This window comes from Papio anubis, chromosome 5 (genome assembly GCF_008728515.1).
Source record: "Papio anubis isolate 15944 chromosome 5, Panubis1.0, whole genome shotgun sequence".
NCBI lineage: Eukaryota > Metazoa > Chordata > Mammalia > Primates > Cercopithecidae > Papio > Papio anubis.
In genome coordinates, this window is record NC_044980.1 from 59,246,879 (window position 1) to 59,385,914 (window position 139,036).

Genomic DNA, 139,036 nt, shown 5'->3' on the forward strand with positions numbered 1-139,036 from the left:
GCTGTGTATCAGGGAAGGCCAAGGGGCACCTACGAATGAAATTTCTGCTTAATCCCTCAGCAGGTTCCCAAGTCAGTAGTCCTTCAGATGTGGCATTGCATTTGACCTATTTATTCCATCCCCTGCCCCTGCCCCCCAGCTCCTGCCAGAAATATGGCATAGAAACAGGGCAGTGCAATTATATTGCCTTTTTTTCTTTTAATTTGTTGAAATTGTCTCTAGGCAGAAGAAGGGAGGTGGGGGTTAGAAACCAGATGGTTGTAACTGGAGTAGAAACCTACTACTGAGTAGCTTTGAGATGCTCAAATCTGGTAGAAGTGGCTATTTCCTCACAGGAAAAGGGGATGAAGCAACAGAGCCATGGAAAAAGATTTCCAGCAGACTGATCTCCAGTGTCCCATCCTCTCCAACCCATGTGCACACACATGTAAAAGGTAGCCCATTTTCCCTTGGTTCTCCAAAGCATCACCAACAATGGGTTATAGCAGACTTTTCCTGAAAGTTGGGTGGAGGGTTCAGGGGTAAGCTAGTGACAGTGAAAGGGGTTTATAACACAGGACTTAAACCATCTACAAATGAATATCATCCATCCTTCTTTAAAGCCCCTCAGTCTCTCTGTTATCTTCCTCCTCTTCATCCCAAGCATCCTCACCCCTCACAAAACCCCAGGCACCTGATGCATTTCTCTACTTCTCTCTTTAAACACATGAAGTAGAAAGAAAATTGGGGCTGGGCACAGAGCCTCATGCCTGTAATCCCAGCATTTTGGGAGGCTGAAGCAGGCAGATTACCTGAGGTCAGGAGTTTGAGACCAGCCTGGCCAACATTGTGAAACACTGTCTCTACTAAAAATACAAAAGTTAACTGGGCATGGTGCACATGCCTGTGGTCCACTCAGCTCAGATCTGGTAATTCACTAGAATGACAGCACTCAGGAAAGAGCTTTTCTTACTATTACCAGTCTATTCTAAAGAATACAACTTAGGAGCAGCCAACTCAGGCATGACTGTGGAACTACTCAGAAGTCTGCACTCCAGCCTGGGAAACAGAGTGAGGCTCCATAGAATGAACAAATGAGCAAAATAATGAAAGAAAGAGAGAGAGAAGGAAGAGAGAGAGGGGAAAGAAGGAAGGAAGGAAGGAAGGAAGGAAGGAAGGAAGGAAGGAAGGAAGGAAGGAAGGAAGGAAGGAAGGAAGGAAGGAAGGAAAGGAGGGAAGGGGAGGGGAGGTAATTGAGACTGCAGGAAAGAGAAAGGGTCAGGGAGCTGACTAAGCATTAACCTGTTATCTTTTTATATTTGGGGAGATTCGGCCAGCAGAAGAGTCCTCTCAGTCTCTGGGCCATCTAAACACCTGGAGGATAGCAGCACACCAAGGTCTGGGCATAAGGGCTGATGCCTCCTTCCTCTGATCTTTGATAGGGAAAACTGACTCTCAAGCTTGTGTGAAGTTCTGGTCAGGCACAGTGGCTCACACCTGTAATCCCAGCGCTTTGGCAGGTGAAGGTGTGTGGATCACTTGAGCTCAGGAGTTCAAGACCAGCCTGGGCAACATGGCAAAACTCTGGCTTTACAAAATATTGGCTGGGTGTGGTGGCATGTGCCTGTAGTCTCAACTACCTGTGAGGCCAAAGTGGGAGGATCACCTGAGCCCAGGAAGTTGAGGCTGCAGTGAGCTCTGATGGTGCCACTAAATTCCAACCTTGGTGATAGAGCGAGACCCTGACTCAGAAAAAAAAAAATAATAATAATAATGCAGCCAAATATCCACTCAGTTATCCACCTGTTAGGTTTTTCTTTTCCTTCCCACCCAATTACATGATATCTTTTCCAACAGCACTTCTCCAACTCTCTGACCCCAATTAGGTGGCCTACAATTCATTTCTGGCACTAACTACCCAGAGTTAACATCAGATTTACAGGTTTAACGGCTCAGTCCCACGAGACTGCCCTCATCTCAGAGGCCAGTCACAAGTATGGGATCCACAGGTTACCAACTCTTCTGTCCATGTTGGCTACAAATTTAGGCGTTCCTACAACCTCCTTCTCAGATTTGGTAATTCACTAGAATGACTCACAGTGCTCAGGAAAGAGCTTTACTTACTAAAGGATACAACTCAGGAGCAGCCAACTGGAAGAGAAACATAGAGCAAGGTATGGGAAAGGGACATGGAACTTCCATGCTCCTTCCTGGCGTACCACCCTTCCAGCACCTAGATATCTTCCACAACCCAGAAGCTCCCCAGACTCTATTGTTGTTTAGGGGTTTTACAGAGGTTTCTTTGTGTAGGCATGATTGATTAAGTAATTGGCCATTGGTGATGAACTCAGTCACCAGCTCCTCTTCTTTCCCCTGAGATTGGGGGTGAGGTTGAAAGTTGCAAGCATCTAATTAAGGCTTGGTCTTTCTGGTGACAAGATGCCTTATAATAACTCAGGCAATTTCCAAGCATTTTAGGAATTCTGCACCAGGAACTGGGGACAAAGGCCAAATAACTCTCTTATTGTAGTACCCCATTATGTTTACTTGTCTTGTTAAAAAAAATGTAGAGTCACCCTCCTTAGGATATTAAGCTTCCTGGCTATTTCTGGCTTTCTCTTTCTATGTACTCTCCATATCCCTTTAACAGACTGACCAGGAACTTCTGATCTGTTCTCATTAGGATTACTAATACATAACTAGCTTTCCTGTGGCAGACCCCTTTCTCTCTCTCTCCAAACAAATCATTCAAGAGAACAAGCATCCCTAGAGCCTTAGAGTTGAATGCCTACAACACTAGCTCTTCCTCCCAGAAGAACCTTAGGAAGATGCCAGTGGGAAGGGTGAACTTAAATGGGTGAGGGCCTCACCCCCACTCCTTTTCACACAGGCATCATCCCCACTTTTCTAGGCCACTTCTGTTGGCCTCTGGGTTACTGAGAAGAAGGTCATTTTGAGTGTCCAGGGAGATCTCTTGGCTCTTATTTGTTCAAGTCTCTAGAAGGGAACTCTAGGAGCCGGGTCCTGAAACCCTGGCATGCAAGACTAAGAACTTTACTAGCTGAAATGGGATGGGGATGAGGCCCAATCTAAGCGAGTGCCTCTGTGCATTCTGCCTCACTGGCTCCTCCTTCCCCCTCCATGAACAAAGACAAAATAAAAACAAAACAACTCAGGGAAACAAAGCTTTCCTTTAAGGTTATCAAGAGGTCTTCCATTTGGAGCAAAACCGCACCCCCTCCTGTGGCCCCAGTCTCAGTCTCAGATGGTGAGGGCCTCAGGCCCATACTGGCTTATTTCAAATCCATGTTTAGGTCCCAGCATGTGGCATGTGCTCCACTCTGATGACACTTTTCGTTTCTAATAATAGAGCAGATGAAGTAATATTGCAATTGATGTTCCCGGGGATTTGATTGGATAAGTGCATAAAGTGTGGAGGGGGAAGGGGGTTGCATGGACAGATCACATTAGTATTCCCGTCCTATCAATGTGCGGGCCCGTGAACAACGTCAGCCGGACCGATTCTCTGCGTCTGCCAGTCCCGCCACAGATTCATCTGGGATCTTCAAACAGACGAGCCCTTAGAGACGAGGGATCAAGGCAGCCGATTAGAACCAATTGCTTGCTTTGGGGACAGCCAGTCCTTCCAGGCCTGGCGACAGTGGAGGGAGGGGAAAGACAACCGAGTGCCGCTGCGGGAAGACACTGAAGCAAGAGCGACACCCCTTTCCGCCCCCCACCTTGCAGCGCAGGCTTTGAAAGCTGCTCCCCCACCTGAATGGAAACTCGGAACCGCCGGGCGGCGCGTTCCTTCTCGCCCAGCCTTGCAATCCATGCCGAGAGGAAGGCAGTGCGAGCCCGCGCCAGCGCCCAGCTCCCGGGACAGGGTCGGCAATGCTGCTGAGCAGAACTTGATCGCGCCCCTTCCTCGCTGCTAGTGGAAGCGATGCTGCACGGCACAGCCAGCGCTTCCTCGGCTCTCCTTCAAGCTGAAGGTTACCGACCCGTGCAGCCAGCCCCAGCACTGTGAGCTGCGCGCCTCAGGTCCAGGCTCCGGCTGCTCGGCGGCGGCGCCCAGGGCAACAACCGGGCCGCCCGCGCCGGGGCGCACTGCACCAGCGGCTTCGGCTTGGTGGATGTGTATGCATGAGTTCTGCACCGAATGGGCGCAAAAAGCGCCCCAGCCGGTCCACCCGCTCCTCGATCTTCCAGATCAGCAAGCCCCCGCTGCAGAGCGGAGATTGGGAGCGCAGGGGCAGCGGCTCCGAGAGCGCCCACAAAACCCAACGAGCCCTGGACGACTGCAAGATGGTGGGTGAAAACTGCGCCTCTTTTTTTTTTCAATTGAGAGGGGGTGGGGGGAGTCATGTATGTTAATCATTTGCCTGAGTGCCAGCCACTCCCCCACCCTCAGCGCCTCAATGCCGATCACGTGGCACATGCACTATTTTTAAATCTGCAGTCCCCCAAATTCAGTGTGACACCCGGGTCGTAATGGCCCTGCAGAGAGAAGTGTCACAGCAAGGGTCTTTTGGATCAGCGACTGTAGGTTGTGCCTCTACCCCCTCGAAGAATGGTGGATGCGAAAGACACAGTGAACTGGCTCGCTCACCGGGGAGGGAGAGATGAGGAGGTGGGGATGCTGCTTTCTGGGGAGAGAGTAGCAAACAAACCCAAATACAGCGCACGGGGCACTACCGAGGGGTCGAAGGTTCCAGCGCAGAGGCTGTAGCTGGTCTTCCCGTCAGGCCGTCAGGCCGAGAGGTTCAGTGGCCCAGCAAGAGGTGAACGGTTTGCCTATTACACCCTACCTGTGGCCTCCCCCGCCCCTCCCGCCATGCAACTTAAAAGCCATGTCCTAGCAGTAGCAGAGGGGAGCGTCTATGTAGGAGTCCCCAGCATCATTCTCTGTTGGCCTGGGAGTGGCATGGTAGCCCTCCAAATATGCTTTCTTGCTCTTCAGAAACTGAGTCTGAAAGGGAGAGGGGAAGTAGGTCTGGAATTAGAGCTTCCATGGCCAGGCTTGCCTATGAAAATAAACACTTGCCTTGGACAAAGAGACTTGCCATTTTGGTGCTTCTGCTTTAAACCATTCCTAGGTTCTTTAGCTGGAGATCTGGGGAGCCGACTGAGGGGTCAGTGAAGGCCCCTGTTTATGTACTCCAAAATAGGAAACTTTCTGATGAGAAATGTTTGGTAAAAAAAAAACAAAACAAAACAAAACAAAAAAAACTCACTTCTTTTCCAGCTTGTCCAAGAGTTCAACACACAAGTGGCCCTGTACCGAGAGCTGGTCATTTCTATTGGGGATGTCTCGGTCAGCTGCCCCTCACTCCGGGCGGAAATGCACAAGACAAGAACCAAAGGCTGTGAAATGGCCCGTCAGGCACACCAAAAATTGGCTGCCATCTCAGGGTAGGAGACTCGGCATTATTTGGCAATTCTTATACATGATGCATGGATGCTGACAGAATTTTATGGTAGCCAAGGCCTCAGAGATGATCTCCACATATTTGAGATTTTAATCTTGAGATCGAAATTCTCTTAGAGAGCTATACACAAACTATAGGCCAAACCACAATTTGAAGGCTATGTCATTCTTGTATATATGTATATATATTTAGAAGATTTGGATCAAGTGATTTTTTTAAAACTTAATTTTCAATACTCTGGCCACATACTGGAATTTGGAGCATAAGATTTGGGGTGGATGGTTGGGCATCAAACTGAAGTTAAATCATCATGCCTCAAAATTATTTTGTCATCTGCTGCTGAACAAAAGGCCTGTGCTATAGAGAAAAATCTTTCCCAAATCCCAGATTTACTAAACTATTTATACCATGAGATAAATTCCTATGATACCGCCTAAAATAAAATCCCTAAAATAAGGTCTTAGATATAAATTACTCTTCACTGTGGTGATCTGAAGGGGTAAGTTTTAGCATAAGAACAGTTTTTAAAGATTGGGGACATTCACAATCTCAGTAAAACTAAGATGACTTTGTCCCCCAAATTTTTATTTATTTTCATCAGATTTATGGTTTTTCAAGCCTGTATTAGGAGATAATTCGGTATGTGAAAACTTCTGTCTTTGGATCCTACCTATTCCTTCTTTCATCTCTTAATATTGGGAAAAAAGTTAGCCATGGATTTTGTTAACAGTTTCTATTTTCAAGATAAGTACTTAGAGCAAGGAAACATAGGAATCCTTATACAAATGCATCGATACATTAAGTGTTTGGTTCAAACTGGATATAGCATTTATCTGTTTATCTATGTGAGTATATCTTTATCACAGCAGGAGTTCAAATTGGTCAGACTCACCTGATAATGTTGCAAATTGATCACTTGTAGGAATTATATCTAATTTACTTATTTGAAAGAATCACTGTTTGCCATCTTTAATTCCAATAATATATATAGTGACTAATACTAGTTTATAAAGACTGGAAAGCCATATATTGCCTCTCTTAATAATTAGTTCACATTTGACCACAGGCATTTTATATCATGAAAAATGATATGCTGTACTCATCTCCTTGAAGAGAGGGATAAACAAAATATGCTATAACCCTATTTTATTTAGTAAAAATATTGAGAAGCCTTATCCTTTTCTGTTTTAACTCTTATACTATTCTTAACGAGAAGTAAATCTGGGTAATGGAAGGGAATTAAGTGGTTCGGGAGTTTGGGGAAGAAATGCAGCTGTGATAAGTCCCAGACAAGGAGAGAGAGAGAAAAAAAATCAGAAATGTGAAGGAGCACTGTTAAATTTAAAGGCACAGATAAACAATAATTCCAAAGGAAAAGCAGATTTAGGACAGGAAATTTTCTCTCAGGGCTAAGGAGTAGCAACTCTGTAAACTTTGTGTCCTAGATTACAGGATGGGATTGCATTGAGGATCCCTTTGAATTGGAACTCAAAATGAGAACATGTTCTAATCAGAGAAGGTGGGCTGGAGGAATGAACAAGGAGTTCGATTCAGTCTATTTTGCTACACACACGAAATTCAGGGTTTTCTAAAGGTTCAGGAAAGAAAAGGTCCGAAACTATTGGCTAAAAGTTGAGTTTGGAGGATTTCAGATGGATTTTTTTTTCTTTCAGAGGTATTCTAGTTATGTTACCCCAGCTGGTCTTAAACTCCTGCGCTCAATCCTCCTGCCTTAGCCTCCAGAGTAGCTGGGACTACAAGAATGCACCATGGCACCTGGCATGAGGTGGATTTTATTTACTCTGGTGTTTTTAGCTCTTTGCTACTCGCTTGCATGTTATCTGAGTGTTGATGTTAATGGGCGCAGTTTTATAAGAATTCATGGTAAAATAAGGTTCTTAGAGCCTTGCCAAAGGAAAACCAACTCCATAAATGTTCTAGGATAGAATTTGACACATTTCCCCCCTTACAATAATAATTAAATGCAATTTGACGTTCGTTATAAAAAATGACAGCAATATAATTGAAGGAAATCCCTTTAGTTCCTCACCATCTGGGCTCCATTAATGAAGGATGTGATTCCCTTTGGCGGAATTCCGTTTCTGATATCACTTGTTATGTGGGTTCTTGTTTCAAGCTTGATGTGAAGGCTGGTAGGGAGGCTGTAGGAGTCACTTTAAAGTTTGAAGCAGGGATGAGAAAAGCAAAGGTTTTTGGTGAAATTTAGAGAGAAGAACTGGATTTCTTGAGCGCCCACTATTTGTCATCACAACCCAGCTATTCCCTTTCAGCTGAGGGAGGGATTATTATTCTTATTCTACAAATAGGTCTAGAGAGATTGAGGAACTTGCCCAAAGTTACACAGTTAAGAAGTGACACAGCTTTGATTCTGCCCCATGTTTGCATGCTTCTGATATTCATGCTTTTTCCTCTATATAATGCTGCCATTCAAAAAGGTGCTATGTATAAAGGATACACGATAAAATATAAATGAATCTTAAAAAGAGTATGCTAACTGAAAAAGCCAGTCACAAAATAGCACATATCATGTGATTCCATTCATGTGAAATGCCCAGGAAAAGCAAATCTATAGAGACAGAAAGTAGATTAGTGGTTACCTAGAACTGGAGGCGAGAGCAGGTAGAGACTACAGATGTGCTCGAGGAATCTTTTTGGGATGATGGAAATGTTCCAGAATTGGACTATGGTGATGGTTGTACAATACTGTATATTTACTAAAAGTCATTGAATTGTAACTAATAACGAGTGAATTTTATGGCATACAAAATATACCTCAATAATTGTTTTTTAGAAAGGTATTATCATCATCACCATCATTAACACTTGTTGTTGTTGTTGTTTTTTTTTGTCAACTTTATTATTTTCTACATATGTAGCTTTTAATGAAGGGGTATGAGCTATAGGGTGGAGGAAAAGTAACACTTGGCTCCCCACGCATTCCTCAAGACACCTGCCTCATGGCTATTGTTTAAGCACCAATGCTTTGCTCTGTGTAGGAATACAAGTGCGGGAAAGGCAGGACTTGAAGGAGTAAGTGAATTTATTCATTTTCTACCAATACAGACCCCCACTTCCTGGTCTGCCAGCTGGCTTTGGGGCCACAGGAGGTAGACAGGATTGAAGGTGGACAGGGTAAAAAGAAGATGAGGCAAGATAGAGAAGAAGAGGAAAAACAAGGAGTTAGCATTAAACAAGCCACTAATGCTATATACGTTTCATCCCTGACCAACTGAAACTCTCAAGGAATGGTGGAGCTCACAGCAGAAGAAAACTCAGACTACGTTTTTTCTTACTGGCCCTGTATAAGAAGGCCATCTTCACAAACACAATCAACACAGTTTCTCAAATTGTGTTTAGATCAGCAGAGTTCAGACACAGCCTTTTCTTTCAAAGGCATCAGATATCTGCATTCTTGACAGACCTAGCCAGGTGAATACAAAGTCTCCTCTGACTGTCTTGATTTACTAAAGTTATGATATCTTTACAACCCTGACCCTTTCCCAGACATTAAAGCTAAGAGGGGCCTTAAAGATCACTTGCAAGAATGGGCCTCAAACTTTTTAGCAGCAAATCCTCTCTTCAATCTAAATGTAGAAAGCCACATTTATAAAGACAGTCATAGTGACATTACTCTGCACTGCTTGGGGTGTGTGTGTGTGTCCATGTGCATATCAGGAGTAGGCCGGGTCCTGCCTTTTGGACTTCCTACCCAAAGTGACTTCTAGACACTTCATAGAATCCCTAGGGCTCCATGGCACTTTATATTTGAGAAGTCTAAGATTCAGAGGATTTAAGTGACTTTTGAGGCAACTTGACAAAGAATACGTGAAGACTTTGAAGTCAGGCAGACTTGGACAGAGTATCATCTTTTATGACCTTGATGGAATGCTTAACTCTCTGAGCCACAATTCCTTCATCTGTAAACTAGTGTCATGCCCGCTCGTGGGGTACTTGAGAGAGTTAACTGAGCTAGGTATGTGAAGCAGGGACCACATGTCCAGCCTGTCAATGGCACTGCCAGTCAGAGGCTGCTCTAAGACTGGGACCTGGATCTCCTGCTCCCTGGTCTAGTACCTGTTGCATCAACCACACCTGAGAATGAGGAGAGATGAGCATAGCATACAAGGTACGAGTGGCCCCAGGAGCCAACATCCTTCAGCACACCTCGGGAGTTACTGCTATGGCTGGGGCGCTGGTGGTCAGGATTCTCTTTGTGCTGCTGCACTTCTGCGGTGTCTGTGTTGGACTGAATCTTTCTCACACTGCTGCTTTTGATTAATGGTTCTCAAGAGAATCTAAATGTAGAAGGATTTACTCCAGATCTTAAGTTTAAGTATGACAATATGAGAGACAGTAGAGTGTGATGGGAAAGAGCACTGATTCTAAATCAGATTAGCAAGGCTTTACCACTTGCTAAGGACATGTGTGAATTTGTATGCAGATTGATTCACAGAGTGGTTAGTGGTAGTCTGGTACCATGGTTAAGTACATAGACTTTGGGGCCAGACTTGCAGTCTGGCTGTGCTGCTAGTCACACGTAGTATGAAGTCAGGCAAAGATATTGTCTCTCCCTCTCTGCTTCCGTTTCCTCAACAGCAAAATGCAGTTAATGAATAATGGGACCAGAGTATGTGGCATTGTGAGGATCAAGTAGTTAGGAGACTGCAAGTATATAGTAAATGCTATTAAGTGCAAGTTAGTGGTAATATAATAAGACATTTAAAATTTCAGATTGTCAAGATACATTTATATAAAAAGTGTTAATCCATCAAATATTTTCCAAATGAATACTTTGGCTGGAATAAATCTTTGCTTACCTTGGTTTTTTATATTATATTCTGATACATTTTCTAGGTTGAAGTTTCCCAGATGGCTATCAAAAAGCCTGTTCTGGGATACCATAACAATTATATGGAGATGTTAAGATTCAAAAGTAGTTAAGTTTAGAAATTTTTTATATAAATCAGCCTAGATTCTTCATATATCAAATAATATTTACAAAATCTTTTGGTCTAGTTCTGGTATAGGCTATATGACATTGGACAAGTCTGTTAAATTCCCTGCATGCCAAAATGAGAGTGTTACATTGAATGACTTCTGAATCTCCTGGCTTCCTCATCTCATTATTCTATGTTAATTCATAGAGAATCACATGGACCTTGTTTACAGAACTGAGCTATGGAAAAATAAATATCATGCAAGAAGTTTGATGACTGAATTCCAGAAATAATTTGTTGAGATCCAAACATAGAACATTCACAAGAAGAATCTTAATTTCCTATTTCAGGTTTTTCCCTCCAGCAATGATTTTCCTGACCAACCAGACCTATGTTTCTCTCCTTTTCTCCTTCTCTTTCCTCAAGTTCTTTCCTTGTCTTCCTTCTCCTCCTCCTGCCTTTTCTTGGGGGGTTGGGGTGGGCCGTTTTGGTTTTGATTTGCGTTTAATTTTTTTCCCATGATTTTTTCAGTCCCACTTATAGTTGGTTTCTTGTTCCTACCCTTGTTCTGTTTGTTAGGAAGTTAGGAGGTGAGAGAGTGAGATAAGGGAGAATAAAGTATTGCAGCTTAGCAATAGTCCTTTCAACACTGGCTGAGCCAGCAGCAATGATGTGTGGTGACAGAGTATGGAAGAAGAGCTGGTGACCATGGAAGCAGTTCTCAGCCTTCTTTGATCCACACGGTGGAGGAGGCCTTATGTGGGCAGTGACAGCCTCTGCCGTTAGTAAAAGGGACCTGTGGTTGGCAGGCATGCCAGGCCACCCACTCTGTCTTTTCTTTTCTCTTCCTATTAAAGGTGTTTTGCTTTAAAATGTTTAGCTCTCACTGGTCAAATAGTGAAAGGCAAGTTTTGTCTATACCAAAAGAATATACTACCCATAAAGATAATGATGGAAGAACAATTCAGTATTAGTTTGCAAAGGCTGCCGTGACAAAGTACCACAAACGGAGTGGCTTAAATAAAAGAAATTTATTGTCTCACAGTTCTGGAGGCTGGAAGTCTAAGGTCAAGGTGTCAGCAGGGTTGGTTCCCTGTGAGGGCCATGAGGAAGGATCTGCTCCATGCTTCCCCGCTAGCTTCTGGTGGTTTGCTGACCATCTTTCACTTTATTCGGTTTGGTGAAGTATCTCTGCCTTTAGCTTCACATGGCCTTTTCCTCGTGTGTGCATCCATGTTCAAATTTCCCTTTTTTACAAGGACACCAGTCATACTGAATTAGGGGCCAATTCTACTCCAGTATGCCCTCATCCTAGCTTCATTATTTACACCTGCAATGACCCTATTTTCAAAAAAAAGGGTCACATTCTGAGGTACTAGGGGGTTAGGACTTCAATATATGAATTTGGTTGGGGGAAAGGGAGCATAATTTAACCCATGACAAATTTCCTTGACCTATCTGCAGCTAAATACACACTTTGGGTTGTTTTGCCCCGACTAGAGGTGGGATTTTGCCTGGGACTTTCTATATACTCTCTCTGTACTTTCATACAAAGCCATCCCAGGACCCAATATTTAATCATCTGCAAGATCGTAACTCATATAGGGGTAGAGTTTGTGAACATAGAATAGAATGTTTTCTGTATGAAATGGAGTTGTTCACAAAGATACTGAGTCTCTAATACAGTTAGAACTTTTAATCACATTATAAAGATAAACCAAAACCAGCTACAAGAGGCAATACTGGGGAGAGCTGATGAAGCAACTGACAATCCACACCCACACAGGGGGTATTCACTTTCCCTGGTGTGCATGAGAGAATTGAGCAGGTGGTGGCCCCTCAATGATGCTAATACTGTTGCTTAAGGACCATAAGCATACTCCGGAGCAAGTGACAAGGTTCTGACTCACACCAGATTAAAGAAGAGGGCTATTATTAGCAACTCAGCTAAATGTGATATGGCATCTAGACAAGTGTTCCCCCATTGCCTATTGAAGTTTAGCCGTTTTATGTTTTGAACAGATTTAATGACTTTCACCTTGTTAGAGTCTTCTTAATAGATGTTCCAATTAGAGAGAAAATTAAATCTAAAACTAACTTTGGAAAAATTCACTGTCACTTTATTATGTGTACTCTAAAGTGCAAGAGAGCAAGACTGTTTCACTCATCTTTGCACCCTGAGTGGTAAGCTCAGTGATGATATAGTTGTCTTCTCTATTCATTAAGTTTACTTGGTATTTTAAAATCTATTCTTAACAGAAGCCGGGTCTTGATACAGACTTTAGTAAGAATTGAGAGATTACATTCGTTTACATCTTATTACATTTAACTATTTTTTTTATATAATTCTAAAACCAATGTTGGTTTTTAAATAACAGAGGACTCGAAGAGCATACCTAAGAGCCATTTCTGAGGCATAGGTGTTCATTATTATGACAAATCAGCGGGCATTGTGTATCTTAGAATTACTCATAAAGTAATTATATTTAATTTATGTTATTTGATAAAATATTACCGTAACATCTCTCTGCTTAGTGGACACTTTATATTGAATAGTTAATTAATCAGTTACCATTGAGATCATCTTTTTGAACTGTTGTTTAAAATTCTAGGCCCTGAGAGTTTAGCTGTGTCTTATCCCAAAAAGACACCTATAGAAAGCACAGCTCCAGAACAGTATTTAAACTGCCTGTTTATTTCCTTTGCTTTACAAAACATGACTTTAGAAAAGGTAAAACTTTATGAAAAACATTTAATTACTTGCCTATATGCGTACATACACACACACACACACAAACATATATATATACACACATACACACATATACATATATAATACACACACACAGAGTAAACTTATTTGTGAGATTGATTCTGGTTAGGATAAAGTATCTGAGCCTTTAAATAGAACTAATTTAGCGAATAATAATAATTAGTATTATTATTTATTTTTAGAGATAGGGTCTCACTCTGTTGCCTAGGCTGATCTTGAACTCCTAGGCTCAAGCAATCCTTGTGCATCAGCCTCCTGAGTAGCTGGGACTACAGGCATGCACCATGAGACACAGCTAATGTTTTAAAAACTTATTACAGAGACTGAGGTCTTGCTATGTTGCCAAAGCTTGTCCTGAACTTCTGGCCTCAAGCAACACTCCCAGCTCAGCCTCCCAAACTGCCAGGATTATAAGTGTGACTCACCACTCTTGACCTAAATATATGTTTTCAACCTAATAGAAGACTCTAGATACAATCAGGTTAACAAAAGTCAAGTTAACATTTGCAGCTGCAGATATATAGAAAACTGATAAACTACACCAATCTAAGTTTGAGCACAAGGGGAAATATATACTAACCCGGAAGAAGCCAAAGCCCTCATGTATTCTTCAGTTACTGAGAATACCTTGAAGTGCCCCCACCCTTATCCCATAAGGTACCAAGTCCTGTAGTGTTTTATCTTTTTCAGTGTCTATTGTGTGCCTTCTTTTTTTCCCCCCATTTCTGTGGCCACCTCTTAGTTCACAACTGTATCCCCTCTGGCCATCAGCTGTTGTAGTACCTCCCAATTGGTCCCCTTGAGTTCAATCTCTCACCTCTTCTCTTCAATTTATTCAGTAGATCCAGGCTAATCCTCCTCCTAAAATGCTCCTCTGATCTTGTCACTTCTTTGCTTTAAAACTTCTAAAGATTTCCTATTGCCTAAAGCAGTGTTTCTTCAAATTTGAAACTAGATTTCCTGTATCAGAATTACGTGGGTGGGATGTCCTCAGACCTGAAGAACCGAAACCTCTGGGGAGGTAAGGATAGGAAATCCAAATTTTTAACAAGCACCACTGCATCTCCCAGGAGATTGTTGAACATGCAACATATGAGGCCTATCTGCCTAGAACAGCGATTCTCAACCTGGGCTGCACATGGGAATCACCTGGGAAGCTTTAAAAATTTGCTCATGCTTTAGTGCCATCCCTAGAGTTTCTGATTTAATTGGTCTGGGATGCTGCCTGGGCATTGGGGTATTTTTAAAAGCTTCCCAAGTGTGCATCTGTATCAAAAAAGATTATACTTGGCTATATTTAACAGAAAATTCAAAGTAGCAATTACTAAAGACACCAGGGTTTATTCTTGCCCAGAAAAAAAAAAAAAAAAAGTCCTAGGTTGGGCAATTCGGAACTGGTACAGTGGCTCCATGAAACCAGATGGTTCTGCGCCCATTCTTTGTTTATGGTTTCTGTCCTCAACCTTGCTTTATGAGGCAAGATGAGCACAGAAGTTCAGCCATCCATCCATGTTCCAGCACAGAAGGAGGAAGGAAAGAGGAAGGGCAAAAGGCCACCATGTCCAGATGGGTCAGCACTCCTTAATCAGTTTCAAACAAAACTTCCAGAACGGTACCATATGGTCACACCTAATTGCAAGCAAGAATGGGGAATACAGTCTTTTTTCATTGCCACCTTAAATAAAAAGGATTTCATTACTAAGGAAAACTGAAAGAATGGGTATGGGGAAACAACTAACAACCTCTGTCACAGTACCCAACCTATATTCCTGGATGTTTTACCACTTCACTTCTAAACATTCCACTTCCTCAAACTGGTCTAGTTTTTACTCCTTAAGTGTGTGTAACAGAGTGACCCTATTCCATTCATCTACATATATAGTTTCTATATGTAAATCCGTACTCGTTAGCCAGTAAAAGAAAAACTTCACTCCCCTGCATGTCAAGGTCTTACCTGCACTCTCATTATAGTCTGCCACGCTCCTCACACTAAAAAGCAGAACAGGGGAAAGGGTCCGGAAAGGATTGAAAAAAAGATTTTGTGGCTTTTAAGTGAACTCATGGGAAAGATATGAAGTTTAGAAACCACTGGGAGGGCAGGAAGTTAGGTGAGTTGGCTTTGAAAGGACTTAAGTATAATTTTCACAAGACAGGATGTGAAATGGGGTAGAGCCTGCAAGGAGTATAGGTAGTGACACTCAAGAAATCAATTTTTTAAAAAATCTACATGAGATTGAGACCCTTTTAAAAAAATTTTTAAACCTCCGTAAATAAATCAAAGAAAAAAACGTCATCAAGGAGTTAAAATCTGATAAACTGTTATGAATAAAAGGTGGGGAGCAGCTAGAAAACTCAAGGAAGCAGGAAGGGTTTTCTGGAGATGGGGATAAACTACAAGATGATCTATGGTCAAGATCATAATGAGCTCATTAAGGGAAATTGGACTTGGAACTCATTATCCCATATAAACAATGTTATACATAGTACTTAGGTCATAAACAGTATTTAACCCATAATTTCCTAAATTACAACCCTTTTCATCATATATAACTGTATTTTCTATGGGAAAATAGATTCATGCCCAACTCCAGCAGTCATCTTTCTTTCTGGGAACCTATTCATAGTGCTTTTCTAGGTGCGGTAGATACAACAGCTTTGAACAAAATAAAGTCCTTGTATTTATGGTGTGTGTGGTGGTGGTGGCGGGGGTGGGGCTGGTGATTGAGAAGAAACAAACAAAAGAGAGCATTTCAGATAGTGATACATGCAGTGAGGAAAAGAAAACAAGATGATATTATTAAGGAATGATATATGCAGTGTGGGTAGTTATCTTCTGATAGGTGGTTAAAAAGGCGCCTCTGAGAAGGTAACATTCGAACTGAATACCTGACTTTGAGAAGGGACCAGTCCTACGATAATTGTAGAGAAAAGCATTTGAGGCAGCAGCCAACAGCAAGGTAAATATCCTTGAAGACTGCATTATCAGTTTGGAATTATCTTCAGCTGCCAGTAACATAGGCCAGACATCAGTGACTTAAACATATAAAGGTGGCTTTTTCTCACATAATTAAATACCTAAAGGGGTAGGGATCGCCAACATTGGTTCATGATTGAAGAACATCATGACTGAGATTTCTGTAGTTCTCTGGGGCTTTTCCTCAAGGTCCCAAGATTGATGTTGCAGCTTCAGAAATTGTATCCATGTTCCAGGCAAGTAGAAAGGGCAGAGAGCACAGACATAAGCCGATTAAATGTGGCCCTTCTTAAAAGAGTTTCTCAGAAGCCTCACACAGCAACTTCCTGAATGTCCCAGCAGCCAGGGCGGTGTCATGTAATTTCCCTGACTGCAAGTTTCATGATCTGATTTGCATACATCTCTCTCCATACCAGCTGTCTGCTGAGAACACAAATTTCCTAATCTATAAGCCAAAGTCATGCTTCCTGAGGCCTAGGGCAGGATCTCTAGCAAGACTGGGGAGACCGGAAGAGTATGGAGCTTGGATGTGAGGAGTGAGGAAAAGGGATGCTGGAGTGGGAGAAAGAAGTAAAGGTAGATCCATCAGCATTAACCTCTCCTTCCTGCTCATTTTCCTCTTAGTTCATTTGTTCCTTTCATTAAACACTGAACACGTATTATGGGCCAGACATTGTGAGAGCCTCCAGAAGCATAAAGATGAATCAACATGGCCCTTGCCCCTGAGGAGCTTATCACCCAGCCTCTGTATAGAGATAGACATTAAACAAATCATTGCAGAACAATGGAATCAACTCTGCAATAGAAGTAGGCAGAGGATACAGTAGAGGAAGAGTAATCAGCTCTGCCTGACTGGGTGTAGCCAGGGAAAACAACTTCATAAAGGGAATGATGTCACTTGGGCTGAACTTTGAAGAGCAAATAGCAATGTACTCTCTCTTTTAGTTATACAGTCATAGGCCTCTGCCATAGGTAAGCCTCAGGAGACACTAATTGTCTGTTTTGAACCATAGGGAAACAGAACTAGGAGTTTAAATGTGCTAAGATCCTACTATGTGCTGTTCCCTTTGCACATATAATTCATGATTAAATCATATTCATGATGAAATGAATATGATTCATCTGAAATAACGTTTACCTACAACCCGGGAGGATACTGTTTTTAAAGGTTGGTGTGTTGACTGGGAAGCACATTTACTTGCAAATAACAGAGACCAACCTGTTCACAGATTGGCATCATCATAGAGCCAGCTGTGTATTTGGGTGGGAGCTGAGATTATTTCACCAACTCAAGAATGTCAGGACTGAGATCCTCATGATTCTTTTGCCTTTTCCCTATGGTTCCAAGATGTTGGTCCTGTCCAGAGCAAATAGATTCCAGAGCTGTCTCTGGATTTTAGGTGAAGCTCACTTGGAAACTTTCTAGAGAACTCAAAATGTTAGGTATTTTTTAAATCTCCATTTTATAGTGAACTGGGGTTCTGAAAAGTTGAGATATTTGGTCAAGATGTTTGGTGGAGCTGGAGTTTGAACACTGGTCTCTCTGGTGACAGAATCTTTATTCTTGCCACCATATTGTGCTGTTTCCTGACAGACCCTTCTTTCTTGGACTGGCCACAGGATTGCTTTCCTTCTTTTCTACTGCCACAAACTATTATTTCCACTTAGGTTTCTCTTCCTGGATGGTTCTCTAGAATAAGGATTCTTTCTAGCTAAAGCAAGCACACACACTGAGGAATTTTAAGATTTCCTCAGCTACTAAGAGGAGGAAAACAGGCAGAACAACAAAACTTGGCTCATTGAAGCCACGCCAGAAACGCAACTGGATCTTGGCTCCAGCATTTTGAGAGGGCTCCTCAGCACTTTTCTTCTGGACCCAGGTCTTTTCAGTCTTTTCCTTCCCTGAGAATGTTACTTACTCATACTACTGGCCTTAAATACTTCTTTCCTGTCAAGCCAGAAAAGTCCAGGACAGGAACTATGGACGAGACTCATCAAAACTTGGGCATGGAATTCTGGGCAGCCTGACATTGACCCCACTTTTTCCTGAGAGGGAGGATAAGTAGGGTGGACTCCCATCCCACATGGCACGGGTCACCCAGTGCCCCACCCTGGCACACCACTGCAGGAGGGTAGCCATGGCATGCCTGCATGGTCGAGATGAGAGATTAGCTCCCTGGAGTGGACAGGTGGGACATCCCAGCAAAATGTCCAGCCTGGGAGAAAGAAACCAGGAAATTGCAGATCCAAGAGATTATCAGACCAATCTCAAAAACACTACTTCTTAAAATACTGAAATCCCTTGTCAATAAATCCACAAGAGCTCCTGTTCTCCCACAAATGGCGTTAAAATCATCACGGTAATTACCTAAATTGCCTCCCTCATGAGATTTCTAGTTTCCAGCCAAAATGACTGATTGTTGGGGCTTCAGGCTCTGAGTTTTAGACTCTTTTATTCCCTTAGTGGGTCTCATTTTGAAGTGTTCCATTTTGGCATGGAATTCTTATTTCCAGTCTTGCCATCCACTCACTAAGCTGAGGAAATCTGGGAACTTGATGGGGTTTTTAAAATTCTTTTTTATTTATTTTTTGAGACAGAGTCTTGCTCTCTCACCCAATCTGGAGTGCAGCGCCACGGCCTTGGCTCACTGCAACCTCTGTCTCCCGGGTTCAAGGATTCTCCTGCCTCAGCCTCCCGAGTAGCTGGGACTACAGGCATGAGCCACCACGCTCGGCTAATTTTTGTATTCTTAGTAGAGATGGGGTTCCACCATGTTGGCCAGGCTGGTCTCAAATTCCTGTCCTTGGGTGATCTGCCCACCTTGGCCTCCCAAAGTGCTGGGATTACAGGCGTGAGCCACTACACCTGGCCTTTTGTCTCTTTTACATATTGTCAGTAAACAGACATTTTCTGAGTTTTCATCTTTTATATCATATTCCTATTTTTTCATTACCATGAACAGTCCTATTTATCTTAGAATTAAAGAATAAATCATTTTCCCTTATCCTCACCAAAATATTGCTGAGGTAGGAAAAATTTAGGTAGCAATACAAATTTGTTGCTAAAATGGTCCCTGATATATAATAAGCACTTAATGTTTCTTGAATCGTGCATCAGAGACATTTTGGGTTTGTGTAATTTTTTTTCTAATAAATGATTCTACTCCATTCTGTCCTATCCTGCTGTAACAAAATGTGGGTGGGAGGAAATGGATACATTTCCACAGAGTAAAAAGTAACTGGAAAGCAAGTGAAAGACCAATCACCTTCAGACTCTTGTTCCTGTTCTTACAAGCACTTTATTAACTTTTACAAAAATCTATTTGGTGTTGTAATAATACTTATCTGGGTCCTGCTCAAAAATAGTGGCCAGTGTAGAAAGACCTTCCCTGTGAGGACTACAACAGATTCTCTGTCCTCAAGTGAGCTAGGGGAGGCCAATAGAAATGGTCAGAATCTTTTTGTGACCATAATTTGGTAATGTCCAGTTCCAGTGAATACAGCTGTCCTCTGCCTGGAAGAGAGAAATACTCACCCTACTGAAGGCTGAATGGAAGGTCTCTCCCCAGCTGGGTCCTTTTCCTTGACCACAGCAGATGGCCAAAGGCCCCAGTTGTCATCATTTTGAAAGAGTGTAGCTGTGGGGTAGTCACCTGTGGACATTTGAGAAGCCTTACCTGTGTGCACAGAGAGATGACCCCTGCCAGTCAGCGCACAGTCAGGAACGAGAACATGATTCAGCCCTCACTGAAGACTCTCTACGTAGGGAAGAACACGATTTGAAGGAGATTGCTGTCTCTTCCAAACTCGGTGACTCCCATGCATGTCTTTCCACCATAAGTCACATTTTCTTACTATCTGAAGTTTGAGCTCAAATGGTTGCATCTGTTTGAGTACTGTACCATCATTGAATAATGAGGATTATTTTAGGCCACAGCATGCACCATAATGCAAAATCACTTGGCAAATGTTCCTTCCATAAAACAAGCCATATCAACTGTTTCTATATTCATAGATTCAATCTTTTGTTTTCTGAGGATGAAATATGTTTTAAGCTACCAAATCTGTTCAGGCTCTGAGTGGTTTCAATTCTTGTCTAAATTTTAGTATTAGGTTATTACACAGCGCCATTGTAGATCTAATGAAAATGTGAAGCGAGTTCAGATATCTATTTAGGTGTAATCTTTCCAAAAGATATATGTGATCACACAGTTCATTCCAGGAAAGTCTTGCTTCACGTGTCAGCATTACAAAGGCATTCTCCATCTTCTGAGAAGGAAATTCTGTGGGATGTGAGGGGGAAAGAGGCAGGGAAGGAGAATGATTCAGCTGGAAAAGAAAAGAGAAAATGGGGAAGGAGGGCCGAACCAGTTCTTTGGGAACTATGCTGACTAAGGAGTGGGTACTGCCAGGAGATAAAGGAATGGAGTTGAAGGCAAATAAAAGGGACTCTCCAGTCGCAGAGTTGGTGATTGGAGGGAGTGTGCAATTCAAGGTCTCCAAACCCAGGTCCAGCAGGGCCCTGGGTAGGTGAAGCGAAAAAGTGGACACAGTGGGGCAGTGCTGTCGGGGTGAGCACGTGCCCCTGGATCTGAAGCAGGCAGCTGCCACCAGGCTTCACTGTTTGCTGAGTCCCATGGGGAAATATTGGCCAAATGTGCCATTTTGTGTGTGTGACTTTTTCTTAAGAGAATTGATGAATTCAAGTTTACGTGTGAAATATCACAATTTTTATATGTTGGCCCATAGAAAAAGTCTGCTGACTAAAAGTGGCTCTCAGCCATTAGTGTCTACCTCTGTTAATTATCACCTGCTTGTTTGTTCAGAATATTTGTGGATTGTTGGATGTGAACAACTAAAGAAATGCCTGAGTGTTTTATCACTTTGAGTTTATATTAGTAACTGTGACCTTTATCACCTTCTTTCTTTGCTGCTTTCAGAATGTCACATTATTGAGTGTTAAAACTTGTCAATACCTGTTACATAATTAAAATAAAAATAATATGCCAAATATTGAGAAAAAAGGAAATACATTTTGGCTTTGAATTATTAATGAAGACCAAATCTTTTAAATTAGCCTTAGGAACATGTTAAACCTTTCTGGAATTGAACATAAAGAAATTATCATATTTGTTCATTTGTTCTGAAGTCAAATTGCTTTAAAGACCCTCTCTTTTGCCGAGAAGACAAATGCAAATTATCATATGGCTCACATATTACTCTCTTGCATCACACAGGAACCATCAATCTTATTATAATTAAGATCAAGACAGCCTGTCAGGTATATAACAGAGTCTGAGGTCTGCATGCGTGCTAAATATTGGGCATACATATTTAACTTTACCTAAATGAGACCCTAAAGGGAAAAAAACTTCTTAACCTACTTTCTTGTTATTTATATGATTTAGTGGCTGGTAAGATTTAACTGCAAGAGAACACTGTATGTGAAATATTGACAGATGTCAATCTACGCAAAAGAGTTATGGCCATTTCTAGACAACTATTTCTGAATTCCCAGCACAGTGTTCATTCTATGATCAGCTTTTTTTGCTTACAGGTGTGGAACCTACATCAAACATTTCCTTTTCAAAACTTAATTTGTCCCTATTCTAAGACTCAAGATTTAATGTAGCCCATCCATTTTTCTCCTGCCCTTTCCTCTCCCTCCTCCAATAAAGTAGCCAAGTGAAAGGGAACTGAAGTGAAGGAGATTAGGCATCGAGAAACATAGGTATTACCTGCGGAGTGATGTCTAGGGAAGAAATTTGTACATTTGAAGGGAAACTGGATCATATGACTAACACAGAAGTTCATTAAAACTCTGAGATCTGGGATTTCTATAATTTAATTTTTTCCTCAATAATTTATTCTAATTAGATTCAACATCAACATTTTAAACATCACTATTATATTGCTAATGCAATTGCATTTTTCTGGGGCTTTTGAGGACAATTGAATCCGTAACTCCAAAACTTTCATGTTCTTTAAAAATTTTATATTATTTTATTAGTCCCCAAAGAGATAGTGCACATGAGCCCACCAATCAGTTTGCAACCACAGGCATCACACAGCAACTTCAACCCTCCTCTCCCTCTCCTGCTTCAGCTGTCCCTTGTCCATGCCCACTGCCCACAAGGCCCCTTAGCACAACTTCCTTGCCATCACTCCGAAAAATCCAGGTAAGGGGGTTGTCTTGAGGTGCTCTGAAAGCTTGCAGTCCCCAGAGTGAGTGGGTTATATACTGAAATGTGAGTTGGCCTCTCCACCAATTCTATGCCATACTCAGTGGCCTGGGGCTTGAGAAAGTGCCACTCATAAACTGTTCATGTATTTCTTGTCACGTCTACCTCACTCCATCTCATCAAGGTTTGAGTTTATTCTAGGGTCCAGGTGGTAAACATACCACTCAACTCGCCATCAAAGTGGTAAATGTACCACTCAACCCGCCATCATCCTCTGCCTTTTTCTAGGTCTATTTCCTACCCATTTCAACTTCCACCCTCCTCCAGGGATAAAAGAGATGCCCCCAAGTAGATTGGCATATTCAAATACTGGTAATGGAGGTAGAGATGGGAACAGAGCAAGCGATAAGGGAGGTGTTCTTGATGTGGGAGCATCTCCACCCTAGCTCAGCAATCTAAGCCAGGGAGTAACAGAAAGAACAGCTATTGGGACTGTATTCCTTCCTAGGTGTCTTGTGAAGTCCCTTACAGGGCTTTTGTTGTTGTTGTTGATGATGTTGTTGTTTTAACTTCAACTTTAGAGCTAAAGGAGTGCTGTATCCTACTCCTTGATATGTTGAAGCCTGAGAGGCTCCCGAGGGTAAGAGGCACACTTACCCTTTACTGAATGGGTGGACCCCACTCTGACTGTAGATATTCTAGTGATTTACAAGATGTAACATGCTTCCACCAAAATTATGACATTTAATCCTTTCTGCACCTCTATATGCTGGGAATTATTTATCCCTGTTTTACATATGAGGAAACCGAAGCCCTGAGAGGTGAGGTGACTTGCCTCAGTCACACAGCATGTGAGCTACTGAGTTGGAATGAGCAGCCAGATCTCCTGACCTCCAGCCCACGATCTTGCCCACTACCCCACAGGTGCCCCTCTCCAGCCATCCTGTTATTTATTGTGAAGGAATTTCTGAGTAACCAGAGCTAGGATCAAGCAGCTTCTTCTATCACTTGTAAATGGACACCCATCTCCTCCATTTTTATTTCATCATTTATCTTCAATTGGTGTTCTGATGTATTATACAGACCTGAAGCATGCAGATCACAGGAAGGGCAGTAGGAAGCCCCCAGGAGCAAATCCACCATAAGGGAGAAGGGAATCTAGCACTTTGCTGTAGTTTCTAATGTTACTGAACACCAGGGGTCCAGGCTGGGTCCTGTTGCTCACTGCACAAAAAGCCAATCACTGAGACGATGAGTATTGACATGGGAAGAAGGCTTTATTATATTGCGGGTGACATCAGCCAGAGACACGAGAGCCAGATCTCAAATCCATTCCTTCTTCCTCACTAAAGTTACAGGTTTATACAGTCAGAAAGGAAAACAGGAAGGGCAAGGAAAAGGAGTTGGTCAGCAGGCAGCAGGTGTGTTTCATTGTACAAATGTAAATTTGCTTCAATTCTATTGGCATGTGGCTTGTTGGAAAATCGGGCCAGTTTCACTGAGAGAGTGGTGCTCTGGGTATGGTATATCATGGCCCCATACTCCTCAGCTCAGGCCCTGGAGTGGGAACCTGTGAGTATGAATTGAACTGCTGAATCACTAAATCCTAGAGCTTTGTGGGCCAATTAACTTTCCCTCCAGACACTTGTCTAAATAACTGGAAAACACAGAAGGCAGTCTTCTCCTAATTTGCAATCTCTGGTCTGAAAACATGGTGGGTGAGCACCATTTTCCCTAGCCTCAGCTTGCAAGCTATTTCCAACTTCCCTGCAACAAAAAGGCACAATGAATGGTAGTGATGGACAAGTTCTGGTCTGATTGATACCTCTGTAGGACAGTTAGGGCCTGAGGCTGCAGATGCTCAGGCCAGCTTACCACGACAGTGAGCAACTAATGGACCCATTTAGACACCTACCAGTATTTTACAGAAATTCAACCCTGGAATTCCTGGAGATGCCTAAAGAGGCTGGCTGTAGCCAAGCAGGAGGGGCTCAGAGCCATGGAGATCTGTGTGCGAGTAATGCTAACGGGCTCTGTGGCTGTGAGTACAAATGGGAAAAGCCTGAGATACTAAAGCTGCAGCTCCTCATTTGCTCTCCAGCCCTTCCCCTGTACCACCTGTAAAGCAGACACTCAAAGCTCTCTTAAAACCTGAGCAGTTACATGAAGAAGCACTTCTCCAATGTATTCTCCTGAATACACACTTGAAATTTCTCTTTCAAGACCAAAGACCCCACAAAAATGGACCAAGAAGTTACCAGAGTAACATACTCGGGTCCAGTTAGCTCGAGAAAGAATAATTATAGGATGTTTTGAGAGACTCTATTATACCATTCCCTGTTTAACTTGCAGAAGCTAATGCTGAGAGGGTTCCAGGACAGCTCTCCGTGAAGTCTTGATTCCAGCAGCTGCCTGGTATAGAGCAATGGCTCCTAATCCTGCAGCACATTAGAGCCCCCAGGGGAGTTTTTTTAAAAATACTGCTACCTGGGCTTCACCCCAGATAAATTAATTCAGAATGTCTGGGGGTGAAGCGAGGACATGATATATTTTTAAATCTCAGCAGGTGATTTGAGAATCTGCAGTAGGGATTGAGAACTACTGGTATGGAGGAAAGAGGCCAGGATTGATCATCAGAAGACCCCACTTAGTTTCTGCAAGATTTCAGCTGGGTAATTTTGGTCAATTCCCTGACCACTCCTGGTTGTGGTTTTCATATCATTTCTAAGTTTCTTTTAGGCACAAAAATTTGTATGTACATTACAGCATTGCTTATAACAGTAAAAAAAAAAAAAAAAAAAAAAAGAATGTTCTAAATATCCAATAGAGGATTAATTAAATAAATCACGCATACCCAGGTGCTAGAATACAGTGCAAACATATAAAACGACATTAAGTGAAACAGCAGATTATAAAATAGTTTTACTCTATGACCTCATTTTTGAAACCAAATGAAAAAATTATATAGATATGTATATGGTTGCAAGGATATACACCAAAATCTTTAGTTTTTCCTTTCCTGATGAATGACTTTCATTTTGTTCTTTTTACATGTCTGTTTTCTAAATATTCTGTGGTAAATACTAAGAGAGAGAAAAAATCTATCCACACATGTCAAACCTTGAATATCAGTCAAATATAGTTGTAGAAAATCTCAAAAATAATTATATCTCTATAGGTAGTGCTTTAGCTTTTATATTTATTAGGAAGATATATGCAAAAACTGGCTGCTTTGCTCGTCCTCTAGGTTACCTACAAAAATGTACTAACCTTAGACTTGTTCATCTTCCTGATTTGAAGACCGAAGATCTAGGGAGAAGATGGAGAAGGCATTTCTCCTGCAGTATTTGTTCTGGGTCCTGGCGGGGCTGCCCTCATTTCATTGGAGAGAATAATGAGAGAGGAAGCAGAAGTGAGAAAGTCAGGAGACCAGGGAGCCAGGAGAGAAGGCTCTTGATCTGTTTTTCTTCCCTAGAGCATCCTGTGATATTTTTTGCCTGGTGTATACCATGGTGATTATGAAGATAAAATAAGAGACATCAGTGAAAAAGATTAGGTCACATTTAAGCACACAATTGTTCAATAAATTTTCATTCACTCACACATGCCTTAAGAGCTACTTAACAAACATGTGACTTCAGAGAATTATCCCCTGTGAGCCTGAGTTTCCACCCCTAAAAAGGGGAGGATAGTCTGGGTACGGTAGCTCAGGCCTGTAATCCCAGCACTTTGGGAGGCCGAGGTGGGCAGATCACCTGAGGTCAGGTGTTCGAGACCAACCTGGCCAACATGGTGAAACCCCGTCTTTACTAAAAATACAAGAATTAGCTGGGTGTGGTGATGTCAGCCTGTAATCCCAGCTACTCAGGAGGCTGCGGCAGGAGAATTGCTTGAACCCGGGAGGCAGACGTTGCAGTGAGCCGAGATCACACTATTGCACTCCAGCCTGGGCGACAGAGCAAGAGTATATCTCAAAAAAAAAAAAAAAAAGTGGGAGGGAGGATAATAATGGCACCAATTTCACTGGATTGCCATGAGAATTAAATGATGTGATATAGATAAAGCACAAAGCAAAACATAGAGCACATAAAAAGTATTTAATACAGGCCAGCTATTATTATTATCACAACATATTCCAGTATTCCTTAACCAAAAATACTTGCGGCATTGATAACACTGTTATTGTAATCCAGAAAAAGAGAATTACAAAAACTTAAGATTACAGCTTTAACAATCTGGCATGGAATGATAAAAATAGTTTGGGAGGTTATATTTTGATTAGAAAAATGTACTTTTTTGCCATTTTAATACCAAAAAAAAGAATTATTTCAAGTGTTTAAAAATAGTCCCTCTAAGGTCTGACACCAAAAATAGAATATTTCATTTCAGAAAGAATGCCTTAGAGAAATGATGTGCTGCCGATAAAGGAAATTACACTAGAAATGACTTTGGGTTTAAGGCAAGTATTTTTCTGTTATAAAAGTGATTAGGGCTTTAGAAATGTTTTCAAAATGATATAGTATACTCACCTCATATAATGAATGTATCTTGACTTTTTGTCAGACTCAAGATTCAAGAGAACCAGGACTGGGTACAGGAATGGGGGAAAAGAAACTCTAAGATATTGTTGGTTTCAGATCACGGGCTTTACTGAATTAAAGTAAAGCCTTATAACTTTATAAGTTTATAGTTCTTATAACTATATTGTTATAAGAACAATATAAACCAGTGGTTACCAAGCTTGTGATGCCCATTGGAATCGCCTGGGAAGCCTAAAAAAAAATGCCAGTGTCTGGCTCCCACCCTCAGAGATTCTGATTTACTTGGTCTGGAGCATGGCCTGGGTTCCAGAATTTTTAAAATACCTCCAGGTGTTTCTGATATGCAGACAAGTTTGAGAACCACAGACATAGACAAGGGATCTATTTGAACAAGTATAGTCCCCAAGAAGGGCTGTCTGCCTTCCTCTTTCACCAAGGCAAGCGACCAGATTCTGGATCCTTGCTGTTCTAGCGTCATGTCATCTTCCATTCTCTGCATCTCTGCTTCAGTTTTCACAGCCCTCCTTTAGTTGTGTTTCTGCATCACATGGCCAGAAAACTTCCATTTATGGCTACTTAAGAACCTCCATGGGCAGGTCTTTTATACCAATTCTATACTTCAGGACTTCTATACCATTTCTATGCCAGGTGACATCAATGAACCAGGAAAATATGTTTCAACCACATTAATTTTTGGTAGAAGCCAAAGTGTTCAGATGGTGTCTTTGAAGGATCACCAGGCCAGGAGCTGTGGTCTGAACTGTTCTGTGTGCATGCACCTGTCCTTAGGAGAGTGAGATAGTCGAGTCAGATGTAAACTTAGCTTTCAAATTGAGAAAAAAAAAAAAAAGGATCTACTCATCTTTACAACATACTTTAACTGTATTGCTCACATTGGAAGTAATGATATAGGGGGCCTTTTAAAAACTAGAATTTGAAGCCAGAAGTATTTTATCTCCCAGGTTTATCTGAAAAAGAAACTAGGAAATATGTAATGAATGTAGATTGCATACAAAATGAGATTATATAGAAGATATATTATTGGCCTAGAATGACAAAAATAGCTTCAAGATTTAAAAGTGCTTTCATGATAAAAATAATCTCACATTGTCCTTGGAACATACCTGTGCGATATTTTTATTCTTGTGTAATAGATGAGGAAATGAAGGCTCACAAAGATTAAGTGTCTTGCTCAAGGTCACATAGGCAATAAATGCTAGTGTCAGTGCTTGAACTTACATCCCCCTGATTCAAAGGCCACTATACTTTCCACTGTGCCATGACTGGAAGTACAAATCGTGTCTAAATGTGGTTCAAATTTATTAGGTTATTTATAATTTTTGCTTTTCCTTTCATTTTACTTATAACTGCCAAGAATAGACTTAGCTCTGTTATTAATCAGTAATTGAGGAGATGTGTCAATAGAGTTTTGTTTGTTTGTTTGTTTTTGTTTTTTTGCAAGCAAGAGCAGGTGGCTTTAGATATATTTATTAGGTAGAATAATTTATTGGAATCATTGTTCCAAACAATGCAAAGGGAATCATTGCAATCACATGGGGAAATGAGAGAAAAGGGATTGGAAAGTGGACACGAACCTAGGAGAATGCGCAGGCTACATAGCTGAGACAAGTTGGCCAGGATGTTGCCCTAGCCAACACCACTGATGGATGCTGCTGCCCTAAATGAATCCTAACTATCCCTTCCTCTTGGGTCAAACACTCTAGCTTCAAAGCTCTGGTACAAACACCCAACTGGTCATGTGCAGCATCCTGGTTGCAGGGAGTAGGAGAGGAAAGACTGTCCCCATGGAAGGAAGCTTCTATAGTGGACATTGTATACCCTCAATACCATCAATAATGGGGAGTCCCTCAATAGGAAGAAGGATTGAATGTAAGACAACCAAAACAATGTCTCCTGCAGAACAGTAGTTCAAAACTATATGTCCACATCCTTCTATTTTTCTGCAGTATTAGAAAATCTTGTAAGAGAGGCTTCCAAGGAAAATTACAAGCTATTTTAAAAAGAATACTTTATTCACTCTTAATTTTAAAAATCTGTGGTAGATAACAAAGTCATTGGAGACACAATCAATTTGCACACTGAGAAAAAGAAATACAAAACTTGAACCTGGGGAGTTTGTTATTCAACATCTTCCAAATTAGGAAGTCTGTGGGATTACACTCGTTCATTTTCTAATCCAGCTCCAGTCTGTGAAGAAGTCACCCCATGCAATAAGGTCACAGCCATTCTAGGGCACAGTGTGGAAACTTGCTCCTTATTCATTTATTCATTCATTCATTTGTTCAGCCTACATTTATTATGCACTTTTCTGTGTCCTAGGCACTGAGGTTTCCAGCACCTGCTTCTGAGAAAATGAGGATAAAAATTCATAGATCCTGAAAAAAAGTCTTGTTTGTGTGTATGTATGGTAGGCTTGTTCTCACGTGATTTTGATGTTGTGTATGTTGCTATGCAAGAATTAGAGATAATTTAATTTTTCAAACAACATAGGGTATTTAAGTAATCTAGAGAACTCACTTATTAATAATATTAGAGTAGCCTATTTACTAATATGTTTAAACATTGTTAAAATTTTTCATCATCTTGGAAATTCCCCTTCTGCTCTATCCTTTAGTTTCCTACCTGCTAGGGTTTTTCTCCCCCCTCTCTCTCTTTTGCTATGTGCATACAAGCACAAGTAAAGAATAAAAATTGTTCATTGCTTATCGGGAAGTGCTATTTTTAGACAGAATCTTAGGTCTTGAAAGATTTCGTTTCATAAGCCTTTTTGGCATGCTTACTGTCTTTCAGAAAATGAAAAAGAAGGAGCTCACCAAAGACAGACTTATACTTAAAGTTGGACTAATTTGGATGATAAAAACTGAACTGGAGCTGTATATGGGAAGAGCTAAACAATGACTTGATGTTATCATTGTTTAAATCTTTTTCTAAATAGTGTAAGCACCACCACAATTTGTTGTAATATCCTTTTTTTTTTTTCCTGGAGCCAAACCTGGGTTGTATCAGTCCAGTGTCTGTTTTCATAAACCCAAACAGAAGAGCCCCGTAGAACAACGAGGCTTAATCTGCAAAGCGTAGAGAGGCAGAATGGGCTTTAGAAAGATCATTTATTCTTAGAAGAAATTGTGTAAATACCATTTCAAGTGTCAAAATAATAACCTTTTGTTTCTGAAAGTTGAAGGTACGAGCACCTATGTTTGCTTTTTTAGGTATTTGGAAAGCCATTTCCATGTAAAAACAATAAGTAAAAAGAATGATGTCTAGTTTTCTACTTCCCAGTGAAAGTAAGTGCATCAGCTGCTAAAAATGTCTATAAATAATGAAACAAAAGTTTTTCTAAATTCTTCAGTTCTCAGAAGCTACCCTTACATTTAGTACCCAAGTAAAATGACTTGAGCCCTCCTCTCATATTATTTGTGAAGTCTGTTGCCCCCACATACCCTCAACTGCCTTTTCAGGCCATTCTTCTCTAGTGTATTTGGGTAACAGAGGGCCTGTCCCACATTCACTGCTGAGTCAGCCCATGCTGCAGCCTGAATCTCTAGTGTTACCACACTGCCCCTTCAGTATTGTTTGCAGCTCTGTGTCTCTGGCCCACTTACCTCACAGCCTCACCAATATACACATACTGATTGGAATCTGGACTGCCACTCTTGTGCCTTCATTTTCCAGGGCATTGCTCACACTAGGCTGTTGTTACCAGTCCATGTGCCTTTCTGCCAAACAGCTTCTGGATGCCGTCCCTGAGAACTCTTCCCTCTTGCTATAGCCCAGGTGATGACCATACCAGTTTCTCAATTGCACTACTTAGGTAGTCCTTTCATTTCTTTCCTCTTGAATGGACCTTCATCCTCCACCTGCATTCAGAAATTCTCTTCTCATTGCTCCTGAAACATCTAGATCTGAGAGAGACTGATGTGGTTGGTGATACTCAAACTCAGCCAGAATGAGTTAGGCCCTGTCAACCCTGTCTATATTAATGAATAAGAAGCTTTGGAGACTCTAATACTAGATTTTCAGGTAAATGGCTCTATTTCCCAGACTCCATGAGCTTTGGAAAGCATATTTCATGAGTTCCATAAATATCTTCTAGAACAGGAGTTCTTAAGTTTGGCTGCATATTAAAATCACCTGTAAAGCTTTAAAACTCCTAATGCTCAGGCCACCACCCACATCAATGGGGATCACCTGGGGGATGGGACCCAAGTCCTGCCCCTGAGGTGATCCCAATGGACAAAAAAGGTTGAGAACCCCTGACCTAGAAAGCGGCAGGATGAGGAATTAAACATAAAGATCATCACCTCATATTTTTCTTCCATAAATAAAGTATGTGCAAGAGACCCAGATTTTAACAACAATTTCACATACATTCAAAGATTTATGCCTCTTTGTATTTTGACACAGTGAAGTAAAACTCTGTTAGAAGTTTAAACGTTATGCCAACCTTCTCCCTCCCCACCTCATGTCTATTTCTAAGCTACAACTATTTATTCTACAATTATTCATTCAACAAAGGTGTATTGAGCACCTACTATGTACCAGGCACTGGGGATACCCCAGGAAATAAAGCAGACATGACTTACACTTGTGAAATTTATATCTGCCAGAGGGCACATATGATAAATAAGAAAGCAAATCAATAAACAAGATTATTACAAAAGTGGGATGTGGCTAAGGACAGTAATAGAAAAAGGATAATATGAGAACAAGTGTGCTGCATCTGTGGGTGGAGGAAAAGAGCAGCTGATTCAGGTACCCAGGAAAGTCCTTTTTGGGAAGATGACATTTGAGGTGAGATCTGAATGGTAAAGGAGCCAGTCATGCGAAGATCTGGGGCAGAGCATGCCAGGCAGAAGGAGGAGTGAATGCGAAGACCCTGAGGCAGGAACAAACTTGGCTAGTTCCAGAACCTGACAGACTGGAGTGTGGTGAGAGGCAGGAACGCAGGACAAGACAAGGTCAGGAAGGAGTTAGCAACCAGCCTGGCAGGGCCTCGCTAGGTCACAAGAAAGAATGGATTTGATTTAAAATGCAGTGAAAAGCCACTGGAGGATGAGATTTATGTTTTTAAAATGTGTAAGAAAAGACTGTACAGGGCAACAGAGGAATTCGTCCCTTGGGTAATAGTTGCTTATTTTAGAGGTAAGCAACTGTTTAGAGGTAAGACCAGCAGAATTTGCAGAAGTGTTGCAGGTTGGAGGGGGAGTGATGAGAATGAGGGAAAGGGGAGAATCAGAAACAAGTGTTTGGTCTGAGTAATGGATTTGATGGTGGTGCTATGCCATGAAACAGGGAGGTCTAGGTGAGGTGCCCTTTGGCAGATGAGAGAGCAAAAAACCAAAAGCTGTGTTTGAAGATAATAACTTGGTGATTCCTTTCAGCATCCATTAATATCCATTAAAAGATAATGTCCTTTAGGACAAATCTGGAGCTCAAAAGAAAGGTCAGGGTTGTAAATTTAAATTTGGAAGGCACTGGCATGGAGGTGGTATTTAAAACTTTGGGACTGGATGAGTTCATGTAGGGAGATGATGTAGAAAGAAAACAAAGGAGAGCTAGGAGCTGGGCACTGAGGTGCTCTTAAAGCCTAGGAAGAGAAGGAAGATCCAACAAAGGCAACTGAGTAGGGTCCAGGGATTTAGGGTGATAGGGCCCTGGATGTCAAGAGAAAAACTGTCTCAGATGGAAGGTGTGACAGTTTTACCAATGCTGCTGAAATTTCCAATAAGATAAGGACAGAGGGACCAGTGGATTTTGTGAGAGAGGTTCTTGGTGTCCTTGACATGAGCAGCCAGAGGAGCACTGGGAACAGAAGTCTGGATTTGAGGGCTGAAGAGAAAGTGAGATGTGAGGAAATGGAGGCAGTGGCTATTGGCCCATCTACCAAGAAGTTCTGCTCTTCATGGAAACAAGTACTTATTCCCTATCCTGATCTAGACCTCTGAATATACAGATCTATTAAAGTGTGCACATTTTTCTTGTTAAAGAACAAGTGTATACACTAGATGCCTGATCTCAGCTTAAATATACTCAGTGCATCCCCTGTTTGACATAATGGCTACAAGAAACTTGAAACTTGAATGAATGCTAAGGAGAGGATTAGCTCTGCTGTCACCCCATGCAGGAATAACTTCTGGAAAGATGCTCCCTCCCAGCCCCACCGCTTCAACTAACCATCATAATCAAAGAGCAAAATATATGATCCCCTTAAAATGCCTATAAAGAAAAAAAGAAAGGTTGATTATTAAATGACAGGAAAGGTTATCCAACATAGAAAGCTTCAATTTAAATAGCACAAAGTAAGACTTTCTCACATTCCTATTCATTTCAACTTAAAACCTGAATAAATTCACATAGCTTTTAGCTGAACGAGATTTTCACTCTCCTTCCATAGCAGAGAGGAAGACATACATCCTCCTTTATGGAGATTAAATGGTCCTGCCAATATCTTTTAGATTATGACCTCAAGAAGCAACGGAATATTTGGCCAGTTATTGTCAAAGGAGCAGCTTAATATCAGCTTTGAAAAAGGCAAAAATCTACTTTATTGGAAGAGAGTCTTGGGATTCAAAATGGGTAACACAAAAAGTCTTGAAAATACTTAGCTGTCTGGGGTGTCTATATAGACAAGCCCTTGGGGGTACAATTGTGATGGAAATAAATTACTCTACAGGTGCCAATTTAAGTCTGTATTTTGCAGAGAAGGATAATTTGTAACTCTGAACGTCAAAATACAGTGGTCTTGCCCTGTGTAGCAGGGCTTTCAGAACTGAAGTCCAGAAGTGTCTTTGGGTAGGTAATATCCTCATTAAACATCAAGGAACAGCCAAAAAGTAGCTCATGATATTGGGGCAGGGCTGAGTTTGAAGACAGAAGCCCATAGCCGTACCAGTAAAGGGAAGATATTTCTGATTTCTGCAGACAAACTTCAATTGGGAGCAAGAGCTTGTGAGTACAGTGAGGAAGTGGAGAGCATATAGGAAATTCTGAGAGGGACTATGTGAGAAATCCAACGAGCATCAGATATCTCAGGTCGGGGAGCATGGAGAAAAAGAAATTATGTTAACTAGGGTGATTATGTTCCTTATGGTGTTTATTGCCACACACATTCACAATAAAAAATCCAAATACCTTTATTAACAGTAGTAGTTGTTCTTATAGGATGAAAATCTTCATCTTATTTACATGTATCCTTGCAATTCAGTGCAAGTCACAGACTACTTTCAAAACAAAATATATCAATAACATAGAATACCTACACTTCAGGTGCTATAGGTATTCTTTTAACTGACCTTCACTTACCTAACTCACCGGATTAAGGGAAACTTTCTATTCCCTCTGTGAAACCTATTGACTAATGCCCTGGTTATCAAGCTACTTCTAGTACCAGATATAGACTTCTGACCCACCCGTTGAATTGTATGCTTATCAAGAGTCAGCTATGCTGGTTTCCAAATCTGTTTTTGCCGTATTTTGATTAGGTGATTTGATGAAATAGGAGGGCAAAAAGAGCTGTTAACATAAAAATTAATTTGATGAACTAGTAAGAAAAAAAATGCTATCAAATTTGGTGTGGCCAAGATAACTATAAAAGACTGTAACAAATAATCATAACATTCTAGAAGGATTCTGCACTGCGTGTGCATCACAAGTATCTTCAAGTTTCTTCTAGACTTTAAAGAAATTGAAACTGGAAATTGGAGATGATGTTTTATGTGTCACTTCTCAGCCTTTTGGCTAAGATCAAGTGGAGATAATGTATAATGAATATGGTTCTTGCCAGATGAAGAACTCCAATCAATGGATTCATACTTAAAAAGAAGACCTTAGTCCAGGGGTGTCCAATATTTTGGCTTCCCTGGTCTATGTTGGAAGAAGAATTGTCTTGGGCCACACACAAAATACTAACACTAATGATAGCTGATGAGTTCAAAATAAAAATCGCAAAAATAAATCTCATAATGTTTTAAGAAAGTTTACAAATTTGTGTTGGGCCACATTCAAAGCCATCCTGGGCCACATGTAGCCCTTGGGCCACGGGTTACAAGCTTGCTTTAGGCTGTCACCAGAAGACTGGTAGGTCAATGTACACTTATGTGTCTCAATCTAAAATAAGTTTAAGATATATAGTTAGAGTTGACTTTTTTACCACCCGATTACCAGTCTTGGTAAACTGGGTAGGAGAGTTTTTACTGTACCTGCTAGGGATGTTCATTTTGGGCTCTCCAAGCTTTACCTCTCCCCAGAAGCGTGGCTAAAATCATGATATTCGAGAGAAAGAGCCTAGGAATATGAGTTTTCCTAAGTTCTGTTCCTGGATCAAGACAGAGCCCCAGAAAGCTATATCATGGACCATTTTGCTTTAGATTATGTTAGAAATTCCTTCACAGATACATGATTTTAGTGTAAGACTCTTGACTTTCACTGATGATCCAGGAAAGAGTCTGTCATATGAAGAATATCTTTGCCTGCTCTGCTATGCTGCTAAAAGCATTCCATTACGCTATTCAAAGCCTGATACTTGAAGATCCACATGACAAACTTCTCTCAGTGCTAAAAATCTGCAGGCAGCCACATAGGAACACTGGGAAGAATGGAAAGACAGGAAAGAAAGAGGAGAGAACTCATAACCCTAGACCGAACTAATGTTTCAACCAAGTAAATAGAAAGCTCTTTTTTTTAACCTCTTCATTAACCTGTTTTCTTATGAATTTATGAATTTTAAAGTTGATAAACCTAATAAATATGCATTATTTTACCTACTTAGCTGAAACCATATACATAGCTAATTTTAATTAATATTATTATCAAAGATATGAATGTTTTTATAAAACTTAATTTTTAACTTTTTTCTGTCTCCCTAGTTTTTTAAATCTTCTAAAATTGGCTTAACTTACACACAATAAAATTCATTTTTTGTTGTACATTTCTATGAGTTTCGACAAATGTGGAGAGTTGTATAATCACTACCAACATCAAGATACAGAAGAGTTCCATCACCCCCAAAACACTCTCTCATCTTGCCCCTTCACAGTCAATCCCTTCCCCTTTGCATAGCCCCTGGCAAACTCTGATCTGTTTTTTGTTCCTACTATTTTGTCTTTGTTTTGTCTTTGTTTTGTCTTTGTCAAAATACCATCTAAGCTAAATCATATAGCATGTAGCTGGGTGTTGTTGTTTGTTTGTTTGTTTGTTTGTTTGTTTGTTTTGAGACAGACTCCTGCTCTGTCACCCAGGCTGGAGTGTAGTGGCACGATCTCAGCTCACTGCAACCTCTACCTCCTGGGTTCAAGAGATTCTCCTATCTCAGCCTCCCGAGTAGCCGGAATTACAGGCACCCGTACCATGCCCAGCTAATCTTTGCCTTCTTAGCAGAGATGAGGTTTCGCCATGTTGACCAGGCTGGTCTTAAACTCCTGACCTCAAGTGATCCACCCACCTTTGTTGGCCTCCCAAAGTGCTGGAATTACAGGCAACGTGTAGCCTTTGAGTCTAGCTTCTTTCACTAGCCTAATTCATTTGAGATTCCACTTGATTCTACTTGAGATGCATCCACATTGTTGAATGCACATTCCTTTTTATTCGTTCTGTAGCATTCTGTTGTGCAGATGTGCCCCAGTTTGTTTATCCATTCACTGTCAGTTGTTTCCAGTTTTGATGACATCTTCAGTACTACATATTGTTAGCTTTTGTTTGCTTTGCCCATTTTAAAAGTGTGGAGAAGTATCTCTTGTTTTTAATGTGCATTCCCCTAATGACTCAAGATGTGAAGAATCTGCTTATGTGCTATTTGCCATTCATACACCTTCCTTAGTGAAGTGTCTGTTTAAGTCTTTGGCTTATTATTCATTGGTTGGTTTGTTTTCTACTATTGATTTTTGAGAGTTCTTTATATATTCTGGATATGAGTCCTTTGTCAGATATATAATTTAATATTTTTTCCCAGTTTGAGGTTTGTATTTTCATTTTCTTAATAGTGTTTTTCACAGAGCAAATTTTTAAAAATTTTGGTAAACTAAAATTTACCAATTTTTGTCTATTATGAATTGTGCTTCTGGTGTCTTATTTAAGATCTCTTTGTCTAATCTAAGGCTACAAAGACTTTCTCTTATGTTTTCTTTTAGAAGTTTTATAGTTCTTCCAGGTGCAGTGGTGCTGGCCTATAGTTCCAGCTACCCAGGAGGCTGAGGCAGAAAGATTGCCTGAGCCCATTTCTGGGCTGCAGTTAATTATGCCTATCAGGTGTCTGTACTAAGTTTGGCATCAATATGGTGACCTCCCGGGACCTGGGGACCACCAGGTTGCTTAAGGAGGGGTGAAACAGCCTAGGTTGTAAATGGAGCAAGTCAGAACTCCCGCGCTGATCACTAATGGAATTGCACCTGTGAATAGCCACTGCATTCCACTCTGGGCAACACAGTGAAATCCTGTTTAAAAATAATTTAAAAGTTTACAGTTTTATATTTTACATTTGGGTTTGTGAACCATTTTGAGCTAAATTTGTGAACTAAGTATGATGTATAGGTTAAGTTCATATTTTAAAATATGAATGCCTAATGTTTCAGTATTATTTGTTGTTGAGGTTATCTGTTCTTCATTCAACTGATTTGCATAATTTTATAAATCAGTAAAATCTAGTTTTAATGAAGATTCTTTTTGATTTTAGAAAATTTTAAAACTTAAAGAGAGTAAAGCAGAAAAATATTACTTATAATATTATCTCCCAAAGAATAGCAATTGATTATATTTTGATATTTTCTGTAGTTGGTTTTTTAATTCCTTTATAGTTAAATAATACACATTTTTACTGTAAAAATAATGTGTTTATTGCAGAAAGTTTATAAATTACAGGGAAAAGCACAAAGAAGAAAATTAAAATTACATCCTCACGTATATAATTTGTTCTTTTGTCTACATACATATTTACTATGTTCTTTTGTCTACATACATATTTACTAAGATTGAATTCATATTGTATGTACCACTTATAATCTTTTTTCATTTAACAGTGTAATAGTAATTTGCCATAACTTTATTTGTTTTGTTTTTTAACCAACCAAACAAGCAGCAGTGAACTTCCCATATCTTTAAACTTGATAGACCATGTGTAGTGTTTTATGGACTATAATAAAATACCCAATCATTTATCATTAATTTTCACTTTTTTCAATTATAAATGTGTCAAATAATCCTACATAAAACTTTATAAATATATCTGCTTTTTTCTTAGTATAAATTTATAAAAGTAAAATACAAGTCAGAGAGTATTACTATATTGACCTCCAAAAAGATTATACTAATTTGTTTTCTTCAGTTCAAGTCCTCTGGGAACCAGACACTGAGATGAAATTAGAAATGCAAGATTGTTATTGGGGAAACTCTTGTGAATGATGAAGGGGAGAGAAAACAGTGGGAAGACAGGATGGCTTTCATCAGGACTGACACTTGTGAAAGAACAGGAGGAAGAAAGGAGGAAGGACTACGAAGAGCCATGCAGCCTTAAAAAAAAGCCTCAACCAGGCCAAGGGGAAGACCCTAAGCAAAGAAGACCTGCTAGAGGAGTCCTGCATTGAACAGAGTGACCCAGTTCTAGTCATATCACCATGCTTAGTCAGTGGCTAGTGATTCTGGAGAGCTCGGTGTTGGCATGAACACTTTTGTGGGTGTGTTAGTTCATCCTTGCATCGCTATAAAGAAATACCTAAGACTGGATAATTTATAAAGAAAAGAGGTTTAATTGAGTCATGGTTCTGGAAGTCATATATGAAGCATAGTGCCAGCCTCTGCTTCTGCTGGTGACAGCCTCAGGAAGCTTACAATCATGGCAGAAGGCAAAGGAGAGCTAGCATGCCACATAAGAGTGGGAACAAGAGAGAGAGCAGGGGGAGGTCCTAGAAGCTCTTAAACAATGAGATCTCATGGGAACTAACTGAGGGAGAACTCACTCATTACCAAGGGGATGGTGCTAAACCATTCATGAGGGATCCACTCCCATGATCCAATTGCCTCCCACCAGATCCCACCTCCAATACTGGGAATCACATTTCAACATGAGATTTGGAGGGACTAACATCCAAGTCAAGCCACATCAATGGGTCCCCAAAACACAGAAGCTGTAGGTGGTGAGCTCACGGACCCTGCACAGCAGGTTCTCTCCTCCATGTCTGCCACATTCACTTCCTACCAGCAGTGGGGATGAGAACAACTGCATTCCAGGATCCTGGTCATCATCATAGGGTATTCTCATCATCTCAAGTGTGGCTAATGTAATACACAGAAAATTGCATCTCATTTTTTCACATTTATTTTGAGTTTTCTCAGTTAGAATGTAGTTGTACTTACACTTATTTACACTTTGTATTTCTCCATTTGGCAATTACTTGTTTATCACCTTTGCCATTTTCCTACAGTAGCATTAATTTTTTTTCAGTGATTTTTTTACTCGATATACTAAATCTACCTCTGTCAAATGCATTGCAAATACATTCCCCCAGTTTGTTCTTTGGCTACCAGTCCTCTCTCTCTGGTTCTTCTTTTGATGTTTTAAAATTAATTAATTTGCTTAGAACGAGCTTCCCTAAGTAAAAATCAGAAATCATTTCAGATATTTTCTATTCTAGTTTTTTAAAATGATTTTTCCATCTTATTTTTTGTTGCAGTATATAATCTGAGGTAGGAATTCATGTATTTCTAGATATTAACCAATTTTCACAGCATTTTTTTTTAAAATAATCTGTCCTCTCTTTCTCTGTTCTGGCATGCTGCATTTGCCATCTTCTTATTCCTTATATATGCTTCGTGTTAACAAAAGAGTTGAAAGTTTAAAGTAGACTTGTCAGTATCATTCGTCTCACCCAACACCAGACTTTACTAATGATACAAAGGTACTGGCAAGAACCGACATGGATGAATTACTGAAGGTGCCTGAGTCTACCAGATGCAGCTCCCCAGAACTTCCCCTTCTCTTACATTAGGACATGTTTTGGTTCAGAGTAACAGCTGAGTTCTGAACAATATGTGAACATGTTGTTTTTTTTTAAATGCCATTTTGGTTTTGGGGTTCCCAGTTTTATATTCCTTTAGTTAGATTTAAAATGCTTACAGGACTACCTCCCGATCTCTAGCCAGCCATGCCCCATAAATCCATAAACTACTACTTTATTTATAATACGTAGTCTAGACAGATCAAGTCTATTCTGCCCAAAAACATTATTTTAGATAGGGACTCTCTGGTATCTTTCCACTAATTTAAAAGCCATAACATGTTTACAAGGAGCCCTGGTTGAGGTCAACCATCCCCAAGTAGGGAGGAAGGAGTCTCAGGGCTGCTGTTAACCCTTTGTTTTCCACATGGACATGGCTTGATTTACCAGTAAAAGGAAACATTTTATATCTCATCCAGCACCATGAATTGAATAATCTGAGCTCTATGTCTATAATTCATCAGCATTTTATAGCACAGCATTTTCATCACAAGAATGGGCAAATAAGTAAATGCAAAGTTATTAAGTACATGATGCTTGTCTCTTTTATATCCATTGTCTCCTTTTGGCCTCATATGACTCTGTGAAGTCAGTGTTTGGGGAGAACTCCTTTACACTGTTGCAGATATTTTCTTCCATGTGGAAGTAGACTCATTAATGCCATATTTATGATCTTTTTGAACCATAAAAGGAGGCATATCTCCATCTTGAAAATGGCACAACATTGATAGTTCATATTTAAAAGTGCTTAGAGTATATATGATATATGCAGGTATCTATCTAAAAAAGAAAAATGGTGGAGTAATCGCTCTGAGGACACTCGTAGGAGACTTATGTTAGAAAAGACCTCTACTGGTAAAATATGACCATGTTATCTATATTTTGTGTAGTGAGCCAGATTGTTGAATGTTGGGAGCTTACTTTTGTCAATGTCAGCAAAGACAGAATCAAAAGTAGAACATTTCACTCTAAAGTAGACAGATTCTTTTAGTTGCAAGTGGCAGAAACTAATGCTGAACTGGCTTAGGCCAAAAAGAGGATTAATTGGTGCAAAAACTCCATGAAAGTGTTTAAACTAAATGTGGGAAGGATAGGCATATGGGTAACTCACAACTAACTGAATCCAGAACTTAAACACCATGAGAATTATTTGTTTCTCATTTCTGTGACAGTTCATTATCTCTCACTCAAGACAGCTTCCTCTACCTGCAGAAAAAAAGTTAAAAAAAAAAATCCCAGAAAAGAAACAGATTTGTGCCTATCTCTGGATTAATCCATTAGGGGCAGGGGACAGGTATTATGATTTACACAGCTTAAGTCCAGCGTCTAGCTGTAACCAATCACCTGTGGATAGGGTGTCAGTGTCATGCAAGAAAATGACAGGTTGCGGGAGCTGCATAAGTGGAGCAGGGAGAGCCATGTTCCCAGGGGCTGCTGTGCCCCAACAAAAGTGAAGGTTGGGTAGGGCAAGAGCAAGGGTGTCCACTCTATCTTCCCTGTAAAGAATGAAAAGAAAAGGGAAGGGCAGAGGCCATTAAACTATAGACTTTAATCACTAACTTTTGAGCCAGAGGTCTAGTTTCTGTGGCCAAAATAAAATCCCTGGCATCTCTATACAATAGGTAGACTTTCAGCATTTTTTAAAAACTTTTGAATGGTTCCCTTTCCAGAAATGCCAAAAAGATAATGCTTTAGAAACCTTTTGATTTACCGATCTCTGTGAATAGCAGAGTTACATGTGTAAGTGCACTAGTGATATTTGATATATTGTACTTTAGAAATGATTAACTTACTCTTCATTCATTCAACAAATACTGAGCCAATGTGTCAGGCATTGAATTAAGCACTGGGGCACAAAAGTGAGCAAGACACAGTTCTTGCCTTCATAAAGCTTACGCTGCAGTGGGAGCAAAAGAAGCAAACAGGTGGTGAAAACAGTATGATGCATGTCATCCTAGGAGATGTACTGGGATCTCACAGGGATGGTACTTAATGCTGGTTAGGAATTTTAGGGAGGATTTCCCAAAGAAAGTGATATAGATATCTAAGATGAGACTTGAAGATGTATAGAAGGCCAGGCATTGTTGCTCCTGTCTATAATCCCAGCACGTTGGGAAGTTGAGGCAGGAAGATTGCTTGAGGCCAGGAGTTGGAGACCAGCATGGGCAACATAGTGAGACCCTGTCTCTGCAAAAAAAAAAAAAAAAAATAGCCAAGGGTGGTGGTGCATGCCTATAGTCCTAGCTACTTGGGAGGCTGAGGCAGGAGGGTCACTTGAGCCCAGGAGTTCAAGGTTGCAGTGAGCTTTGATCATGTAACTGCACTCCAGCCTGGACAACCAAGTGAGGCCCTATCTCTTAAGAAGAAGAAAAATGACCATGTACGAGTTGGTAAGGAAAAAGGAGTTGAAAAAAGTGTGATGACTAGAAGAACATATACAAAGGCTCTGGGATGCCATAAATCATGGCATATTCTAGAACTTTAAGTAGTTTGACTCTAAGGCCGTAGTAATCAATGAGCAGAAGAAAATGACTGGACTGAAGAGGTGGGAACCATGTTGTAAGACACATTAAAGAGTTGGCTTTTGGCCGGGTGTGGTGGCTTATGCCTGTAATCCCAGCACTTTGGGAGACCAAGGTAGGTGAATCACGAGGTCAAGAGATTGAGACCGTACTGGCCAACATGGCGAAAACTCCATCTCTACTAAGAATACAACAGTTAACTGGGTGTGGTGGTGGGCACCTATAGTCCCAGCTACTCAAGAAGCTGAGGCAGGAGAATAGCTTGAACCCAGGAGGCGGAGGTTGCAGTGAGCTGAGATCGTGTCACTGCACTCCAGCCTGGGCGACAGAGTTGGCTTTTATCCTGAGGGCAATAGAGAACCATTGAAGAGTTTTAAACAAAGCAATAATATAATTAAATTTGCATCTTAGAAAGTTTACTCTAGCTATACTGTAGAGAATAAGTGGAAAGGGGGCAAAACTCACGAGGATCCCCGCATAATTTATGTGGGCAGTGATGTGAACCTGAACTTCATTAGTAAGAGTAGAAAGAAGCAGAGGAAATTAAGTATAATTCAAATGGTAGATTCAAAGTGGTTAACTGCATCTGCGAAGAGAAAGAAGGGAATAAACTAAAGATAACAGGATAACTCATAAAATTCCAGCTTGGTCACCTGAGTAAATGGGAATGCCATTCATTGAGCTAGGGCTTATGAAAGGAGATTTGGGGGTGAGATAATAATATGGAATTTGGGGAACTTGTGAGAAATCAAAGTGGAAACGCCTAATAGGCTGCTGGATAAATGGATCTGGACCTTGGTAAAGTGCTCTAGGCTGGAAATAAACGTTACAAGTGTTAATGAAAGTAATGGGGTTTGAGACCAGCCTGACTAATATGGTGAAACCCCATCTCTACAAAAAATACAAAAATTAGCCAGACATGGTGGTGTGCACCTGTAGTCCCAGCTACTCAGGAGCCTCAGACAGAAGAATTGCTTGAACTCTGGAGGACGAGGTTGCGGTAAGCCAAGATCGCACCACTGCACTCTAGGCTGGTGACAGAGCAAGACTCTGTCTCAAAAACAAACAAACAAACAAACAACAACAACAACAAAAAACGCCTGACCAATATGGTGAAACCCCGTCTCTACTAAAAAGACAAAAATTAATTGGGGATGGATGAGGTGGTCAGGGAGAGTGTGTGATGTGTGATGAAGAGTGCTAGGGCAGAACCCTGCAGACCACTAAGATTAATGAACAGACAGAGATAAAACACTGGAGACCAAGAAGCAGCACCCTGAGAGGTAGGAGTAAAACCATGACAGACAGCGTCTCAGAAGCAAGGAATAGAGACTTTCAAGGAGGAGCAAGAGAGGTCAACAGTGTGAAATGCTCTCAACAGGTGATAAAATAACTGAAAATAGTCCCCTAGATTTAATAACAAGGATATTAGGGACCCTGAAAACGACCATTTCAGGGAAGGGAAGAGGACAGTGGTTGAAACAAGATTGGGAGGTGAGAAACAAAGAAGGTGAACTCAGACATCTTTGAAAGAACTTTGTAAAGGGAAGGAAAGATGGGCAGATACTGAGAAGGGACACAGATTAAGAATTTTTTTTTACATGGGAGAAACTTGAATATATTTATTCTAACTTTCATGCAGTTAAAATCATCAGCAGTAGAATTTACTGTCTCTTGTGAAATTAGCAGGATATATGTACAGTAAAGCAAGTCAATGAACTAATCTATGTATATAGTTCATTTATTTCCTACATATGTATACACCTGTCTAACCACCATTCAGACCAAAATGTAGGGTATTTCCAGCACTGCAGAAGGTTCCCTCATGCCTCCTCTCATCAACCTCAACCCCAAGAGGTAAATAATCGGAATTCTGATTTCCATCACCATAGTTTTGCCAGTTCTTAAACTTCATGTAAAAGAAATCTTTTAGCATATCTGTGAGATTCATCCATGTGTTGCAAGTAGCAGTTTTTTTCTTTATTACTATATTTCATTGTGTATATGTGTTATAATTTATTCATTTTTCTATTGAATGACATTTCGGTTGTTTCCAGTTTGGAGCTGTTGTGAAATAAGCTCCTATGAATATTCTTGCATATATCTTCTGATGGACAAAGATTTTCAGTTCTCTTGGGTAAACATCTAGAAGCAAGATTCTGGAGCATAGGGTTGGTGTATCTTTAACTTGCATAAATAAAGCTGAACAGTTTTTAAAGGGGTAGAATCAATTGCACTCCCTAAAGCAGTGTATGGAAATCCTTCTCACCAAAGTGTGGTGTTGTCTGTCTTTTTGATTTTAGCCTTCTGGTGAGCAGACATTTTGAAATTCAGGTTTTCTGACATTATAAACCATAGCTTTTCAGTTGGTACTTATAACAATTTCAATTTCAAGTTTCCTACCTTAAGTATTTCCCATCATTGGCTATCACCTTTCCAGTAAAACAAATCTAATATTTAAAACATGTAAACATAATTCAGGATGTTTTATGAGAAATAAGTAATTTAATTATCCATTAAAGTTATCATAACAATCAGAAAAATTTTGTCAGAAATAGTCTCACCCATAATTTGAATATGTAGGAAATATTATCATCTAATGTATTAGAAAGAAGCAAGTAGCTTCTATGATGATGGAAGTTTCTCACTGATGCATCTATTCCAATTTATATTTTGTGTAAGTAGTAAGTTTAGAGGTAATGGTTGTTTCCTCTTCTCATTTTTATTTTAATGCTATATTTGAAGTCATCATTCACTATAATCAGAAGTATAGACTTATTTTGAAGAATGCTAATAGGTCTTTTGGGGAAAAATAATAAAATAAACTATTGACATAAAACTGAATATTGATTCTTCTATATTTTGATTCATGGTCTTTTCCTCTTTGATGCAGTTTCTGTTTGATACAATATCTAAAACCTGACAAAGGAAATAAATATATGACAATTCAGATAATATTATCTATAATTCTTTACCGCAGCAATATAACTTATTATCTAATAATTAACTTATTGTTGCAGTAAATATATATTTGTGTTAATATTATATACAATATTGCTTGTCAATATCATCTAATAATTTATTCAATTCTCACAAGTATCATGGTAAATATATTGAGAAATCTGTTTAAACATTTCACCAAAATTAGATAGGTCACAGATTTAAGTACAAATTCTGAAGTAAAAGTGTTAGAAAATAATAGAGATACATATTTATACAGTTGAGTCAGAAAGGCCTTTATAAAAGTGACACTGAAACCAGTGAACTTAACAAAAATGTGTGACACATTTGCCTATATAATAATTTAAAATTTCTGTACGCAAGTTAAATTATACCACATAGAAACATAAATTCAAGATTTGAAATATTTTACTGGACAACCAACATGTTTGTTTTGTTGTTGTTGTTGTTTTTTTTTTTACGTTTTGAGATGGAATCTCACTCTGTTGCCCAGGCTGGAGTGCAGTGGTGTGATCTCGGCTCACTGCAACCTCCGCCTCCCGGGTTCAAGTATTCTTCTGCCTCAGCCTCCTGAGCAGCTGGGATTACAGGCGCCCACCACCACATCTGGCTAATTTTTGTATTTTTAGTAGAGACGGGGTTTCACCATGTTGGCCAGGCTGGTCTCGAACTCCTGACCTCAAGTGATCTGCCCACCTTGGCCTCCCAAGGTTGTGGGATTATAAATGTGAGCCACCACTCCTGGCCTTGTTCTTGTTTTTCTAAAAAAAGGCAAAGTCAAAAGCCCTTTACTTTTTTTTTTTTTTTTTTAACTAAGTACCCTAATTACTTCCCAAAGACCTCATCACTAAATACCAGCACATTGTGGGTTAGGACTTCAACATATAAATTTTTCAGGGGACACAAGCTTTCGGTCACACACATTCCATTTTTGGCCTTCCAAAATTTGTGTGCTTCTCTCACGCAAAATACATTCCATCCCAATAGCTCTGAAAGTCTTAACTCATTCCAGCATCACCTCTAAATTTTAAAGTACAAGGTCTCATCTAAATAACATCTAAATCAGATATGAATGAGAGTTGAGGTATAATTCATCCTGAGGCAGAATTCCTTGCCAGATATGTATCTGTGAAAACAGACAAGTTATGTAGTTCCAAATACAGTGATGGGGCAGACACAGGATAGACATTCCCATTGCAAAAGGAAGAGATAGATAGGAAGAAAGGAAGGGGAGACAGGTCCCAATCAAGTCCAAAGTTTAGCAAAACAAATTCCATTAGATGTTAAGACTTGGGAATAATCCTCTCTGGTTCAGTGCTCTGTCCTCCAGGTCAACTGGGTGGCAGAGTCAGCCTCATGGCTCCAGGTGGGGGTCCTGCCCCCATGGCTCTGCCAAGCAGTTCTGCCCTCAAGGCTTCAGGCAGAGGCCATCTGGAGTGTTGATACTGAGGCAGTGGCCTTGAAATTTCTGAATCACCTTCAGGGTCATTTTTTCTTCTTCTTGAAGAACATCACACATGGCTGAATAGCTTTGTCATTCCTTCCTGTCAAGTCTGAAAAGTCTGACAGCTTTCCTTCATTTTGTCCTGTCTCCATCCCCTTCTGTTCAAACTGGCGGTGTTTCTGCTCATGTAATCCCATAAGCTCTTTACTTTATCAAGTGATGGTCCAGCCACACTCTTGGTGTTCTCTTCAGAACAAGCTTTCTCATTTTTTTTTTTTTTTTTACAATATGAGCAAGCTGAGAATTTTCTGAATCCTCAAGTTCTGGTTTCTTTTTGCTAAACAATTTCTTCTTAAATTCATCTCTCTTCTTTTACATTTTACTGTAAGCACTCGGAGGAGCCAAGTCACTCCTTCAACACCTAGAAATCTTCTCAGCTAAATACCCAATGTCATCGGTTGGTAGTTCTACCTTCCACAAAACACGAGAACACAGTTCAGCCAACTTTTTTGTTACTTATAACAAAGATCATCTTTCCTACGGTTTCCAAAATATGTTCCTCATTTCTGTCAGATACCTTACCAGAACCACTCTTAACCTCCGATATTTCTGGCATGTACATTAAAACTCTTCCAGCCTCTACCCATTACCCAGTTCCAAAGCCACTTCCACATGTTTAGGTATTTGTTATAGCAGTCTGCTCTGACTGCCATAACAAAATACCACAGACCAGGTGGCTTAAACAACAGACACTGATTTTCTCACAGTTATGAAAGCTGAACATTCAAGATCAGGATGCCAGCATAGTTGAGAGCCAGGGCTCTTTTCCTGGCTTGCAGATGGCCACCTTCTCACTGTATTCTCACTTGGCAGAGCAAAAGAGAGAACAAGCTTTCTGGTGTCTCTTTTTCTAAAGGCTCTAACCCCTCAGACTAGGACCCCACCCATATGACCTCATCTAACCCTCATCTAAATACCCCATCTCCAAATACCATCATCACACTGAGGTTACAGCTTCAACATGTGAATTTGGTGAGGGGAGATACATTCAGGCCATAATGTAGAATATTTCTCACTTTGTAAAACAAATGCATTTTAAAATATATTAAAAATGAAGTGTTCAAAATTATATAAATATTCTTTTCTAAAGCCTTTAAACCACAATACAAGCATAGCAGCAATTATCCAGATTGAATGCTGGCTCAACTAAGGTTTCATTTCCTTGAAACACAAGTCATTTCTATCTACTCTCTGTATTGGGTTTTCTGCTTATTTGTCACCCATATTCAAGAATGTTGCCCCTTCTGCCAACACAGTATTAAAACAGACAAAGATTACTGTCTGTAGAAGCATCCTGTGTCTTAAGGATTTGTTGTTGTTGTTGAGACAGAGTTTCACTCTGTCTCCCAGCCTGGAGTGCAGTGGTGCAATCTTGGCTCACTGCAACCTCTGCCTCCCAAATTCAAGCAATTCTCTTCCCTCAGCCTCCCAAGTAGCTGGGATTACAGGTGTGCACCATGATGCCTGGTTAATTTTTGTATTTTTAGTAGAGATAGGGTTTCACCATGTTGGCAAGGCTGGTCTCAAACTCCTGACCTCAAACCATCTGCCTGCCTTAGCCTCCCAAAGTGTGTGTCTTAAGGATTTTTACGGGAGTCAGCCTATATTAAGACTATAGAGTGTGCTTCAATTCATCTTTAGACATCAAGTATTTAGAAAAAATCTTTCAAATCAGCACTTGACTATTAAGACCAAAGGGATTATTCTAAATAGCTTCTGGTCATTTTTAGGTCTGGAAAATACGGTATGTTTTTCTGCATTTTGTTGAAATTTCTTTCTTTCCTTTTATTATGTGTTAAGCAGTTATTAATAATTACTTTGTCCATTATATATTAGTATTCTCTTCTTTATAGCTAATCTAAAATCTTTTACTTTTTAAATTTTAAGATCATTTTTCAATTGTTCCAATTACATATCATCTAATTCATATACAGTTTCCTCTAAAAATACATTTGTTCAGCTGACATCCTTACAGTAAGTTCATCTGTATACTAAAAACGGAACAAGGTTAGATTGACAACTGCATGTCTGATACCTTATAAACTTGATTAGAATTTGTTTTAGAAGCTGGATACGTGCCTTTATCAAAATTTTTGAAAAAATAAGGCATCTCTGCACTTTTCATCTGCATAACTAATTTTCCTTATTTTCAAGTGTATTTTAAAGTGTATTCCCTTCAATGTTCAATAAAATATGTCTTTTGATTATCACAAATGGTGATAATGTGGTCTAATATAAACAGTCTAGAAAAATTTATCCCCTAAATAACATCTCCTAAAATGGTATTTTAAAATGTATCTATTAGAAAAAAATGTTGTTCTTATTTTCAGAAATGGTTACTCTTTTTTCTTCTCCCAATTCTGATTATTTTTTCCAAAGTCAGTAATATTTTCTAAATAGCTTTCCAAAACTTAGTCAGTTTTTAGACTATCTTAACTACTTCTGACATTTTCTTAATTATTTAACTTATGAAGTAGAAGGTATCTTATTGAATTTGACAGAATACTCTTTTCTTTTTCTTGTTTTCTTTCATCTTTGTACTAATTTCTCAACAAAGGAGAATTATAACTGACTTGACATACCTAACATATCTTCATTTTGAATTACCTCTATACATGAAATAAGTGTTTGTCCTGATTTGACATAATCTGGAATGAGAATTTCCGCTCTGCGTCATCAACTTTTATCACCTGGGTCTGAATTTAGATTGTGGCTTTCTGGACTTGTAAATGTTGCTATTTTCTTTCCATGGTGTCTATTGACTATTTTGTCAATTTAGAGGCTTTTGATTCTGTTTTGTTTTGTTTGAGACAGTGTCTTGCTATGTTGCCCAGGCTGGTCCCAAACTCCGGGGCTCAAGTGACCCTCCTGCCTCAGCCTCCTGAGTAGTTGATTCTGTTTTGAAGTAACATGGGACAGTTGCAAAAGCCCAGATAATTGGAAATCAGGATGTTTTTGTTTCACAGTCTTGTGCTGACCAAAAGAAAATAAATTATCAGGACTTACTTTTCTTCCTCCCTTAATAATGGCTTCCATGGGAGACTCAATATCAGATTTGCACCTGCAACCTATAATACTTAAATGTCAGTCCTTATTAATGAATCTCTAGTATTCTTGTTTTTTAGTCTGTTTGTCCTTTATTTTTGGAGCTTTACAGTTAATCTTTCAGATGACTTAATATAACTTGAATCTGTAGGACTTCCTTCCTTTCTTTTTCTTTTTTTTTTTTTTCTTTTTGAAACGGAGTCTTGCTCTGTCACCCAGGCTGGAGTGCAGTGGCATAATCTTGGCTCACTGCAACCTCCATCTCCCGGGTTCATACAATTCTCCTGCCTCAGTCTCCCAAGCTGGGATTACAGGTGTGTGCCACTACACCCAGCTAATTTTTGTATTTTTGTAGAGATGGGGTTTTACCACATTGGCCAGGCTGGTCTTGAACACCTGACCTCAGGTGATCCACCCACCTCGGCCTCCCAAAGTGCTAGGATTAGAGGTGTGAGCCACCACACCTAGCCCCTTCCTTTCTTCCTTTATTCTTTTCTACCTTCTTTCTTTCTTTTCTTTCAAAATGACTTTTTTTTTCAAAATGTCAGTGACCATTCTGATAGCATGCTTGCACCCAATGTTTAGTGTAGTAGAAAGAGCCTAGTCTTTGGGATTAGAGTACCAATCCTAGACTTCATAGTTCTATGACCCCTGAGAATTAACTCAGTCTCAGTTTCCTCATCTTTAAAATATTAATAATATCTACACATCATAAGGTCTGTGTAAGATTGAGTGAGATAATGTATCTATTTCTGGCAAGACACTGGTTAGATAACCCTAAAACAAACAAGATAGTTAAGTTGTATAACGTATACAAACACCATTTTAAATGTATAACTAAGCTCACAGGAAAGTAAGAGAAATCTTCAGGGTCGAAAATGAATAGGGAATAAAAAGTGAGGTGAAAGGCAGCATGGTCTGATACAATGGCTTCCCTGAGGAAGTTCATTGACTCCATTAACAAGGGGCTTGTAGTTGGAAGATCATGTGGGAGCAGGAATTAGAACTGAGATATACACATAAAGTAATTTGCTGGATGTCTGCTCTTTGACCCTCCAGATCTGCTCTTTGCCCTCCTCCACCCTATATCATCCCACTCCCTTATCCTCTGGATTTCAGTTGGGCTTGATCAATCAGAAACTCTGGCAGGACATTGGAAGGAAGGAGAAGAGTGAAGCCAGGGTATTTATTCTCCCATTTCCCTCTCTATAAGGTTATTTTTAACAGTCTCCCATAACTTCAGGTCACTGTTCTATACAAGGAAGCCTGCACTATATAACTCTTTCTCCTTTCAGGTGCCAGGAACCTCTTCCTCCTCTCATCCTTAGTGGTGACAGCACCATACAGCCAACCTCAAATTCCTTGGGGTTTCTGTTTGCCACCCATACCTTTATAATTACTCCCTGTATAAAGAGATGCTCTTCAAATCATCCATTTGTTTCCTGTTACAATTCTGATTCAAGCCAGGATTTTCAAAGGGCTACAAGCTTAGTGAAGAGGTAGGGAAAATGTACCACCAGCCCAAGAAGATAACTAGGATGTTTGCTTGACTAGGCATCCTAAGAATCATGACTATACTGTTGTTATAGTCCAAAAGCAATACATCTCAGAAATCTACAGATAAAGTCTGCTGAATACGAGATCACAAGTTAAATTGTAAAACACACAAGCAAAGAATCTAGCAAAGGTGAAAGTGAACATGCAAAGTAAACAGCAGGATTTAGTCCTTCAAGTGCTTTAGTTAATACCATTACCTGTTAATGACTTAGAATAAATATGTCAAATTATTAAAGACACAAGATAAGAATTGAAAACATGAGACAAAAGAGTATGTAAAAAGACCAAGCATACTTGGAAAATAACTCAAATAAATTCTAAAAACGAATATATATATAAAATATATGATTAATAAAATTAAAACCTAATGCATATATTATATACAACTAAAAAAGGTAAACTGGAAGATGGATCTGAAGGAAATGCAACAGATAAATGTAAAGATATAGAAAATATAAAAAGGGATTAAGAAGACATGAAGACCAGCATGAGAAGATCCAACGTATTTCTAATGAGAGTTACAGAAAGGGAAAATAGACAATGGAATGATACCACAAAATACCAAGGACAAAGGAAGTTCTTAAAAGCAACAGGAGAGAAAAGATATTACCTACAGAGGAACCACAATACAATTAAGCTTGAAGTGAGTCTCTCCACAACAAAAATAGAAACCAGATGACAACAGAATAAAATATTTAGCAGATTACAGGCAACGAACACCTTGCCACACTTCACAACTGACTGTTTCCTTATGAACTAAAGGAGCTCATCACATTTTAGACAAACATATTTGTCTGTTTTACTCAATGCATATTTGTTTTGTTTCAATAGTAGTTTATTTTTTACATAGTTAAACCTGTTGATCTTAACTAAAGTTGTTTTAACCTTCAAACAAGAAACTTTAAGAAAAAAGGCAAAAATGTTTTAACGCTTACTGAAAAATACAATGGGGCAAACTGCACTGAAATTCTAGGGGATATAAATTATAAAGAAATTAAGGAGTGTATAAAATAAGTAGGAACTATTGCCAGAGAAAAAGAAAAAGATTACCTGGGATTTATAGCAAGGACTTGAGCTGAAAATGGACAAAGGGTATGAACAGACAATTGAAATAAACAAACACAAGGAAAAATATTCCACTGTGTTAATAGTTGAAAAAGCACATGGTAAAACAAGAAATTGAATTTCACACATTGTAAATTAACAAAATGTCAAAATTTAAAAACATTCAGTTCTGATAATTCTGTGGTAAAATTGGTACACATATGCTACACAATGCTAGAAACATTGAAGTTTAAATTTACATAATTTAAATTTGAAATTCAATTTCTTAGTCCACCAGCCCATTTTAAGTGCTCCTTAGCCACATGGAAGCTAGTAGCTACCATATTGCTCAGCACAGGAAAATATTTCCGTCGTCACAGGAAATTCTGTTGGATTGTGCTGCTCTGGAGAATAGGTACAGGAGTAGAGTTGATGGATTGCTGCCATGCACAGCTTCCATTCTACTTGATACTTTAAATTGTTCCTCAATGGTTGTATCAATTTACTCCCCCATCAATCCGTACATTGCTTCACCTCCTCTTAGACATTTGCTATTTTTGTGTTTTTATTTTTCTAATCTAATGGGTATCAAATGATATATCTCACTGAATTAAATTTACACTTTCCTGATTACTAATGAGGCTGAGTATTTTTATGTCATTATTAACCTTTCATATTTCCTTTACTGTGAATTTTCTATTTATGTTTTTCCACAGTAGTTGAAATGATTTAAAGTAGAAAAATGTTTATGATATAGTGATAAGTTTTAAAAAAAAAAACAAAACGCAATCTCCCCGACCCCGCCACCCCCCGCCCCCCACACACACACAGAATTGGCCTTCAGTGATTTTAACAGAGTAAAAGAAAATGTCCAGATGGTTAAAGTTTGGAAAATTTGTTACAGTTGTTAACTTAGATACCTTAAGATAGTGATATTTGGGGAAATTTACTTTTTATCTAAAAATGACATTAATGTCGCCATAATACTATTTTCTCATCTTCAAAGAGCAAAACAAATACAGTTTTGCTTGAGGTTTCGGAAAATTGCCCTACCACTTCCTAGTCTTTGTTTTTTAAGTCTTTCTCCTGGCTCCATGTAGACTGGGTGATTATTTTTCTTTATCCCTGCTATTATTTTTATTTGACATTATTCCTTTCTGGTAGAACACTGTGTGCTTGACCTAAAAAAAAAAAATCCGCGTATGTGTGTGCCTCTATGTGTGTGTAGAAAGAATAGACTGCTGAGAGAAGAAAGGCATTTCGAGATTTGTATCTTTAATTAGACAACATGTTTAAATTATAAAGGAGACTGCTTTTCATAATTCTTAGTAGAGGGAAATGAATTTGTGCACATCTCTTAGAGACTTCACTTATTCATATTTTGGAAGTGTAACTTCAGTCCACACTGATACTTGTATTTCTAAGCAGTCAACTTGGAAAATAAATGACATTCTTAAAAAGTGGAACTGCACTGCTTAAAACAACAAACAAACAAAACAAAAACTGTAATGTAAAAACTAAAAGGAAAATACGTCCTGCTCACCTACATTCTTAGGACAGAATGGGCTGTGTTCTGTAAGATGTTTCACTACAGCACTAGCAGCCAGCATGTGTAAACTTCCACTGGAGGAATGTGGTTACGCTCCCCCACATACCCGAGCACATTTGTCCTGATGGGTCCTTTCCTTCTGTCATATTGTCAGCCAGTTTTCTTGGTATTACTCTTTCATTTTCTGCCTGAACCAACTTTCCTAATTTCCCTCCTACTCTCTAATGAATGATGTTTTCCATCCTGATACAAGTGCTCTTTGCAGCAGGTTCAGACAGCACAGCCAGGATAACCAAGACAGGAGCTGTCTTTCTACTTTTTTGCTGAGACTTCAGGCCCCAGCGGAGGCTGCAGCGTGACATCCTTCAAGCACTTTTTATCAGCTGTAGGCATATTGGATATCTGTTATGGATCTCTGGAATTTTAGTGGTGTGAGCAGAAAGGTGACTTTGTGTATCCCCTGCCTTTCCCAGTTGCTTTTAAATGAACACATCTATAAGTGATGTATTTAGGACAGGAGGCAGAAAGCCTCTGAGTTTATCGCTTTTGACTTTGCCCTTGTCCTTGCCTAGAACATTGCCCCTTTCTGGTAATCTCACCATTTGGGACTCTTTGTTAACTTATATGCTAATTTGTGAAGTGGGTGTTGCTGCCTTTCCTTTGATTCGTAATAAGATGTCAGTTCATATTAAGACTGCTGTGACATGAGTTCAAGGACAAGAAATGAAAGAAGGCCAAAATGAAGCAAAACTTTTTAAACAAGACACTTTTAAAATTAGGATAAAACCTTGCACAGTAAAACCTGGAGTGCAAACCAAATAGGATTTGCAATCTGAATGCACACCCTCCAGGAGGCCTCCTGGAATAATCTGCCAAGCAATGCTTGGCTTCTCAGGGGTGCCTGTCATGTGGGATGCCATACCACTGTGGGCCTGGAGCCTCCCATGGTCTTCCATCTGCTTAACTTTGAGCTAAGGTGTGTGTTTGGATCTACTTACTAAGATTTTTCTAGTGTGTATCCTGAATGGCATCTGAAAACATTTTTCTCTCCATGTGTTGTCTTGGAATGTGGTTGGATGTTTACTGACACTACTCTTCTGGTTCATGGAATTACCTCTATGGCTGTATGTTATATTTGGGGGAACGCTATCGGGTTGCCTGCTTTAAATATCAACCTTACCACTGACATGTCAACATTATTAGTCCTTTCCTTTGGATGTTGGGGTGCTAGGTGCCTTCTCATCTTCAGCATTTTCTTAAATGTAAATATCTCTGCTGGCATATCGTATTTCAGCCTAACACCTTAGCCGATGTTAAAGACAGAAAATAAAAGCAGAACAGGACCCAGGAATAATGGAAGGACTGAGAGGAAGGAGGAGGACTATAAGAAAATTAGGAAGAAAAGGGAAAGAGGAAGTTCTAGTGGAAGAAATGAAAAAAGGCAAAACAAGTTTTACTAATGCAGTACATTTGCCAGGTGCTGAGCATCCTTCCAATAGTTACATTTCATTTTAATACTGTGTTGTTCCATTGACATACATGTGCATTTATTTGGTATTTACAAAATCAAACATACATGTGGGATTTAAAAACAATAACTTGTCCACTAAAAATACAATGAAAAGCCCTCCTCAAAGGAGTTGGGCAAAATCCTGGAAAAACACTCATTTTAGAGAAGCCCTGAATGGATAAAGGTTTACTGGAAGTAATTGTCATGTTTCGGAAATCATTATTTGGGATACTTGAATTCTAATCTGTCTAAATTAAGCCATATTACATAACATGTTCATCATTCAATTAGGCCCTACATATGTCACACTGGCTGTTTCATGCAAATATCTCAAACCATGAAATGCCCACTTATAACATCAAAATTTAACCTTACAGTACTTTCTCTATATCTAGTATTTAAAAACAAATTTGTTTTAATGTGTTTACAGAGGTATGGTTGTAATAGGCTAACCCAGTGGTTTTCAAGGTATGGTTCCTGGATCAGCTGACAACTTAATACAAATCAGATGATCGGGTCCCACCCCTGACCCACTGAATTGGAAACTCTAGGGATAGAGCCCTGCATTCTGTGGTTTAAACCCTCCAAGTGATTCTGATGCACATTAAAATTTGAGAACCTCCAAGCTGAATCTGTGGACTTCAAAGTGAAGTTGTGCAAGATGACCTGAAAGAAAATATCATAACTTTCTTATTACATACTCCTTTCCTAATTTCTATTTTTTGTATTTAAAAATATGTCTAATAGTTAATATCATTGTGTATACATATATATATATAATTTATCAACAAGTACATGTTGCACACTAGAGGTACATGCTTAATTTTTTACTTATAGAAATGCATGATATACAAAGTTTGAAGACCACTTGTCTCAGCATAATATTTGAAAGCTCTTGTTTTGGAAATCCAACTGAGCCATTAGTCTCTAACAATGTCATATATTTGCATTAATAATCTTCTCACTTCTAAAATGCTTTGCAAATAATTTTCAGTACTCATTTCTCCCCTTATGCAAAGAAGTCTCACATTCCCAGTAAAATGATAAGGAGCCACTGCATTGCATCCTGACTCTTGCCTCTCCTTGGGAAAAAGAGAATAATGACAGTCCATGAACAGCATTGATGACGCCTTCCCATTTTTTCCTCAATGCATTCATTTTTGTGTGTGCAGAAAAGAGCACAAAAAGTTAGAGAGGCTTCTATGCCCAGTTGTTGCCATATCCTTTTCCCATTCTCATTGCTCTGCTTAGATGCAGGGACTCCTGGGGGGCAGGAGCACCCCGTTCTTGTTTGCAGCTTTCCCCATATCCCCACTTACACTAACTTGCACTATCCTGGTGGTCCTCCTGTGCTAGACATGTATGCCCACTTTGTGTTATGTGTTCCTCTGAGCTAGGCAGAAAATAACATTTATACTTATTATAGGAAAAGTCAAAGAACTAGAGGAGGGCCAACTTTTAAGCCGCAATAATTTAGGGGCTCAACAAAGAAAAAATAGAACAAAATGATTATTTCATTCCAAGCACAATATTTTACAAAATGTATTCTCTCAATAACCATGCCTGGGATGAATAAACAAACATATAAATATAGTTCCGTTCCCGAGCACTCTCTCCTGGTGATGGTATGTACATAAATGTGGGTTTGAGTCCTATCACTGTGTTTATTCTTTGGGTGACTTTCAGCAACTTTCACAACCTCTCTTAAGCCTCATTTCGCTCAATCTGTAAATTGAGGATAAGGATAACAACTACCTCACAGACTCACTGTTAGAATTAAATGGGATGTAAGTGCTTAGCATGGTGTCTGGCACACAGTAAACTCCCAATAAACGTTATTATATTTTGCTAATGCTGAATTGAATGCCAAGAAATAATAAAAGCATGTTCCTAACCTCAAGTTCTTTGTCAGTGAAGCTCACCAACCCTTTTTCCCTCACTAAATGATCTTACATAATTTATGCCACTTTGAAAATCAAAAGTAATGTCTCTATTGGAGAGACTGACCTAAACGTTTGCTAATCACTATCTCCTCCTGCCCATATGTCTGTCTGCCTGAAGAGCTATTTCCGTTCTTGAGCTAACCATTGGCAGCGGTGCACAGTCCTTTCATTCTGTTTCACCTAATGGTGCATTATACTTCATCATTAAGAAAGAAAGAAAAAATTATATGTAGATCTCCACGGTGGAACCATTTAGTTGAAAACTTGTTGGCGATAAAATGATACTACATCAAGGAAGGAAATAAAGGACTGCAAGTTTTCTATCACTATTCAGAAAAATCAATTTGTGTTACAGGAGACTTTACAATAGGTTATCATCCAATAAAAACACCATAGGATAATAATGGGAGTCTTCATGAACTCTTAGGAAAGGACTCCAGAAAATGTAATGCTTTTCTTTTCTTCCCCAATTTCATCCTTTTTTGAATAGCAGGGACTCAATATATAATATTTGCATCAATAAGTAAGAAGAAAGCCGGTAACAAAGATATAAGGTTCTCTAGGCATAATGTACAGAATTGCCTCCCTGGAACACATCCTCCATTCATTTCTGCTTGTTATGACGTTATATTTTCCATATATTATTTCACTTAAATCTTTTTCACAATGCTATGAAGTGTTATTATACTGATTTGAGGCACTGAGAGATTAAGAAACTTGTCCAAAATCACACAGTTGTGAGTAACGAAATTAAAATAGAAACCCAGGGAGGACTTTCTGACTCTGGAGCATCTGTGCTTCATGTGGAGGCTAGAAGGTGGCCTTAATGTCAATATTCTTTCCTCTTTTTGAGGAAGTGTGAATTCCCACAGTCAAGTGGACTCTCCTCCCCCAGGACTGTTGCTTTCCTTCACCAACGTGAACACTCTGAAGTTACTAGCCTTGTCCCTTTGAAAACAGTATCTGTACCACACGGACCCAAATCCATGGTCCATCCAGCACAACACCGTTTCCAGCAGTGAAACCAGGTGAGCTGGTGGGTGAGCAGGACTGGGCATCTTCCACAACGTCAGCCTTGAAAGTTCAGTTTGATCCGTTTCAACAAACATGGATGGAGAGCCTTTAATGAGCCAGGCAGTAAGCTAGGTGCTGGGGAAACCCAGACAATGAGTAAAACTTCCTGGTCCTGGGGATATTGTAATCTAAGGATCTGTATCTGATAGAAAACACATTGTCTAAGAATGTTGCCCCTCCCTCTCACACTCCCTTTCTGTCTCCCCAGCTGCTCCTTTTTCCTGCTTGCACCCTCTCCCTGGATCCTGATGAAAAGTCGCTTTGGAAGTCTATCTAGCACTGGCACACCTGTGATTTTAAATCTAGGGCAATACATTCCTTGATTACTTTAAAGGGTGGAAAAGGAAAGTAGAGTTAACTACTCAAAACCCTACTGTATTATAGATAAAGATCTCTCATTTATGAATCAATCCTTGTACCCATTTATATTTTGAGCCTGGACAATCTGGTAAGGTTTCTTAAATTCATCAACTGCTTTTTCAAATAGCAATGTCATGAATTGAATTGTATGTCCCCCAGATTCATATGTTGAAGTCTTAACCCTTATTTGGAATGTGACCTTATTTGGAAATAAGGTCATTGCTGATGTAATTTGTTAAGAAGAAATCTTACTGGACTAGAGTGGGCCTCTAATCCATTATGACTGATATCCTTATCAAAAAGGGAAATGTGGACATGCACACACAGAGGAAGCTCTGTGTAGCTGAAAGCAGAGGTTAGGGGGATGCTTTTATAAGCCAGAGAACTTCAGTGATTGCCAGAAAACTAACAGATGCTAGGTAGGAGCACAGAGCAGTTTCTTCCTCACAGCCCTCAATAGGAGCCAACCCTGCCGTCACCTTCATCTTGAACTTCCAGCCTCCAGAGCTGTGAGACAGTATATTTCTGATTACACCTAGTTTGTGGTAATCTTGCTAGGGTGGCAGCCCTAGCAAGCTAATACACAATACCTTTACTTTCTTCTAAGTGTGTTTATTTTGAACCTAAAAGGAATTCCTGGAGTTTCAAAAATAAGTCTGTGGTGCTTCTTTGACATCCTTCAAGATAATATTAACTTGGATTATTGGGCTTCACAGCCTGTGTCTTTCTAGTCTAAACATTTCTGCACTTCTTTTATTTGTAATTGTGTAATTTTTCTCCCATTTTTTCCTTCACAGAGAAGTCCATCAATGCACTTCACCTGAAGGGTATTAAACATCAATTTCACTGTTGTGTTAGTGTTAGCATCACTCTCTAGTCAAGAGAGTTAACTCCCTTTCTCTTAACAATGAATAGGAGAATTAAGTTAGCCGAGATTGAAGTGGTTATTTTAAAGCGAATGACCTGGAAAAAACGTCAGTCATCTGGTCCACAGTGCTACCATACTCTTAATACAGTTCCATATACCACCCTTCCACTGGTCATGTTCTGCCTCAGTCTGCCCACAAACACTGCAGTTAATTCAGTAACTGCCATTGGGGAAGTATTTCCAAAGTTCTATTTTTAGAGCAACTGAAGCCAACTATACAGTTTCAAGGATCTTTGCTGGTTTTCTTTAATATACTTCTTGGTTAAGTGATAAACTGAATTTTTGCTTCTTGGAATAAGACCAGAAGGCTTATTTTGCTATATTTCAAATATGTGGCTTATTTAATGATAAAAAGCTCTTGTTTGTTCAAGAACTTTTGAAGCTTTTTAATAACTATTTTCAGTTATAATTCATGATTTATGAGAAGGGTACAGATTGTGATGAACTTTTTATATACCCTTAAATAATTACCAACTTAATCTCCAATTTTACATTTCATATCAAATAAAGCATTTTTATTGAGGAAATTCTGCTCCACTGAAATTGATGCAAGCATTTGCTGCCTGCAGACTTCCCTCCTAAAATGTGGTTGTTTGGTAAGCTCACTCTGCAGACTGTTATATATCCTAATTCATTGCGCTCTAAGCCAACACTAACAAATGTAGATACAGCAGAAGCCACACTGACACAGTCAATATGTGAAGCAGTCTGGGCAGGGGTCTCTGGAGAAGGGAGCTTCTGCTCGTCTACAAGGGTGGCTATTCCTCAGAAGCAGTTAAGTGCTGCCATTCCAGAGCAGGCCGGGTGCAATCATCTTCTGACATTAAGAAACACAGGAAATCTAGATTGTTGTGAGAATTCATGAACAAAAGGTTGACCACTGCAAGCCAAATGAAACAAGTTTGTGGCCATGTTTGGACCACATGCCACCAGTATGCAATCTCTGCATCAAACTATTACAAGTAAAGAAGAAACTTGGACAAGCATCTGAGTGCATTCAGATTTTTCCATGCATAACCATACTGGAGACTTTATTATGAATAATTTCACTCATCACAACAACACTATCAGATAGGCACTGTCATCCTCAATTTACAGATAAGAAAACTAAGACTCAGAGAGGCTAATTCACTTAGAAAAGCTAAGCTAATGGGTGGTATGTGGTTAGGTAAAAAAGCGAACTCCAATGTAATATATATATTATATGCTGCTCACTTGTGCTCTCTCTCTATATATATATATACACACATACATATATATTTGCCTGTGTATATATATATTTATATACTTATTTTTTTAATCAAGGAAATATACAAAAATATTAGGGTGTTTACTTCTGGCATAAGTCATCTTTTCCTCTTTCTACTTATGTTTCTGCATAAAAGTTCTGTTTATATGTATTATTTTTTATAAAATAGTTTTTTTTTTTTTAAAAAAAAAAAAAGAAGAAGAAGACTTCAGGAAAAGAAACCCTCAAGAAGCCAATCTCTAGTGATGAAATGGAGCTGATGAGGTAGAACCAGCGCTGTAACCCCAGCCTTCCAACTTCTCACACTACATAGGCACTAGTTTTTAAGCCACCCTGGAATTGTTTTAGTTCGTATGTACCAGAGAACATGTTAAGGGTTGGGGATTACAGAGATACACAAGATAAACTTTTTTTTAACTCAAAGAGTTTACAGTCCAGTGAAGAAATTCATGGTGGAAGATGATATTTTCCATGTATATAGATACTGGCCTCTTCTGTTTGCATAAAGCATGTGCCTTTTTGTAGAAAATAGCTCTTACATCTGTCTAGATATAAACATTTTCATATTGGCATGAAGTGTCATTTTTGACAATTATGCAAAAAAAAAGGAAATTATCATTGTATGCCAATGAAAAGACAATAACACTCCAGGATCCAATTAGATGTAATGTGTACAGAACCCCTAGTGTTGGGTAGGAGTCTGAAGCTGAAAAAGACTGCAAAATGCTGGGGAAGAAAGCTCTAACTATCCTCTAAATTCATCATATCAACTAAAGCATGAAACAGAGAGCTAAGCTGGCAGCCCTGGGCCTCTGGCACATAGTAGAAGCTGTCTGTTTTTGCTATTATTACTAGTAGTATGATAAACAGATGCCAACTTCCTACCCTATTCCTAAACCCTCCTCACAGGGCTGTTGACAGCTGATGTGATGCCTTGGTTCTTGTTTTCTTAGTTTAAAATAATTTAAACAAGGGGCACGCAGCAAAGGAAATGCAGCAGAGAGTAATTTATTGCAAAAGAAAAAGAGTTTCTTGTAAGTTAGGTGCAGAATAGACAGTACACCCTGAGAGAGAGAGAATTCAGGGCAGGCTGCTTGTTAAAGCGAGACAGCAAAGACTGGCACTGGGGAGACTGCTTGACAGGAGTCTTACATGATTATTCATTAGGAGGTGGGACGAGATGTTACTAGTGAGCATGTTCTGAGTGGTCCTCTGGGTGCACATGTGCAGTAGCTGTACATGCTTGTTCATACATTGCATGTCTCATTAGCATCTTAAATCTCCACCCAGGGGAGGTTTTCTTTACTATTAAAATGAGCAAAAGGTCAGTTTGAGGACACGTAAAATTGAAGTGTACATGCTCTCAGTAGGGGAAATTCCCTACTCAAGATAGCTTTGCTTGAATGAGCTCAGTTACAGTGGGAATGCTGGGGTTTATTGTGTAGACTGCATGGTCACCACGGTTGCTGGGTTCTGAGAACATGGTCACTTCCTTTACTACCTTTCAAGTTTAATCCTTTTGTGAGTCTAAAAAATGGGATTTCAGGCCTGTGTGGTCCATGTTTGGGGGCCCTTATGGTCTTTCTGTCACCCTGTGGCCCATAACTTTAGATAAACTGTCTCAAGCAAAGCTATCTTGAGTAGGGAATTTCCCCTACTGAGAGCAGGTACACTTTAATTTTACCAGTCCTCGAATGGACCTTTTGCTCATTTTCATAGTAAAATAAACCTCCCCTGGGTGGATATTTAAGATGCCAATGAGACATGCAACATATGAACAAGCATGTACAGCTACTGCGCATGTGCACCCAGAGGACCACGCAGAACATGCTTACTAGTATGTAGTGTGGACCACCACTATGGTCCAAGTTTGGGGGCCCTTTTGGTCTTTCTGTCACCCTGTGGGCCATCACTTTAGATAAACAGTCTTTCGCATGGAAGAGGAGGCCATTTGGAACTGGCAAACACAATGGATTCAACAATTGGGTATTCTATAACTATACAACTTATTTGTCATAATTAATTATTAAAGTATTGATCAACATTTTGTGCTATTACAGTTAAATTAGATGATAGAATAATGTCTTCTTTAAATTAAAATCTCTCTTTTGTAAATCCTCAGTCACCAAGCAAATACCCACTCCCTAGATTCTACAACTAACATTTTACGATACTTGCTTTATTACCTATCTACCTGTCTGCTTATCCCTCTGTCCAACCAGCAATCCATATTATTTTTCTGAAGTTGCAGACATCAGGATTAATTGAATAATTTAAACATAGCCCAGTTACCTCAGGATGTTTTAAAGCTGTGTCATTGTTTTTGGCAATACTAATTCCATAAAACCTGTAGCTTTACTGAAGAAAAATACAGCATCACTAACTTAATGATATAATTAAGAAGGAAAAGCTAAATACTATTTAAATAAGCCAACAGTTTAATGTATTGACCCCTAAAATTCCAGAGGATAAACGCAGAAATTAACTGCATGCTGCAATGAATGACCCATACTTTGGATATAATGAAAATTAAGTTGATTTCTTTTTGAAGATCATTGATATCAGGTGAAAATAGTAAGCACCAGAGGTTGAAAATCTTGATTTTAGATGCAAAAATATTTTTCAGATTAAAATGTGGAAACCTGTATGTATCTTTAATTCAAGTATATGTAGCTGTCTTTTAAAATATATAGACATAAATATATATTTATAAGATATATTTATATTTTATATTTATAAATATATATATTTACATAAAAACACACTTAAATAAATACCTTTAAAAATAAACTAATCCTAGCTATATTCAGTGGGAAAGGGCTGTGTTCTAGCCATGTAATCCACGGTACTGATTTTCATCCCAGCAGAGATTGAAGAATTAAGCACTCGGACTCTATCAGTCGCAGACCTGTCTCTGCTAGCTCTGAGAATCACAAGACCTTATAAGACCAAGACTAAAGAGCTGTTTGCCTCTTTATGGTAAACAGGACAACATTAAGAGAATCAAAGGGAAAAATGGAGAGGTCAAGAGACCCTCAAGCCAAAAAGGGTAGGAAGGTGGAAGACGAGGCCAAGACAGAATAATAAAGACATTTTATTTTAAAGATTTAAGAAATGGTGCCTTGTACTTGTTAGTTTTCTCCTTGCCAATAAGCATGAGTTTTAGGAGTGATACTCCTGTCACGAAAACACGAAGTCATGATGTTATCGACCATTAACTCTTTCAACCACCAATGCCCTGAGAAATGCCTAGACCACCCTTTCAGAATTGCCCCAAATGTCACCGCTTATTCCCAACTTTCCCCAGTATTGCATTAACAGTTACATTTAAGATGAATAAAAGATGACTTACAATTTAATCGTAATATTTTTAGTCTTATTTCATTACAAGCATCGAAGGTCAGGGAACTGATGGTTATTGATTTTTTTTTTTTTTTTTTTTTTAGTGTTTAAATGTTTAAATATGGTTTTTACTTTTTAAATGAAAAAAAGTGAAAAAGTGCTTAGTAATGCTACCCATTATTTATCAACTCTCCCAACCGGGTCATAGGGAAATGGCAAAGGTACTGGCCAAGGGCAAGCAAGGGACAACAGGGAGACGGTCACCAGAATATCGCTAGAAACTGTAAAAGGTGCTGGCCCCTCTGAGGCCTGTTGCTTTACATATAGGTCCCCCAAGTAGCCACCAAAAGAAAATTCCATTGCACTTCAGGTTCCCCTTTCCTGTTAAAAGTCAAGTTTTATTTCTGACTGAACCTGAATAGCTTCAGGGCAGAGTTTGATCTCAGCTCATGTTCAGTGGTGAGGAAGTCACAGAGCCAGCCATATGTTCCCATGAAACAACATGCTGTGAAGAGAGGGAAATTACTGCAATTATTCTTCAAAGGCTCCTGCTGGAATCACACTTGCTAAGGCTCTGTATGAACAAAAAACAACACACATTTCCACCTAAAGCACAAGTTTCATCAAAACTCACTAGAGCAAGATTATGAGAAAAATGGAGACAAGACTCAACTATAATATGTGTAAATGCCTTGAAAAATGTCTTATTTCTATTCTTCTAATTAACTGGGCTTCTTTTTTTTTTAATTGTAGTACTTATTTTGGTATGAAATAGTGTAGTTGTTCAGTAGAGATCTGGCACCTGTTCTGTATCTATGAGAGTCTGTAATTACCTTTAAGAATTTGAAACCAAAATTAATAACTGGGTTTACACACACATTTGTATCTTCCCTGCCCCCAACTATCCAATGATTACATAGATATATGGGACCACCTTGAGGAAGCTCCCTCACTGAAGCCATATGAAGCTCTGAAGCTGTCACTGAAGTTGGCGCTGAATTAGGGTGTATCCTTGTAAATGGAATTCATTTGAGAGGAACCAGTGGGGATATTTGAAGAGAGATCCTGGAGCTCACTCTCTTTGGAGAAGTCATTTAATCCCTTTTCTTCCTATTTGCTCTAAAAAAGAAAGCAAATGATACCGTCCCCTTCCCTCATCCTGTTTTGGCTTCCTTGGTCTTTCCTTGCCACTTGGCATAATAGCCAACAACAGAATTGATTCCAAAAAGAGAAACTTAGATATATTTGTTGTGACGGGAGTTCTGTTTCCATTTCTGCTAGCTGACAAACCCTGAGTGTTTTTCTGTCATCACTAAATTCTGTAAAATGCTGAGTGATTGTCAGTGAGGTCACACTTTTTTTTCCTCAGCTTAATGGCATATTTTTTAAGCAAAGTCCATATTAGGGAACTGTAAAGCAAAAAAAGACTTTTATACAATAGCAGATAATTTTTATAAGTAAAGACTATGTTCAAGCAGAAGGCTAACTAAACACAAGTTTGATGCGCTAAAAGGAATTGCAGCCAACTTCTTACCATCCTTTCCCTTTTATACTTGTTTTCCCACACATGACTTCATTTGATCCTTGCAGCAACCTTGAGATACTTCATATAGGTGTTATTCCAATTTTACAGCTGAGGAAACTGAGTCTCAGAGAAGTTAAAGTAGTTTTCCTAAGATCGCAATTCTAAGGGGCAAACCTATATTTAAATCTAAGTTTTCTGACTCCAGGATTCAATTTTCCTTTCATTATGTCTTACTCCCTTCAACTAAATACATAAATCATTACATTAGGGACAGACCATTAAAATAACAAACATTTTGCTATTTTTTTAAAAAGCTATTAGCAGCTACACAGGCCTCCAAAGTCTGGCAATCTCAGCAAAAGAGCAGACAGATACAGGGCCAAAACATTTCATAACTAAAATCCCCAGTGTGTTAACTCCTAAACTTGACCTACCAATTATGAAGCCTCCCAGTGGTTTTGATTAATTTATCCCATGTAATTATTTAGGTAAATGTAAATCCTCAGTCATCAAATAAATACCCACTCCCTAGATTCTACAATTAACATTTTACGATGCTTGCTTTATTACATATCTACCTGTCTGTTTATCCCTCTGTCCAACCAGCAATCCATTTCATTTTTCTGAACCTGCAGATATCAGTAAACTTTACTCATAAACAATTCAGCATATATAGCATTAACTTAGTTCAATATTTGCTTTTGTTTTTTTAAGTAAAATTTGCATGTAATCAAATGCAAATCTTAAGTGTACCATTCAATACATTTTGCCAAATGTATACACCCGTGTAACTAAACCTCCATCTAGACACAGGATATCACCCTTACCCCAGAAAGTTCACTTATGCCCCTTCTCAGTCAATTCCCCACCTCTGTTCTAATATTTACCATCAGTTTTAGCTATTCTAGAGCCTCATATGAATGAAATCATACAGTATTTATTCTTTTGTGTAAGGATTTTCTCATTCAAGATAAGGCTTTTGTGATTTATCTATGTTGTTTTGAGGATCAGGAGTTAGCTTCTTTTCATTGTTGAGTATTATTCTATTGTAGAAGTGTACTAATTTCTTTAACCATTTTTCTCTTGACAGACACCTGAGCTGTTTCCAGTTTGGGGTTAATCTAAATAAAATACCATGAATATTCCTGTAGAACTCTATTTGTAAATGTTTTTATTTCTCTTGGCCAAATACCTAGAAATGGAATCCAGGTCATAGGAGGGTGTATGTTTAGCTTTATAACAAACTTCCAGAACTTTTTAGAAAGGAGTTGTAGATCACTTAATTCCCATGAACAATGTATGAGCATTTCTGTTGCTCCACATCATCACCAACATTGGGCATTATGAGTCTTTTTACAGTTAGCCATTCTATGAGTCTTTTTACAGTTAGCCATTCTATCAAGCCTTTGTCAGATTACTTTTTGAACTACAAAATAAGAATATTCACAATAGAGAGAGTTTCCATTGTCAAGAGGCAACTTAGTCAAAATCTGTATTTGTGTCCTCCTCCTCCTACAACAGTTCAGGTTTCCTAAGCTATATGATTTGGTCATTAAATCCTGATCTGCAAGGAGTTAGTTGAGAGCAGATTTATAATTTGGTCATTATTTTAAATGTTTTTGGATTCAGCTTGAGCTCTAAAGCACTGAAATTTTGAAGTTAATTCTTAGAGTTTTTTTTCTATCAATACTAAGGCTTTGAAATTAATCAAAATGGTTAAGCTCTTGACTTACACTCAATAGAAAAAATAAATAATCACAATCTAGTCGCTAACTCATAAAACATATTTGACTGAATTAAAAGAATCACCCTCAGGGGTGACTCTCATAGACCTAAACTCTGATTAATTAGAGTGAATCGTGTTAGACTAAACATAAGTAACATGTGGTAAAGTTACCTCTAAGTTGTTACTTCCAGTTCCCATAGGAATTACACAGGTCCAATTTCATTTTAATGTAAATGTTTCCTTAGGTCTTGTAATCTATCCCTAGGAAGTTTCAAGCTTTTAAATTGCTGTTTTCTTAGCTCTTCTTTCATTCTCCGTGTTTCAGCTCTTACTCATTTGTTATGAAAATAACGCAAATGCTCTTAATGTTTCCCAAAAATGTATTTCAGTTCACTGCTTATAACATCAGACATATTATAACTCATTTGACAACTTGCATTTCAATGAATTTTCAGTAATCACTAACGATAATAAATCTTAAAGCTCTAAAGAGGGAGAAATAAATTGTACAAGCCCTGAAGTTAAAGTAACTTAGTCTAGGCATCATGAAACTCTAACATAAAAGATACCTTAACTTTTCCACTTTTCTTTAAATAGTTCCTTTCTTTCTCTATATTTCAATTTCCCAAGACATTAAAGGGCAACATATGAGTGTATATGTGACTTTGTTAACCAGAAAATTTATGATGCAACCTTAGCATCAATTAATTTTTGTTAGGCAGATTGAATTTCTGGTGGCACCTATTCAGTTCTTCTTGTAACAAGTTTGAGAATCTCTGTGGCTTACAGAGGCATTTGGGAGATGGCACCCAAAGAAATGTTTTGAATTAGGCATTTTAATCTGTTTTGACATGCCTTTTCTCAGAAGCACCTAATGCATTGCTTTGCCTCTCTTTTTCTAGCTGTAAAATAATACTAAATATACTGGTTCTTAAAACATGTTAATATGGTAGTCATTTGTTTAAATTACATAAAATGTCATCCATATATGAAGTTTGCATATTTTTGGAGCTAAGCCCCACTAGGCACATATTTTGTACTTCTGAAAATACAAATGTTCCATGGCCCGGATGCTACTGTACTGGCTAATTGTCCCACTCACAAAATGTACAATACATACAACAGATTTTTAAAAGGTTTTAAAGTTTTTTAAAAAAAAATCTGCATATGAGGGTTCAGCATCACATATACTAAAATTGAAATATACAGAAAAGATTAGCATGGCTCCTAAGCAAGGATGACATGCAAATTTGTGAAGCATTTTATATTGTTCAAAGTTACAGTTAGATAGAAGGAATAAGTTCTGGTGTTCTATTGCACAGTAAGTAGCATGACTATAGTTAACCATAATGTATTTTATATTTCAAAATAGCTAGAAGAGAGTATTCTGAATGTTCTCACCACAAAGAAATGATAAATATTTGAGGTAACAGATCTGCCAACTACTCTGATTTAATCATTATACAATATATACATGTATCAAAACATCACACTCTATACCATAGTATATACAATTATTATGTGTCCATTAAAAACAAAATTTTTAAAAATATCTGCCTATGAGCCACCAGGGCCAATGTTATATGTAGGTGAAAATAGGCAGCTGATGTTGGGATGATGAACCAGCATAGAAAAGAACTGTCTGCCTTAAAATATTTTCCCTTTACCCTCCTTTTAGATTAAGATATTATCTTCAGATTTTGCTCTGAAAAGTAAATGTATCAGTAGATAACATACAAGGATCAATTTTTATTACATGAACAATTAATGCCCATTATCTGTTCAGAATCTAGCAGGTCCATGAGGGAATAGGACACAGTCAGAGACTGTGAAGGCTGAAGATGATATGAAATAATCAGAGGGGGGTGTGTATGTGTGTCTGGGTGTGTGTGTGTATGTCTGGGTATGTCTGAGTGGGGTGAGATGGGAGAATCGGAGGACAGCTTGAGAGTGGAAGGCACCTATGGGAGGATGCTCTGAAAAAAAACCCGATATTTTCCCCAGAGATACACTTGCTTCCTATGTTGGCCTAGGGCGGCACCCATGAGACACCAATGAGAAAATAACATCTTTTAATTTTCAGATAAAGCCAAATTTTGCATGTAAGCTCTTCTGAGGTACTTTATTCTGTCTGACACAGTAAAAACATGTGCAGGCATCACTGATGCTGAGGCTAAGAATTTTGCATTTCCTTGTGTTACATAAGCCATATGGTTAGATCAACTCTTGCTCATCGACTAAATAAGTATTGAAAATGAAAACTAACTATCATTGTAAAGCGCTATGTACATACAAATTCTCTTTACTGTGATTCCAGAACTTGAAGTCGTTATTTTTATCTGATAATTACCTCCTGATATTTTGCCACTGACCCACATTACAAAGAAATCAAATCCAAATGCTATATTTAAAAATCAGATTTCATTGCATTTTAAATTAATAGGGATGCAAGTAAAGTTAACTCATTAAGACATTTGATAGAGTTCACTTTTAGGCTTTCTTTTATTTCTAATCTATCTCTAAACTGTATCCCTTTTATTTGATTTGTTTTATTCAACACATGCTATTTTAGTCGCATACAAAATAGAGTATTGTTTTATCAACTAGTTTTTCTCCCCTTAAAAACAAAAGTGATCGCGTTTTATCATTTATATATGTTTTATCATATTTAATAGAGGAAGACACAAGGACTTTAGAATAAACTTTAGAGCATAAGTTCAGCATTTATTTAGCTTTAGATTGTTAAGCATAATTAGTAGAATTTTATTACTTTTTTCATGACATTTTAATTTTTTCGTTAAAAACATTTGGTCTCTCGTAAATTAGCAATAGCAAACAATAAAGGAAGAACCTTTAGACTGAGACAAAAAACCTTGATAAAAATAATTTGTAAATTGCTCTCTAATCATATTATACGAGGGCCCTAATATTAAAGAGCTGTCTTACAACTGGTAATTGAATTGCTCTTGTCAGTTTCTCTAAAAACAAGCGTTTTTAATCTCTTCTTGCAGGCTAGGAGATTCTTATGGTTTAAATATATTTTGGAAATTTGTTCCAACAGCTCAATTGAAGATGTCTGATATTTTCAATTATGTAAAGCATTTATGATTTTAAGCTCCCGGCAGAACTCTGCTGCTGAAGGGGGAAAAAATTAAGAACTGTTAGTCAGAAAGAGACTTACATAAGAACTGTCACATTGGTCATTGGTTTCAAAGCAGGAAGTCCTATATTTTAGAATCAAGGCTTTAAGGAATCTTTATTGAGCATTTTTCCCTCTCGGAGCTGAGACAAATGGCTGATGAGTGAAATCTTGAGAATGTTCACAGCTTTTCTCTTTCATTCTGTTGCAGCCCGGAAGATGGTGAGATCCATCCAGAAATCTGTCGGCTTTACATCCAGCTGCAGTGCTGTTTAGAAATGTATACCACAGAGATGCTAAAATCCATATGTCTGCTGGGGTCTCTTCAGTTTCATCGAAAAGGTATCTACGTTTAATCTTGCCGGAAACACTGAGGAATGTTGAACAAAAGCTAGTCTTTGGCAAAGTGTCCATATATACCATATGCCTATCTATACGCAATTAGAATGAATTTAAATGTTCAGGAAATGCTTGCTATATAAATAGGTAAGAAGTCTATATCAGTACTATTAAGTGTATACTAACACGGATTGTTCTGAACAGAAATTAGGGCAGCAACAGTTCTCAAATTTATTATTTTAGCTGTTGTGAACATGACTTTTGTTAGATTCAGCATAAACAGCAAGGTATGTACTGATTTTACTAGGGGAGTAAATGCTATCCAAGACTGCTATTTTCCTAAATGAATTATGTTGCAAGAAGACAAATTACATAGTGTCCCAAAGATTTAAAAATAGAGGGAACTCCATAAATAACAGGGAGGTTAGTAATAGATAACCTCATTTTCTGGCTTAAACCATAAAGGAAATAAGGACTGTACCCTCCAGAGGTTAGTCATGGCTTCAGCATGATTTCATCAGACTTCCAGCTCCCATTCTGAATGATGCTCTGCCTTCTGGGTGTTGGCTTTACCCTCAAGCTGGCTTCCCTCACATTAGCAAACTGCAACAGTTGCAGTCATCACATCTGGTACTGTCCACTAAGAGAGCGAACTTCTCCCAACTACAGAGAAAAAGTTCTGAGCTTCATTCTGCTTGGACCAGGTTTATGCCTAAACCAATCACTGTAGACAGTGGGGAGGAATCCACTGACTGGTTAAGGCAATCAAGGCCCATTCCTGGAGCTAGGGGGTGGAGTCAGCCCCACCCAACCAGTGGATATTCTGTGATGGGAGACAGTGGAATGGGAAGGATGCCACAGAGGAAGTCAAAAGTATCCATCACCAGAAGATTCAATCTGTATTTTCTTCATTAATTCATTGAACAATAATTTATTGGAAACTTCTAGAATACAGTGTTTTTGTGCTTGAGCTCAGGAGAATGGTAGAGGGTGGGCTGTGCATAGAAGGTAATCCTTGCCTATGATTTAAATTCAGAGATAGAAAAGGCCAGAGAACTTAGAAATACTCAGGGAAAATCTTAGGGTTCTGAAGTTAGGGTTCAGTTAGGGAAGGAAACAGAAAGATATTTCATATGAAGAAGCAATTAAAGGAAAGATTTGAAATCAAATAAGCATTGCAATTTGGAGGAAACTAAAGGACATGATGAAATACTTGTAAAAACCAAATCTTGACCGAGCACAGTGGCTCACGCCTGTGATCCCAGCACTTTGGGAGGCCGAGGCAGGCGGATCACGAGTTCAGGAGATCAAGACCATCCTGGTTAACATGGTGAAACTCTGTCTCTACTAAAACTACAAAAACAAAATTAGCCAGGTGTGGTGGCGGGTGCCTGTAATCCCAGCTACTCGGGAGGCTGAGGCAGGAGAATAGCGTGAACCCGGGAGGCGGAGCTTGCAGTGAGCCAAGATCTCACCACTGCACTCCACCCTAGGTGACAGAGCGACACTCAAAAATAATAATAATAATTTTGTGTACACATATACATATGCACACAGGTGAACTAAAAACAAGATCCTACTACATTGCTCCAGAGGCAGGAGAACATTTTTCCCAATATGTGAATATTATGTCTTTCTCCTTTTGCCTTCTGACGGCTGATTTTGCAAGGGTTTCCATCTTTACTTCTGTTATTAATATATGAGAGATTAGCTCCTTGATACTCCTAATGCCTGATCAGGAAATTGAATACTCAGACACACTCATGACATCCAAACTGATGTCATAGGCCTGATGTCTTTCTCTCTCTGTCTCTCTCTGACACACGCACACACAAACATGTACATGCATTCACACACAAACACACATACAGAGTAGTATTTTCATTCTTTCTAATGACTGCGTAGGCAAGGGATAGGTAGTTTTATTCCCAGGTCTGCACTGGCTGCACCTGCAGGATTTCATGCCTTGTTGCCACTGGGATCTTCCTTGCTGACGGCATGTCCTTAACACCCGGTGATCTCTACTCCCACTCCTGCTGTAGCTCCTCGATTTGCCACCTGGTCTCCTTCTGCCATCCACTCCTACTTTTTGTCTTTTCACAACTGATTTTTGAAAAGGCAACAACAACTCCTCTCTGCTAGCTCTCTGTTTATAAGTAAAGGGGATTTCCCCATCCAGACTGCTTTCTTGTTGCATTTGGTCATTTCATGCAAATGAAATGCAATCACCTCTTAACTGAGCAGCTCCTTCGGTCTTCACTGCCTCCTGTCTACACTGTCAGTTTCTGCTCTGCTTCTTTCTCTGCCTATTTTTAAAAAATAATCAAATAAACTGCTGCCGCCTGCTCTAGTGCCTAAACTTCCATGTACAACTCATAAAAAGAAAATGTCTGATAGTATCTTTGATTTCTCCCCCATGTAGGATTAAGTGTCCACTTGGATTTCTATCTTCTAAAATCATTATTGTTTAAAGTGTAATCCTTAGAAAACCTGCTTCAAAATTATCCAGGATGCTGGATAAACATGCAGATGCCTGGATCCTATCCAAGGACCTACTGAATTCAAGTCTCTGAGGGCACTCCAGGTGATTCTGAAACACATTGAGGATTAAGAACTGCTCCTCTACCCTTTGAGACCAAAAAAATGTAAATCACACCCCACCCTCCGTAAGAATAAAAGGAAAAACTTCCAAGCCCTTACCATGCCATTCTGCTTTGCTACCGTCTACTCCCCGAAGTGTACACTTTCAATGTGACTTTATGTGTTCTTCTTTCTCCCCCATGCTGATGAAAAGCAAATACAAAAGGGGCAGGTGCCCCGATGAGTGTGATCTGTGTGATGACTCATACAGTGCCTTGTCTACAGGAACTGGGGATGTGACCATTGAAATAGGCAGTGGTTCTCAAAGTGCAGCCCCTGAACTAACAGCATCGGTGTCCAAATCATTTGTTAGAATTGCAAATTCTTAGTCCTCACCCCAGACATACCAAATCAGAAACACCTCTAAAGTTACTTTTTTTACTGCTGGAAAAGAATAAAATAAGTCATTGAGATATTTCTCCAACTGAATATGTGTATAACCCTTGATCACCATCTGTAGCCAGCAAACCATAATTCTTTACTCTTTTTGGAAGTATGCATATACCCTACACTCCTGGCAAGTCTCTTGTGTTTCCAGAATGCAAGTCCAAGAACTAGCTGTCCTATAGACCGTTACCTTTCTCTTGGTACCAGTAGAGTTAAGGCAATGAGGAGGAGGAGACTACTTTATTGGTGACAAATTATCAATTAATACAGGAGTAAAGAAAATAGTAACATGTAGGCTTAAGAAATCTATTGAAGGCTGGGCACAGTGGCTCACATATGTAATCCCAGTACTACAGGAGGCCGAGACGGGCGGATCACAAGGTCAGGTGCTCAAGACCAGCCTGACCAACATGGTGAAACCCTGTCTCTACTAAAAACACAAAACTTAGCTGGGCGTGGTGGCGTGTGCCTATAATCCCAACTACTCAGGAGGCTGACGCAGGAGAATCACTTGAACCCAGGAGGTGGAGGTTGCAGTGAGCTGAGACCATGCCACTGTACTCCAGCCTGGGCAACAGAGCAAGACTCCATCTCAAAAAAAGAAAAGGAAAGAAAACAAAACAAAACAAAACAAAACAAAACAAAAATATTGAAGGTGGAGATAAGTCACTAGTAATAAGCATGAAAGAAAATATCATTAAACCAGAGAAAATAAAGTGCTAGCAAACATATGCCTGAAAATATACACTAGACAAATTTCCTGAAAATTTCTGGAAGGACAAATAAAATATTAGCTTTGGGGGAGGGATGATTACTTTTTATATATATATATATATACTTTAAGTTCTAGGGTACATTTGCATAACGTGCAGGTTTGTTACATATGTATACTTGTGCCATGTTGCTGTGCTGCACCCATCAACTCGTCAGCACCCATCAACTCGTCATTTACATCAGGTATAACTCCCAATGCAATCCCTCCCCCCTTCCCTCTCCCCGTGATAGGCCCCGGTGTGTGATGTTCCCCTTGCCGAATCCAAGTGATCTCATTGTTCAGTTCCCACCTATGAGTGAGAACATGCGGTGTTCGGTTTTCTGTTCTTGCGATAGTTTGCTAAGAATGATGGTTTCCAGCTGCATCCATGTCCCTACAAAGGACACAAACTCATCCTTTTTGATGGCTGCATAGTATTCTATGGTGTATATGTGCCACATTTTCTTAATCCAGTCTGTCACTGATGGACATTTGGGTTGATTCCAAGTCTTTGCTATTGTGAATAGTGCCACAATAAACATACGTGTGCATGTGTCTTTATAGCAGCATGATTTATAATCCTTTGGGTATATACCCAGTAATGGGATGGCTGGGCCATATGGTACTTCTAGTTCTAGATCCTTGAGGAATAGCCATACTGTTTTCCATAATGGTTGAACTAGTCTACAATCCCACCAACAGTGTAAAAGTGTTCCTATTTCTCCACATCCTCTCCAGCACCTGTTGTTTCCTGACTTTTTAATGATTGCCATTCTAACTGGTGTGAGATGGTATCTCATTGTGGTTTTGATTTGCATTTCTCTGATGGCCAGTGATGATGAGCATTTTTTCATGTGTCTGTTGGCTGTATGAATGTCCTCTTTTGAGAAATGTCTATTCATATCCTTTGCCCGCTTTTGGATGGGGTGATTACTTTAAAGAAATCATTTTTTAATTTTTTAGTTACATATTTGTATGACACATCCTTTCTATTTCTTCTCACCATTAATATCTTTATTACACCTAAGGGATTAATACTATCTTAATACTTTAGACTCCTGGCTTGTTTGTATTGTGTGCTAATTCATATTCCCACCATCAAGATAGCACAGAAAATGTCAGCTGGTGCCACTAGATTTTGTTCATTCTTTGATATCATTGGAAACTGTAGAGCAACCTGTCTGCCCAGGAACCTCTAGTTAATACACAAGTATATGACTCTTTGGGAGGCCATGGTTAAAAGAATAAGAATACTTGGTTCCAGTGACCACGAATAGCCAGAAATGAGTTGAGGTAGAGATAGGTCCATAGACCACAACCCAAGAGTATTAAACTATAACAGAAGAGTCAGACAAATTAAGAGACATAACATGTATCTTGGAACCCTTGAAGCTTGGAGCACCTACTCATAAAAGTAGACAGAAAGGAGTCAAGTAGCCTTACTACCAATAAGAAGTGAGAAAACTTACTACCACTGGAGAGAAAGGCAGACCAATGCTTCATCTTCATAAAAACAGGAAATGGGGAAGGAATGGGGAGGAAGGCTATGCTAATATGACTTAAGGCCCTGAGTCAAGATGCATGATTAAGGAAAAATATGTATAGACTCAAAATGAGCAGTGCATTAAGAATTGAGATGTAGGTGATTCCAAATTTCAGGCAAGGTGGTGGAGGTAGCAGGAGAAAGCATGGATCAAGAAATTAGTCTCCTTCTCCCAGAACTAATATAAATCCATATAAATAGGTATATAAAATATAAATACACATATATTTATTTAATTTTATATGTTGTATCTTAGCAAAAATGACCATTTTCCCAATGGAAAGAAGACTTTTTACTGAGATTTAAGATGGCAGACTAGTTTTTGCAAGATAATACACTCATAACCAAACAGTGGTACCTCTGGCATGGCCTCAGGCTAGGGATTGAGTCTGTCTGGCTGACCTCACTAAATGCCTTTCTTTGAGAAATAAAATAGTCCCCAGAGTTTTAGGGGAATTATGGCTCACATTCTAATCTGTAACACTTGAAATCTCTTTCTGCATAGAATCTCTATCTGGTTTGTTTCTTTTAATGCTATAATAGAAACTGGAGGCCAGGTGTGGTGGATCATACCTGCAATCCTAGCACTTTGGGAGGCTGAAGTAGGAGGATCACTTGAGCTCAGGAATTTGAGACCAGCCTGGGCAACATGGTGAGACCCTGTTTCTACAAAAAATACAAAAATTAGCCAGGTGTGGTGGTACGTACCTGTACTCCCAGCTACTTGGGAGGCTGAGGTGGGAGGATTGCTTGAAGTGGGACACAGAGACTGTAGCAAGCCAAGATCACACCACTGCACACCAGCCTAGGTGACACAGCAAGACCCCATCTCAAAATATAAACAAAACAAAAACTGGTATTTTAATCCATTATGCAAGCTACACTATTTTCCCTCTGTGTGAGTACTAAAAGTTTGCCATTCCCCTCTTCTTCAGCATTTCTTTTCCATCAAAAAAAAAAAAGGGATTGCAACTGAGTCACTAAATTTGGCTCTATATGAGAGTCTCTAGTCAATTTTTTATTAGGATGAGATACTGAAACCAAACTGTTTCACATTTATCTATACATTTAATTTGTTTTTATGTCTATCCACCTCCCTGGCTGCCACCAGAAGTTCAGATAGAATTGTGTATCTCACTTAGTTGTACTACTGTATTGAGTAGTCATGAGTTTACTCTTTGGAGAGAAGGGGCACACAAGGTCACTGCAAGGGTTAAGAATATAGTTTCTTTCTGGGAAAAACAAGCCTCAAATAACTGTAAAGCTCCTGCAGTGAGCCTGAATTTAGTAATGAAGATTTTCCTTCTCTCCCAATTAAGCAACGTGTAACTATCTTTCTAGTCCTTAGCAAAATCGTCAATGGATTTTCATGTTTATTTCATGCACCATGCTTCTGAAATTTTGCTGTCTCATAAGTCTGATTGGTACAATCTACTTGGAAATCTTTTTTACTTTGCAAGAAGATCCTGTTGCCAAAGAAATGAAGAAAAACATTACTAAAGTGATTTTCTTTTTTTATGGCCAGCAAAATGAAAGTAAATTACAGTAATGTGAGGTAAAATCTACATATAATAAACACTACTGAGTTATATCAGGTAGAGAGTGGTTCTGAAAAACTTTGTTTGTTTTAAGAAGGTGACAGATGGGAATAATTTTAGTCATCTTGTAGTTTCATATTCTAACACTTTAAGTTGTAGATTGAAGCATTACTTGACAAAGTCTAATTTCTATGTTTATGGTGAAAAATAGTTGTTCTCACTTCTTCACAGTTAGTTAGGTAGGAAATCTTTTCCCATTACTGAGTCCATGTATCACATTGACCATTGATGCCTGTTTTCTGCCACCAGATGAAAAGAGATTGCACGTTTCATTCACTTCATTGGCAGAAAGTGGAGCCAGGTTTCTAAGGGAATTGAATGATCCTGCCATTTTGACCATGGTTTTCCTCTCTCTTGCTTTCTTTTCCCCATTCAATCAGTTGTGGCAACAGCCCCATTCTGAAAAGAGCAGAGATGACAGAACAGTCCAGTCCAGCTTCCCTCCACATGTGAACCTGCCCTTTCTATCTTTGTTCTCATTTTACCTTGCTCTGTCAGTGGTCCCCTTTGACTCTGCTTGTCCTCTCTGTCATAGCTTACAGCAAAATTGTCCCCAGGCCCTTTGAGGGTATACCATCCTCCCTCCCTCTCCCAAAGATGAGATGGGTTCTTTCCCCTGAAATGTGCTACCATGGTAAATACAGAGATAAAAATATGCAGAGGAGATGTAATCACAAAAGGGAAATAATAGAGAAATGTTAAAAGTTGAAAAATCTCAATTCAGTATCTGCTGGGAGCTAAAAGCTCAAGATGCACTAATGAGAAATTAATGAACCATCTTCCAGCAAAATACAGGATGAACTCAAGACAAAGAATAAAATATGAGAAGTAAAAACTCCAATGTATTCAGCATTATATTAAGAAATGTAAAGGAGGTGATCCACACTTCAACAAAAGAAGCCAGCAACATAAAGACAGAAATAGAATATAGCTGCCTTATTTCCTAATGGAATGAGGCAATTGATACTAAAATAGAACAATGGATTAGAAGAAATAAAGCTGAATAAATCTTAGACATGATTCAAATTCTAAGTGGAAACATGCATTCATTATTTGAAGAAATATTTATTATCTATCATATGTAAGGCACTGTTCTGAGTGGTAAGAGACTACAATGATTAAGACTGAAGAGGTAGGCCAGGCGCAGTGGCTCACTCCTGTAATCATAGTACTTTAGGAGGCCGAGGCAGGCAGATCCCTTGAGGTCAGGAGTTCCAGACCAGCCTGTCCAACATGGTGAAACCCCTGTCTCTAGTAAAAATACAAAAATTAGCCAGGTGTGGTGGCGGGTGCCTGTAATCCCAGCTACTCAGGATGCTGAGGCAGGAGAACTTCTTGAGCCCAGGAGGCAGAGGTTGCAGTGAGCCACGATGATGCCACTGCAATCCAACCTGGGCGAAAAACTGAAGAGGTTTCTGTTTCTTATGAAATATATATTCTAAGGCAAAAGGAGAGAGGAGAAAGAGAGACAGACAGAGCAGAGGTAGGGGGAGGGAAAAGAAAGGGGGGGGGGAAGAAAGAACAGAAATAAACAACTTTTCTAAAAGTTCCAAATACTAATAACTGCAATGAAAATAATTGAAATAGAATGGATGATGATGTAATAGAAAGTGACTGGGCGGCTACTTTGGAAGGGGTGGTCAAAGTTCTCTAAGGAGATAAAATTTAACCTGAGATTTAAAGGACAAGAAGGAAACAATTTCAAGAACATTCGTGTTACAGATGACCAGAACAGGCATGTAGTGTTTGAAGAATATAATCATAACTTACTTCTGAAACCCAAGGGTAATCTAAAGCCTTCTTCTACTCTATCTCCAGGTCTTCACATACCAGTGAGTAGGACATTATTTGTCACATTTAGTCAATGTAGATGTTGGCTGAAGAATAGGATAATAACAATGATCATAGCTTCCACTTACTGTGTACCTTCTACTCACTAGATGCATTATACATATCATCTCATTTTATCCTCATGTATATTTTCCCCATTTTACACATGAGGAACTCAAAGCTCAATGAGGTAAGTTGCCTAAGGCCACATAGCACATTTGTCTCACTACAAAGTTTGTGGTTGTTCCACTGCACTAGACCATTCTTACTAAGCTACATTGGAGAAGGGCAGGAGGACATATCAAATGGAGAAATAAAGGATAGTAGCATAGTTAGCTGAATTTTATCTTATTTAATGATTAGTGAGCATATTTCAAAACCATGCTTAATAGCTAAAACACATTGTGTTTTTAGTTTCTTACCAAAATAACACTTAGTTCGGAGAGGTACTTTCAAGACTGGAGAGAATTTTAACTCCATATATCATCTTATTTACAAAATATATTACCATGGGTGAAAAAGTTTAATTCTAAGAAACTATTATATACAGTAAAAGTAAATAAATAAAATGAAACATGTATGTGATCCAAAAGGCATACAAGTTAGCCATGACACCCAGTATGGAAAAGTCTGAATTAATTAACTACAGAGTGAATACATCTTAGGCACTGTGCTGCTCTCACTGTGTTAGGGGCTGGAAAGGGAGCAGTCAGAGCCCCATAAGGATATCCTTTGAATGTATCTTCTATTGTTTGCTCTCCTCCTGTGTTCCAAGGGAGCTCTGTGCTTCTTACACAGCTACTTGGCACTACCATGAAGGCTGCTACTCTGGGGGCCATGATGGGACAGCAGTGCCACAAGGAGCGCAGAGGAGGCCAAAGGGCAGTAGGAGAAGGGGATAGTTTTGTATCTCTTCTGAATTGGAAAATGTTTATCTCCCAGTGCATAGGAAGAATGGAGCTCCGGGTATGGTATAATTATTATTTTTTGCCATGTGTTTTACGACCCTAAGAATATCTTCTTGCCATAGTGTGGGAAAACCTTTGAAACTACTTTTTCATATGGGTAAATGACTAACTGAATTAATATAATTTATTTCTATTTAAGTTCCATGCTTTTTAGAAACACAAGAGAGTAAAAGTGGATTATTTAAAAAACAGCCTACATTTCCCCAGTCCTTTTCACAGTGCATGGTGTTAAAAAGCACCTAGCAGTTATGAAAATGCATGAGAGTTAGTATAACTATTTGGATTCATAAGCATTCATGAATCCGATGTAAGCCATGTTCATTTTGTTGTTCACATTCAGTCAGTATGAAAACTGCCCTGCAAGCCTGTTCTGTGCGTAGTGTGCAGGTAATGTGTCAGGAGCACAAAGGATGTAGGAAATTTACTCCTGCCACCAAGGAAGTGATAGGGCACTGATACAGTATTATCCCAGAGAAGATTGGTTTATTTTGTTTTGATTCCTGGAGACAATTACTCAAATGGATAAATTGACTTTACTGGACAATAGAGACCAAACTAAGGACATCCAAAAAGATACTATGGCAGTGCCTCCCATTGTCACTGGTAAACTGAAGACAGGCAGGAAAGCAAGAAGGAATGGAAGGGGGAAAGAAAAGAGGAATGGGGAAAACACGAGTGGAGGAGAAAGGATGGGATAAATAAGAGATGAGAAGGAAAGAGGTCTCTAGAGTGGGTGTGATAAAGGACTCCCAGCCCACTCCTCTGGTGCCTGTGCCGAGGACTCCTAAAGCTGAGCGTGCTCTATTGCACCCTTGAGACTGCCCCACAGTCAGATGTGTTTTTGTTTCTCGTGAATGACCGGCAATTTCTCACGAATATAAGAATAACCAGCCTTTCAATTTGTTATGTGCTTCATGGGTGGTTTCCCTTAAATTTTCCTCAAACATGCCTATTATATTATCCATAAACAAGCTAAAAATACGTAGAAATCCCCAAGGAGCTGAAGGCTAAAAGCTTTTCAAGACTCTAAGGAAAGTGGCCAAGTTTTTCATGTCCTAGTTCTAAACAGTGATGTAACCAGCATGGTATGATTTTAAGGTGCTCTAAGGGTTCTCTTCCTCCCCTACCCCATCCCCTCCTGAGCAAATATTTGTTCACTGAGGCCTGAAATTGATTTTTCAGGGGACAGAGTTTTTCATTTCATAATAAGAAATGATTTTAAATGTACAACAACTCCCTTGGGCAAAGCAAAACATTGACTTGAAGTCACCATTTGGAAGCACATGTTGACCTCTTTTCCAGGAAGAGGGCAAGGAGCCCACCTGATATGTGAAAACAAGTACTGAATTCTGAGGACAACCTGTCAAAGGGGGTGATGCTGGGGATGAAGAACTCAAATTGGCCACTTTCCAGGTTTGGATGGCTCTGCTGACGCCTTTATGTGGCTCAGAAGAGTATCTATGAACTGACCCTGAAAACCTCTCCAGTCTCATATCTCACCAGTAATCCCCACCTCACCTGCCCTTATACCCTGCCCTACCCACTTGAATCATCTTGAACTACTTTGAGGAACATCAACTTGCAAGTTCCTTCCAGTTTTTTCCTCTGCCTTGGACATATGACCCATCCTACCTCACCCTACCCCTGTCCCTTTCACTTGGCCCATCCCTATACTTTCTTTGGGTCATAACGTAGATAACTTATGAAGGCCATAACTTTCTTCAGAAATATTTTCCTGACCCTCCAAGCCTGGGCCAATGCCCACTCAATGTGTCCCTCAAGCATTTCCATGACTCTAATAATGGCACACATTACATTGAGAGTTGATTGCCTGGTTTCTTACCTATTGTCCTCTCTAGACTTTGATCACCATGAGTATGTTCACCTTTGTATCCCTAGCACTTAGCAGAGTGCCTCAAGCAGAGTAAAGTTTCAATTAATGGTTACTGAATAAATGAATGAATTGCTTTAATTCTGTGTCTATTGTCAAAAGAAAGAGAGTATAATTAGAGGAAAAGTTTATCCAGAGATGTTGGGCTGAACTTATGCATATATTTTCCTTCCTGGTGAAAATCCACTGAAATAATGGAAAAACATGTAATGAAAGGAATAAATCCATATTAGTTCCTGTATTTGTCAGGGTAGGGTAACTACTGTATGAGATAACACCAAATCTCAATGGATTAAGACAATAAAAGTTCATTATTCACCAATGGCATAGCCCAATGCCAGAGCTGGGTAGAGTGAGCAGTGTTGCTGTTTCCATTCTCTGCATTCATCAAATGGTCAGGGGGAAAACAAGGAAAACCTGGGGGATCCTATAGGAGGACTTTCAGGGGCCAGTCTGGAAAAGGCATACATCACTCCTAATCAGAGTCCATTGGCCATAGCTCTGTCATTTCTAATAGTAAGAGGAAAAGAAAATAGAGGATGACAAACACAAAACAGTCTCCCACAACCTTGAAAAACAAGGAAGGATGACTTCAACAAACTAGAAATTTTGAGGAATCTGTCAAAGCTAGAAAGCAATTGGGATTAGACTGGTGAAAATAAAACAGAGGAAACCCTAGCAGATAAGAAACTCAAGAAGAAATTCAAGCAGGAGAAATTTTCTGTGAAAATGAGATCAATTCCAGAGATTCTTCAAACTCAGAGTCAACAAATACAAATCATGGGAAAGATTGCTGGAACTGCTGTCAGGAAATTTCATGTTCAAAATCGCATTACGGAAAAGCTGGGCTACCCCACACTGAGCAGCATAGACCATCAGTGCTTGCCCCAGGAGGACATCTTGTGTGAGGGTCAGGACTGGGCAGCAAAGCAGAAAAGAGTGTAAAATAAATCTGAGCCTCCACAAGGACAGCTGCAGAAGAAAAAGACAGTGAGCACATGACTACAGTGCTTTTTCCAGACTAAATTGCTCAGTATATCTCACCGGAATAGGAGTGGTAAACAGGAAACTTAGAGCAGGCACAGGGCCAAAAACAGGCAGAGTACCCAGGTATCCACCGGAGATGGGAAACCCTCACACCCAGAAGAAATGCTTTTGACACATATTGTCCAGCCACACACCCTGCCCCTTCTCCATCATCATCAGAAGGAGGACACTGTTATTAACGGACAGACAGAGGTCCTGAAAAACAAATATGAATAGACATTCAGGAATGACAAGATTTTTAAGAAAACCAAACACTGTAAAAAGGAGACACCAAATACAACAAATGACTAATACTTGAAGAACACATTTTATTTTGTTTTATTTTTTTAAATTTTTCTTTTTCTTTTTTTTTTTTTTTTTTTGAGACGGAGTCTCGCTCTGTCGCCCAGGCTGGAGTGCAGTGGCCGGATCTCAGCTCACTGCAAGCTCCGCCTCCCGGGTTCCCGCCATTCTCCTGCCTCAGCCTCCCGAGTAGCTGGGACTACAGGCGCCCACAACCGCGCCCGGCTAGTTTTTTGTATTTTTAGTAGAGACGAGGTTTCACCGTGGTCTCGATCTCCTGACCTTGTGATCCGCCCGCCTCGGCCTCCCAAAGTGCTGGGATTACAGGCGTGAGCCACCGCGCCCGGCTGAACACATTTTAAAAGTGATAAAAAATTTAAAATATATGTGATCAATATATGCAAAGAGATTTATGAGTCTGCATATTCTTAAGACAATTTTTGTCTGCAGCATAAAGGAAGCAGCCAGATTTGTTGGAAGTAAAAATGTGATCAATCAAATAAAAATAGATGGGTAAATTAGTGTTGGGAGACAGTTCTCCACTCGTCTCTCACATTCTGCACATCTTGCAAACTGGGGCACTGACTGCCCTTTGTTTTACCCTATCTTCTCAAGGATGTTTATTTAGGAAATGCCTTGGAAAACAGAGACAGTGTTTCTTCCAGAGCAAGGCATACTTACTATTCAGTACAATGAAAATGTTTCCCTCTTCAGCAAAGGGCAGACATGCTTATAAAAGACACAGAATCCCTGAGCTCAGGGTTCTGCCCTCCTGTCACGCAGCCCACTGTGTGTGCAGGTACTGTTTGGCCCTTTTGCTCCTCACTGTGGGAATTAGGACTCAAAAACCAGCACAAATGCTAATCCTCTGGCTACTGCTATTCTGTGAGTAATAAACTACCTTTGTATCTGACCGAGAAATCTCATGTCTTCTTCCAGTATCCATGAAACTACAATAGGCTAATTTGCAAGTAAGGTAAAATCTCAAACCTTTCACAGTTCTTAACATTATTATAATGGAAATACTGAGAGCCTAAAATGGTCAACTGAAAGACAAAGTCAAGGTATTCTCCCAGAATTCAGCCCAAAAGATCATTTCAGTATGGAGAATACTTAAAAAATGGGAAAGATTGAGCCAGAGACTCCAATATAAAATAGTAGTTCTGAAAGAACAGAGAGAATTGAGAGAAATCAATAATCAAGAGAAATAGAAAACAATCCACAACCCTAAAAAAAAACAAAGAAATATCTAAAGTTAAAATATTAGACTATCTCAATGAATCACTTGGTAGATTACTTAATAGTTACTGAGGGATGGATGGGTACGGTGGCTCATACCTATAATCCCAGCACTTTGGAAGGCCAAGGTGGGCAGATCACTTAGGGCCAGGAGTTCAGACCAGCATGGCCAACATGGCCAAACCATGTTTCTCCCACAAATACAAAAAATTTTCCAGGCATGGTGCTACACACCTGTAATCCCAGCTACTCGGGTGGGTGAGACACAAGAATTGCTTGAACCTGGGACACAGAGGTTGCAGTGAGCTGAGATCACAACATTGCACTTCAGACTGGGCAACAGAGACAGACTCTGTCTCAAAAAAAAAAAAAAGTTACAGAGGGGAAAAGGGGTGCATCTACAATGCACCTTGTACAAGCTGACAGAAACCACATTAAACAAACAATTGATAATACTTAGCATCATGAATAAGACAAACGGACTCACATTCTTTCTGGTGTGATGCACTAAGGACACAGTATCACCCCTATATATTCTTGCCAAAAAATGTTTATTCTGAATCTAGGCATGTGGGACCCATCAGACAAATCCAAGTGGAAGGACACTATATAAAACAATTGACCTGAACTCTTCATTCAAAAATATTCATGACAGTAAAAATGAAAAAGGCAAGGATGCTGTTCTAGATTAAAAGAAGATAAAGAAACATGACAGGCCATGCACAGTGGTTTATGCCTGTAATTCCAGCACTTTGGGAGGCTGAGGTGGGAGAAGTGCTTGAGGTCAGGATCAGTTTGGGCAACATAGTAAGACCCCATCTCTACAAAAAATAAAAACAAATTAGCCAGGCATGGTGTTGCATTCCTATAGTCCCAGCTATTGGGAGGCTAAGGAGAGAGGGTCACATAAGCCCAGGAGTTCAAGGCTGCAGTGAGCTATTATCATCACTGCACTCTAGCCTGGGCAACAGAATGAGACCCTGTCTCAAAAAAAAAGAAAAATAAAAAAAACACAACAAGCAAATGCAGTGCATAGTCCTTAAATGTATCCCTCAATTTAAAGAGAAATGATAAAGTATTTATTGAAACCATTGGGGAAATTTAAATATAGACGATACATTAAATAATCGTATAGAATCAAATTATATTGAATCATATTTAATCAAAGTTTAAAAACATTGGCACATCCCTAGGTACAGATAAAAGAGAAGAGAACAGAGTCATAACAGTTATTAGAAAAACTTAGTTTGAACATGAATTTATATAGCCAGCCAATTAGAATCTAAGTGTAAGCACCAAGAGGGGGAGAGAGAGAGAGAGAGAAGAAAATGTATTTGCGGTCATGTAAAAACTAATGAATTTAGCATTCCACAGATCTCCTCTGAAACAATTAGTCAAGGATATGCTCCCAAAAATGAAAACTGAATTCAAAAAAGAGGAAGATATGTTTGAAATCCAAGAAAAAGTGGTATACAAAGAAATCAGGAGCCATAAATAAACAGCATTAGGGTATGAAACAGTTCCAAAAGAAAACTGCATTCAACTTTATACTATTAAAAATGTATTCAGTGGATTATTTTCTAGGACAAATGAATTATCAAAATTAACATAAAAAGACAAATCATTTTAAATAAACCATTAAACCTAGACAACACTTAAAAAGTAATCAATGATTCACGCTTTAATAAAGGTCAAAGTCTTACTTGATAGTAATTTATAGTTTCATTTGCAGTGGAATCAAAAATTTCAAAATTCAGAAATGTCAGTGGAAAAAGTACAATGAAGGAGAACTTTCTGTACTGAATACTAAAAACATAATAATTAAAATATCATGGAATTGCCACTGGATAAACAAATAAATATAAAATAAAACAGTATATCCAGAAATAAACCCACATTTTTATGGGAACTTAATATATTAGAAAGAGCAAAGTCAATAGAAAAGTCACTAGATGCTATTGGGGCAATTGCTCTTCATTTGAGCTAAAAATTTAGATTATTATATCATACCATATACAAAAGTAAATTATAGAACTGAATATTTCAAAATTGTGCAAGTATTAGAAGAAAATATAGGCAAGGCATAATACCAAAAGACATAAAAGATGAACAGCTTTGACTACACAAATTTAACTTTTGACAAAATACATTACAAACAAAATTCAAAGACATAATAGAGTAAAAGATATAAGCAGTATATATAGCAAATGTTCAGTATCCATTCTATGAAGAGAACCCCTACAAATCAATAAGAAACTCAACCCATTGTTTAAATGGGCAAATGATACAAATAGAAAATGTAAGGAAGAAACACAAGTGGTCAATAAAATAGGAAAATAAATGCTTACCTGCGTAACAAACCTGCACCTATACCCCTGAAGTTAAAAGTTTTTTTAAAAAGAAAGTAGAAAACAAAAAAAAGAAAAGAAGTTTAACCTCAGTAGTAATAAAGGAAATGAAAAATAAAAACAAAAGGGCAATGAGATTAGCAAAAATTAAATGTTGATAATATGAAGTGCTAGGAAAGGAGTGGGGAAATGGGCCCCCTGGTTTACCACTGGTGGATGTAAAGTATAAATTAGCATAGCCTTTTCAGAGGCCAATTTGGCAATATATATTAAATTTTAAAATGTGCATACATATACTTTGTCTCAATATTCTGCCTCAAAGGATCTGTTTTACATAAATATTGACATATTGTGGAAAAAGAGAAAAATTACAACCTAGATTCCTTATTATGGAATACTGCCCATCCATTAGAAAGCATTCCATAAATTAAAATGCACTAACAGGAAAATATCTCTAAGCCTGACTACAGTAGCAAAGTAAGTTGTATAACAACATATATAGTATAATTACATTTTTTAATGCTGTATATCTATTGAGATACTACTATGCGTAAGCCTTGGTCTTCGGTAGTAGGCTTATAGAATTGAAGAAAACTGAAGATAAAATTATTGGCCTTACAGAGTTTACCTATGAAGTTTGGAGATGAGAGATGAGTGTGGGACTGGGGATGGCAAACAAACTAGTAAGCAAACACATAAGCAAGATCATTTCTGATAGTGGACTTTTCTAAGAAGGCAACATGTCATGTCATGGAGAAGAATCCTAGTATAAAGTCGGTACTATAGGTAAATTATAATTCACTTGCAGAGTAAACTTGACACCACATACATTCTGGAATTGAAAACCCCTTAAATTCATATTGATCTTTTCTGTCTTTTAAGACATGTTAGCTAAAGAAGATACTATATCAAACTTCTGCAGGGATTTTGTAAGCTGACAGAAAGCCCTAAAGTGAGGGCCAACATTCGTGGTTTCCATTCTGGTTCAGCTACATTATCAGAGTTAGACCTAAACGTCACCAAAAATAGGAAAAGAAGGTTATTACCTGCCTTTACAAGCCCATGAGGCTGTTTCAGGATCTTTGAAATCTTTAAAATGATGTTTTACTTTGAAAAAGTTATGGAAGGGCATTTGTCTTGTAAGTAGCAGAATAATCACAGGTATTAAGTATAATCAAAGGTGTTGTCAACTAGATTCCATTTACGGCTTTGCATGTAAAAAGTGTAATATGAGGGAAGTGGAGAGAGGACTCCAACAAGGAACATCACATTTCCTGGTGTCCTCCCTTTTCCTCATTGGAATAAAAGCTTCAGGCTCTATAGTCTGGACCTCAGGACAGGGAATAATATGGCCCCAAAGCTAGACAAAGCCCATAAACCAGAGAATTCTGGTGAATCTTCTTCCCCTCCTCCTCTTTGATGCCCAAACCATACTCCATTCACCAAGGCATTTCCAATACACAGGAGTGTAACAGAAGCCTTCAGGTTTTGAAAAGCAGAAGACTGTTTTGGAGGAGCCCTCATTTTGCCGCTTCCCCTCATCTCAGCTACCCCTGCTCAGACTCACATCCTAAGGCTGACCCTGCCTAGAGATACATGGCTGGTAGACTGACTGCACTTGCCGCACTCTGCCAAGAGGCAAAATGCAAATACTTTTAAGAGGTCAATGCCCTCCAACTGTGAAATGGTAATGTGCTAAATTATGTGCTTAATTAATTTTCCCCCAAGAGCATACCATAAAATTGGAAAAACAATTCCTCAGGCAAGTCCCATCACCCAGGATCAATATGCATAAAGTACACAGGAAAGGATCAAAGTTTCTCATCAGTAAATGTGTGCATGTGCTCTGGCTGAATGTTCAGAGGTCGATTTCTACTGTAGGTTGGTGAAAGGCATACAACCAATTAAATTGCTTCGCTCTTTCTCCTTGTGTTGTTACCACATGGGTTAGAAACTTCAGGGATGAGATTTTTGCTACTTCCCTCCAGCAGGAATCCAAGGAAAAAACTTCCTGTTAGATTTTACCATGAGGAGGCATCCTCTTCACAAGTTTGTAGGTTTTGTTTTTTTTCTTAGTTTTCTTGTTAATGCAAAGCAATCACAGCAGGATTAGGGAAACTGAGCTAAAAGGTAAGGTGATATAGCCACTACCTTATGAATATGCAATGATACGGGCTGTAACAATCACTTAACTAGTCTGGAGTTATATCTACATGATAAAAATAAAACTGGATAAAGGAGGCAAAAACACTATATATAATAGCTACCCTTTTTTCCAGACTACATAATGTTATACAACAGCTTTGTAATTATTTGTATAATGTTTTTATTGTTTAACTCCAGCACTGTAAGCTCCGTGAGACTTACAATGCTGGAGCTTTCTTTCACCTCCATATCTCTAGCAGCAATCCCTTTGCTGGTAGCTGACACTCAAGATATATTTGTAAATAAATGAATGAATGAGTGAGTGAATGAATGAACAAATGACTAAGCCAGGTTTAAAACCCAGTTCTCAGGCCTCACTGATCATTTCCATGGTACCAGGATACCCCCCTGTGGAGGCACAAATTTTCAAGAAAGAATAAAAGACATTAAGAGATTATGCCTAGGCCGTACAACATAACCTCCCATTTAATTTCATATAAATTTATGACTGAACCAGTTTGGAGATTTGTTTCCAGAAAGTACTGATTTATTCACTTGAGATCAATCATGGTAAAGACAAGTCTCAGTGGGTAGGCAGTGCATTGCTGTGGACGGCTACCCAGTACATGGTGTTCACATTTGAGTTGATGGTGCTTTATGGTCTTAGTGGTGTAAGTCTGGATCAAGGTCGGGCTCTCTCCTCATAGAAGGATGTGTTGGGGGAGGCTGGAGAGCCAAGGAATTGGAAGGCAGCTGCATGATCCCTGCTGCATGCTGAGAGGGCCAGTGTCTAGAATCAGAGAAAACAGCAGGAGCTCTCATTCTTTCTGCTGGGTGTCACCTGCTCCCAGCCCTTTTACCTGCACCAAAAGCCAGTAGGTTTCACAAGCTAAATCCCTCCTCCTGAGCTAACTTAATCTAATTCACTAAGAATGCATTATAAAACACCAATATTCTATCAAAGACAGGGGCTTTAATTTTACTTGATCTTTAGGTTCCATTGACCTCAAGCTGTCTTTCCCGGAATGTTGTGAAAACATGCTATACACACAAACACACACACTCATACATGTATATATCTAATTATTTTATTACTCAGAAAGCTATTAGGGTTAATGGAACATTTGACTCAAAGCATAGCCAACCTTTGCACTGACATCCTGCATATAGAGCCTGCATTTATGATTTCTTATTTCTCTTATCTTTACCAACACCCTCCCTCCCTTAGGAAAGGAACCTGGCGGGGGAACCAAGAGTTTGGATTGCAAAATTGAGGAGAGTGCTGAAACACCTGCCCTAGAAGACTCCTCATCATCCCCCGTAGATAGTCAGCAACATTCCTGGCAGGTTTCCACAGACATTGAGAACACTGAAAGGTAAGTGGGAAGTTACCCTGAATAGACTGCCAATCCTCCTCCCGTTAATGTTCTTAGGGGCCACAGAGAGATGAGGTTTTCTAGTTCAGATTCAGAAACAGAGCTTTCTTTGGTCTGCCAGAGGAGCATAGTGCTGGCAGGGACCCTGGAGACTGCCTAATCTGCAGACAAGAAAACTAAGACAAGAGAGGGTAAGCAGTCCAAATGCTGCAGAGGAACACTAGCAGCACCCACAGTAGGCATAGGCTCCCAGGCCTCTGCTTCTCCCACTCCAACACATTGCATCTCCGTGGAAAATGAGAACAGTGTGCTGCCTTGGAGGGGAGAAAGTCTACATGCTGTCACAGTTCACCTACTGGGCTGGTGCCCAAAATTCTCACTTGTTTAAGGGAGAAAATCCAAAATTACACAAAGATGCCTCCAGTAAAGTCTCGGGTTTCAGGTATATGGAACAGCCTGCTTAGCTGCCATTTGGGGGCTGAGCATTCTGTCCAGTTCACAAAGGGCTTCTCCCAGGGCCCCCTTCTCTTTCTCTCCATAAGGTAGCTGATAGCCCCTCAGTGGTCAAAGCAAGTCAATGCATTTTCTTAACTTCAGTAGCTCACTTCTAGAGAGGCAGTTTCTTTCTTGAAAAGAAGAGACTCTACAGTGATCTTATTTTATTTAGGAAAAAGGAGTAATAATAATATTATTATAATAAATACCATGTCCCATCTAGATGCTAAAAGTGACATTCTGTGAGGCAGAAAGATAAGCCTCTTGTTTATTTGCCTTTACACTGATATCTGTGCCCTTTGCTACTAATGTCCCCAGAGCTGGCACTAAGCAGCTGAATGAATACTGGGCAATTCCACTGAGTGTTCTGTGTGTATGAGGTTGAGTCACTGACAACATAATGAACATTTTATTTTTTTTTATTTTTAGAAATGTAACACACAATGGCATTTATAGCCATTGTGGTTCTACTTTCAGATTGTAACATAATTCTAAAGCTAATTACCGAATTTCTGTGTTTATAGAAAATTGGAGCATGTGGTAATTATGTGCTATTAATAAAACTTGGATTTTGTATAAGCTTGGAAATGCAACAATTCAAACAATAAAGCTGTTTGGCACAGTTTGATAGCACTATAGACAAATGATGAGGGAGTGATTTATCTTAATTTATAAAATAGAAAATTCTTAGCTCTGTTCCCAGGGAAAAAAATATCTGCTGAAATGCCATATCAGGGCATAAACCATCAGTGAAGCCATTTCCTTTGCAAACCTTAGACAGCAGCTATATTCAAGCCTTATAAGCTTATAAGAAGGGATGGCAGTAACAGTAGGATAGTTATGGCCCACAACGTTGGCAATGTTTCCGTTCAGCCTGAAAGCCCAGATTCTGGTCAAAGGAGATGGAGGTAGGTAGGCACAGTGGACCTGGTCCAGGATGTGGCTAACTCTGTTCTCCCTGGCTGTCTGCGTTGAGAGATCATGGGTCTCAAACTAGGTTGCACAGTTAAGTCATCAGGAGGGAATTTTTAAAATACTGACGGCTGGGCCCCACTATAAGCCAGCTGTATCAGGCTCTCTTGGGGTGAGACCTGGGCTTAAGGTGATTCTCCTCTGCAACCACCAAGGTTGAGAACTGGTGCTTTATTAGAGGAGACCTTGCCTCAATCCCCATGTTGCATTCCTAGCCCTTTCTCACCCGTTCCATCTGTCCTTGAGATCTTACATAAAAACAGACTGTGCCTTGCACTTGTGGAGATGGGGCCCCGCTTCCGTTCTCCTGCCCTCCTCTCTCACTTGATCAGCATGCAGACCACAGACACTTCCTCACACCTCACACCCATGGGAGTGGATTTGGAATGTTTTTACAGGCATATTTCTGCAGATCCTCAAGGCTGCTTTCCTTTCCTTTTCCAATCAATTATTACTGAGACTTGAGTTCCTCTTCACATATTAGTCAATACTTGAAAAGGAGCTCCCATGAGGTCTTCAGAATTACCCTGAGAAAATGGTCCTCAAACCATGCTCAACAGAACAGGGGTGTTTTGTGAAGTGGACTGAGTGGCTTCATACCTAAAATTAAATGGTGACTGTCTTTCCTCAGATAACAGAAGAAAAATAAGTGGATAGAATTTCTTCAACTTTAGGATGATCTTCCCCCACAAAACTTTCCTAAACCCATGGTGCCTACCAGTGCTTGCCTATCCTCAGTTCATTAAAAGATACATCTGCTTTTTGTACCAAATTATGTTCCTGGCTATTTTAAATGAAAGCTGCCACTATGTCCTGGGGTTTCAAGAGCACTTTCTCCAATGCACAACCACCTAGAAGTGTATAGGGACCATTGTCCCAAGGGTTTCAAAAGATCGGTTTTCCCCTACCTTAGACTAGAAGCCTCCTAAGATGGCTTCCTGCTTTACAGTTCTGGGGTTTTATGACCATGTATGCTCTGAGATGAGGGAAGATATTTGATGCGTGCAGTGGCATTGCATGCTGTGCGCTGAAGTCAGGAAGTGTGGAAGGATGGTCCGTGCTAGAGGAAGGCCCAGCTGTCCCCAGGTGGGGCTGTTTTCCCTCTTGTTCCTATACTGCGCCCCTTTCTGTTTCATCCATTGTAAGGAGCTCTTCTCTGGAAGTTTTACAATTTGTTACTCTCTCATTATTCCAAGTCAATATAATAAGTGTTAGCCCTGGTGAATGCTTAATACCTGAGTTATACTGAATTCCAATCATGGTAACAAGGGACTTATATTAAAACCAAGCAGAAGATGGAATTGGAGGCCATTGTCTTCAGTGAAACAACTTAGAAAACCAAATAGCGCATGTTCTCACTTATAAGTGGGAGCTAAATGGTGGGTACACATGGACATGGGGTGTGGAATGATAGACCTCAGAGACTCAGAAGGGTGGGAAGGTGTGGGGGATGAGAAAATACTCAGTGGGTAAAATGTACATTATTGGGGTGATGGATGCCCTGAGAGCATAGACTTCACCACTGTGCAATATGTCAAAGTAACAAAACTACACCTGTACTCCTTAAATTTATACAAATTTTAACAAACGAGCAAATAACAGCAAGTGAACGTACGCAGCCACTATAGTCCTCTGACCATAAAGTCTTGATAGCACCATCACCCAGCCTCAAGTTTGCTCTGGGTAACCCTGTTGCTCCAGTTGTACATCCTTGGCCTCTCTGTAAATCTAAAGCGCTGTTCTCGTGACCAATGGCTCTTCTCTGATCTTAACCAGGTTCGACTGGAGGCAGAGATGAGGGCTTCTGCAGGAGAATGCCCTGTAGAAATGTTTGGCAGAGTAGCTCTCATTTTTTCCTGAGCCAACCTATCTCAGATTTTTTTTCTTGTAAAAGCAAAATAAATTCAATATTTGCCTACTGGAAACTAGAGCTAGTGCAATTAGACACAGACTCTCATCCTTCAGTTGTCTCATAGAACAGATTGTTTGAGATTTCGTTTTGAAAATTTACAGCTGATTATTCTGTCTTTTTATCAATTTTACAGAGACATGCGAGAAATGAAAAACCTTTTAAGCAAACTCAGGGAAACTATGCCTTTACCATTGAAAAATCAAGGTGAGTCTTGTCACTTCTCTTTGAGGCAGAGGATGTTTTTAATGGGATAACCTTGGGAATTGTTTCTTGGAAATTAAAGCATATGTCTCACACAAACAGTAGAAGGCATTGAGCATTCATTTGTCTTGCCTCAAGAAGATACCAAAATGAGACTAGAGACTCTCTGGTGAACACAGCATGCTTTGAGGGGGCCCGAGATACATTCTGACCTTAAAACAAACTCCTCCTCCACTGGCCCTGTTACTCACTGTGGAAAGCACCATGCCAGGCACAACAAGAGACTTCAGAACACCTTCAAAGGAAGATCTCTGCCATCCACTTGCGTAATTATCTTTAAAAAGTAATCCAAAAAATTCACATATATTGAGAACTTACAGCATGCCACTATTCAAAATACTTTGCATATATTAACCATATTCACTTATTTAATTCTAAACACCTTTGAGGGAAATGCTATTAGTGTTTCCCAATTTAGTAGAAACTGGCACACAGAGACGTTAGCTAACTTGGCCAAGGTCACACAGACTGTAAATAGGAAAACTGGGATGTGAATTCAGGCAATCTGTCTCCAGGTCTATCCTATGGGAGTATATGCCCTAACGCAGAAATGAGAGGGAGATGTTCACTAGAATGCGGGAAAGTCCTCTGCATGCCTTTTAAAATATTGTATCCTCAGTATCTGGAGCCTGGGACATAGCAGAATAATACCTGTCACAATCGATGTTGGTTAAATCTGCACCTACCTTTGCAGCCCCAGAGACTGACAGTGTGTACAAAGGACCAATAATAAGGGCTTACATTAAGTATACATGGCTGGAGCAGCCATAGTTAAAGTATCAACTTCAGAGGGTTGTACATAGAGGTGGGGAAAGGCTTCCAGGAGGCAAGAAAGAAACTCCTCTTGTTTTCACTGAGCAAAGCCTGATGGGAGGGAAGACAGGGTGCCGCTTGCCTTGAAGCGAGGAGGAGGAGGAGGAGGAGGATTTGGCAGTGGAGCTGGAGGCTCCTCTTGGCTCCAGGAGCAGCTCAGCAGAAGGTGGAGGGGTGGAAGTGAGAACACCAGATGAAGAGGCTGAAGAGTAGCGTGGCCTGAGCTGCACAGGGGCGGAGGTCAGAAAATAAGAAGCAGGGGCTCCAGCACATCAGATAACTCGGAACAGCCCCTGAAGGGCCTGCTCGCCAAGGCCAACTGGCTTGAGCCACAGGTGTAGTGTTTTGAGAAAGTAGAAAACATGCTGTAGTGATGAGAGACTGCTCTGACCACTACATGGAAGATTGTTGCCAGAAATAAGCACAGTGTTTAGAACAAGGGCTTTGAATTAAGAACAGCCTTGGGTTCAAATGCTGGCTCTGCCACCTACCAGCTTTGCACCCTGGGAACAAATTGTTTAACTTCTGCAAATGTATTTCCTTAGCCCTGCAAAGGGGATAATAGTATCACCTACTTTAGAAGTCTGTTGTGGGGATTAATTGAAGCAATGTGTCATATGCCTACTACCAAACTTAGAGAGCAAACACTTGACAAACGCTTTGTTATTATTATTATTGTTGTCACTGTTAATATTATTTACAAGCTGGTCAACCCAGCTTTGCTCAAGAGAACCCCAAATCACCATCAAATAGAGGAATCCCTGCTACCACTCACTCTGCAACAGACCATGTGTAGTGTACATGTGAGGCTGGTCTTGAGCCTGCAATTCAAAACACTGGCCCCAGGACTTTAGATCCGCAGCTCATGTCTGAAGCTGTCCTCAGTGTCTTAATAGGTTTGACAAGCCTCCTTCATCAGTAGCACCCTGACGTCTCGCCCTCCCTCACATTCAGCTTTCCAAGAGGATGGCTGCCCAGGGTCCCCCAGTCTGAATTTCATGGGTGCCATGTAACCTGTATTTTAAATCACATCATCCTAAACATTCCCTCCCCATTTAGTGATCATTCATCCAGCAGTTTTTGACTGTGTGTTAATAGAAAGACAGAAATTTTGTTTTATTTAGTCATTTATAATCATAAAGAATATCACATAAATATTTTATGTGACTTTGTATCATCTTTATACATGAAAAAATAATTAATTTTAATTACATTTTTAAATGTAATAATAATAATCAAAGGTTGATACTGTGAGTGAAAACATGAGTGAAAAGGGAATAGTCATCAAAATAAATTATACTCAGGACTTGAACCTTGGATCTATCTGGGGAACAGAAAGGAAAAAGCTAGAAAGGAGATACAAGGACTTATTCAGAAGGAGGTGGTGCAGTAGGATTTTAATAATCAAAAATAACTAATGTAAAGGATTATGAGAAATTTGAGTTTCTTCACTGAGGGAAGAAATGGGAATCCTTAGCATGAAACAATACATCTTTGTTCCCTATGTGTTTAACATGACCTCACAGCCTACTGAGCTGACCAGTGGGGAAGGGGACTGTGTCTGAACTGGAGGATCCAGAGGGGACCTGAAGAGTCTCTCTGGGAACATTTTGACAGATGCATGTGGCACCATTTTAATGAACAAATCATATAGATTCTTCTTGCTACATAGACTGAGATAGACCATAGAGGCTTCCCCAATTCCTTTCTGGAATTCTTTTCAGGTGGTTTATTTATTATACAGGTCTAATACGTACAGGAAATGGTGCAGGGTAAAATGTGGAAAAAAGTATTCCAGTTCTTTTCTGTAGGACCTTATTGTCAAAACATGATTCTAACGGGATGAAAACCATTATAGAAAGCCATCTGTTTTCTTTCTGCCTTCTTATTTCCTTTCTCTTTTCTTTCCATTTACATGGGTCTTTAAATCAGAAAAAAAAAAAAAAGGGAAAAGATACCACTCCTGGTCCCCATCTTTCCTATCTCAACCCCTGACCACATGAAAATGCTGCTGACTGACTCCACTATTCTCTAGGCTCTAACTCAGCCCTCAACTCCAAAACTGTTCCATGTTTATTTCAGCATTTAAAGATTTAATCATATCTTCTCCCGCTTTCTACTACAGTCAAAACTCGGCTCCACAACAGTTTACTTTAAATCAACTTTCAGTGGAGAAGAAAGGAAGGTGGCCAAGGGCAGGAATTTTAATGGTTAGTGATTATGCCTTCATTTTTAGACAGCCTTTTCTTTCCCATCCATCCAGTTTCAGACTGGAGGCAAAGAGATGCACAAAAGAAGAGCAAGCCACCCTTGCACTGCTGAGTTCCACCGTGGGCTGCAGACAAGGGCCAGGTCTCCTGGCTCTCAGCCCGCTGTTCTTTCCACTGCTTCAGCGCCCCTCCTGTCCTACATTCTAGGTCACTGGCAGTGCTGTAGGGAGCTTCATTAATTATGATAGTCTCGCTGTGTCAAATGGATTACAAATGGAACCACCTGTGGGGAGCCTGCAAGGTTACTGACAGAGGCTAAAAGGAGATTGGAAAGTGAAGGACAAGCATCTTCTAAATGCATGCTGTTATCAAACAAAACAAATCAGCAGAAATAAATTAAGCCTGAAAGACAGTTTCACCTTTTCCAAAATTCTGATTTAGCGAATGCTGTGGGAGGTGTCGGTATGTTCATTCTTGCATAGAATTCGGTCGTTGATGCCATGCACGAGAATCAGTCTGGAAGTAGGTAAGTCAGGAATTGACCTGGGCTAGAATGAGTCCCCTCCTGTGAACAAGACTACTCCAGACTAACGTAGGCCTAGAGATAGTTCTCCCAAACTCATGGCATCCTCCTCCAATCAGGACCCCCACATCCAGAACTGAACCTGGCTGTGTGAGGCAGAAGAGTCCTCAGATATCTGGCTGAAGAACACTGGGCAGTTATGCCACCATCTAGCATAGAGACAACCTTTTAGGTCCTTCCCCCAAGGGCCTCATAAAGACTTTCTATGTTTCTAGCTGCTGTCTGAAAGTTATTTTGGGCAGTTTTACCAGTAGCCCCATATCCTTTGCAATTTGTGCAATCTTTTGTCCAAGATTCAGTGTGACATAAGCAAACCAATCTGATTTCTTAATGCATTACTCTATTATGTTGAGCTATGTCTACTCACTATCTACTGAAGGAAGAACAGACCTCTCACCCCAGCAGCCATTGTCCCCATCGTCATCCAACATATAATGGTCACCAATGATGTGTCAAATTCTGTGCTAGGTGCTGAGGATGTCTCTCCTCCACTAAAACCTGTCCCTTTCAACAGGGAAAAATTGGATGGGAATCACCTACGAAACTTTTCGAAATGCCATATGCCTCCTCTCGCACAGATTCTGGTAGAGCCTTCAGGGTTGGGCTGAAAACAACTATTACATATGCAGACAGATACACACACACACACAATTGGAAAGACACAGAAATTAGTGCTCACAATATAATAATGCCGTAACAATTAGACATGGGTTGTTACAAAGTATATTAGAATCTCACCTGGCCCAGGCTTGAATTGAAAACGGGGGATTATTAGGGATTGCTTTTTAGAAGGTGTCTGTGCTGAGAATTTTTAGGATGAGTAGCACTTAGCCAAAGAAATAGAAAAAACATAGTCTAGGCTGAAGATTCTGGATGTGTGAAGGCATACAGGGAGATGAAAGAGGAGGGGATTTTGATAACTACAAGGACTTAAGTAGTTGGAAAAGTGTCTAGACAAGAGGCTTAAGAGAGAGATAAGAGAGAGACAAGAGCTGTATTATTAAGGCCCCTTAGGCCATGTTAAGAGGTTTGGGAGCCACTGGAAGGATTCCATGAGGAGGCAGGTGCGGTCATCTAGGTGAAAAATGCTTAAGATCTCACCTAAAGTCAGGAGGTTGGAAAGGAGGACAGGGACAATTGGATGTGGTGCATAAGGAGAAGCAGAATCAAGGAAGAAACCCAAATTCAGACTTGGAAAATGAAGTAAATGACGATGTTGGTCACCAAGTTAGAGAGAGCAGAGGAGCAGTAGTAAAGGCAGAGAACAACTTTTGGACATGGGGGAACCTTCTGGAGCAGTGCTCAGTGAGACATGTGATCTGAGAGGACTGAAACACAGATTTGAGCATCATCAGCGTAGTGGGAATTGAAGCCCTACCAATAGTGTGCACAGACAAGAGTCCTGGAATACCAAAAGGGAAGGTTTGAGAGGAAACAAGATCAGTCTACAAAGGGGACTGAGATGAAAATTACAAGAGCATGATTAAATAAATCAAAGAAGGTTGCAAAGAAGGAATGGCCAGTGGTGAAGCTAAATATGAATTGGAAGTGTCCACAGGATTTAACGACAAGGTGGTCACTTGTGGTGTTGGCACAAGCAGCTTTCTTGGAATTTTGGGCATGGAAGCCTGGCTAAGGAGGAGGGGAAGTGAATGGCAGATGATGAACTGGGGCAGCCAGGGTAAATTCATTAAGACTTTATTACAGAGTGGTGGGAAGATGGGATTGGATGCAGATGATGTGCCAAGAGCTGCAGCAATCGTTTATAGAAGCAATGGGAATGTGAAGGAATGCAGAAACATGGAGCAGTCAGAAAAGACTGCAGGAAAAAAAAAATGTTTAAGCTAATCTTTGAAGGAGGGCTTGCCAATTGTCTAAGGAGGGAGGACTTTTCTGAAACGAGAGGTGGCAAGTGCAAAGGCAGCAGGCAAAAGAAAGTACAAGCATCGCTAGGGAATTCTAAGTAGCTCTGTTTTGGACTGTCTCCTCCTTTATAAGCCCTTCATTCTAGCCAGACTGGACTGTTCACTCTCTTTTACGGCATTTTTCACAAAGCCTCATTGTTACTCAAGGAAAGGTTCTTGAGGCCAGGGACTATCTTTCTATTAGGACCCATCTTGGTATTATCCTCAGTACCCAATGTAGAGCCTTGGACTTAGCAGGCTTTCTGTTAATCCAGTGTTTCTCAAAGTGTGCTCTTACGAACAGCAGCGATGTCTGGGAACTTGTAAGAAATGCTGATTCTCTGGCCCCACCCCAGAGCTACTGACTGAGAAACTCTGGAGTTGGGGTCAGCAATGTGTGCTTTAACAAGCCCTAAGATGATGCTGATGTAGCTAATGTTTGAGAACCACTGGCTTAGCTGAGGGTCTCTCTCTTTTTTCCCCTGGAATAGAAATTTGTAACTGCAATGTAGTAGAAGCATTTCTCATCACCTATATAAGAAATCTTTTATTAGCAAAATAAATTTGAGCAATAGAGAAGTGGTTTGGGGGAATTGCAGTGTCCCTGGCTTCAGCAGCATTCAAGAACTAAACATTGAGGCTGGGCATGGTGGCTCATTCCTATAATCCCAGCACTTTGGGAGGCTGAGGTGAGAGTATTGCTTCAGGCCAAGAGTTTGAGACCAGTCTGGGCAACATAATGAAACCCTGTCTCTTTATAAATAAAAATTTTTAATAAATCTAAAATAATTAAACATTGAATGACTGAGGTTTGAACTTAATGGTGGCCAAATTTCCTACTCTCCCTCTATTTTTTTTTTTTCACTTTCTCCTAGGCTTTACTTACTCTGCTTCCCTTTCCACCTTTCATTTTCACATTTAAAACTGTCTTAGGTTATAGTTTTCTGAGAGTGAGTACTTTGGAGAAAAAATGCTATAAAACTCTTAATGATAAGCCACATCTAAATAAAAACTTGCAATAAAAATCAAAGATTTTCCAACAAGTTCAAGTGCATTATTCCAGAAAATTTAGAACGACTGGGGAAACATTCCCTTTTGCTTACATTCTTGCAGCCCTTCTGTTTATTCAGTGATTCTCAAAGGGTGGTTTTAGGACTAGCAGCAATGTCTGGGAACTTGTAAGAAATGCTGATTCTCTGGCCCCACCCCAGAGCTACTGAGAGAGGCCTTCAGAGACAGGATTTCAATCAATGTGGAGAGACACATTTCCTTGGAGCTGAATTCACTTCAAACCATCCCAGGAATACTTACTGCTTCGTAAATTTCAGCATTTACTGCAGGTGTCAGCTCCCCATGGTGTAGAAAGCTGCTCTGAATTTCTGCCAATAATTTTTTAGCTTTTCTGTTACCTCAGCCTTAGGTGTTGGTCAGACAAGCGCTAAGCAAGGCAAAGGTCTCACAAATGTGCAGCAAAGATGACTCAAATCAGCAGTTGTCCTTAATAGGCAGCCTCCCCTTTGCTTAATGTCTGAGCACTTTCTCATCAATCCTAACAATTTATTCCCTTGTGAGAGATATATAGTACACATACATATATATGTATATGTGTGTATGTATGTGTACATAATATGTGTATATATGCCATATATATGTATATCTGGAGATAGATAGATAGATAGATAGATAGATAGATAGATAGATAGATAGAAGGCTGAGTGAGAAGAATTTCAATAGCACAAAAGGCTGTGCTATTGAAAGGTTTTTGGGTTTTTTTAATCCACTGTAGTGAATGCATCACAGATATAAGTATCAATCTTGATACAAATTTCATAATATCTGTGTATAATACCTACTTGCTTTTAATATATACAAAAACAAGACAGTGGAACTAAGTATATGACCACAACATACACGTACACATTTTCCTTTGTAAATACAACATTGTGGTAGACATTTCCTCATGTAAGAGGAGCAAAACACATCAGAGTTGCATACTATAACATATAAAGACCATTTCAGTCCCTCCCCAAATTAGGTAAGTATTTGGGGAAAGGGAAGGGGATACCAGAATTTAGAAAACAGATCTTCCAACTCTTAAATAAACAGCACTATGAAGATCTTTCTTTCCCATAAATATCTTCATACTTTTGGTGACTCTGTTTTAGGGAAGCATTGAATTCCAGGTGAATTTGAGTTTCAGAAAGTGTAGTCAGAGTCCAAAGAGATACTGAAAGGTAAAATTCTTTACCCCTCAGAATTTGCTATATCTTTGCCATATACAACTAGGTTAAGTACCTTGATCAATTCATGGTTAAAGAAGTAAGAGTCCTAAAAATGATGAGAAAATTAGTTATTTCTTTCTGCTCCAAATATTTCATGGTTTATCTCTGAGATGTTCTCCTGAAAACTGAGGCTAATGTTTAGTATCTAACATTGTTTTCAGTTTCTTAACTATTTGGGAGCAAGTTAACTTTAAAAGAAAGATATCCTCTTTTTAACTCTCATAATGTTGATATCCAGATTACAGTAAATTATTTTTCACTATGGAAAGGACAATTTAGTCCTGTTTTTCTCCATGTTAACAGAATATGAGCTTTAAGAGAGGATTTTAATCTCTGGAGACTAGGAGGGTGGACTGTGTTTGATTCATTTGATATGCCCAGCGGGGGCGCCTGTTTTCTTCTCTGGCTTGGACTTGCTACTCTAGCTCTATCTAAATATATAACATAGTGCAACATTCCAAGGAACACTGTCAACCTTTGTGGGTGATACTAATTTACAAATAAGTGTGACACATTAGAGCCTTTGGGAAGGGGAGGAGAAGCCCAGGCACTCAGATGACACTTTATGTAAGAGGACTGGAAAGCCAGGATCTATTTTTGCTCTCAACAGTTTCCTGAGCATTGTAAACCAAAAAGTATCTGAGACAAGTCTCAGTCAATTTAGAAATTTAATTTGCCAGGAAATAGTACATGCCTACGACACAGCCTCAAGAGATCCTCAGAACATATGCCCAAGGTGGTCAGCCTACAACTTGGTTTTATAGGTTTAGGAAGACATAAGACATTAATCGATACACGTAAGATGGATCTCAGTTTGGTCTGGAAAAGCAGGACAACTGGAAGCAGGGCTTCTAAGTCATAGGCAGATTAAAAGATTTTCTGATTGGCAGTTGCTTGAGTTATTATCTGAAGACCTGGAATCAATAGAAAGAAATGTCTGGGTTATTATGATAGGGGGTTGTAGAGACCAAGGTTTTATCATGTAGATGAAGCCTCCAGGTAGCAGGTTTCAGTGAAAATAGACTATAAATGTTTCTTATCAGAATGAAAGAGTCTGTTCTATCAGTCTTAAGGTCTCTGTGTTGATGTTAACTCTAGTTAGCTTTGTCTGAATTCCAAACGGGAGGATGATATAATGAAGAATGTTCAACTGCCTCTTCCCAAAATGGCCTGAACTAGTTTTTCAAGTTAACTTTGGAATGCAATTGGCTGAGAGGAGGGGTCCATTCAGGTGGTTGTGGGGCTTACAATTTTATTTTGGTTTACAGCATCTAGGCTCAGTAATCAAGAAAAACAAGCCCTCTTCTATGAATCAGTTCAGTTCAGGTGGGGCACATTTTTCACTTTAGCTATCTCTTCATCTAACTTCTGCTTCTGTGCCCTTTGCCAAGCTTCCATCCCCTTTAAGGTTAGGACGGGGAAAGGAGGGAACTCCTTAGCCCTACTCTGGAAGGAAAGTGCAACTAGTCTTGGCAGAGCTTAGGTACATATCAGTCACCAACGCCAATTAACCATTTTGTTGTTCTTAGCTCCAGTCTGACCATGTCCTAGCACTGCCCCAGTTGGAAAATTCTAGATTATCCCCTCGTAGTCCTTTGCCTCTGGGACCCACATTGGCCAGTTCTGCTTCAATAGGGTATTTCTACCCACCTTCTCTTTTGGTTTGCACTTTTTTAAAAAATGCAACTCTTTAAACCAGATTAGGTTTACTGGTTTATTTCTTCCTCTACTTGTCATCATCCTAAAAATTTCAAACCAAAATTTATTAATTCAACAGCTGGCAGTCTTCTCTGAATGCCCTTGTGTACAGAAATCTACAGAAAGTGCTGAGAAAAGACTCAATAGGAAATAGTTGAAACATGAAAAGGCATGAAGTTGATGAATGAAGGCGTGATAATGATCCAATGGAAAGGAAAATAGTTAATAATAGCTATTTTAACTAAATGCTTCCTCTATGCTAGACAGTAAGCTACTCATCATAGCTAAATCTTTTTCATAGATTATTTCATGTAATCCTCACCTGGGCTAAGTTTTATTAAACTCTATTTTACAGACAGCTTAGCAAGCTTCAGTTACATGTTCAAAGTTACAGAACTGGCAAATAGCCGAGGCAGGTTTAGAAAAGAAGTCAATCTTACTCGTAAGCATGGGTTCTTTCAAATAAGGTGTACACATTTCCCAACTGAAAGATTGCCTCTAAGTAGTTTCAATTCAATTTTAAGCAGTGGTTCTCAGCCTTGAATTATTTTGCCTCCCCCACACCAAGGAACATTTGGTCATAGCTGGGGATATTTTTGGTTGTCACAAATTGTCAGACAGTGCTACTGGCATCTGATGAATTGAGGGATGCTGCTAACCACCCCACAGTGCTCAGGACAGTACCCCACAACCAAGAATTACCTGGTCCAAAATGCCAACAGTGCTGAAGTTGAGAAATCCTGATTAGGAGGATGATGGATTTTTAAAGCCACTTCCTAAAAAGCAGGTTGTTGTGTCTACACCTCATTCATGTGCACATTATGTCCCATCACAGATGACAGCAGCCTTCTGAATCTAACTCCCTACCCCCTGGTGAGAAGACGGAAGAGAAGGTTCTTTGGGCTGTGTTGTCTCGTCTCAAGCTAGGTGGCTCCTCCTGGAAACCCACTGAGAACATCTGAAAAAAATCACAAAACCTGAGGACCTCCAGACAGCGGAACCACACAGTTACTGGTTTTTGACTATGTTTTCTATGCTTCCTTATTACTTTTATCTGCCTCCCCTTGCCCTTTTAAATGATTTTACACTTGAAAGCAGCTGCCGTCGAGAAAAAAAAGAACAGATTCAAAAAGCAAGCTGTTTTTAAAAGGAAATTTTAAAGCTGACATTGTGCATGTCTGCTCCAAACCATGCCATGACAGATGCAAGAATTATGATTTTTAAATTATTTAAAGATTTTTTTAAATGTATTATACAGAGAAAAAATATTTCACATATAATAGTATATCTATAACTCTTGCTGATCTCATGTTAAAATTTATCGTATATGAAAGAAGTCTTTAAACTTAGAAATCTATTTAAAGCTGAAAAACTGTGTTCAAAAATCCAATCTATCAATATCATTAGAAATAATATTATAAGCAAACATATACCACCTCACCTATTGCTTTCTCGGCACTCATTTACATTTAGTCTTCCATTCTGTCAGCATTTAAGAGCTTCAACATAAAAGTATCTTAATTTATAATGCAACAAAAACCACATATGAAAAATACTAAAATTTTGTAAATACACAATAATCCTAATACCTTCGTACAAATGCATATGGGCAACTAATTTCTTTTTGATCCAATGATGTCTTTTTTAGCTTCTTGGAGAATGAAGTAATTCAGTTAGGAAATGGTGTAGTAACATATACAATTACCCTCAAATGTAAAATCAAATATTATTACATTTTGTTCTAATTGAAATCTGAAGCATGGTGTCTGCACATCAGCATAGTGTTAAATCTTATAGGGCATGCTGGAATTAGCTCAGATCATAAAAATATTTAACATTTTACATTGTTAATAAAGTTTTTTAGTTAAGCTAAGCTTGTCTCATTTTAGATGACTATGCAGATAAGACTTTTCCAATGTGTAGTTGGTGTCTTGTCTTACGCTTAGACTCTTGAAAGCAGGACACATTAAGCAATACTATATTTTAGAAAGGAGGAAGCCACATGCTTTGTTTTTCTGCTCACAGCTTTGTTGTGATCTTCCTTCACTAAACTTGTAACATGGTACAAATTTTGTTATACCGTCCCCTGTTCTTCCTTTGGCCCATTTCCCAGACAGAATTTCCCATGGGCTGAGAGATCAAGTCTTTGCATTTCTTTTCTTGTTTTCCATAGTCTGAAAAACCTTCAAGTCAGACAGGAGGCACCAGTGTCTAGTACAATAGAAGGATGAGCTAGATGCCGATAAGTGGTTTATTAAAGACACATCTTTAATCCCAACCCTGTTCTTTCCCAATACTTATGTGCACAGGCGTTTATATGTATACCAATATTTTTACCTAAAAACTAAATATGTTAAGGCCTTTTGCTTTAGTGAAGGTGAAGAGAGGTACAGATGAACTACTGTAATAATTACTGTATTAGGTTGAATTATATGAAATTTCCTATATTTGACTGTTTTGACCTACAAAATGGCAATTTCATATAGTTCACCCTAATATCCAATGTGGAAATTATACTTGGAATTGTCTTCTAGCTCTTTTGATTGAAAATGAAAGAATTAAAGGGTTGGAAGAGAATGTTATACAGGTCTCTATTTAGAATATACCAGCTGGTTTTTGGCCTTATTCTTTGAATCTAGAGTCGTGTTCCAATGAACCAGTAATTAATGCATGGTTATAGGTATACCTGGCTTCAAAAAAGAAGTAGCCACGGAAAGCTAAATGAGAAAATCACAATTTTCTGAATCAAATATTTGTAAAACCATTCGGCTATTTAAAGACTCTTAGGGTGAATACTCCCTGGGAAAACAAGCAACCCAGACTTACCTGGTCTGCAAACCTTGATTTAAGCTTAATATCCCTTCCTGAATGTAATTCATTTTCACCCCCTAAGGTCATTTCACTTAAGATCCACTGTTTTTGAAATGTTGAAGTAGCCCAGTTTGGCAGCTCTCAGCACCTGCCTATCCCCTCTCCTATACTTCAACTATATTGAACTCTAGCTTCAGTCTAGTTCCTAGTAATCCATACAAAGTTATTAACTGATAAGCCCAATCTTGTTGTTCAGCACGTTCTTCTAAATGCCTGACCTGAATAACTTCTGCTTGGTTAACTTGTGTTCATTCTCGCCTTAGTCTCAGTGCGAAAGTAACACTTACCTTCTGTGCAATTGTCCTTTGTACAACTGAAGACTGTTAATAAATTCAGGTCTCACCTCCATGTCTAAAAAGACTGTAGTAGCTATTCATGGAGATGGGAATTTGTCTAATTACCTAGCCAGACTTTGCATATTTAAGGTAATATATTCAACTACCGTATATTTTATTCATAGTGCCTGTTTTCCAGCCTTTGATCAGTTTTGTAGTTCCCGCAGATAAACTCCAAGATCTAAAGACCCTCTTTCAGTAACATATCCTAAAATTAAGTTTAGTGCTCAAAATCCTGGTAACCTACACTGGCCCATGGTTACAGTAGTTAATTCACTGTCTCCCATTAGATAGGCCAATGCATCCCTTATGAGCTGCCCTGCTCTCCTCTCACCTACCAAAGGATTTTCTCAGGTGTGGTTCCAAGCGATAAAGTTCTACTGTCTTGGCTTCCTGCTGGTAATTTGCTTTTGGATTAGCAATAACACTGAGCCAATCTTTAGGGTTAAGAAGAGAACATTGAACGCATTTTGTCGCACATACTCACATGCTTGAAACAGAAAAGGATGTAAACTTTTGTGGCATACATTCACCCATTTTCCCACCATATCTTTAATATCCTGTGTTGATTTTTTTTTTCAGATTACAAAGACAATACATGTTCTTTGTGGGAAATCTGAAAAATACTACCAAATAGAAAATAAAAATCACCTGAATTCCACCACGACCACATTGTTTAAAACCACATTTCTGGGTTTTAAATCAGTCAGTGGCTGGGCCCAAAGGCACTTTTGGGTAAGATAAGAAATGCCCACAAAACCAAGGTGTCACTTAAAAAAACAAAACAAAACAAAAACAGCAAAAAAAAAAAAAAAAAATCTGTCCACTAATGTTTTGCACGCGTCTAGGAGCAGATTCACTGCAAACCTCTGGTTATGCCATTATTCAGGGGTACAAAGAGTGTTTTAGAAGTAGCATAGTCCTGATGCCTCCTCTAATGAATTAAAGCTCTTGGGGGAAATTCTAAAATTGCCAGACCATTTTGTTTCTCTGCGCTTCTACGAAACCAGTTGGGATACTGAGTGTTTGGCAATACTGCCACCTACTGAAAGCTACGCTTCAGAGTGAGGGGAAATAAAGACACAGAGAATGTAAAAGCATCTACTTTGTTTTAAACAGCTAACAAATGGACCAAATTAACAATGATCCCATCTGGAATTTAAAACTATGAAAGTGTCAACATTGAAAGGATTACGGATATCATCCAGCCAAACTTCCCACCTTACCCACACATACCCAAGTAATGTCTATCATTTCTTTGTCTTAGGAATGTCACCAAATACAAAATGCTCAACTTTCAGGTAACCATAGGTAGGATGAGAAAAAGCTGTGATACTATTGGCCTCAGGATAAATTATTAGAATTAAATATATAGACCATAATAGACCTAAGAATATAAAAGAATTGAGTATATGATAAAAATGACATTTTAGATCGATCAGAAAAGTTTAGATTATTAATTTATATTGGGATAACTGGTTAGCCATTTCTTGAGAGAAATATTAGATCTATACCTCATAATTCTTATCAAAATAAATTCCAGATGAAATAAAGATTGACATATTCAAGCACATAAATAAACATACAACAAGACTAGCAGGCAACATGAGTGGATATTTATATAATTTGAGTGTGAAAAAAGCCTTTCTTTGAGTGACACCAAAGGAAAAAAACAGAAAGAAAGGATGAATGGAATTTGACTTATTAAAACTGCTAAAATCCTATATAGTGAAAAATAACAAACTAAATTGAGAAAACAATATATGCAACAAAAAGTATAGATCTCAAATACATATTAAGAGCTTAAACATCACTACTTTGGGGACATTTCCATGATCTACAACTCCCTTCTCAACCAAATGTTTCCATTTCATTCTTTCCTTATTGAATGTTTTCATTATTGCTTGTTTAATTGCCTGTTTACCCCTGTTAAATTGGAAGTATAAGAAGGCAGCAACCATGTCTATTTTGCTTATTGTTGCATCCATAACACATAACACAGTGCCAGACACAAAGCAAATGCTGAAAACATACTTACTGAATGAGTGAATAATGAATGAATGAATGAATGTTATTTTCTCATTCAAGGAGAATCAAACTTTCCACTAGAAAATTAGACCAAGGACACAAACTGGCAATGCATAATAAACTAAAATAACCTACTAATAATAAATATGAAAGTGTTAAAGTGTTTTAATACACTAGTAATAAAAAAATGCAAGTTAATATTATATACTCCTTTTTATATGTCAGAAAGGCAAAGGGTATAAAGAATTAAAGTTCCCAGGGACAAAAAGGAAGTATAGAAATAAGCATTATCTTATAGAGTCAACAGGAATGTAAATTGATTCCACCTTTCTGAAAAAATATTTTGGTAATGTATTTTTCCTACATGCCTAGTAATTCCACTTTAGGGAAATTCTCCTTTAAATGGGTCAGAAAATAAAATGAGCTAAGATGCATTTATTCATTATTCAAAAAGTATATGCAAGAAAGGATGTTTATAGCAGCATTATTTGGATAAGTAGAAAAATGTAAATAAGCCTACTTTATAGGGTTGGTTAAATATGGTACATCCTTTCAATGGAATACTGCGTACCAATTAAGAATAAGCACCATATGTGTATTTATTGAAATGTACAAGATATATTGTTAGATGAAAAAGGAAGTTATAGAGGAATATTTATAGTACGATCCCTTTTTAAAAATATATGCATGCATGTGTGCATTAAAGAGTCTGAAAGGATACTTGCCAAAGTGTAACAGCATTTATCTCTGGGAGGTGAGATTTGGAGCAATTATATTTATTTTCTTTTTGCATATCTGTAACTTCTAATTTTTCCACAATGAGCATGTAGTATCTGTATAATTTTTCAGGGAATAAACAATGATGTTCACAATATATATTAAATGAAAAACACATGTTATAAAACAGTATGTATAGTATGACACAATATTTGTAAAAAAGAAAATTATATATAAATATATCTATGTATGTATATATATGCATAAGAAAGCTAGGAGGACATAAACTAAAATGTTAATAGTAGTTATGGGTAGCGGGATTATGGGTGATTATTTTTTCTTTTTGCTTTTCTGTGTTTTCTAATTTTTCTACAATGAACATGTATTACTTGTGTAATAAAAACTAATAATAAAAGTTTTAAAAAATGAATATGTGAAAGGGACATTTTTGACTCACTAATTGTCTTCATCCTCTTCCCCACCCTATTTCCATCCCCTCCTTGGCTTATTCTTTGTCAAAATATGGGCAGTGGGGATATGGAGAGGAAACAACAGGGCACCAGAGCTTTTGAGAATGGAAGAGACAGAGAGGCACAAAGAGGGATGAGAAGGAAAGAGAGGAAGGAAGCAAGGGTCTGGAAAAGAAGGTAAGAGAGAAAGAAAGAAACTGCTAAGTGAAGTTAGTGGAGGAAGGAGTAAAACAAGTTTAGAAACTTTTTCACTAACAAGAGCAATGTCTTTAAATTTAGCACAGGGTTTCTGATAGCTACAGCAAGAAAAAGAAATACACTAAGTTATTTTGTTTTCTAATAAAAGGAGACACACACACAAACACATGCACCCCTACATTCCTGGAGAGATATCTAGAAATGAAATTCTGACAGGAATGTACCCCAAGAAGGTTTTCAAGGGGCAAACTGTTGTGGTCCAGCTGGGTGCCAAGGACTGTACAATACAGCTTGGAGTTCATAGACTTTCGTTTGAATCTCAGACGTGCTGCAACCAAGTACATGCCTGTGGCTAGCAGTTCCAGCATCCATTCTCTCCTTTTTTTCTTTAGTAATAGAGAACCCAAAGACACCACTAGTCACCTAAAGTAAAGACTCCCATTTCCCAGGCTCCTCTGGATGTGAGTGTGGCTGTATAACTGATTTTGGCCAAAAGTATATGAGTGGAAGTGTGCAATTTCCAAGTAACATTCATTAAATAAAAGGTGTGCATTTTCGTGATCTTCTTTTCTTCCCTCTGCGATAAGAACATGAGCATGGGAACTGAAGCAACCATGCTGAATGAATCCAGAAATGGACACCAACTGAGGATGGCAGAAGTTCCCTATGTCAACCTAAAATAATCAAGATCTAACGTAAAGAGAGTTTCTTCAAGCCCAGGTGGGAAGATGGACCACCCAGAAACACCATCTCCAAAGGAATAGAGTCGGTGTTCGAAAGTAAGGAAGTTAAGATTTCATTTCTATAGGCAGAGACAGAGGAGATTTTAGCAGAATTACATTATTCATACAAGGTTGGCACATATAGCAATTTGCTTATAGGCAGTGTTTCTTTCTGGGAAGGGTACACTTAACACATTCTTACAGATGGTGTAATAACCATGGGTTTTCTGTCGTCTGATCTAGGCAAACCAGGACAACAAAGGAAAAATTAATCTATTATAAGAGTCATTAATTAAGAAGGCAGAAGGTTTTGTTCCTGATGTTTAATTCTCTCTAGCCATTGAACTGAACTAGAAAAATAAGAAAGTGAGTTAATCTATAATCTAAGAACAGAGATTGTAATGACATTTGACTCAGATCACAGTCATGTCTCTCTCAAGGCTTAAAGTGTTTGGTGTTTAATTCTCTCTAGCCAATGAACTAAACAAGAAAAATAAGAAAGCTAGTTAATCTATAATCTAAGAGCAGAAATTGTAACCGTATTTGACTCAGATCACAGTCATATCTCTCTCAAAGCTAAGAGTGTTTAGGGGATTCCAATAGCTCTTAAATTTTATTTATTTTCATATCTAGCAGCCCTAAGCCACCTACCTCCATCCTATTACCTGCTAAAATAAATAAATAAAATAATGTCTATCTTGTTTAAGGCATTACGAGGTGAATCTTTGTACAGAAGAGTCTGTTCACTAAATTAATTTCCATATGCCTCAGTTCCCTCATAGTAAAATGTGGATAATAATACCAACATCATAAGATGTTCAACCAAATAACTGTTTAATTACTTGCTTAGAACTAAAGCTCTTTTACAGAGAAAAATCAAACAAACAAAACATTGCATGATACCATATTGGAGAACATTGGGGAAAGGAAAATCTTTTAAACGGTGTTTTAAATCAAACGTTAATTGATTTCCATATGGAAAAAAATGTAAACTTGACTGCTGCCTCATGACTTACACAAAAATTAATTCCAAATTGATTACTGATATAAAGTTAAAAGGTAAACAGTACAGAATATAATATAGGAGAATATCTTCACACCCGTAGAATTGTGAAATAGTTCCTAACAGGACACAAACCACTTTGGAAAACTGTTTAACATTATCTATTATCTGGAACATTTGTGTGACCTCTGATCTAATAATATCATTCCTAGATAGAAACCCAACAAAAATATATGTGTGTGTATTCAGACAGGTAAAAGAATATTCATAGCAACATTATTTGCAGCAGCCAAAAACTGTAACCAATTCAAAGATCCATCAGTAGAAGCATGGAATGAGCAAATTGTGGTATATTCATGCAATTGAATGCTATAGAACAGTAAAAAACAAATAAATGGACTACATTACAGCTACTTACAACCATATGCAAGAATATAACCATAACAGTGATGAGTGGACAAAAGCTAAGTGTGAAAGAATGCATATGCTACAGCAGCCAACATTTACAGCAGCTGAGAGATGATGTTATGGCCCCGTGACACAAATCTGGGCAAGCACTACAGCATTTATGACAGTTCGCCCCTTGCATTGCTCAGATTCACTTGTTCTCACATTAAATTTGCTCCATTCAGATACAGTTTCTTCTGAATTCTGTTGTCACAATTCCTGGAGCCATAAATAAAAAGAGGGATAGTGGGACAAACCACAGCCCCCACTTATGCATTTGGTCCCAAGACTGTATAGCTGATTCTCATCATCTCCCTACTCTACCAACCATTCCAGAACCCTTCATTCTAGGCTGACCCTCCTGGGTTGCCCAGTAGAATGGCTAGACCCTCATCAAGGGGTATGAGGTTCTGAGGGTTACCATGCCCTTATTGGACTGTGTTTGCAGTTCTTTTCGACTTACAGTTAAACCTTGATATAAGAATACCAAGAGAGGATCCATCAGATCACCTGAGTGCCAAATATTTACCTGCATCATGATTACTTTGCAGTAGCTCTCTCACGCCATGATGATCAGGGCCAGCTACCCCTGTCTGTATGATAACTCTTTTATTTGCCTTCAAGTTAACTGGCATAAGGAATCTAAAGTGACTTGGTAACAGCTGTAGCTTAAAGTTTAGTGGGACTCATTTTCTCCCCTCTAGGACCCAGTATCTCTAGACCCACAGACTCTAAAGTTGTAGAAATGGGAAGCATACAGGGGATTACTGAGGCCACTCCTACTTTCAGCCCTTGATTTTTGGGCCCATATATTCTATCTGTTGGAGACACAACCATATAGCGACCATTGGTTTAAGAAGAATAGTGCATCCTGAAGCATAACACCCAATGTTGCAAGGTATCCTCTCCTTTAAGAGCATGTCATCACTCCATCAGGGTGGAGTATGTCATAGGAACAGTGAATCCAGTAGTCATGTTTTCACTGATAACCTTTCCTCTAAAATGGGACCCTTGGTCTGAGGCAGTGCTATGCAGGATCTTATTTCAGTAGATTACACGTCAGTGAGTCCACAGAGAATGGTGCTGGATGAAACTCTGCAGACAGTAAAGGCAAACCTATATTCAGAAAACAGGATAATCCTAGTCAGGTAGATGCAGTCAATTTGCCATCAAGTGACAGGTAGTTCGTATCGAGAAATGACATTGTATCATGGACACAGTGTCAATCTCTGTTACCAACAGGTTGGACATTCAGCAGGCTGAATGTCTGCCAGCCTTGGTGAGAAAAGCTTGTATTCGTTTCCTGTTTTTGCTGTAACAAATTACCACACACTTTGTGGCTAAAAACAATGCAAATGTATCAACTGACCATTCCAGAGGTCAGAAATCAGTTTCACTGGTCTAAAATCCAGGGACAGCCAACCTGTATTCCTTCCAGGGGCTCTAGAGAATGATCTATTTCCTTGCTTTATAGCTTTTAGAGGACTCCTGCATTTCTTGGTTCATGGCCCCTTTCTCCATCTTTAGGCCAGCAGTGTAGCATCTTCAATTCTCCTCCCTCTCTGCTTATAACTCCTGCTTCCATCATAATTGCTCCTTCCTTGACTTGGACCCCTCTGCTTCCTTCTTGTAAGGGCTCTTGTCATTACATCAGGCTTACTCAGATAATCCAGGATAATTTTCCCATCTCAAGATCCTTAATATAATCAAATCTACAAAACTCCTTTTGCCATGTAAAATAACCTATTTGCAGGGATTGGGATGTGAACATCTTTGGAGGAGTTATTATTCTGTCTACCACAAACCAATGCTGTTGGACCCAATCACAGCCTCATCCCTCCAAGAGGCTGTTTTTTGAATGGTTCAGAATTTTCTGCTGCAGATTGCATGGCCTCGCTTCAAAACCCTAAGGGTCTCTGCTGTGACTCTCTTATAGGAGTTTGCCAGAGTCTCCACTAGCATCCTCAAATACCCAGATACCTCTAATACCATGACCTCTGCCAGATATAACCCAAGTGACAGGGCTGCTAATCCAGTGCCCTAAACCTGCTGCAGAACTGCTCCTTGCTCTGGGACCCAGTTAAAACTAACATTCTTAACAACATCTGATACACAGGTCAGAGCTCTATCCCTAAGGGAGATGATAAAAATTAGCTATATCATCTTGGGACCAGCTGCATCCCAAGTGGAAATATGCTGCCTCAAACCCTGAAGGGGGGACCAAGCTTCATAGTTCTTTATTAATGATAGGAAATGCCAGGCACAATAACTTGTTTTCATTTTGGAGGGGATGTCCCAGCATCCCCAAGACCATGGGACCCCTAAAAACATCACCGATATAGTAGGTCCCTTAATCTTTGCAAGGTTTATTTCCCATCCCCTGGAGTTCATGTGTTTTACCACGGCATTCACAGTACTTCGTGGTCACCGAGTCCACTTAATATGATGCCATCAACTTAGTGGATAGAGGTGATGTTCTCTAGTAAGAACCCTCAAATTAATAGGCTCAGACTGTGCTGTCATGAGGCATGGTGAGGTTTTCTACAGATAGAAAAGCCTGGTTCCAAAAGGTCATCTGAGGACATGGAGTTATGCTATGTCCAGGTACTCAACCACTCAGTGATTAAAAAGTATATTATGAAAACATAGTGTGCTGTGGACATGTGAGGTCTACTGGAGACGGAGAAGCTGGGTTCCAAAAAGTCATCTAAGGACATGGAGTTGGGCTATACCCCAGGTACACATCTGCTGAGTAATAATATTATACAATGAGAACATGGAGTGCTTTTTTCATTGTTAGATAAAAGTCCATAACATTGTGGCATAATTTGTAACAGTACACACGTACTTTTCTGTTGATAAAATTTAGTCCGGGCTTTTAAAAGTTTTCTCCCCATCTCTTCCCTGAAAACCTCTGCTAGTGACACGTAAAGATAGTTGATTTGTTTCAGGGAAGATAAAATTAGCAACTCTATCCTGAATGGTGTTACCTAGGTTTTCTTCTAGCATCAACAGGCAACCTACAGAATGGGAGAAAATTTTTGCAATCTGCTCATCTGACAAAGGGCTAATATCCAGAACCTACAAAGAATTCAAACAAATTTACGAGAAAAAAACAAACAACCCCACCAAAAAGTGGGCAAAGGATATGAATAGACATTTCTCAAAAGAAGACATGCATGCAGCCAACAGACACATGAAAAAATGCTCATCATCACTGGCCATCAGAGAAATGCAAATCACAACCACAATGAGATACTATCTCACACCAGTTAGAATGGCAATCATTAAAAAGTCAGGAAACAACAGGTGCCGGAGAGGATGTGGAGAAATAGGAACACTTTTACACTGTTGGTGGGATTGTAAACTAGTTCAACCATTGTGGAAAACAGTATGGCGATTCCTCAAGGATCTAAAACTAGAAATACCATATGACCCAACCATCCCATTACTGGGTATATACCCAAAGGATTATAAATCATGCTGCTACAAAGACACATGCACATGTATGTTTATTGCGGCACTATTCACAATAGCAAAGACTTGGAATCAACCCAAATGTCCATCAGTGACAGACTGGATTAAGAAAATGTGGCACATATACACCATAGAATACTATGCAGCCATCAAAAAGGATGAGTTTGTGTCCTTTGTAGGGACATGGATGCAGCTGGAAACCATCATTCTCAGCAAACTATCACAAGAACAGAAAACCAAACACCGCATGTTCTCACTCATAGGTGGGAACTGAACAATGAGATCACTTGGACTCGGGAAGGGGAACATCACACACCGGGGCCTCTCATGGGGACGGGGGACGGGGGAGGAATTGCATTGGGAGTTATACCTGATGTAAATGACAAGTTGATGGGTGCTGACGAGTTGATGGGTGCAGCACACCAACATGGCACAAGTATACATATGTAACAAACTTGCACGTTGTGCACATGTACCCTAGAACTTAAAGTATAAAAAAAAAAAAAATTAGCAACTCTTATTGGGAACCCATAACATCTCTAGAATCCTGATCCTCTTAAAACTTCTTGCATCTTTTTCTGTAATAATTTTTATTATAATTACAATTAGTAGAGATCCTTCAAATTGTCTTAAACTCTCATAACACACATACCTGTGGTTGTATTAATCAGTTACAGTAAAGGTACCACATTCAGCAAAGCAGCTACTATTGGAGCTTCTTGGGTAAGCTTATGGCAGTCTACTCACTGTATCTGCCATGGTTTGTCCAGTTTGTGAAGAAGCCAAACTAGTGAATTAAATGGGGATATAAGAATCAACATCCATGAATTTCTTCCATTATCCTTGATATGTAATAATGTTTTTGATTAACTATCTTAATGAGGCTGGAAGGTTTGAGGAACTACCACTAGGCCTTTTCTACTACAATAGCTCTTCCTCTACAGGTCAATAAATCAATGTGATAGTACTGCCAATTGCTAAGTATATCAATTTCAACGATATATTTCAGAACAGAAGAAATCATTACTAGGTGGGTCCATGGATGCCACTGACCCACTGTGAGGCCAATATGGGTCAGGACTCCCCTTGTTCTTCCTCTAACAGATGTTGGGCCCCTGGATATCAGTGTCAGCTCAGAACCTTTATCCAAAGCCCTTGAAAGAGTTGAGTATTCCCCTTTTCCCATTATTCAGTGTCCTGAATAAATGGCCATAGGGCCATTTGGGGAAGGACTAGGGGAATCATTACTGCATAAACTTTGCAAGAGGAAAATTTGCAGAGACCATCTTAATGGACATGTAGACCCCCAGTCAGTAGATGAGGAGAGAAAACTGGCTCATATCTGAAAACTGGATAAGAGATTGTGGTGTCAGCCTTCTGCTCATCATTTTTGCTGCCTTCAAATTATATTTTAAGTAATACCTCTGCCATTTATCTTACTTATAGGAATACATGATGACCATTATCAGCCATCTCCAAAGATCCCTGCAGGTTCACCTCTCCTCCTACTATTCTGATCCTGCTGCCCCTTACAGCAATTATGCCCACCTTCTTCGGATGATTAGATGATCCCCCCCAGCTTTTGTTAATCCAGGATCCTACCATCTCCATTGCTAGCAGGATCCCAGTTCAATAACAGCCTCTTCTACTATCAGACCTGTCCTACACAGGATGGACACCACAAAACTCATTATTAATACTGCTACTCCCTCACTAGGACGTTCCTTATTGTCTTGGAAAATAAAGTGTCCTCTGCATCCTCCCAAGGAACAGAGTCAGCTGGTGGGTTTTCCAGTCTCATAGTAGATCTATGCCAGCATGCTTACTTCTCTGAGTCTTCTAATCCCTTCCTCTGTATTCTGCATGGTCATTCTTGTATCACAGCTTTATTTAATGTGACCCATCATTTTTTTTCAAGCTTCCAAGTGCCATAACTGCTGTTTAAACCATCTTCCAGGATCCTTACCAAAGTGTTAAATCTTATGTCACAGAGGAGTGTTTCTTATTCAGCTTTATATTTTGTCACCCCTTGATCCGGCACCCTTAGGATCCACATTCTTGTGGTTTCTACTGGTACACATAAGTCAGCTCCTTTGGTGTATAATTCATCACCTCCTTTCAAAAGCCTAGCATATGTCCATTGTAGATCTCACCTTAGTTACGGGTCAGGTAGCCAGAAAAGGAAACACAGGCAGATCCTGTTTCCTTCCTATGAGGAAGACCTGCATTGTCTCGTGAGGCCCCAGTGTCATTTGAGGTGTCTGCATTGTCTTCAAAATGGAGGGGGTAGCGGCTGTATCTTCCACAAGGTGCAATGAGCCATTTCCGCAGGCTTGGAAGGTTCTGGAGAATCTGGGCAATTATCAGGCTCAAGGGAAAATACTTAGAAGTTCCCTTTCCAGAGCTCCATCTCTATGGGGACCCTAACTCTAGTATTGCGAATTCAGACTGCTTTGAAACTCTGCCCCTCTTAAAACTAAATCTAGTGTGTCTAGTCTTCAGGTATGTCTGCCCTCCAGCTACAGAAGATGAGGGTCTCTTTATGTTCCTCCTAAAAGGTCCACTCACTCTTACAGTTTGCTTTAGATTGTTGACTGATGCCCAGAGCCTATTTTCCCTTATCAATGACCATCCCCTGCCACAGCCCTCCTAATTGCTAGTTCTCCTATGCTACAGTCAGTGCATCCCCTCCTACCTGTATCCTGTCCAAATTGCAACAGGATAGGTGAATGCCTTAGAAATTACACTGCTAGAACATGCCAAAGCTCAGCGTTGGGATTACTCAACAGACAGATGGCAGTGAGGTTCCTAGCCTGCTATTAGGTCCCTGCTATCAGGCTAGGAATCTCACTGCCATCTGTCTGGTGAGCAATCCTATCCTTAGAATCAGCTTCCTAGGACCATTCTGGTACCCAATGTCTTAGGCTGGGTTTCATAGAAGCAGATCCTAAGATAAGGATTTGTATGCATCTATTAATAATATTTTTGAAGGAATAATCTTCTCCTTGCTCAGCTCTTTCCTCTTTTCCTATCCTAGAGGAAAGAGCTGAGCAAGGACGTTGTCTCAGGTAAAATCTAGGCTTAGCCTGATCCACTGTTAGGGGTGGAAGAGACAGGGTTTGGGGCATAAACTTCATTGTCTAATTGCATCCCTTTGAGGCAAAGAAGCCAGCTTTTGACCCTCACGTCTGTGGGGCATTGACTGTGGGCCATCTGGCAAGGGAGTTGCACAGAGTAACCTCTTGAGGAAAGATGGCATATCAGCAGAGGGCAGTTCTCAGGAGAGGGGCGGTCAAGTGGCAACTGGAAGGTGCACTAGCCCAGGAGAGGAAGCATTCCAGCTCCCTTCCTTGATTTATTTTCCTCCAGAGAGCTTATCAGTTTCTTACATGTCACAGAATTGGTTTATAATCATGTCTCCCCCTACTGAAATATAAGCTCCATGAGGACAGGGTTTATTGTCTGTTTTTAATCACTGCTAGATCTCCAGTGCCCAGAAGACTGCCTGGCACACAGTCATCTCTGAAGAAATATTTTGAATGAATAGGTTTTTGATATTACTGTCTGATCATCTGACATGTCAAACATATAAATCTCTTTTGAATCAACAAAACCATCATTCTCTACTCTGGGCTTTCATCAGAGTACTTTACTCTCAAATTGGCAACTACCATTTTCCTATCAAAAGTAAGGTTGAGAATGCCCAAGAGACTAACTGTGCTTTCTTCCAAGTCTCTAAATTCTGTCTTCATCACTACATATTGGCGGAAAATAATCCAAGAGACATAAATTAAAATAGATGCCAGAAAATACCACTATTGAGTTATAATTTTACAATGCTTGGGCCTCAGCTGTTACCCTTTGACTCTGCAAGACAAACTCTCCTATGAAGAAATTCTTCCACAAAACTCCACATGGTGAAAGTCTATATTATTTTTAATGCAGGAAACTGTAACATGGTGAAGAGTGCTCTAAGTCTGGCTTCATAGATATGAAGTATTATTCTAGCCTGTGCATAACTGCAGAAGTCAACTTATCTCTCATTCTATGTGATCCTGGATCACTATGCCTGTGATCTTGGGTCCCTGTGCCTTTAAACTTCCTGTTTAAAGTAAAATAATATGCCTAAGGAAAAGCTGTCACAAACCCATCTACTGCATTAGAAAATTTTTCCATGGAGAATTTGTTTCCATTCAATTTTCTTTTTTTTTTTTGAGACAGGGTCTCACTCTGTTGCCTAAGTTGAAATGCAGTGCTGTGATCACAGCTCACTATAACCTCTACCTCCCCAGGTTCAGGTGATCATCCTACCTCAGTCTCCCGAGTTGCTGGGACTATGGTCACGTGCCACCATGCCCAGCTAATTTTTGTATTTTTTTTTTCTTTGTAAAGAAGGGGTTTTGCCATGTTGCTCAGGTTGGTCTTGAACTTCTGGGCTCAAGAAATCTGCCTGCCTTGATCTCCCAAAGTGCTGGGATTATAACCGTGAGCCACTGCACCTGGCTGCATTCAATTCTTTTCTTTCTTTCTTTCTTTTTTTTTTTAAGAAATCCCCTTAACTCTCCTACTAAAATTCCATCTCTTAACACAGTACACTGTCTGTCTCTAGAGATTCCATTCTGTCCCTTATCTATATTAGAACCCATCCTCCATATGGGTGAAGAGAGGAGTACTCACTCCAAGTGAGAGAGGTGAAGTGTGGGGCCAGCATTCACATTGCCCCCAAATGTTCAGAAACCTGACTGTGGCACCTGATCCAGGTTTGCCTCTTCCACTTCCTTCAGCAGCTCACTCTACTTAAAAATAACCCTCTTCTCATTCCCAATTCAGAAATCAACTTCTTCTGTGTTTTCTTTTCTAAGACTTAGAAAGGATTTCTAGAAATTCATTATAACATTGGTATAATTGCACATTTCTTTCAAATTTTGATCAAGACAAAATTTTTATTTTTGCTACATATTGCTATGTTGAGTCTCTCACTGAGCTAAGCCAATTGTATGACTTATTACAGAGCAGGATATCATCTTCTACTGAGAGATAAAATGCTTAGAAAACATCAAACTGAAGCAAAAGAAAGATTATGCACTTACTGGACATATAGTAGCTTTGCTTCATGAGTATATAAGAGAGAGGGGTCATGGTACTGAACAGTTCTTCTAAAAATTGGCACAATGATAAAGGACAACCGGGTAGATAGTTCAAAAACTATTATGCCACAAAATTCTAATGTCAGAACCTATTCTGTGCTCCTCATATATTTACCCAAAGATGAAGCCATAAGTCAAATGACAATCAGCTTTAACCAGCTCATTCTTAACTAGGAACAAACAAACAAGGATCACTAGATATTTGAGGAGAGTCTACAACTTGAAAGAAAAAGACTGTCAAACAAGCAAATCAGAAACACTGACACTGGAGAAAACAGAAATAGTTCTAATTATACTCTAATAAATTTGGAAAGATATTGCATCCTCATCAAACAAGATAGAGTATTCTTAGAAAAACGACAGAATAAAAAAAAGAGCTAATGAAAATTCAAAGCAATCGCCAAGATAGATATTCAAAAGGACTGTTGAACAAAACACTAGTGAGTAAAATACAACCAGATAGATAGACAGATAGATAGATAGATAGATAGATAGATAGATAGATAGATAGAGATAGATAGATACATATATACATACATACATAGATACATAGATAGATAGACAGATGACAACACAGCCAGACTAAGGGGAGGATTATGCCAGGAATGCATGACTGGTTCAACTTTCAAGAATCAATGTCATTCCCTATATCAAGAAAACAGGGAGAAAATCATGGGGGAAGCATGTGATAAAATTCAATATCCATTCATGATTTTTTTTAATGAACAAGCTAGGAATTAAATTTGAATTCACAGCAACTAGGAGTTAAAAGAAACTTCCAAAAAAGGATAAGGGGCATCTACAAAAAGCCTATAGCTGATAAAACACTTGATGGTGAAAGACTGAATACTTTCTCTCTAAGAAGAGGAGCAGGTAAGGATGTCCACTTTTACCATTCCTATTAAAATTTTACAGGAGCTATCATATAAGACAGAAAATAACACAGCTGGCTAGGATGTGGAGAAATTGAAGTTCTAATGTACTGCTGGTGGGAATGTAAAATAATGTAGCTGCTTCAGAAAACAGTTTGGCAGTTCCTCAAAAGATAAACATAGAGTTACTATATGACTCAGCAAATTCACCCTAGGTATATACCAAGATAAATGAAAACATATGTCCATACAAAACTCTATGCACAACCATTTATAGCAGTATTATTTATAGTATCCAAAAATTAGAAAAAAACAAATGTCAAGAAACTGATGAATGGAGAAATAAAATGTAGTATACCTATGCAACAAAATAATAACGGCAATAAAAAGTATTGAAATGTTGATACATGCTGCAACATAAATAAACCTTTAAAATATTATGCTAAGTGAAAGAACTCAGCCACATACTATATTATTCAAATTATGTGAAATATCCAGAAAAAGCAAACTGTAGAGATAGAAGGTAGATCGCTAGTTGACTAGTACAGGGTGTAGGAGGTTGCAGGGGAAATGGGAAGTGAGGGCTAATGGGTATAGGGTTTCTTTAAGAGTGATGAAAATGTTCTAAAATGGATTATGGTAATAGTTGCACAACTCTGTGAATATACTAAAAACCACTGAATGGATAAATCATACAGTATATGAATTCTCTCAATAAAGCTATTACATATACTTTTTAATGTACTGGTGCTCCCAGCTAGTGAAATAAAGCAAGAAAGGAAATTACAAGCATACAGGTTGAAAAGGAAAAATTAAACTTCTCTATTTGCAAATGACATAATTGTCTATGTAAAAGATCCCAAAGAATTTACAAAAAGGTACTACATCTAATAAGTAAATTTAGCAAGGTCATAGGATACAAGGTCAATATTTTTTTAAATCAAGCATATATCTACATACTAGAAATGAACAATTAGAAATTGAAATTTTAAAAAGTATCATGTGAAATAGCACCAAAAATTGAAATACTTAAATAAAATTCAACAAAATATGCATTAAGATCTATATCCTGAAAACTATAAAAACTTATCAAATAAATCAAAGATAAATTAAAGATCATTCATCATGATCAAGTGGGATTTATCTCAGGGATGCAAGGATGGTTCAATATATGCAAGTCAATCAATGGGATTATATCATATCATCAACAGAATTGAAATGATCGACCATATGATCATTTCAATTGATGCTGAGAAAGTATTCAATACAGTTCAACAATGTGTCATGATAAAACAAAAAACAAAAAAAAACAACCACCTAAGTATAGAAGGAACATACCCCAACACAATAAAAGCAGAACCACAGGGTCTGCAACACAATGTAATAGACCCACAGGTAGCATCTTACTAAATGAGGAAAAACTGAAAGTCCTTCTTTTAAGATCTGGAACACAACAAGGATGCCCACTTTCACAACTGTCATCCATGTAGTACTGGAAGTACTAGCTAGAACAGTCAGAAAAGAGAAAGAAAGAAAGGTCAACCAATTAAAACAGAAAACGTCGAATTCTCCTTGTTTGCAGATGATATAATCTTATATTTGGAAAAACCTAAAGACTCCACCAAAAAACTATTAGAATTGATAAACAAATTCAGTAAAGTTGCAGGATACAATATTAACATACAAAAATCTGTAGCATTTCTATGTACCAACAGCATACAATCTGAAAAAGAAATCAAGAATGTAATACCATTTACAATAGCTACAAATAAAATAAAATACCTAGGAATAAACTTAGCCAAAGAAGCGAAAGATCTCTACAATGAAAACTATGAAACATTAATGAAAGAAATTGAAGAAGACACACAAAAAAATGGAAAGATATTCCATGCTTATGTATTAGAAGAATCAACACTGTTAAAATGTCTATATTACCCAAAGCATGCAAATTCTAGCAGGATGTTTTGTAGAAATTGATGAACCTAATTCCAAATTCATATGGAAAAGAAAAGGAACTGGAATAGTCAAAACTATTTGAAAAAGAAGAGTAAAACTGGAGAACCACATTACCTGAATCAAGAGTTAATACACAGCTACTACAACAATAAAAACAGGCTAATATTGGCAAAAGGATAGACACACAGATCAATGGAACAGAATAGAGAATCCAGTCATAGACACACACACAAATGGCATTAACTGATTTTCTACCAAGGTGTCAAGGCAACCTAATGGAATATTTGTATTTTTCAACAACTGGTGCTGGAACAAGTGGTCATCCACATGCAAAAAGTGAATCTTGACCTATACCTTGCATCATAGTAAAAAATCAACTCAAAACTTAAAACACAAACGTAAAATCTAAAGCTATAAAAACTTCTAAGAAAAAAATACAGAAAAATATTTATAATGAGTTAGACAAAGATGTCTTAGATACACACAAAAAACACAAATCAAAAAAGAAACATTGATACAATGGAACAATGGATTAAACTGGGTGTGGTGGCTCACACCTGTAATCCCAGCACTTTGGGAGGCCAAGGTGGGTGGATCACTTGAGGTCAGGAGTTCGAGACCAGCCCAGCCAATATGGTGAAGCCCCATCTCTATTAAAAATACAAAAAATTAGCCAGGCATGGTGGCACACACCTGCAATCCCAGCTACTCAGGAGGCTGAGGCAAAAGAACCATTTGAGCCCAGGAGGTGGAGGTTGCATTGAGCTGAGATCGTGCCACTGCACTCCAGCCTGGGCAACAGAGTGAGATCCTGGAAAAAAAAAAAAAAAGATACAATGGATTAAACACTTCTGCTTTTTAAAGGTATTGACTTTAAAAAATTAAAAGCTAGCCACAGACTGGGAGAAAATGTTTGTAAAATACACACCTGATGAAACACTGATATCCAGAATGTATAAAGAACACTTGAATCTCAATAAAAAGAAAACAAACAAATTGATAAAAATTATAGGCAAAAGATTGAAGAACTATTTCAGCAAAGAAGATCTACAGATGGCTAATGAGCATATTAAGGAAATGCGAAGTAAAACCACAATGAAATAATTACATACACCTACCAGGATGAAGAGTGGTGGGAATAACCCTCAGAAATGACCCCCTAAAGAAGGCAGCATCCTATAGTATATAGCATTAGACTCTAAGTCAAAAGTTCTGGGTTTCACCTCCAGCTACACCCATTGTGTACCACTGAGTCATGGACCCCTATCCATAGTTTCTTTATCAGCCCTGCAGAGATAATAACATTTGTCCTACTGATCTCCCAAGCTATTATGAAAGCTTCACAAGTAGTGAAATTCTGTACAAACTTAAAGAACCACTGATAAGAGAACTTCATGAAACTGTTTGGGAAAGTATTACCATTCTAAAGGATATTTTGATAGCTTCACTACATACAGTCATCCCTTGGCATCCACCAGGGATTGGTTCCCTGTACCACCACCAACCCCCACCACCCCCACAGATACCAAGTCTGCAGATGCTTAAGTCCCTTACATAAAATGTTGTAGTATAGTATTTGCAAATAACCTATGTGATCTTCCCATATATTTTAAATCAACCCTAGATTACTTATAATACCTAACACAATGTAAATGTTATGTAAATAGTTGCTACACTATATTGTTTTTATCTGTGTTATTTTTATTATTATATTTGTATTTTTATTGTTTCCTTCTGAATATTTTTAAGCCACAGTTGGTTGACTTCATGGATGTGGAACCCTCAGATACCAAGGGTCAACTGTACTTTGTGCATATGATCCATGACTGAGAGATGCCTGCTTTCAAGCAGCTCACCATGCAAGGGGCAGACAACCCCTAAAAAGAATAAAGTGTTCTTAATAATAAGCAACCATTTAAATTAGCCAACCTGCCTACTTGGGGGAAAGAAGCTACTTTCCAACTCTGGGCATGAGTGTTAGATATTCTTCTGCCCCTCCAGATCTATTTCTAATCTTCTCCAACTTGCTCTGTGCCCCAGGAGGATGAACCACGTGAATTCCATCAGTGGGCTCCCTTGCCCTTTGGCTTCCAAATGTGTCTGTCAAAGGGGAGCCTGACAGGAAGGAGGAGGGAGGAGAAAGACAATGAAATCAGTACATGTGTCACACTGACTGTCTCCCTGCAGGGTCACAGTGGGCTGACTACATGCAGTGACTGAATGTCACGACTCTTGGCAGATGGTCCTCCCCATGCAACCCTCTCTCTAGGTTCTGTTCCCTAAGAGTTGTAAAGGCATCCCATTGTTAACATCCCTAGAGTGCCACACTATCTCTTGTTGTTTCCCTATATCCTGTCTACACTTTTTACATTTTTTTTTTTTAATTAAACTCTTTTCACACCACTCGTCTGTTTCCTACAGATACACAGCCACCTTGTGTCTTATATCCTAGGGTGGATACCAAGGCTCTCATGCTAAAGGCAGCACGAAACATTCATTCATTAAACAGCTACTCACTGAGAGTTGCCTTTGTGTCAAGTCCTAGGGAAGACAGCAGTAAACAATAAAAAAAAAATATTCTTCCCTCTACTCTGCAGTGGGTGATTAGAGAAGGCTTTCTTGAGGAGAAAACATGGAGGCAGAATCCAAGACAATGTGAAAGAGCCAGAAATATGAAGATGTCTAGAAAGAACTTTTTAGGGAGAGGGGCAAAAGGTGTAATGACTGAGGCAGAAACAATGACTGAGGGAGAAACAAGCTTGGTCTTATGGGGGATACACATAAATCCATGTGGCTGAAGCAGAGTGAATGAAAAGGAGACTGGTAGGAATGGTAGCAAACATGAGACTTTGTGGTCATGTTAAGGAGTGTGGATTTGATTCCAAGTGTTATGGGAAGCTCTTAGGGGAGGGCGTGGGAGAGCTTAGGTGTAGCATGATCTGATTTATATTTTAAAGATTTATTGGCCGCTGTGTGGGAGCAGACTGTAGAGCAAGAGTGGAAGCAGAGTTAAGACGGTGTTAAAATAGCTGCAATAAGAGAGGATGATGGCATGGATGAGACTGGTGACAATGGAATATGAGGAGAAGTGGTAATAGAAAGTAATCTAAATTTGTTTGTGAGTTGGATATAAAGTGATGGAAAAAAGGAACAAAGGATGCTACTAAAAAAGTTTGGTCTCAGTGACTCAGATGCCATTTACTAAGATGTGGAAAGCTTTCAGGTTGCAAGTTGTGGGATGGCATGGTTGTAGAGAAATGAGAATTGTGTGCGATGTGAAACCCAAATTGAGATGTTAGAGAGGCAAGGAGATATGAGCTTCGGTCTTAGAAAAGACATGAGAGTTCAGGAAACATCTGTGTGAGCTACCCACATATGGAAATGGATGAGAATCCCCTGAGAAACAATGTGGCTGGAGAAGATTAGGGGCAGGCCCTGAGCCAGAGGATCACCTGGGGTTTAAAGCTTGGGGAAAAGAGGGGCTAGAAAAGAAGTCTGAGAAGAAGCACTCGTAAGAAAGAAAGATGATAATGATGCTCTAGCTTAGTGAAAGGACATTCAAGAAAAATCAACTGTGCTAAATGTTGCTGAAAAGTGAAATAAGTTAAAAGCTTAAAATGAAGTCATTGAGGCCAGGCACAGTGGTTCAGACCTGTAATCCCAGCACTTTGGGAGACTGAGGCTGGTGGATCACATGAGGTAGGGGAGACCAGCCTGGCCAATATGGCAAAAACCCGTCTCTACTAAAAATACAAAAATTAGCTGGGCATGGTGGCACATGCCCCTAATCCCAGCTACTCTGGAGGCTGAGGCAGGAGAATTGCTTGAACCTAGGAGGTAGAGGTTGCAGTAAGCCAAGATCGCGCCATTGCACTCTAGCCTGGATGACAGAGCAAGGCTCCGTCTAAAAAGAAAAAAAAAAGGTCATTGAGTTTGCCAACATGTAGGTTGTTGATGATTTTAGTGTTGAATGACAGAGACAAATGTAAGTTGATGGGAAAATTGGAGGTTATGGAATAGAGACAGCCACTATTAGACAACTACTGGAAGGAGTTTTGGTGTAAGGGGGAGCAACTGGAGAAAAAGGTGGAGTCAAGAAAGAAGGATTATTAAGACAATAAAGTATATTTGTATACTGATGGGACTTATCTAGCCAGGAGAGAAATATTGATCTTGTAGGAAGGAGGAAAGCTTGTTGAAGGAACAAGGTTTTGAGAAGGTGAGAGGGAGTAGGTTCCACTCCATAAGTAGAGGACTTGCCCTTAGGTAGGGACTCCAATAGGAATTTCAAATTCCTGTTTCTAAATGTCACTGATATATAAGAATCCCTTGATTTTTTTTCTGAAAGAAAAAAAATAGATGTCCCACAGTAGATTAATTGATTCAGAATCTCTGGAAGTGAGATTTGGGCATTAGCATTTAAAAAAAATTCTACATATAGCTCATGTTGATAATCACTGACGCATTGAAATGAAGTGAAGTCAGGTTGTATGAGTACAAATGCAGGTAGTCTGATCGACTTGGTGGTGGGAGGATGAGGCAGTTCTCCTCTGATTTCTTCTATTTTCTCAATGAAATAAGAAACAAAGTCAGAGCTGAGAGGGTGGTGGTGATTTGAAGAGAGAGAGTTAAGGCATGAAATAATTTTTAGAAGCAGGAAAGCAAATTTACTCACGAAATATAATAGAATTGCAAGGATTTGCAGAGGGCCCACTTGAGACTTGTGGGGAAAAATGTAATATGAGACTAAATTAGCACAGCTGTGTTTCTTCTCTAGCCACATCCATCCGGGTACAGAAGGAGTAGGTGGAGATGTTCTTTTGTGACATTTGAAGCAGTTGCCACCACTTGACTCCTGACTGAAGTTACAAAGTGGAGGCGGCTGCCTTTGGAAATTTCCTACCTCCCGCCTGCTTCCTCAAACTACTCCAGGCTGACCTAACCCTATCAGTATGATCTAAAAAGAGGAGCTAGTAAACCTAAATGGAATTCTAATTGGTAGAAGAGTTGAGGGAAAGGAAAGGAGATTTTAACAGTACCTTATTGAGCCATAATTTACATGAAGTATAAAATGTACAAAACTTATTGCTTAACAATTTTGCAATTTCTATACACCAGTATATGATCACCACTAAATCAAGATATAAAAACTTTTTTTTTGAGAGAGAGAGAGATTAAGTCTCACTGTCACCTAGGCTGGAGTGCAGTGGCATGATCTTGGCTCACTACAACCTCTGCCTCCCGGGTTCAAGCAATTCTCATGCCTCAGCCTCCCGAATAGCTGGGATGACAGGCGTGCACCACCAGGCCAGGCTAATTTTTGTATTTTTAGTAGAGATGAAGTTTTGCCATGTTGGCCAGGCTGGTCTCAAACTCCTGACCTCAAGAGATCTGCCCGCCTCAGCCCCACAACATGCTGAGATTACAGGCATGGACCACTGCACCTGGCCAATATATAAAAACTTTGATCTCATTCTACAGAGTTCTTCTCCTGACCCTATAAAGTCAGTATTCCCCTACAAAAGGTAAACAATATTGTGATTTCTGTGCCCACAGATTAATTGTGCTTGTTCTTTAACTTCGTGTCAATGGCACCATACAATATGAACTCTTGTGTCTGACTTATTCTGCGTAACGTTTTTGAGAGTAATCTACGTTATTTCATGCATCAGTAGTTTGTCCTTTCGTTACTACTGAGAACTGCATTGTATAAATAGACCACAGTTGTTTATCCATTGTCCAGTTGATGGATATTTGTATTGCTTCCAGGTTTTTGCTTTTATGAATAAGGTTGCTGTGAATGTTCTTTCTGTGGACATAGGTACTCATTTCTTCTAAATATCTATCTAGAAGTAGAATATATATCTAAAATTTCCATGTTATAGAATAGGTGTATATCTAATTTCATTGGAAATAATTTTCCACAGTTGTCTATTTTACACTCCAACAGCCATGTCAGAGCATTCTGGATGCTCCGCATCTTCACCAATAATTGATATTATTTGTCATTTTGGCTGACAAAATTGTAGTGGATGTGAGAAATAATATTTCTCTTTTTATTTTACTAGTCACTGACTTGAAGCTCAGAGAAATAATATTTCTGAAGAAGACATTCAGGAGCCACTTGCCCACTCTAGACCTGGCACATCAAGTCAAAGTGCAACAACTCCAGACAAGAAGGAAATGGATCTGAGAACCTTTATCCTGAAAGGCAAGATGGTATGTCTTAGAAGGGTGGCAGTGAAAAAAGGACTCTGCACAGATTGAGTAGAACATGAGAGTTGGGGGGAAAGGCAGCCACATCCTCTGAAGCTTGTTAAAAATGTATATATTAAATGATACTTGTCAAAATATGGTATGGACTTTATTCAGGACCATCAGGGTAGGTACAGGAACCACTGCAATGGGATCTTGCAGTGTGGGAGAGACTGGGCTCAACTCTGAAAACATGAGCAAGTGGGATTATAGCTGGGGAGCAAGGTGGGGGTCAGAGGATGGAAAATTACTGAGAGGAAGCATCAGGGGTAAGAGGGATTCTGGCTAAACCAGTCTAACAGGATTCTTGCTGAAGACCAGCCAGGCTGATCAGACATCACCCAGAAGATGGTGGAGAATGATCAAGGATGATCAGAGGTCAAGGATGAAGGGATCTTGCTAAACTGACATAGCAAGTTCTTTGCTACACCTGGATTTTTACAAGGAAGTACACAGATGGGTCTAGGAAGAGGTTCAGAAGCCTGACTAAAGTTTGGCCAAGCAAAGAATCTTTGTAAAGATCTAACGTGTGACACAGGAGATTGAGTTAGCTAAACAAAAGCACAACTCTTAACTTCTGCCTCCTCTCCTGTCCTCTCCTCCTCCCAGCAAACATTCTCCCAACTCAGTATTGAATCCTTCGAATCCTTTGATTCTCTTACTTGATTCCTTTAGTAAAATAACTGCTTAGATTCCTTAGGGGGCACAGCTTATGGAGCCCAGGGAAGCCAGAGAATGATTTAAAAGGAGTTTCCTCCAATCCCAGTCTTCTGAAGGCTACCTTTCCACCTCATAAGGTAGAAGGACACTGGCCAGCACTCATATTCCCAGGATGGGAGACTCTAAGGATGATTATCTGATTTCTACCTCGAACTCAGAGAGAGTTTGGAGTCAAAAAAATAAAATAAAAAAAAATAAAAAAGACCCTGACACAAGAGTTTCATTTGTTCATTCATTCATTCACACATAGATACATAGATGATACATGTGTGTTGAGCCCGGATGTCTGGTCTCTCTTTTGTGCCAGAGATTGCCTATTCCCTCTTCCTGGGCATCTCTCAGGCCTAAATCTGTTACTCTTCCTGTTGCTAAATCCCCAAGTGAGCACAGGAAGCAGACAGGAAGTCATCTGCAAGAACTGACTTCTAATGTCCCTTCCAGTCTTAACAGTTAATCACTCCGGAAGACCAGCCTCATTCATGAGCGTAGCTCTGTGACTGGTGCTAGCCATTTTTGACGTGACTCATTATGACTGATTGACTAGTAGCTTTTTAATGAGGCCTTTAAACTCTATGCCAGTGGTCTGAATTGCTGTCTGATACATTTAAAACGTAACAGCACTGCTTTTGAAAAACAATTTGAACTATACAAGTGTAGTTCACAATATGCCCTAAAGATGGCAGTACAATAATACCTTGTGCTTCACCGTATCTTCAAATATGTTTAATTCTACTAAATTATAAAACACGTTGAGGGGGAAATTTTATCATAAGAGATTGAAAAAAATGAATTTTTTGTTTTCTATTATTCTATTATTGCTACAGGAACGTGTCTGAAATAATAACATCTCACATCTGCATTATACTTTAAAGTATGAAAAACACCATCTCTCCCATTATTTCACTGAATCCTCACAACAAATGAGTGTGATGATTATTTTCATTTTATGTAATAAAGTTCAAAGATTAATTATGAATTAATTATGTATGTATGAACGTACCTAAAACAGTATAACAGTATGAGTTCATGTGCTCTAGTAAAGCAGCATAATCAGTTTTCCAAAAACCAGAGTTCTTTCCCGCATATATCTGCTCAGCAAAAAGCAAGTATCTATAGGTCCAATAACAGTTTAAATATCACAGGTTATTGTGACCCAGTAGAGGTTTGGGGTTAAAATCATAGAATTTGGATCTGAGGTTGTCTGATAAGTAGGGTGACCAACTTATCCTGGTTTGGTGAAGACTTTGCCAGTTTTAGCTCTGAAAACCACATGTCCTGGGAACTCCCTCAGTCCCGAGCAAACCAGGACAGTTGGTGACGAACTTCCTGAGTCATCTGTCCATTGGTTACCTGTGGATTGTCCTACAGCACTGTGAAAACTCCTCCAAGTGGTGCCAGCACACCGCCTTACACTTAATACTAGCCAATACATGTTTTTAAATTCTAATTCAGCTTTGTGTTTTGTCTGGGAAAAAAATGTCTTTTCTGCTGTTTCCTAGATAAGATATAATCTTGGGACTCACTCTTGTTGATGCCAGACTCAACAGCTCAGTCATTTTGGTATCATTTTCTCATCTAGTGTCAGGCGTGGTTCAAACATCCCTGAAAGTACAGCAAAGTACAGGAACTGAAAGATATTGTGCATGGAAGAGAAGAACCTTTCTCTGCTTGCCTCTACCTTAACACGGCATAAAGCAAAACCAAGCTCTTTCACATTTCACATACGTAAGCACTTCATCAACGTTGAATGTATATACACAAATGGTCAGTCTTTCCTTGCCTTGCGCTTTAAACTATCTTGGATATGTGAAGATTAACATGCCCCTAGGAACATAAAAATAAAGTGGGATCTCAGAGTTGAAGTAGACAGGAGAGTGTATGTGTGAATGTGCTCACACACAAAGCAGATGGTATGTATACAAATGTGGGAAAACCACTCCAGACACAATTCCCTGGACATCACTGCGATTCTGCCACCTTCTGTCCCACTCCAGAAAGCAAAGTCATTAATTAAGCGCATTAGGAAAGCCAATAGACTGAATGGAAAATAGTTTGGGATAAAGATGCCAACCCCCTCATTAAAAGAAAAAAAAAAAAAATCTTTGATATTTGTGACCTGTACAATGCCAGAAACTAAAACTATCCAATAAATTGTTATTCCAAAAAGTACACTGAACATGGGGTAGCATCTAGTAAAGTGAATGTCTATAAACTTTTAAAGTCATTGTACAAGTTCATTCAAACGACTTTCAAACGTGAAAAGTAAATGTAGCTTTTTTATTTTTCTAATCTTCACCCACCCTGACATATCTTAATGTCTTCAGTTTCAACCATTTCTTTTCAGTACAAATGGCCCTTTCAGGGAAATGCTGCCCCTCAGATGTTCCTCCCCAGCCTCCTCACCAAGATGGCAGCTCCACAGATATCCTGTGAGGAGACAGGTGTCAGACGTGACACGGCCTGTGGCTCTCTCACCAATGTGTTCCTTGCCTCATGTCACACTGCCACATCAGCAACTGGAGTCAATGGCTGATGAATTTTTTGTGGCTTCCTCATGTTCCTTTCTCCTGACGTGGACCCACAGGGGCACTTCCCTCCGTGTAACTTCACGTCTTGCTTTAAAGTCTGCTCCCTCCACAGGCAGTCAGCCCCACAGATCCAGCTGTGTGGAGGGAGGGGATTAAGGAGAAAAAGACATGAAAATGAAGTTTTGAAAATATCAAGCTGATAGGGTGGGGTGTTTTGTTTTGTTTTGTTTTTCCTTTCTTCTCTCCAGTAAATTAAGCTCTCAGGCTGAGAGCCATTCTGTCATTATAGCCCCAGAAATGGAGGGACATGAGTGAGAATACCGCTTCAGGAAACGAGAGAATGGAGGAGAAGTTCTCACAAGCCAGGAGAAGTGACAATCTGGCCTCTTTCAGACACTAGGAGATTATGGAGAAGAGAAAAGGACAGACGTAGAGAAAGCAAGACTTCAAGGATTTGTTGTCTGACTTCTGACTTCTAGGCTATCAAAGAAGAGCAAGCTAGACAGGCTGAAGAGAAAGCTGCAGACTTTACTGAGCTACCTCAGGACCCTGCATCACACAATTCCAGGGGGGCACAACCATATGAATGGCCCTCTCAGCAGCTCCAGCCACTTCAGAGTAAACCTGGAAGGGTTATAAGGTCACATGGCATTGGGGCATTGCTGAGTCTTCCCGAGCTCCTGGGGATATGGAAAGTTTCTGTCACTCCGTGTGACATGTGGTAGGACACAAAGGGGTTGACATTGCTGACTGGTAAGTTTCTCAGGCTCATCCTGCAGTGCGAGCCATGTCTACAGGGCAACTACCCAGAGTGAGAATCAAATGAAGTTCACAGCTATATGTCAGGGGGAATATGCCACATCCCTGACCACAGAAGTGGGTCTGAATCAATGGACAATACCTCAGAGAAGACAAGAGGATCTAGACCACAAGGTCACCTGCTTCGTCAGTAAACTTCAGTAATGGGAGCCAGCAGGAGGAGCAGTGACAAGATGGATGGGTGCCATTATTTCGGCAGAAGCCAGAGAGCACAAAGATCCACTCACAGATCACAGTCCCCTCTCCTTCCCCGCCATTGCCTCAAGAACATGATAAGACCAGGACCCCAAGACCCACATTTGCCAGGGACAAGGCATTGGGTGAAGAACTGTGAACGACAAAACACTTACTGGAAAGTCAAAGACTAAAAGGAAACCACTGAAATCAGAATAGAATGATAAATCCTTACTTGCGGTTCTCCTGGCCCACAAGACCCAAGAGAGTAGGAGTGAGGGAGGGGATGCATATAAGAAAAATTAGATTAATTGTTGAAAAACAAAATAACCACATTTTATTTGCACTTTTGTTGACAGAATGAGTTAATATGCCATTCTGCTGTAATAGTTAATAGAAAGAGTTTTTACTCTATTGATAATTCAGCAAATAGGTCTTTTAATAAATTGCTCAATCAGCTAATTGCTAGTCCATAAATCACTATTTGGCAAACTGGTGCTCTACAAATTGGTTTTCCAGCAAACAAATCTTTTGATAAACTGCTTTTTAGTAAATTGATCTGTTTCAGCCTACAGCGAAGGAAATACACAGAATCGTCACTCCTATGATGTTTATTTTTACTCTGTATGGTCTTAGCAACTCAAATTTTGCACTAGTTGCAAGCACTTTAAAATATATTTATATTGATTTGATATCAGCATCTGCAGCTTCACTATTATGGTATAAACATAAAAGCTAATGAATTGTGCATGACTAGTCACAAATCTGGTGTCAGTGGCTCTCCAAATACAGTTCTAGTCTTTTCTAAATCTTCTAGGCGTGATCAGAATGTAACGGAGGAAAGGGGGAAAATGGGGTTGGGAGGCAGGTGAGGCAAGAGGAATGAACGATACAAATAACCCTGAAGCAACCTGGGCTGACACTGTGAAAATTCACAGATAAAGTACAAGTCTTTCTTACCTGGAGCTTGCCTGCCCTGTGCTGTCTTTGAGACAATCAGTTGTCTCTACTTCAAACCACTCTGTATTTCCACAAAATACAGAATTCTTTGTCCTGGCTAAACTTTGTTGGTGCACAGCATGCAACATTTTTTCTAAAGTCAACATACCGAAAGATGAGGCTTGTGCATCCCCAGGAGCATCTGTAGTAAGACATCCTTATAATCAAAATTACCCCCAATGTCATACTTCACAGTATCCCTGCCTCATTGGTTCGATTCTAGCTCTCTTTGCTCCAACTCAATGTATGCAAGTCTGCATCTTCCCAATCTCCCAGAATACCAACTCTCCCCAACTCCCCTACCCTGCCCCATTCACCCCTGCCACAGTATTGTCTCTTGTTATCAGTGTCCTGTCCTGACTACTCTCCCTGCTCAAGGCTCTCCAGTGTAACCTCCCCTCAATGACCTCAGCCCATACTGATATCTCAATTTCTTCTTTTTTTGAAACCCTATAAGCACTGCTTGCCTGTATCACACATTTTGGCTCTCAATACCATGTGTCTTATATTTACCTATACTATGTATTTGCCACTCCATAAGCTTCTTGAAGTGCCTTGTCTTAGTTCTGTGATGAGGACATCCATATGAACTCTACTAAAGGCTTATAGAATTTAAAGGAATTTTCAGCTGTAACTTTGCTCTGATTTAGAAATAATTGTGCTTGCTCATATGCTCAAAATAGATACGATACCAAATCATTTAGTAGAAAGAATGCTTTCAAAAGGATTTTTGTAATGACAGGAAAATATGGTATTCAGAAATGGAACTGAATTGGTTCTTTAAAAACAACTTTGGAACATAATATTCTTCTTACAAATTTGTTGATCACACAGACCTAGAGTATATAGATATTTCCGGAAAAAATAAATGAAGTGTTATAGAATACATTTAGGATCCAAATGAGATAAAGAGACATACCCGTAGACTTTTATCTCATTTGGATCCTAAATATATTCTATAACACTTTCTTTTTTATATGTGTTAAGTTCTGATTTTCTTTTTTATTATTATTATTATTATTATACTTTAAGTTCTAGAGTACATGTGCATAACGTGCAGGTTTGTTACATATGTATACTTGTGCCATGTTGGTGTGCTGCACCCATCAACTCGTCAGCACCCATCAACTCGTCATTTACATCAGGTATAACTCCCAATGCAATTCCTCCCCCCTCCCCCCTCCCCATGAGAGGCCCCGGTGTGTGATGTTCCCCTTCCCGAGTCCAAGTGATCTCATTGTTCAGTTCCCACCTATGAGTGAGAACATGCAGTGTTTGGTTTTCTGTTCTTGTGATAGTTTGCTGAGAATGATGGTTTCCAGCTGCATCCATGTCCCTACAAAGGACACAAACTCATCCTTTTTTATGGCTGCATAGTATTCCATGGTGTATATGTGCCACATTTTCTTAATCCAGTCTGTCACTGATGGACATTTGGGTTGATTCCAAGTCTTTGCTATTGTGAATAGTGCTGCAATAAACATACATGTGCATGTGTCTTTGTAGCAGCATGATTTATAATCTTTTGGGTATATACCCATTAATGGGATGGCTGGGTCATATGATACTTCTAGTTCTATATCCCTGAGGAATCGCCATTCTGTTTTCCACAATGGTTGAACCAGTTTACAATCCCACCGACAGTGTAAAAGTGTTCCTATTTCTCCACATCCTCTCCAGCACCTGTTGTTTCCTGACTTTTTAATGATTGCCATTCTAACTGAGATGGTATCTCATTGTGGTTTTGATTTGCATTTCTCTGATGGCCAGTGATGATGAGCATTTTTTCATGTGTCTGTCGGCTGTATGCATGTCTTCTTTTGAGAAATGTCTGTTCATATCCTTTGCCTGCTTTTTGATGGGGTTGTTTGTTTTTTTCTTGTAAATTTGTTTGAGTTCTTTGTAGGTTCTGGATATTAGCCCTTTGACAGATGAGTAGATCGCAAAAATTTTCTCCCATTCTGTAGGTTGCCTGTTCACTCTAATGGTAGTTTCCTTTGCTGTGCAGAAGCTCTTTAGTTTAATCAGATCCCATTTGTCAATTTTGGCTTTTGTTGCCATTGCTTTTGGTGTTTTAGACAAGTAGTCCTTGCCCATGCCTATGTCCTGAATGGTATTACTTAGGTTTTCTTCCAGAGTTTTTATGGTATTAGGTCTAACATTTAAGTCTCTAATCCATCTTGAATTAATTTTTGTATAAGGAGTAAGGAAAGGATCCAGTTTCAGCTTTCTACTTATGGCTAGCCAATTTTCCCAGCACCATTTATTAAATAGGGAATCCTTTCCCCATTTCTTGTTTCTCTCAGGTTTGTCAAAGATCAGATGGCTGTAGATGTGTGGTATTATTTCTGAGGACTCTGTTCTGTTCCATTGGTCTATATCTCTGTTTTGGTACCAGTACCATGCTGTTTTGGTTACTGTAGCCTTGTAGTATAGTTTGAAGTCAGGTAGCGTGATGCCTCCAGCTTTGTTCTTTTGACTTAGGATTGTCTTGGAGATGCGGGCTCTTTTTTGGTTCCATATGAACTTTAAAGCAGTTTTTTCCAATTCTGTGAAGAAACTCATTGGTAGCTTGATGGGGATGGCATTGAATCTATAAATTACCTTGGGCAGTATGGCCATTTTCACGATATTGATTCTTCCTATCCATGAGCATGGTATGTTCTTCCATTTGTTTGTGTCCTCTTTTATTTCACTGAGCAGTGGTTTGTAGTTCTCCTTGAAGAGGTCCTTTACATCCCTTGTAAGTTAGATTCCTAGGTATTTTATTCTCTTTGAAGCAATTGTGAATGGAAGTTCATTCATGATTTGGCTCTCTGTTTGTCTGTTACTGGTGTATAAGAATGCTTGTGATTTTTGCACATTAATTTTGTATCCTGAGACTTTGCTGAAGTTGCTTATCAGCTTAAGGAGATTTTGGGCTGAGACAATGGGGTTTTCTAAATATACAATCATGTCAT

General features: G+C 39.2%; 1 protein-coding gene and 1 non-coding gene across 5 annotated transcripts; both read left to right on the plus strand.

Moving 5' to 3' along the window:
- The first annotated feature begins 3,158 nt into the window (after positions 1-3,158).
- RGS7BP (regulator of G protein signaling 7 binding protein) lies at positions 3,159-108,362 on the plus strand. Of its 4 annotated transcripts, XM_003899724.4 has the most exons (6): positions 3,517-4,290; positions 5,228-5,394; positions 71,033-71,163; positions 91,061-91,208; positions 94,721-94,791; positions 105,174-108,362. In XM_003899724.4, exons 1-6 carry the CDS (start codon positions 4,126-4,128, stop codon positions 105,263-105,265), a joined length of 774 nt encoding a protein of 257 aa, XP_003899773.1. In that variant the 5' UTR covers positions 3,517-4,125; the 3' UTR covers positions 105,266-108,362. The 4 variants fall into 4 exon arrangements, with proteins under 4 accessions (XP_009206748.1, XP_003899773.1, XP_009206747.1 ...); XM_009208484.3 differs by lacking the exon at positions 105,174-108,362 and having other exon boundaries at positions 3,159-4,290; positions 94,723-94,795; XM_009208483.4 differs by lacking the exons at positions 3,517-4,290; positions 5,228-5,394 and adding an exon at positions 59,616-60,436.
- On the plus strand, positions 68,852-68,954 carry LOC116275080. The gene has a single exon (XR_004184047.1). It is a non-coding gene; the product is annotated as a U6 spliceosomal RNA (small nuclear RNA).
- Positions 108,363-139,036: the final 30,674 nt, after the last annotated feature.

Coding starts and splice junctions, on each gene's coding strand:
- RGS7BP (XM_003899724.4), top strand. CDS start 4,126: ATGAGTTCTGCACCGAATGGGCGCAAAAAGCGCCCCAGCCGGTCCACC. Junction 91,209..94,720: donor GACATTGAGAACACTGAAAG/GTAAGTGGGAAG, acceptor TCAATTTTACAG/AGACATGCGAGAAATGAAAA. Junction 94,792..105,173: donor TTTACCATTGAAAAATCAAG/GTGAGTCTTGTC, acceptor GTCCCATCACAG/ATGACAGCAGCCTTCTGAAT.